Below are 144,179 nucleotides of genomic sequence, written 5' to 3'. Positions count from 1 at the left end.
ATATGTCCTCAAAGGCTTGTTCAGCTTCAGAGGGTTGTTCTTCTCTTACTGCATCAACAAACAGCTCGTCTTCCTCTTTATCTGAGACATCACACACTGCATGCACGGGTTTACCTTTCCCAGTCCTGCAAACTATAGCGAAGTGGTTCAATTTACCACATTTTTTACACTGTCTTCCTTTAGCGGGACATTGACTTTTTCCACCGTGTGCTTTGTTTCCACAGTAGCTGCACTTATGAATATGCTTGTATGCGTCACTCACTTCATATTCTTTTGCTGCCTTCTCAATTGTGTAATGCATTTTGTTCAGCGCTCTTTGGAGCTCTTGCTTGTTCTGTGCATACTGCGTTCACAGTCAGTTCACGTGGGCCGCTCGGAGTACATGTATCGAAGGTTCTCAGCTGTGCTTGTGCTATCTCATGTGATCTTGCGATGTCCACGGCTTTATTTAATGTTAGCTAAGACCCGGCACTTAAAAAAGTTTCTCTCACACTTTCACTGAGTTTGTGCCAAACACTAGTCTATCCCTGACCATCTCATCTTTGTTTGCATAAGCACAGTCCTTCACCCACGAATATTTAGCGGCAGCGTGTCTATTGGATTGCTGCTGACGGACGGCCTTATATGGCAAGGCACTTGATTATGTGGGAGGCGTGATGATGGGGGACGCAACTCCGTCTCACACGGCGACCGAGCTGCAGGCTATGGCCGTATATATGTATGTAAGTAGGTTCCAGTTATGACTATTACGTGTAGAATTTCGAAATGAAACCTGCTTAACTTTTGTAAGTAAGCTGTAAGGAATGAGCCTTCCAAATTTCAGCCTTCTACCTACATGGGAAGTTGGAGAATTAGTGATGAGTGAGTGAATGAGTCAGTCAGTCAGTCAGTCAGTGAGGGCTTTGCCTTTTATTAGTATAGATTGCTAATGTAAATAATTTAGAACAATATAATGTTTTTGGATATGCAGTATCTCTTTCAGGGAAAGCAAACAAGGTAGAAGAAGAGGAGTCAAGACACTATATGTCAAAAATAATATGTAGAACAATGGAACAAGTTAACTCCAGAGATACAGTTATTGGAGGGCACAATAGGACTCTGAATTACAATAATTATAACAATAGTTTTAGATGGTTCTATGAAATATGACATAAAAAACATGAAAGATATGGTGATTATGGGAGTCTAGAACATCACTGAGAAAAGGACAGAAGAGGAAACAGAAATAAAGGTAATGCTATCCTTTACCAACACAGGGCAACACTGATAAAAAATTTCAAAGCATGCATCCATTCAGTCATTTTGTGATCCTCTCAAGCCAATCTAAGGACCAGGCAGACAGAGCTTTTCTAAACAGCACTGCACGCAAAGTGAGTTCCAAACCTGGATGGAATCCAAATCCACTGCAGAGTACATTCTCTCAAACAGGGCCAGTTTGGCCTCATATAATAACCATTTCTATACACCTTTTACAAATGGATAGAGTTAGACCAAAGTACTAGGATAAAACAACATCAGAAGTTTCACAAATGAACACATTTAAACATTTAAAAAATCAAAAATATGTGAAATGTGATGAGGAAGACTGAGAAAAGACGATTCACAAAGCCTTGGCATGTGTGAGGAACAATGTATGAAAATGTGCAGAACAGAGTAAATGAATGAAGCAAATCTCTCTATTATAAAAAAAGAAAATCCTGGAGAGAAACAGTAGTCGACGAGATGTGATCTTAATGTTAAGATCACGGAAGACACTTAAAAGACCTGCGAGACTAGAGAGACTGGCTATGGAGCGTCTCGCGGGAACCTTAAACATGTTACTTTGTGCCAAGAGATTGACCCAGGACTGTTTCGCGATGACGCAGAACATGAGATTCTTGCAAGACATGCCCTACTTACAAATAAATAAGAGCAAGGGCAGCCAGCAACACAGTCAGTCGTGTTTTGGCTTAGAGCACACACAGATCCAGGGCTCCCAGCGCATATAAAACGTATAAGGACAATACATTATAAATGAAACGTAAACGACTAAGTGAAGAAGAAAGCAGCATGGAGAAAAGAGACTCAAAAGTGTTGGAGAGACGAAAAAGAATAACCTAGATGCAAATTCAGAAAATAAGGAAGTAATTATCAGCCCGGAACAAGTGGAACGGAAAAAAAAGCACATTCAATTTGGGACGTTGGCGCTATACACATGCAGAACAGGTTAGGGATTATGAAAGTAATGATAAGTAATTATCAGCCCAGAACAAGTGGAATTGAAAAAATAGCACGTCCAATCTGGACGTTGGCGCTATACACATGCAGAGTAGGTTAGAGATTATAAAAGCAGTGGAATTCGAATGGCTCAAAAAAAAGAAGGCCTGATACACATGTGGAGAAAATTAAAGAATATGAAAGTAGGAAAATTAGAAAGTATAAAAAAAAAAGAAAGTAAAGATCGCAGGAGCGCAAACAAACGGAAATTATTTCTCAAAAAGGGAAAATAATCACCACGGACCAGGGGTCTCATTTATAAATGGTGCGTATACACAAAAATGTTGTGTAAGAACGTTTCCACGTTCTAATCGCGATGTATAAAATCTAAACTTGGCATAAAGTCACGCACATTTCCACAGTACCTCATACCCTGTCGTACGCAAGTTCTTTGCTCGGTTTTGCAGACTGGCGGCACCCAGCGTCAAAGCAGTGCTACTATTCCTGTGTGTTTACCCTTTCTTTCTTAGATGCACATTCCTGACGCAGCTTTATAAATACACTGAAACTAACTGCATATTGCTTATTAGTGTAATGCATCTGATTGTAATTAACCTGTAACAATATAATGGTCCAGGGAATAGCCATAGTATTCCAAATACCATAACTGCTTTAGCGTTGTTACTCTCACTGCACCTTCTTTTCCTGCTTTCAGCTGCTCCTGTTAGGGGTTGCCACAGCGGATCATCTTTTTCCATATTACTCTCACTGCACCACTCGAAGTATTTATATCACTGTATCTGAGTGGTGAATCACAGCAGCAGCTGATCGGAAAGAGAATAATCGAGATACAGCATCAAGCACACGCTGCCTCAACCACGGCAAAACGCTTCAGAATCTTTCCTGTACGGACCTCGCAGTTCAGAAACAGTTTCATCCCAAGAACTTTAAACACAGTCAATCAGTCCATCAAGTGCTCCTTGTAGAACTGTTTGTATTTATAAGTACAATTACCTCACTATAAACTTGCACTTCAGTTATAATATTGCATAACCTGCGCCATTTTATAAAGCGCATATTTACATATGATGATGATATAATTTTTAAAATGAAATGCAGCAAAATATGTAGATCATATTATACAGATAAAACTAACTTCATTTAAATAATCTGTTTTGTTAATAATTAAACATGTGAGGACACGGTGCTGCAGCGCTAGCTAGTTCACAGATTGATCCTGATTGATTGCTGTATGCTGGAAGGATAGATGGATAGAATAATTAAACATGTACTACGAAGATATTTCAATGTTCCTTAAAAGTTTTGAAGACTCATCGTTGTAAGCTTACAGATGGCTTAATGTCTATTACAGAGCTGATTGTATGGCGATTGGGTATTTGGAGAAAGAAAAGTAAGGACAGGAATTGGGGGTTAGTACGTTTGAAAGAGACAGTACCGCCACCGTGTTCCCATGTTTAATAACATGCTTTCATTCCTATCATCATGAAAAAGATATCACGTATACATCTCAGTATTTTAATTATTCAGACAGCTGTAATATCACCAATTTAATGGATTCTGTGTCCTGTCGGAGGAAGAGAAAGCCGGTTTAAGAACCATGTAGTGATTCACACACAGAGCACAAAGAAAATCAAATACAAAACAAAGCATTTAACGTGTTACTTTAGTTACGATGGGATTTGAGAAACTAGTAAATGAGTCGATTTTAAGATGAAGATTATGATGTTCTACTTTAATGATAAAATAAACTACGTGATTAAAGTTGAAATTTCAAGATTAAAGTTGACATTTCCTGCTTTTTTCCCAACTGTGTGCCTATTTTTTTTTCTCTGTACCCTAATAAGCTTTAATATGACACTCAGACGTTGGGCTATGACTCACCTTTTCACGGCGACTTGGATATGTGACAACTTTTTTTTTATTTCGGGTACTGTGCAACATTGTGGACTTGAGCTTTCGAGTTCTGTCACTCGATCAACTTAATTTTGTTGATTATACCACTGTTTAAACCAACAAATAGTAAGTTTTTCCTTGCCTCCACTTGGTATTCGCTGAAATTCTTATATTTTCCCCCGTGCTTTTCCCATTGTCTTTTCACAGAAGGCTGAGCTTAAGGGCGATTTATATTGATTTGCATATTCAAAGAGGCGTAATTCTGGGAGGAGTTGGGGCTGGACAGAAGGCACGTGCACAAGTGTTACTTTTCACGCTGATTGGGATTTATGTACCGGAAGAACATGGAATTTGGAGTACACACAGATTCCTGCATCTAGACTTTTCTGTGCGTTAGCACATTTCGGCTTTTGTGCTTGCGTCATGTTATAGTGTGAATTCTATGCATGGCGTTATGCATGAGGCCCCAGGTGTCATTAAAAAAAAACAGGATAAAGCGAGGTCAGAAATAAAAGACAGAGTAGAAAACAAAGTAAAACGTCACAAAAAGGTTAAAAAACAAGGGGGCCAAACACATGCAGAACAGGTTAGAGATAATGAAAACTGGAATTCGAAAGACTTAAAAAAAAAAGTAGGTTCGAAACACATGCAGAGCAAGATACAGAATATAAAAGCAGAAAAAAATGACAGTGTCAAAAAAGAAAGTAAACTTCGCCTTAGCACAAACAAAGAGAAATTATTATTTGGTGAAATAACGAAAAGGCAAATAGAGATTGAATATATGGACATAGGTGATATGTCAGAAGTATGTAAATATTTTAAAGCTTTGAAGTTTAAGTCAAAAACGGAGTTTACCTCACATGTATTTATTGGTTAATTTATAAAAAAAATTAACTGCTGATAATGTAGATTGTATTGTCTGTGCTGAAATTACAAATAGAGAAAGCTATCCTGAATTATGGTACAAAGTCATTAAACACGTCTCACGGAGCTCATTTGAAAGACTCAGAACGTGGGACTCATAAGATTCCAAATATTGTTTTTACAGAAGTTCTGAAATAAAAGTGAAACTAATGAAATAGCAACAATTCAAAGAAAAAAAATCTATAAAGTGTGTATCTGGAAAAACAAAAATGGGGTTGGCGAGCGAAGCAAGCAGGGGGCGAAGCCCCCTAGTATTTTATAAAACAATTTTATAAATTAACTAAAAGGAATGCAACAGGCAGAGATTTAAAGGATCTACATGTTACAAATTTAAATGGAAAAGCTACAGTGTTGCTTCAGGGGACAGATCTGTTCAAGAAAAAACAAACATCTTGTTTATTTAATTACTAGTGTTGAAATAAATGTAAAATATTGTTTATTAACCAAAAGTAAAATATTCCACTATAACATCTTATATGAGAAGTGACCATTTACTTTAAAATTGTAAGTGTAGTTCTAAAGGGTACAAAAATGGATGCCAGCAGATACAGAATAAGCCTTGCCATAATCATATGTGCAATTACAGTAGTAGAACTTGTAGGTAGTAATAAATTGGAAGGCTACTTATATGAAAAAAAATGTTTTCAGATTGCAATGGGAAGCTCCTAGCAAACACATTCACTGTACTGGTAACTAGTAAACAAAAGTATAATATACAAAATAATTTAATTAGATTTTCAAAATACCTCTAAACTAAAAACTACTTATGTCAACCATAATTTATTAATTTGAATTGTGATCTCATTAATCTGCCAAATGTAAAGATTATGGAAGATAGAAAAGAGTTCCATATGGGAATCAGTACTTGTACAATTAGGCTTTCTGATTTTTGATATAGTGAGAAAAATTGTGAAATTGCATGAGACACGAGCATTGCATGGATAGTAACTACTGAGGAGGTAGCAAGAACAAATCAAAAAGACCTGGACAATTTTTGAAACCCACAAGCATTTGGAAAATTAATTTTAATGTAGAGAATAATAAAGTATTACTAATTATAAATATAAGGTGTGCATTAATGACTTAACTCAGGACATAAAGTCACATTTGGGAATTTACATTAGCATAGCACTTTTATCCTCCATAAATTGCAAAACATGTTTAATATAAGTCATGCAAAAACTTTATAGTGTGTTAGTGAGACTTTTTCTGAAGTGTTGTGTGCAGTTGTGCAGTTAGATGTAGAGATCATGATATGGGAGCAATCAAGTGCCACTGTTCTGAACAGTTTATTTAGATGAGACAGATGTTCAGACAGGTAAACTCCTTATTTTATCAAATTAGAAGCTTGGAGACCGACTTGACAAAGGGTGTACAATTCTCCAAATGTATTAATAAAGAGTAGAGGTGTAACTAAAAAGTAAAGAAACACATACTGTATCAAGTAAACCATCAGAAACTGCAGTTGCAAATACATCTAGGTTTAAACTAAACATCAACATAAAAATAACTAATGTTAATTTACAAGTAGCAATATATAGTGGTAAATTCTCACATATATAATTTACCAGCTCTGCTACCAAAAGCTTAAGCAGATAAGATGGACCTGGGTGTTTAAAGCAAGCATGTTCCTCCAGCAGACATCATTTAACTGCTAATTTACATTGGAAATGCCCTCATTTAAAGCGGCTCAAGAACAGCAGACATTACAATACATGCATATTTTCAGGAGTGGTAGTGTGGGGAAAAGTATATTTAGAACTCGGAACAAAGTAGTATACAGTAGAACAATAAAAAAATGAACATTTAAAAAATATATTTCATCCATCTTTGCAAACATGACAGTATCCTTGAACAAAGTTACACTGATCGGATAAGGGAATGGAACACTTTTAATCTGGAATGAAAAAGATGATTTAGGGTCATCAAAATTCTCCAATTCATTTGCGAAACTAATTCAGCTTAACTAATTTAGGTAATGAATCTATTACTGAAGGTAAGCAGAGGATATTAAGGTCAAGTGCGTTCAAAATGGAAACCAAGTCGTTTTCCTTTATCAGTCTAATTGAGTTTATTTCCTGGTTGCTTAGTTCTAGCATGGTATTTCAGGATTTTTATCAACTTCCACCATAAAATCATTAGAGGTGTTTGAGTGGACATCATTTAAGAAAAACTGTAAGGCAGAATTAGTACTGCACAGTCAAGTGGACTCTCAGCATCACCAAAAATAATAACGTAGACTGGAATTGCCAGAGGGAAGGTAGGTTTTTGCACAATTAAGTCTATGACTACTGAACACGTGTGTTTGTATGACAGGCAATGTGCAGTTTCCCCAGACTGGAAAGTCTCTTCCTGTTTCAAAAGTTAACTTCAGTAAGAGGCATGTTAATTTACTACAAACAGTACTTTTTTTGCAGGTACTGAAGCTTATTATAGTCACTTAAAATCTTTTCTTTAATTTAGCAGTTTTAATTGTGTCATTTAGCTATTTTTGCATTATTTTGAAAAAGTATTCCTTTATTTCACAAATATACCTTTACTATTTGCAAGCGTGATTGTCTTATTTTGCAAAAATATTGCCTGCTTGCTGCCCATAGCAATGCACATGCACTTGCTTTTGTCTTTAGTGGTGAGTAGAAAGAGATTGATGCAATCAAGTGACAAGAATTGACACATTGTTGAACGTATACATGTTATTTAGAACAGATATTTTTATAAGTGGCAGGTATGGTGGTCCAGAGATAGCATTCCTACCTCACAGCACAAAGGGTTCAGTGTTGATTCCAAGCCTGATCAGGGATTGTATGGAGTTTCCACTTTTTCCCCATGTGACAGTTTATAGATTGGCGTTAGAGAGTTAGAGAGAGAAACTAAATGATTACATTTCAGTACTCTATTGTCACTAACAAAGAAACAGACACTATGTGAAATAATTACTTGTGAAGGAGCAATAAACCACTTGTGGCAAGGGAAACATTGCCAATGAACAGGGGGCAGTTCTATAACATACCTTTGGAGGAGAGAAAGAATCACACAGAAGGGACTGAACAATTGGGCATGCCAGTGTGGGAAAGTAGGGTTCTTTAAGGGGCTCAGGCAAATGTTCTGTAAGAGCACTGGGTAGGAACACCAATGCAGTAGACAGGGAGACAGAGAGAAACATTTTGTGTTGACATCAGAATGCAAAAAGAGAGGATTAATCCAGGGTCATGGACATCCAAGTCTCATGATATGCTTAGGGACTAAAGGCTAGTCCATCTTGTTCAATTATCAAGAAAAGCTACTATAGCACAAATTGCTGAAAATGTAATTCTGGCCATGAGAGAAAAGTGTCAGAACACACAGCACATTACAGCTTCTACATATGGGGCTGTGTAGACACGCTCACCCCTGTCTAATGTCAAAAGTGCATACAGTGGGCACGTGAATGTCAAAACTGGAAAATGGAGTGATAAAAGAAGGCTCATAGTCTGATGAATCACATTTTCTTTTAAATCAATGGGATAACCAGATGTGTTTGTGTGTCTTTTACCTGGGGAAGAGATGAAAGCAAGATGCACTGTGGGAAAAAGGCAAGCTGACAGAGGCAGTGTGATACTCTGGGCAATGTTCTGCTGAGAAAACTTGCATTCCAACATGTTTGTGAATGTTATTTTGACATGTACCACCAACCTAAAGATTGTTGCAGACCCTTCATTGCAACAGTATTTCCTGATGACAGTGGCCTCTTTCAGCAGGATAATGCATTTTTGCTCACTGCAAAAATTATTCAGGAATGGTTTGAGGAATATGACAAAGAATTCAAGGTGTTCAGTTGGCCTCCATATTCCCCAAATTTCAATATGATTGAGCATCTGTAGGATGTGCTGGAAAAATAAGACATGTCACTGACATGTGATGCAAATCAACAACCTCCTCAACAGAGCTGAGGTCTGGAGGTCTGCAGCTGGACTCTGTCCATATAATACATTAGAACAATCTAGATGAGAACAGGCCATTCAGCCCAACAAAGCTTGCAAGTCCTACCCACTTAATTCTTCTAAAAAAACATTAAGTCTAGTTTTGAAAGCACCTAAACTCATACTTTCTACCACACTACATGGTAGCTTATTCCAAGTGTCTATGGTTCTTTGTGTAAAAAACTTCCTAATGTTTGTGTGAAATTTACACTTAACAAGTTTCTAACTGTATTCCTGTGTTTTTGATGAACTCAATTTAAAATAACAGTCTCTATCCACTGTACTGATTCCCTTCATAATTTTAAACACGTCAGTCCTGTCAACTCTTAATCTTCTTTGAAAAGGCTCAGCTCTTTTAATCATTCTGCATAATTCATCCCCTTTAGCTCTTTAATCAACTTAGTTACTCTTCTCTGGACCTTTTCTAGTGCTGCTATGTCCATTTTGTAGCCTGGAGACCAACACTGCACACAGTACTCCAGATGAGGCCTCGCCAGTGCTTTATAAAGCTTGAGCATAACCTCCTTGGAATTGTACTCCACACATTGTGCTATTTAACCTAATATTCTGTTTGCCTTCTTAATGGATTCTGAACACTGTTGGGAAGTAGATAGCGTAGAGTCCACTACAATTCCTAAATCTTGTTCATAAGGTATACTCTTGACTTTCAGATCTCCCATCGTGTATTCAGACCTAACATTTTTACTTCCCATGTGTAATACTTCACATTTACTGACATTAAATTTCATCTGCCACAAATCTTCCCAAGCCTGTAAGCTGTCCAAATCTTTCTGTAATGATTTAACAGATTCCAAATTATCTGCCGATCCACCTGTCTTGGTATCATCTGCAAGCTTAACAAGCTTGTTACTCATATTCCTATCTAAATCATTTATATATATTAAAAATAGTAGTGACCCCAGCACTGACTCCTGTGGAACACCACTCTTAACAATTCTGATGAGGTTCCTCGCACCATCACCCTCTGCTTCCTGTGTCTGAGCCAATTCTGCACCCATCTAAAAACATCACCCTGAACTCCCACTTCTTTTACTTTGATACCCAACCTCTCATGTGGAACCTTATTAAATACTTTCTGAAAGGCAAGATAAATGATATCATATACTCCACTTTGATCATATCCTTTTGTTGCTTACTTGTAGTATTCCAGCATGTTAGTAAAGCACATCCTCCTTCTTCTGAACCCATTCTGACTGTTCAGAAAAACTCCTGTACTTGCCATGTACTGCTCAATATTATCCTTAATAATTCCTTTCATTAATATTCCTGTAATGAATGCTAAGCTTACTGGCCTATAGTTGCTTGGATCTGCTCGGTCACCCTTTTTATATAACGGGATAATATTTGCCATTTTCCAGTTCTTTTGAATCTCCCCAGTGCACAGTGACTTCCTAAAAATATGTGTCATGGGTTTATATATGTACTCACTAGCTTTCTTAAGAACTTTAGGGTAAATATTATCTGGTTCTCGTGATTTGTTTGATTTCAACATATTTACTCTGGGCAGTACTTCTCTCTTCTCCCTCTTTCCAAATCCTTCAGCACCTCATTAGTAGTCTCATTTACCACTGGGAGGTTATCCACTTCCTCATTTGTGAACACCTCAGAAAAATTCTGACAAGCTTCACCCCGAGTTGGTGATTTAACATACTGTGTTAAAAAACAGTCACTGATTATTTCTTAAAACTTCTGCTCTTGTGCTCTGCCATTTGCAAAGTTAACCCAGTTAATATTTAGTTGAAGTCCCCCATGACTACAATATCACCCTTGTAAACTTGCCTTTTTAATATTACTAAAAAGATGTGTGTTGCAATTATTGTCTGCACTGGGTGGTCTATAACACACTAGTAAAATAAGGTATCTTTCCCTAATGCTTTCCAGGCGCAGCCACATGTCCAAGTTCATCATTCAACTGAAGAGAACTTGCATTTAAATTCTGTTTGATATAAACAGCAAACCCACCTCCTTTTCTGTTCTGTCTATCCTTCCTGAAACAATGTGTAGTCCTCTATGTTATACTCATCCCCACCTTTCTTATTTAGCCAGATTTCCATTATTGCTATAATATCATAATAATGCTCTGCTACATACAACTCCAACTCACTTGCCTTATTTTTGATACTTCTAGCATTAAGGCAAGCTATTTTTAATGTGTTACTCCTTCTATATTTACAGTAAATGTTGGATTAGAATTTACATTACTACGCATTTTTATTTCTACACCATTGTTTGTTGGGCCTGTCCCAAACTCCAAGCCCCCCACCTCCCATTCCCTAGTTTAAACAATACTCGACTAACCTATTCATATGTCTCCCCAATATATTGATGCCAATCTGGTTCAGATATAACCTGTCGCGGCAGAACAGGTCTCATCTGTTCCAAAAGAGTCCCAAAGCCCCATAAACCTATACCCTCCTAACCTGCACCAAGATTTGAACCACACATTAAGCCTTCTAATCTTCTCAGTCATATCTGGAATGGTGCATGGTACATGCAGAACTTCAGAGAAGACAGCCTTGTCAGTTTTGCTCCTCAGCCTGGCACCTAACTCTTTGAATTTGGACTGCAGAACTGACAGACTACCCTTATGTATGTAATTTGTTCCAACATGGACAATGACAACTGGATCCACCCCACTCTGGCCAAGATCCTATCCATCCTTCCAGAGAGGTCTCCCACCTGTGCACCCAGAAGGCAACACACCGTGTGAGACTCTCTGTCTCTGGAGCAAACCTGTGCTTCAATCCCCCTAATGATTGAGTCCCCAACTATCACTACCTCTCTCTTTCTGGGAACTGGTTTTTTGAGGTGGCTTGTTGGGGCTCCTAATCCCTGCCTACCACCTCAGTATCATCAGAGACACTGTCCAGATCCACAAGGACTTGAAAACGATTTGACTCTTCTAATTCTGTGATTGATGGCCCCAGACAGTGTGTATCTTTTACCTTACACCTTGTGACCATGACCCACCTATCTCTATCTGTTTGTTCTGGAATCTCCTCCCACGCCACTTAAATAAATTCCACTAGGAGTGGAGAGACAAAACAATAATTTTTAACCTATTTGCTTAATTTCTGTTAAGATACTTAAAAACAAAATTACAGTATATATCCTGGCCTTTTGTTAAGAGATTATGTTGGTGATCAGAATAGCAAATTATGAATACAGTAATGTATACTGAGAGAAATCATACTAGCACATAACATTGAAAGACACTACAGAAAACTACAAAACCAGTAAAAAAAAGACCACATATATAGGTGGAGAGAGATACAAACACATTCAGCAATAATGGCCTCCAGTCAATCTAGCATAACTGTTCATAATTTTCTTGAGTGTTGTGTAGTCAACTGCACTCAAAGACAAGAAGTGATAAAGTGGCTTGCCACAGCAGTATTTAGTTAGGAAAAGGATTGACACAATCAATACAGATATGTTTTTTGTTTAATTGACAATCTCAAGTGTTTTTGAAAGAAAGATTATATATGGTTTTTTTTTCTCTACATACTGTAATTAGAACTGGAATAACAGAAATAGAAAAAAATACATTTCACCTCAAATTGCATGTTATTGGCTAATCTACAAGTATTCAGGCAAATATGCAATTCTGTCAAAATATTAAATCTGGATACAAAGCAGGTATTTCTGTTGTCTTAGAAACACTGTTGCTAGGTGCTGGTTTCATGTAGATTAAAACATTTTGTATGAGCCTATAAATATATCTTTGTCAAAATATTTTAATAAACATAAAAATGAATTACTGAAGTGAATGGAATGAAGCAGTGTTCTAAAACAAACACTGGATTAATAATCAACATGTTGTAAGTGAAGTCTGCAAAATTGTACTGTACTTATCTTAAATCTTAAACTTCTTAGCTGAATATATGGGCACAGAGAAGATCTTAGCAATGGCACACATTTATTTTGTTCAAATAGAAGTTAATTATTTTATCATTCTCCCTGCTAACACTATTGTTAGTCTAGTGAGATACCATTGTTTTCTGTTTGCCTTGTGCATGTTTTAACTGTTTAATTAAAGCCATTACAGTAGTCCAAACTGCAGTGCATGCATAGATTTCTTCTGCTGTTTTGAACTTAGGCTTGTTTCTTTTGTAACATAACAGAATTGTTCTTCATTACCCATTTATTTTATTTTCTTCAGAACTATCAGTGAGTACACATCTCAGCAGAAATGCTTTTCTTTAAATGTATACAAGGCATTTGTTCTGTCAATGTAACCTGATGTTCTGTATCTAAATTTCACAAAAGGACAATTTGAACAAGAACCCTCTGTTCCACATAGCTAATCGATTTCTAGCGACATAACTTTTTCAAAATATCAGTTTAATCATGAATGTCTCCACAGTTCTACTACTATTACTACTACTACTGTTGCTACAAGCAATAATGTCTACCTACTATGGACAGAAATTCTAGAGGACCCATGATAAGATACAGTGGTGTGAAAAACTATTTGCCCCCTTCCTGATTTCTTATTCTTTTGCATGTTTGTCACACAAAATGTTTCTGATCATCAAACACATTTAACCATTAGTCAAATATAACACAAGTAAACACAAAATGCAGTTTTTAAATGATGGTTTTTATTATTTAGGGAGAAAAAAAAAATCCAAACCTACATGGCCCTGTGTGAAAAAGTAATTGCCCCCTTGTTAAAAAATAACCTGACTGTGGTGTATCACACCTGAGTTCAATTTCCGTAGCCACCCCCAGGCCTGATTACTGCCACACCTGTTTCAATCAAGAAATCACTTAAATAGGAGCTGCCTGACACAGAGAAGTAGACCAAAAGCACCTCAAAAGCTAGACATCATGCAAGATCCAAAGAAATTCAGGAACAAATGAGAACAGAAGTAATTGAGATCTATCAGTCTGGTAAAGGTTATAAAGCCATTTCTAAACCTTTGGGACTCCAGCGAACCACAGTGAGAGCCATTATCCACAAATGGCAAAAACATGGAACAGTGGTGAACCTTCCCAGGAGAGGCCGACCGACCAAAATTACCCTAAGAGCGCAGAGACGACTCATCCGAGAGGTCACAAAGACCCCAGGACAACGTCTAAAGAACTGCAGGCCTCACTTGCCTCAATTAAGGTCAGTGTTCACGACTCCACCATAAGAAAGAGACTAGGCAAAACGGCCTGCATAGCAGATTTCCAAGGCGCAAACCACTGTTAAGCAAAAGAACATTAGGGCTCGTCTCAATTTTGCTAAGAAACATCTCAATGATTGCCAAGACTTTTGGGAAAATACCTTGTGGACTGATGAGACAAAAGTTGAACTTTTGGAAGGCAAATGTCCGTTACATCTGGCGTAAAAGGAATACAGCATTTCAGAAAAAGAACATCATACCAACAGTAAAATATGGTGGTGGTAGTGTGATGATCTGGGGTTGTTTTGCTGCTTCAGGACCTGGAAGGCTTGCTGTGATAGATGGAACCATGAACTCTACTGTCTACCAAAAAATCCTGAAGGAGAATGTCTGGCCATCTGTTCGTCAACTCAAGCTGAAGCGATCTTGGGTGCTGCAACAGGACAATGACCCAAAACACACCAGCAAATCCACCTCTGAATGGCTGAAGAAAAACAAAATGAAGACTTTGGAGTGGCCTAGTCAAAGTCCTGACCTGAATCCAATTGAGATGCTATGGCATGACCTTAAAAAGGTGGTTCATGCTAGAAAACCCTCAAATAAAGCTGAATTACAACAATTCTGCAAAGATGAGTGGGCCAAAATTCCTCCAGAGCGCTGTAATAGACTCATTGCAAGTTATCGCAAACGCTTGATTGCAGTTATTGCTGCTAAGGGTGGCCCAACCAGTTATTAGGTTCGGGGGCAATAACTTTTTCACACAGGGCCACGTAGGTTTGGATTTTTTCTCCCTAAATAATAAAACCATCATTTAAAAACTGCATTTTATGTTTACTTGTGTTATATTTGACTAATGGTTAAATGTGTTTGATGATCAGAAACATTTTGTGTGACAAACATGCAAAAGAATAAGAAATCAGGAAGGGGGCAAATAGTTTTTCACACCACTGTATTATCCTGATTCTTGTTAAGTTTTCAAATATTAAGTATGGTGATTCAGCACTCAAATACTATACCACATAAACTGAACACTGACATTGGGACAGGTTAAGGTGATCTACTTGGAGTGACAGCAAATTGTCTAGAAAAACTCAATCTTCTCTAAAATTTCTGGAGCATTATTTGCACAGGTTGGGCCACCCCACAAGGGTAAATAAATAGGAGAGCCACAGACAGAGAAGGAGAGAAAGTCTGAACTACCTATGGTGAAACATGTGCCAGAGAAGATCTACAAGTATGCTGCAGAGTGAGGAATGATATTCACAAGTTCATGTGAAAAGGGTCAAAGCATTGTGAAGTCCAGTGTCAAAAAGTGTATCATTTGTGTTTTTGAGATTTTCTGTGAGCCCTAGCAGCAAGGAAGGTGGTGTAGGTGTGGTGGAATTAAGGGTGTGCCTGTGAATAATCAAACAATAAATACCTCTGTGCCTCTCTCCTTGTGGTGCTCATTACAGTATTGTAATGTATTATGCCCTTATTATTTGACTGAATATAAAGGTGAAATAATATTCTGCAGGCAAAAATCATCAGTCTGTTGTACCTAATAAGAAAAATGGATGCTTCAATTAATCCCATTTAAATATTTTTTTAATTGAGGAAATAGATTTTAGATATCTCAGCAGTGACCACTGTAAGGCTGGTAATATTCAGTTATTGATGATACAAAAACATTGGTGCATTTACTAGATTTACCTCTCAGTGAGTCCTTATTAGATGAATCCTTAGGTTTGTAGTAGGACTGTTAAAAATAAATTATTATAAGGTGTCAAATTTAAAATATTATATAAGTATGTATTAGTGTGTTTAAAAATTTGGGGGTTCATAAAAATACTTTACCATATACATATTGACCATCAAGATGCTATTTTTGCAACTAATGTAATAAAATTATACATACTAGGAAAATATGTTGGAAAATTTAATTTACTGTTACAAAAAAGAAAAAAATATCCAAACAAAACATCAGCAGTCAAAGTGGAAAATTCTTAATTCTCTATAATTAACTCTTCAGTTTCTCCTGTTAGTTGAAGTTGAAGAAACAGTTCAAGTCCACAGTGTGTTGAAATATTTAATTATATTTTGACAGTGCTTGAAAATTCTTCCATTTTTAGTTGGCATCCACTATACTGATTCTATACTTTTATCATGTCATCTCACAATCTCTTTGCTTGAACTAGAAAGCTTCATATTATACTGTAGACTAGCAAAATACCTGTGCTTCTGCCTTAAAATACCTTAAAATTTTCATTAAGAAGAAAATTAAACCTTTTTAAACTGAGAGAAAATATACCAATAATTATTTGTTAAGGATCTCTTTGTATACCACATTGTCAGTTCGGCCCTCCAGTTGTAACATGACCAAGCTGTGCGCAGAGCTTACTCTTAAGCATGCAACGTACAGTTGGCCATGTGAACAGTAATCTTGTTTCAAATCTCACAGCTTGGATTGCTGCTGTCATAATCGGTTTGAGTTTCATGGTTTGTTTCAATTACGAGTAGTATTAGTAATACGACAGTATTTGTAGGACTTGTGTTGAAGTGACATTCGGCATCTGTCAAGCATTGTAAGTATACAACCAGTTTCATCGGTAACTTCACATCCAGCTTTTGAGAGTTTAAACATTCATAAACATCAAAGTGTCCACTACTGAAATCGTCACCTGTGAATCTAAGATGTTCAAGAGGCATTGGCGGTTGTCCAAAGGTGTAAAATATTTGGCCATTTCAGTACACTTGAAAGCAACAACCGAACAATTCAGCGGCAGCCATCAACTCACATGCAGAACCATAGGTGAAGGGCTTAAGCATTTCACTCTTATAGTGCTCCTGTGTAGTATAATTATTTCCTGTACCGTCATCAGTCCACACCTTGAACCTGTCCCAGTCATTCAATACATAAGACACAATGTTTCTCCAGATATCAAGAGTGAGCCTGATATGGCCGTGCAATATGTAACAAAGAGAATGGAAAAGATAGGTGCCATCTCCGGGCATGGAAACCACTCGGTAAGTGACAGTTCTTTGATCGTTGGTGATTACTTCGATAGACATGTTAATGTGGGTACGGTTGGAATGATAAAGGAAATGGGTACCTGAACAATGTAAAGTAAGTCTAAAATACCTACACAATAACTATAATCGTAATAAATGAACAATAAAACAGCGGAGAAGCTGTGGATTAAATAAAAAGGCTGCAGTGATCCCTCGCTATATCATGCTTCGACTTTCGCGGCTTCACTCTATTGCGATTTTTTTCCTCATACACGCTTACATCACTACGTATGCGCTTTATCTAAGCCCTACGATGGCTCCTAAACGTGCTGCTTTTTCTAAGCCTTCTGACAATAAAACTAAGTGCCGGAGGAAGATGCTTACTATCCAGAAAAAGGTGAAACTCTTGGATAAGATTAAAGATGGCAATACCCTACAAAAGCCTCCTCACGCATATGAAAAGACAGCGCCAGCAACTGCCTATCAAGATGTTCTTCAGCCACGCACCCAGACACCCACTGCCTAGTACTTCTTCACTGAAGACAACAACGCACCTGCTGAAGATACTGCACCACCTCTGAAGACTCTCCTACTGAGGCCGTGCCTTCATAGGTTAGTGGTTGTGTGCAATGAAATGTACAGTACAATAATCTACTATAAAAAAGCGTTCGGGATTGTCCTTCCATCCCGTGAGTGCAAAGCGTAGCGGTATTCCGCTTATTACAGACTTACTACTTGCGGCTTGAGGTACAAAGCGACGCGATGTGAGCAGAGTTCTAGTGCTGTCATCGTTCACTTGCTTTTGTGCGCGATGCGCTGGAAAAATAGACAAAATTATGTCTCTGGAAATAATTAATGTTGATGGAGTACAAATGCCTCACCGCATAGTAAATATCAGGGGAGATGGTGCTTGCTTATTCTCATCTATAGCTTATTTAGTGCATGAAACTAGGTTTTCGGGAGATGTTATGAATGAGCACTTTGATGTTCTCATTCTCTACACTTACATGCCTGATGTACACATGGAGTGCACAAAAATTGAGGATAAAAGTCGGTCGCCTTAAAAGGCCAGTGCACCTAGTAATATGATATTTGTAACGTCTAATATGTCTTATTTTCTCTTATTTTGTCTATTATATTGTGTAATACGAGTGTAATGGTGAATAAAGTGTGTTATTTTATGTCTAGAGGGCTCTAATAATGTAAAAAACGTATTAAGAAGGTCGTAAACAGGTTTTCTATACTCTAACTGCGAAAATATTCGATTTATAAATAAAGAATCCTACTTCGCGAAAATTCATTTATTACGGTAGAGTCTGGAACGGATTAACCGTGATAAACAAGAGTTCACTGTAGTTATCAGCAGGGAGATGTGAATCCCGTGGCGAAGCAAGGAATGGAATGTAGAGACTGGAGCGACGGATGGCCTTATATAGGCAGGCAGCCAACAACGTGGGAGGCGTTTGGATGGGGGACCCAATACCGCCTCACACGGTGACTGAGCTGCAGGCTATGGACGTATATATGTACGTAAGTAGGATTCAGTTAGCGTTGGGAACCCGCGTACCAAATTTCTTGAAGATTGGCCCATAAGTAACAAAGACTGTTGAAAAGTTCAATATAGCGGCCAACAGTGGCATCATACCACCGAAATAAGTACCAAATTTCAGCCTTCTACCTACACGGGAAGTTGGAGAATTAGTGACGTTGGAAAATTCAATATGGCGGCCGACAGTGGCGTCATACCATCGAAATAAGTACGTACATCGGTTTCGGTTAGCGCAGGAAGCCACCTACCAAATTTCGTAAAGATGGGGCCATAAATAAGAAAGTTCAACATGGTGGACGTTGTCGACTGTTATCGACTGTTATGACCGTTACGTGTAGAATTTCGAAATGAAACCTGCTTAACTTTTGTAAGTAAGCTTTAAGGAATAAGCCTGCCAACTTTCAGCCTTCTACCTACACGGGAAGTTGGAGAATTAGTGATGAGTCAGTGAGTGAGTGAGTGAGTGAGTCAGTGATGGCTTTGCCTTTTATTAGTATAGATAAGAACCAGGTTTCCTCGAATAAGTTTTTTTGTTCTCCCCTAAAAATTCTCTAGTTCTATTCTTTTTTCATTTTTTAATAACTAGGGGGCTCTGCCCCCGCTCGCTTCGCTCGCCAACCCCTGGGCGAGTGCTACATGCTAGCCATTTTGCAGCTCTGCTGCTTGCATATGAGGAAGCAGATGTACAATTTAAACAGATTGTTATTTTCATGGGAATTGTTACATATGGATGATAGAACTAACTATTTCACATTACAGGAAGGAATTAACTATAGTAAAAAATAGTAAAAAGAAAGTTTGAAGTTGAAAGTTGAAAGAAAATTATGTTTCATGTTGCGTTATATGTTTTCACTCTGTTTGGCTTTGAAATTAACACGCAAATACTTTTAAACTTACACTTTTACTGTAAAACTTCAGTAAAAACAATATTTTGAATTAACTTTTCATCAATATCGCATTGAATTTTGATTTCGTATTTGGACTTACATCGTGACAACACAACATATAATTGCCCGTGAGGGAATATTGTTTGTTTCTCTCTAATAAATAAACTGACTTTTTGGAATGTTAGTCTCTGTGATTTGTTAATTGTCATATCAAAAGCTATTCTAACGGGAAACTGTAAACGTTTTAATATTAATGGCATATCAAGATCTCTTTTCTGTCTAATGTTATCCGCGGAAGATGTACTACATTACTTTTCTTGTCGCCTGTTAAAATTTTACTTGTTAGAATTGTTCAACCTATTTTTGAATACAACTAATCTTGTCCTATTGTATAGCCCATAACTCATACATAAATTACACAATTACATTGGGATACGTTCTTCTTTGAACATTAATTCGGCAGGTGGAAGACACGACGGTGTTAATGGTTGTAGATATTTTACGGGGTTTTTAAGTTGATGTTTTCATCTTCCGCACCATGACCACCAACTGTTTTAGTATAGTCTATTGATACGCATTTAACCAATTTGCCGTGTAACGGATCAACAATTTTAGCGTTAATTTGTTTGCCTTCATCATTTCTCAGTGCTAGGATTGCCTGTGAAATCATTTCTTCTGTTGATAAACCTTCAGGATTAAATTTTTTCAATAAGATTTGGACATAATACATCTTCTTTTATTGGGAACTTAAAGTTAGGAAAATGTAAAAATTCATAAGAGCTGGAAGCGCAGGAACTGTGTCTCACAAAAGCATTCACATGAATGAGAGGTGAGAGAATTGTGGGCGTGGGCCGTTAACCAGAAATGGTGGAGATGAGGGCGGGACCCCCTCTACCAACTTGAAAAAATCTCTTGGCAATAGTGTCGTCTTGTCTCAAGATTTTCTTTCATAATAGAGAGATATGGAGTAAAAAAATACAAACAAATTTCCCAAATGCTGTATAAGTCCATTGCATGGTTTAAAATTTAAACTTGTGTTGTATTGTACACAGTATACTAAGTAACACAACATTACATTAGCCTTCTTGATCTCATTCGTACAGCATGTGGGAAGACATAAGCTTGCACTTAAGGTTTACTTTCAAGTTTAGTTCTCCATTGCATAATGATATTTCATATTTTTTACTTTCTATGTGTACAATGTAACATGTTTAATTTTACCTATTACATATTTGCCCAAGGACCAGTTCTGTCTGTTGTTTGCTCTAGACTCTCTTCCATTCCACTTGCTGAGACACAGAACATGTTTGAGGATTGTTGTGAAAATATAAAATAACCAGAAGATGATTAACAAAAACAGAGAGGTGAAGAGAGAGACAAAGCAAGATTGAAACGCCGTAGAAACATACTAGAGAAACCAACCAAAAACCAAAGGGGCAAAGATGTATATTGGAAGTCTGGAGCAAAGTGAAGTCGAAACCAAAAAATAAAAATCTTGCAACTAGGGCCTACTTGAATCAATCAGAAAGTAACTATGTTAATGAAAGTTGGGGAGAAGTGTGTATGCACTGAAGGATAATGCAAACTGTTCCCATCTCATTTAAATATCATCACTTCTGCGTGATGATCATGGTCACTTGACACTTGAGTCCCAAAGCATGCAAGTCCTAAACAGTACCAAAAATAGCCACACTGTCAAAAAAGCAATATGGTGTGTGGATTGTATGACAATAAAGCCACTTGACTTGACTTGAGACAAAATCACTAATAAAGAATAATCCAAATAATTAACAAAAGTTATGTTAGCATAAGTAAAATATTCAGAAATGAGCAAAACAGACATAAAACAAGAATTTGAACTCAAGCCAGGAGGTGAATCCAAGTTGTACTTTGTTAATCCCGAGGGGAAAATGCCTTTTTGCATGACCTTTGGGAGTCAGAGTGAAAGTTCAGCCATAGTACAGTGTCCCTGGAGCAATTTTCAGGTAATTTCTGGTGGCTTTCATGTTCTTGGTAGTGGATTCCCAGATGGGGCATTACTTCCATGGGTAAGCACTCATGTGTGAACTCATATACAGTTTATATCTCAGGGGAGAACCTTGATTACATGCAGGGAGTAAGAAAAAATGAGTCTGCTTTGTGTACTCTGCAGTATATACAGGCACTGCAGGCTGTTCACTGGATCCATTTGATCTTTATGATGACAAAATTCAAATGTTTATGATGCTCAACAGTTGTTCTATACTGGTATTAATCAGTGGATGATCAAAAAAATAATATGGTTTCCAGTGCAGGTAATACAGTGCAAGAAAAAAAACATTTTTGTCCTCTGAGCAGAATCATAAAGCTGACTTGAAGATTACTGACAGAAATTGCTGTAGTCATCTTTAGAATATTTGTTGATTTTCATATTCACTGAATGAGACAGCATATTGATTTTGCTTTATTTATTTAAGAATTATACCTGAATGATTCCCCAGAGTTAAACAAAAAAAAAACAAAACAAAAAATAAGAGTCCAATAGAATGGTGTTCCTTGAAGGATTGGATCCTGTGCTGCTATGGACTCCAGTCTTTCCCAAACCTGTTAAGGATGAAGCGGCTTTGCAAAACATAAAAGGAATATGTATTGTTTCAAGTGATTCAAAAGACAGTAGGGCCTTCATTTCTGACACTAGTACTCATAAAAACATGGAAAAGTGAGAAATTTACATTGAATAATTACACATGTCCCCATTGTCAGGATAAAGCTCCTTTGTTTTCAATAGTAATATCTGGCAACATGAAGCTAAAAAACGCTAACAGAAGAAAACTAATGAACATTTATTCTAGAGCATTTCATTTGAATATGTACAACGTTGTATGTAATTTTGCTGACAGTCCAGATTCAAGCTTTGTTTTGGGGATAAATATGTTGGACTATTTATCAGAAGGTTGCTGTTTTAAATTCTGCCACTGACTCAGTGCTACCCTGAGCAAATCACATCACTTTTCTCTGCTCCAGTTGCCAGAAATATAAAAACAATTGTAACAGATCTCTGTTTTTGAAAAACACCTCGGGATGTTGTTGACTATAGTAGAAATAAGCATGTTTGTTTATTTACATGTAGAGAAACCCTAAGGGAATTTAAAAATGCAACTATTCTATCACTATATAACTTCAAGAAGTAAACAATCATCTTAACATGTCATACATTCAAATTATGACAATCGTCCATTGTCCATCCTTCATCACACTTGCTTAATCTAGTTTTAGATTGTAGGGGTTTGAATTTATTCTGGTAGAACTGGGTTCTAGGAAAGAACCAAACTCCATGTTCGATTATGCAATTACACACCAGGCTAGTTTAGTCTCCATTTAGTATCTGCCTCACAGCTCCTGTTTGGATTTAAGTCCTGCCAAGGTCACTTTCTGTGTGGAGTTGACTTATTCATCCAGGTCCACTCAGAGATGTGCAGAAAAGATTAATTAGTGACTATTTTGGCCCAATGTGCGTGAGTGCATCCTGCAATGGACTTGTGCCCTCCTAGCCAGGCTGGGTTCCTCTTTTTCACTCAACTCCCTGAACTGGTTTGAGCAGGTTATTAAATTATTAGATCGATAGCATCACACTCTAACTACAGCTCCCAGCAAATTGCTTATTTACTTTCAAGGTTTTTTTTCTATTCTTCCAATAAACTGCTTAGCCCTTCTCTCTGACACACAAAGAGCAATGTACAGGGAGCAACACCATGCAATAATGCAGCCCTGAATCTGATAAAATCATTGAAGTGTGAGAGATTTTACATGACAGTTGTGACCCATTTTATATTTCTCATGACTCATCCTGTTGGTCAGTGCTGTGCCTGAGAGCTATTACGTTCACATGCCATGTGTCATTATTTATGCAAGAAGAATATTTGAGTGAGTAAGTGCCTTCATGTTCTCCTTGCCTAGAATATAAAACAAAAAGTAGATTCTATGCAATCTGAATGATTCGGGAAAGTCTGTATAAATATATTCACCTGGGTTTCCAACTAACCGGATTTTGTGTTAGTGTGATGTTAGTTACGTTTTATTAATCAATATTTGTTCTTGATTACCATTTGTTTAAAATGATATGTGTGCTGCTACATGTAAATGTTTGGTTATGTATTTTTTGTTATTATGTTAAATCTGTAAATCTTTATACTGTAAGTGCTCTAATCATGTTTTCAATGAAGAGCACTATGTAATAATATATTGAATTTAATTGAATGTCTTTGCAGCCATTACATTTTCTGATGTTGTATTGGAGGAAATATTTGCTAGAAATACAGCACTAGCCCTTTTGTCTTGTTCTTCGACTTCATTTAGCAAAAACATTATTCACGTGGGCACACAACAAATTTTTCATACCAACAGAAAGGCTTTCTTATGTCAGGCTGCAGATAAATTTTAAACTGAAAGTTTTACAATACATTAAGAATTAAATAGAGATTAGGCAGGCTGGTTTGTATTGCAAATCATGTATTTATAATATTTCATTTAGAGCAATGGTGAGCTACGTTGTTCCTGGACGGCTACATTGGTTGCAGGTTTTTGTTCCAACCCAATTGTTTCGTGAGATGATGAAACACTTATTGCTCAAGTGACATTTTTCTACTTCATTTTAGTTATCTTGCTTGTTAAGATTTTGAATCCTTACCGGTAATTGTTTATTTTAGTCTTAAACAGCTGCATTTACTGTTATTAATTGCTCCTTATTAGCAATAAGATGCAAATTACTTAGGAACCATCTAGTTCTTCATCTAGTTGGATTCCATTTGGTTTAATAAAATACTCAGAAGGAGAGTGAATAGAAAAAATGGAGGACTGAGAATTACTCATCTCTTTGTTGGCTTCAAATTATTTGGATGATGACCTTGGGAAGGAAAATATCTATGATATAACAATGACCAAACTTAAAACATAGTTACTACAAGGGCTGTCTTCTAATTAAGTAACTGGTTGGAACAAAAATTTGCAGCCATTTTACAGACCAATGTTGATCTCCCCTGATTTAGAGGTTGCCTTGATTTTACCAGGGTAGTTATCAGGAACTTTACAGAAATTATTTTCTAATTTATACATTTATAGGTAATGGTTTAACTTCCATCAAGTGTGACATAAGTTATTTAGATTCATTTTTTGAATACTTTTAGCATTTTTATTATCTGGGACTGACTTTCATTACCTTCTTTTACCTTTTTTTATTAATCTATTTAAGAACGCAGACATCTTCGTGAATTATATGATGCTGATATCTGCCAGAAGTGGATGCTGCATTCTGTAAAAGTACAAAGAAAGACGTGGAAGTACATCCGACTGAAAATGAGGAGGCGCTTTGAAACTGTGCTTGTTCCAAGGTATCCCAAGCAGCACCTCAAGTGCTTTTTGTGACAGTTAATTTTCTCACGGTTGTGGTTCCTGAAGTTCTTTTTGGTAATGGGGCACAGCGGTTAATTCTACTGCCTTGTAGTTCTACCCATCTGCTCCAGTCTCTGTCTATATGGAATTTCTGTCATGTTAGCATGAGTTTTCCCTGTTTACTCCAACATTCTAAAAATATTCAGATTAAGGTAACTAGGGAGTCTTAAATTAAGTGGATGTGTGTGTGTGTGGGTGTGTGTGAGTATACATTTGATGCACTGCTTCTTTTTCCAATGCTGAATTCAATGCCAGCAGGATAGGCTCTAGCATTTCTTGGTAAATCTTCCTTAAATTACAACCAAGACCGTCACTGCTATAATAGCAATGGCCACCCTTTATTACAATAGATCAGTTCACCAGGACAGTCAGTTATTGTCTAACCTGCTTAGTCCTGAACAGGGTCACATGGTATGCTGGAGCCTACCTCTGCTATCATAAAGCACAATACAGGAACAAAACAAGTTGCCAGTCCATCACAAGGTAAACACACAGACTAGGGCCAATTTAGTATCTCCACATAACCTGCATGTCTTTGGACTGGGAGGAAACTGGAGCACCTGGAGGAAACCCATGCACACACAGGGAGAAATGCAAGCTCTGCGCAGGGAGGACTAGGGACATGAACCCTGGCCTCCTTACCACGAGGCAGCAGTGCTACCACTCCACCACAGTGCCACCCAGTTCATTGGGACAAGACTGAAGGAATTTAAAAGAGCTTTAGCTTAAGATGGCTGGGAGTATTTGCATAATATATGTACTCTAAATGCATCAGTTTGTACCAATCATCAGAAAGAGAATAGTATAACCTGTTATACACCATATGTTTTGTATAGATTGAATGGTGCCATAATATCTAGACAGAGTAATTTCTTTAGTAAGACATCTTATCATTAAAAAGGGACTTATGTGTAAGTTGATGAAGGGGTTATAAAATTTCATCATGTCCATGGTAAATGTACTGGCACATGGAGTCTAGATTACACAGAAAAAAAAACTGAGCAGAATTCCCTTAAACATCCATGACCCTATTATGAAAATAAATAAGATAAGAAAATCTACAAATGGATGGAAGGTTTTCATTAAGTACCTTTATGCTATGGTAGATGTTAATTGTATCATGAGAGGTTGCAATATCACAACAGTTACAAGGCACAAAACAGCTCTGAACAAAGTGCTCACCCATCACAGGACCTTTTCACACAAATAGCAACACTGGGCCACAGTGGAGTCACCAAGTAATTGGACATTAACATATTTTTATGGGTAGGAAAACCCACTCAGAAATGGGAAGAACATGCAAAATCTACAGAAACTCTACAACTGTGAGGCATGGAATTCTAACCTCTAAACTACCCTAAAAATAGTACTGGGGCTGCGGAAATGAGTTTGTCTTTTAATAGTGTTCTTCAAAGAAATCACAGTCAAAATTCAAAATAAAGTTAGATCTGACTAATTAATATAGTAAACATATAGAAGACATTCAATAACAACAAGGAAAGGAAAAAGTGATGGTAAAAGTGCAACTAGCCTATTACGTCTTTAAATAAAAATAATAATTCTGGAGGTAATTGTCACCATGATTAATTCCTCTGCCTCATGAGTGCCAAAGGGTATCGTGAGCATCTGAACTGACCAGGAGATGGCAATGTAAGGCAAAAATTCTCAGTCAAAAAACAAAAGCTTGATCAGAGTTCAAGAATACAACCAAAACCAATTTGTCAAATAAGGAGCAACTTTAAGGATGAAAAAGAGTTTAAAAGCCAAAAACGATACCCAATGCTAGGCCTGCTTTGAAAAGGAAACTAACTGACACTAAAAGTTTTTTCTTTATTCAACTGAGAGATAATTTCCAATGAAAATACAGCATATTTATACCCCAGGTGACATGAAAGCGACAACTTTAATCACGTGATGCAATACTAGTGTCATGTAAAATAAGAATGGAATGAAATATAAAATTTGTTAAAACAAATCAACACAGATAAAAAAAACATTCCTAATGAACACTCCACAAAATAACTCAAAATATATATTGTCACAAACTCCACTCTGAGTCATAGCAAGGTTTGGGGCAGCCACCCGTATATTTGGTATCCTGGCTGCAAAGTTGTTCAAATGAATACAACACTGAAGTGCACAAAACCAATTCCAAAACAGAACTGAGGGAATAGGGAAAAGGTGGAGGCTTTTAAAGGGGAAGACAGGAAGTGAGATCACAGGGTACTGGCTCATAAGGGTCTTCAACCATAGGTTCGAGCCCGGAATGTGACATCACAGGGGCTGGAGCCAGCAAGGTCTCCTTTCATAGGCTCGGACCTGGAAGTGACATCAAGAGGGCCAGGTGGGATCTCCCATGAATGGTCTGCAGGAAAGGGAGAAAAAGAGTCAGTGCGCTCTGCCACATCCTGGTATGACTCGGAATTGCCCTTCCTCAAACCCTTTAGCTGCCTCCCATGCGCACATGTGTGACAATATATATATATATAAAATAATGTTAATGTGACACCAAAGACATGGAACCATGTGGAGTTAGCCTGTCTTTGACGTGTTTTTTTTCCAGTAACTCCAGCTTCCTCTCACATCTATGTTAGACTAAATTTCTTGGTCAGTGTAGGTGTGCATGTGAGGGTGCCATACCATTATCTAGGGTCAAACCTCTGGTAGAAAAAGCAAATTGAGACTTTGGATGAAGGTTTTGCAGTCAGTTTGGTTTTTAATGTTGAAACTGAAGAAGCTGGAAAACCAGTCATAAATGGAGGAATCCTGAATGTACTTCAATGCAGAGTATAACAACTTTACTACAAAACTTTTGTTCTCCTTACCAGAAAAATCAAAGATCATAGACAGACTACATTAATAAGAAAATAAGAATAAAAGCTTTTCATCCCTGAATATACTCTTTGCATGTTAAGTAACAAGTGCCCCTCCATTCATCAACTACAGTCTTACAGATAAAATATTACTTTATATTCAGAAGACTTGAGAGGAGTTGTTTTGTGTAGCCAGAACACCATATTCATTGATTCAAAAATTAAAAAAATAAGTTTACGAACACAGCAGTAAAGGATATTTTATGTTTTAGTAATGCAACAATCAATAATTATCATAATTAAATATGTCTCAAGTCATAAGTTTTAGTCCAGTGTTTTCAATTAACTTTATAAGTACATACAGTTTACTATATTTATGACATGGCATTAGGGATGGTCTATAGGTGCAGCCAACACCTATGACTGTCATCTCCTGGATCAACATAAAGTGTAAAAAGTGACACTGAAGGTGCTTGAATACAAACAGATAAAGGAATGTCCTTTCATATTTTTATTATTTTCCAAAATGGTAAAGACATTGGGTGTAAGTCAATGTTTGGCCAAGGACATCCCACTATATAATTGTGCCAAAGTCAACAACTTTGTAGAGTTCTTATGTTCTACTTTGCTTGTTAATTGACGTTAATTTTGAATTAAGAAAAAAATGTATGTCATTGTATATTTAATATAGGGAAAACATTTTCACCAAACAAGATATATTTATACAGCAATTATTTTTCTGTAAAATGCATGTGTCAGAAGCTGACTCAAGAGATAGTCAAAGCTGACTAGATAATGGCAAACTGCAGTTCTCTTATAATAGCACTAGCAGAATACCTGTGCTTCGCAGCGGAGAAGTAGTGTGTTAAAAAAGCTAGAAAAAGAAAAGGGAACATTTTAAAAATAACGTAACATGATTGTCAATATACAGTAATTGTTTTGTGAGTGTTGTTGAGTGTTGCTGTCATCAAGGATTTGATTATCATTATTTGTTTCAATCAGGGTCGTATTTGTACGATGTGTTGTGTTCAAGTTACATTCCGTGTTTGTCAATCGTTGTAAAGATAAGAGGTTTCATTCATCGATTTGTTTCTTACTGCATCAATAAACAGCTCGTCTTCCTCTTTATCTGAGATGTGACACACTGCATGCACGGGTTTTTTTTTACACTGTCTTCCTTTAGCGGGACATTGACTTTTTCCACGGTGTGGTTTGTTTCCGCAGTAGCTGCACTTATGAATATGCTTGTATGTATCAGACGCTTCATATTTTTTTGCTGCCTTCTCACTTGTGTAATTCGGTTTTTGTTCAGCACTCTTTGGAACCGTTGCTTTTTGTCTGTGCACTGCGTCAGTTCACGTGAGCCGCTTGGTGTTCTTGCATCGAAGGTTCCCAGCTGTGCTGGTGCCATCTCGTGTGATGTCCACGGCTGTATTTAATGTTAGCTAAGACCCGGCACTTAAAAGTTTTTTTCGCAGTTTCGGTGAGTTTGTGCCAAACACCACCCTGACCATCTCATCTTCTGGTCCTTCACCCGTGAATATTTAGCGGCAGTGTTTCTATTGGATTGCCGCTGATGGACAGCCTTATATGGGCAGGCACTAAATTACAAACACCAGCGGCAACCTGTCTATGAACTTAATTTAAACTTTAGGTTTACACTGTGCTTTAGTTTCCGAAGTAGCAGCACTCATGAATATGGTTGTATATGTCAGTCGCTCGCTTCTTATTGTTTCGCTGCCTTCTCAATTATATAATGCATGTTTTCTTCAGCGCTTTTTTGAGCTCTTCCTGGTTTTCTACATACTGCGTTGATAGTCAGTTCACGTAATTACGTGGGAGGTGTGATGACGTCACACGAAACTCCGTCACCCACGGCCATCCAGCTCAACTCCATTACAGTATATGGAGAAAAATAGCTTCGCGTAGAATTTCGAAATGAAACCTGCCCAACTTTTGTAAGTAAGCTTTAAGGAATGAGCCTGCTGAATTTCAGCCTTCTACCCACACGGGAACTTGGAGAATTAGTGATGAGTCAGTCAGTGAGTCAGTGAGTCAGTTAGTGAGGGCTTTGCCTTTTATTAGTATAGATAACACGATTAATTTCAGACCATCCACTCTAGCTAACGGTAAGCAACCAAGATGGTAAAAAAATATCACAATTAAAATGCAAAAACAAAAATCTGTAAGCACTAAATAATCAAACCTAAATGACAACCAGACTCAAAATCCCAAAGCCAAACATACAAATTATCTAAACCTAATTTGAACAACATATTGAACAACAAAATGTGAGGGATGTACCCCCGACCTAATTAATTACGCACATTGAGGTCATAGTCAAAACATATAGAACAAATAAATCCACAGGAAGAAAATAAAAAAAAGGTTTCTGACTTTTCGTTTGCCATGAGGAAAATTTTGAAAATATATGGAATTGTACATTAACACAGACAAAAACATCCCCTACATGTTTTTAATTTGGTGTATTTCCAAATTTTATATCTTTATTCAGTCGGAATTAATATAATCACATACAGTGTCTAGAAGTGACTTAATCTGATTGCTTTATATTTCTTTTAAAAGCCAAGCAAGGCCTTTCATTTGGTTTGTCTCTTTGTAAAACCTTAATGCCATACTCATTAATGTAGCCTAACTAGTTAACAAGTACTAACTTTTTTTTCTTTGATGTTTTATAGTTGTTTTTAAGGTGATCTTCAGGGCCACAATAAATGAATAGATTATTAATCTGCCTTCAAACAGAGCAAGTTCTGATTATCTTGTTTCAAAGAGGCTTTTACTATTTTTGAATAATTAACCGTTGTTTCTTACATTGTGCACACTTTAAAAAGTTGTACTGATATTCAAAATGTGAGAGACTCCACACATAACAACAGATGTCACCAATAATTTTGTCCTCTAGTCTGTCTTCAGTTACTGGAGCACACACAAGAACATCATGTCCACAACAAAAATCAGTTTGACATGTTTATTTAAGTTCTTCTGTTCTTCTTCATTGAGTCTTTCACACATGACGTCAAGATGTGTTGGTTTTCTCTTCCCAGGCTGTTTTTAATTGAGGACAATTAGCCTTTTTTCTTATGCTTGTGTAATGGGCTAGAATTCAGTATTCTAAAGAAAATGACATTTCTGTGTGTTGCTTAGTGTAATGGGCTATAAACTAGCATTTTAAAGGAAAGGCAGAAAATTCTGCTCCAGGTTACTGCTGATGGTTATGTTTCACCTGCTTTGATTAAGTATCTCATCCACACACAATGTGGTGATAACAGAACTGTCTGCTTCCTCTGGCCACTATACCATTGTTGCCAAAGTAAATGTGTTTATACTATTTGTTCTAGAGGAGGAAATTTGGCTTGCACCATTTTTTCACTAATTGCAATGTAAATCTATGCAGATACTGAAGCATATACACTGTATATTTCTGGTTAATGGAGAATAAAAAAAAGAACAGAGAAGTATGGTCTGAGACTGGGACTGCTGCCTGTTTCTTTTATGCTTTGCACCATATCGCTGTGTAGCTACAGTGGATTGTACCTGGCCCAGGTTCCCCTAGACCATGAGGCTGGAAACACTTGGCACAGGCCTGGAATAGGCTATGAGATTTTTTAAACTGTGCCAATGTTGAAAATGTAAATTAGATTGCTTGTGTTGATCCTTTTTTGCTGTTCTCTTTCAGTCTTTTGCTTTGATGTAGTCTCTCTCTGGTCAGGTTTTTTGCTTACATGACTGATTCTTTTTGGATGGAGGTAGCAGTTCTGGGATCTGTTTATGAGGATTTCTGTGGGATAGGCTATTTTTTCTAAGCCTGGTTGTTGATTTGGAGCTCTGTCATGTTTTGTACTCTGCTCCCCTTTTCAACAAAACCTTTTTGAGCAATATTGTAATAATGCCACAGACAACCTGCAACATGTTGCTACTAGGATCATGACACACAGTCTTTGTCATTTAGACTGCAGGTCCATAATTCATCAGGTGCCATGGTGCTCACTGTGCTCACCATCTGCGAAGATTTCCCACTTGTCAGTCTTGTTGGAGAAGTTGTGTCATGGTGTCTTTGCATATAACTTGCCAGCCAGCTTGCTACTGATTCAGAGGGATCATATAACTTGTGTCATACCTTACCCTTAGACATGCTGCCCCCTTGGCCCAGCTTTCCAATATAATTTGAGCATGCTTCCCTCTTTCATTTGCATAGCAACTAAGTTTAGAATTATATTGTATTCATCTGAGGTGAGTCTGTTTTATTGATCTGCTGCTTTTCTTTACTTTGTGTTATTGAAGTTTTTACCCTCATCTTAAAAAGTTGACATTATTTTTGCCAAACAATTATACTGTTATTAAGGTTTTAACATCTTTGCTAGTGTTTTAATTATGTTGTTTCCTACTTCATCATATTTGTTTATAACTCCTCAGCTACAGCCCTTTTTTCTGTTTGACCTAAACCCCTCATCTTATAGTTGTTGGTCTCAACAAAATATATCCATCTTTTACTAGTGTTACCTTCTGCCTTCACCCGCACATGTTCAACCTCATGTTTGCTTATGGTTGTGCATTCAGTGTGACCGGCAGCCACGATGCAGGCAAGACAATGGGAAGAAGTTTACTTCTTAACTCAAAGTAAGAAATTAAAACTTAAAAGGAACAGCCCAACATTAATAAACAGAGACCTCAAAAGACCTGAAGAGGTCATAATAGAAATCTCTTACATAACATGTAGTCACTCATCCAAACGTCTCTTTAATCCTTGGTTCTCTTAAGATGACGTCACCTTCCTGGGGTTTTTATGTCCTCAGGACTCGGGAAGCGGGAATTTCTTCTGATCTTACTGTTGGGCTTGGTTGTCTTCACTGAACATGTTTTCTGGCCTGTGGAAAAGGGAGAGGAGACTGTTGGCGACTGTGCCCCCTCTAAACCGAGTGTGGATCTCCTTACCTCAGCTGAGTTGAATAGAGAACACTCTGCTGAATATCTGTGACACCAGCAAAGGTTTCTTCAGTTACAGACTTTTACATTTCAGCCAAAGCTTCTACTCCTGTTGACCTTGTTGTGACTTTAAAAGATGAAAACATTGCTTGCAGCTACTGGCTACTGTTCTGCGAAAGTTAGTTAGCAACTCTTCCCGATAATGTTGACTGTTATTGAAGGAAGATGACAGAAAATATCATTTTGCCATTATCTAGAGAACCAGAGCTAATTAGTCAAGTGACACAGTTCAGAATTAATCATGTCTAAACCAGCAACTATGTTATTATATTACATCTCAGTGTCTTAATATAGGAAATATTTGGCAGGTGTTAATTAGACTAAGATCTCAACTCCAACAGGTGGCTTGGTCTGCTGCCATGAAGGTAATAATCTGAATAATAAACTCATCTCAAAAATACATATGATGCACTTTTCCCCAATGTTTTCTAGCTATATATAATTTTTAAATAACTGTTTTTCAAAAGGAATCAGATAAATAATTTAGATTACACTTCTTTCATTTACATATTAGATTAATAAGTTGACATACATATCAATTTAATTTTAATTTACCAAGATACTAGTTTCTACCCATTTTATGAATACAGTAATTCCATGTGAGTGTTGTAGGGGTGTGCAAAGATGAAGCTAATCCTGGATAAGGGGGTGGGGTGGTTTGGGAGCATACACTGATACAGCACGTTGCTGCACCCATCACATGACGAACCACCACAGGATCCATAGGGTGTCAGTGCATTGCAGGCCACAGTCATGCACATACCTGTACTCATTGTAACTAGCGTAATACAGTGGAACCTCGGTTCACAAACGTCTCCGTTCACGTACAACTTGGTTCACGACCAAAAAGTTTGCCAAACTTTTGCCTCGGTTCACGACCACACACTTGGTATACGAACAAAGTCAGTTTCCCTTTCGGTTTGTGCGCACCTATGATTTCCGCACGTGTTGCATTGTTCTCTGTCAGACGTGCCTTCCTGCTGCTAAGAAAGGGAGAGAGAGAGAGAGAGAAATAGAGCTAGCCACTTGCCTGCCTGCCTGCTACTGACAGGGGGGAGGGGGGTACAGCCGAGAGAGAGGAGCCGCGTGCCTGCCTGGCTTGTTTCATTGTTCTCAGTCAGATGTGCATGCTTTACTTGAGCTCTCTTTGTGCTCCACTGTATTTTGTGTGCTTTTGCAGTTAACTATGGCTTCTAAGCAAGTGAAGAGTGGTGAGAAGAAAGTTTTGAAGAAAATTGAAATCGAAGTAAAGAAAGAAATTATTGAAAAGTTTGAGTGTGGCGTTTGTGTTACTGATCTTGCCGCCGAGTACAAGAAGTCAGAATCTACGATTTCGACTATTCTAAAGCAGAAAGAATCTATTAAAGCAGGTGATATTGCAAAAGGAGTTATAGCGTTAACCAGGCAGAGGCTTCAAGTGCTGGAAGAGGTGGAAAATCTGTTTACCAGTTTACTCATTTACCAATGTGAGAACCCTGGTGCTTTCAAGCAGCACAATGTAAATAAAGCCAGACTGCCAGTAATGTGGAGGGCAAACACGAAGGATTGGGTCACAAGAGCTTTCTTTTTGGAATGGCTGCATGAGGCTTTTGCTCCCACCAGCTTAACAGCTAAAACACCAGAAACCCAATAAAGGGAAAACACTTCACGCCAGAACTCGACTCATGCAAGGTTAGTTTTCTTGGTGGTTTTTGTATTACGGATTTTTCAAAAGGAAATTTTTCAGTTTCGTAGCGTGAATTGTTTCAATGTTACTTTTCTCTTTTTTCAAATGTTCCTTTTTTTCCGCTGTGCTTAAAACTCATTTTAAAAAAAGTGTTTACAGTGATCGGGCTGTAAGGCTAAAATAGCGTGATCTTGTTACTTTTTTGGTTGCTTGTGGTTGGTTTTTAAATGCACTTCGGATTTGTTCTAATGTTCCTTTTTTTTCCGCTGTGCTTAAAACTCATTTTTAAAAAAGTGCTCCACGTTCTGCTGACAGAGGGGAGGGGAGGGGAGGGGGTGGTGTGTGTTTGTGTGTGTGCGCGCTACAGAGAGAGGGAGGGAGAGAGCACGAGCGAGCCTGCTCGTGTAGCTGAGCAGGGAGCCTGGGTGTTTTGTGTCAGTGTTATTCAATGTTTTTACATTAGTTTACTATTACACTGTGCATTCTAAGGTGTAATTAACTATATCTGTGCTTAATCTTTACATATATTTACATATTTACATACAGTTCATACTGTCTGGAACGGATTTATTGTATTTACATACAATCCTATGGGGGAAACTGCTTTGGTTTACGACCAACTTGGTTTACGACCAAAGTTCTGGAACAAATTATGGTCATGAACCGAGGTTCCACTGTATAGGACCATTATTCACATGTATCTTACCCACATGTTTTTGAGATGTGGAAGGAACATTTGTGTATCTGGAGAAACAGTGACTGTAACTGGAAACTAGTCTTATGATTCTGTAAGACAGTAGGAGTAGCCAGTAAGTAGCCATTTTGCCCTATAACAAAAGTTACTTTACATAAAGAGAACATCATTACTAGATGTTTGAATAGTAGACAGTTACATTGTGGTAATGAGTCAGATTGGAAGGAAATTAAGCAAGATAACAAATCTGCAAAAAAATTTTCTACCTTAAGACAAGGTGTAAAAGAGGCTGAAACAGATGTGGAGAATTTTAAGCATAATAGGAAGAGGAAAAGGTGGAAAATTGCTGAGTGATTCCAAAAGGAAAAGAATACGAGGAACATGAAGCAGTTACACGTTATCTCACTTCTTAGCATGATGGAAAAATATTTTATTATGATTTTCTAACACTTTTCTTAAGAATTCATATGGCAATGCGTAAGGTTAGGAACTGTAAGGTGCCAGAGAAAACTGAGTACACAGGGGTGGTAATACAGTTGATTAAGGAGGCAAGAGAGAACAATTGGCTGTGACGAGGCTGAATCTTGACAACATGTATGGATCCATACTACAGCTAAGCTGTTGGAGATAATATGGAACCTGCTGTGCCTTCCACACAATATCAGGTATCTTGAGGACAGTTACCGTTATCCAATTTATCTGATTGGGTGGTGTATGGGGGCTTGTTCCCCTTTGATGACTGAAGATTAATTAAGCTATTATGTGTAACTTTTTTGTGCTTCCTGACACTGGCCAAGGATGAACTACTGAATGTCAGATTAACTAATAAAGGAAATATAAAAAACTAATCTCCAAAAGTGAAAAAGGGAAAAACCCCAAAGTGCTGTGATCAGTGATAACATGGGTGTAAAGTTATGGGTTTCCATTTTAATATCAGCATCAACATGAAAATGAAAAAGTAGTACAGAATTATAAAATAAGAGGCAATGTCCCATTCTGCATTAGGCCCCAGAGAATCCGGTCGCCTTGTCTAAGTAAATTGGCCACTGCTGGCAGTCTAGATTGTTAATGGATCTAGCAATCAACTAGTCAAAATGCTTGGTACTCTCAATTCACTGAATGGTTATCAGGCAGTGACTCTCCACAACCCTCCTGTAAAATGGGGGGCTTGGGTTATTAAACGAATGGTTAGCATTTTGTAGAAAGCATATAAAATTCAGCCTCTGCTGAGCTTGTTTGATGAGGGCAAGAAATCTGCAGCAAGCACTTTTCTAACTTCTGAGTGAACAATGAAACAACCCCATATGAGTGAAACTGAGTGGTGAATGGAATCATCACTGTAATAAACTGGCACACCCTGTTAAAATTTTTCATGCTCTATATAATTTTTTTTAACATTTTCAGAATATTTTAAACTCAGGAAACATTATTACTTGAGCATGTTGTATTAATATTGTAGTTTGGCAAAATTGGAAATTTTTTCATCATTTTATCATCTAATTTTAAGTATTTTACATCATGTTGCCCTTTTGTAATTTTGGGATTTTATAACTGTGTTGCTAGAATGCACTGCACTGTTACTAGGGACTGTCTGCCAAAAGACACAATGTACCATGTCGTGGATGTTTCACTAGTAAACCCTGTGTGGCATTCAGTGCAGCATCTGAGATAATAGATTCATCCCTTGAACAACTTTAATATGTGTGTTCTCAGTATTTATGCCTTATTGTTCAAGTCTCATAGTATTCCATTTCTCAATTTTGTTTACAGTTTTACCCTCTTGGTTTTGGTGACCATATGTCTTCTATTTAACAACTCCTGTCAATCTTTCTTTTGATAAATTAGGGCTATGAGGTGCAAGGGACCAACTGGTGCCTTTCTGGGATGTATCCTGCTCCCTTACCTGGCCAGGAGGGAAACAAAGGACAGCTGGGGAACCGTAAAATTCCCCTGCCATACCAGGACATGGGCACAAGAAGATGGTGTGGCAGCAGCTACACCAGGGTTGTCATCCCAGCAACTTTGGAAGGTTGCTTTGATGGGGATTGGATACCTGTAACATCGGGATAGTGGACAGCTGCCTGATATGGGAAGAACTTTCCCTTGTACTCTGAGTGGCAGTATCTCATTTGCTGAGACCCAGTGTGGATGCCGCTAGGCAGCATGGGAGTTGTGGTCCCATGGGCCTGCCCTACCGGGTTTCGTTGGTGCTGCCAGGGGTAGCTGTTGGATGCTGACTGCTCAGGGACTATTGTGGTCCTGCCTGACCCGGAAGTGCTTCCTGGGGCAATAGATTAAGCACTGGCAGTACTTCTGGGACTGCAGTTAAAAGTGAGGCTGCCACTCAATTCAGAAGGAGTTGCAGTCGGAGGTAGAGGAGGTAGTTCAGCTGTAGAAAAGGAAAGCCAAGAATTGTGCTGTATTGCTGAGTTGTGCGGAAGGCATTGTTTAAATTAAACACTTTAATTGAACTGTGACTGTTGATGTGTAATTGTGTCTAGGGGTTTGGGGTACTGATAAACCTCCTAGTGGCCACACAGTAAAATAAAAAAGCAGCCTGGATTTTCAAGAATTATGTGCTCCTGCAGGCTCTGTGGCCATACTGGTGTAAGAAGCCTATGAAGGCCCATTGTCAATGCTTGAGACCTTGTAGAAAAATCACTGAGTACTTGCCTAGGAGGCCAGGGTTACTATAAAGTTTAAGCAGTATTATTTTATATTGACAGAGCAGCAAACTACAGCTGCTATTTACAGTGACCAGCAGTAGAGAGTTGCTGCTAATTAGGGAGCCTCTGGATCAGTATTTGAGTTTGGCACAGACGAAATGGGCTGAGAGTGAAGGGAACAGGAGTCAATCAAGCAAGCTGAGAATTGTTATGAAACAGTGTGCTAGCAGGACAGTCAGATATTCATAGCTTGAATAAATACACAAAGACAAGCAACATGGCAAGAAGTATCAGATGTGAAATGCTAAACAGTTGTAGGGGAAACACATCAGAAGGTTGATGGGAATATTGCAATAGGAAGTAGGGATTAGATGAGAGTAGGCTATGGATCTCAAGATGCACAGGTCCAATGAGAATAAAAGGACAAACCTGAAGACTTGGTGAGTGAGTGTCACAGTTATGGGTGGCATGCATGTTTTGTAGGTCATTCCCTTTGCAACATACCAATTCTCCTTGACATCATGGGGCACACAAAAGAAAGGCTGTCGGGAATCCACTCAAACAGTAGAGATCACCTTGAGATGGCTGTGGATCAAAAGGAATGGTCTGTGGACCGGTCACCTAAGAACAGCATAACCAAAGTTGAAAGACCCAAGATTCTCAGTTATCCCAATTCACTTCACTGATAATGTGCTCAAGTGCATTGGAAGATGTAGAGAATTATGTTTTAGCTTCTTCCATTTTTTACACTCCGTTGTGCAATCATTCAGAAGAAAGGATTGAACTGACAATGCAAAGGTTTAAAACACAACAACAACAACAACATTTATTTATATAGCACATTTTCATACAAACAGTAGCTCAAAGTGCTTTACATAATAATGAATAGAAAAATAAAAGACACAATAAGAAAACAAAATAAATCAACATTAATTAACATCGAATAAGAGTAAGGTCCAATGGCCAGGGGACAGAAAAACAAAAACTCCAGACGGCTGGAGAAAAAATAAAATCTGTAGGGATTCCAGACCATGAAACCGCCCAGTCCCCTCTGGGCATTCTACCTAACATGAATGAAACAGTCCTCTTTGGATTTAGGGTTCTCACGGAAGGGCTTGATGAAGATGGTCACGTAGAGTTCTGCCTTTTAATCCATCCATCATTGTTGGAGCATCATGAAGCTTTGAGTAAGTGGATGTGGCAAAGGCCACAACCACAAAGAAACTGGAAAAAGAAACAGAAGAGAGAGTAGGGGTCAGTACGGATTTTAGAGCCACCATGAATAGTTATTATGATGAACTGAACATACAGAGTATCAGGATTAAGTTAAATTGAAGTTATAAAAAGGCCATGTTAAAGTAATGTGTTTTCAGCAGTGTTTTAAAGTGCTCTACTGTATTAGCCTGGCAAATTCCTATTGGCAGGCTATTCCAGATTTTAGGTGCATAGCAGCAGAAGGCCGCCTCACCACTTCTTTTAAGTTTTGTTCTTGGAATTCTAAGGAGACACTCATTTGAGGATCTGAGGTTACGATTTGGAATATAAGGTGTCAGACATTCCGATATATAAGATGGGACGAGATTATTTAAGGCTTTATAAACCATAAGCAGAATTTTTAAGTCAATCCAAAGGTAACCAGTGTAGTGACATCAAAACTGGAGAAATGTGTTCGGATTTTCTTTTCCTAGTTAGGATTCTAGCAGCTGCATTCTGCACTCGTTGCAAACGATTTATGTCTTTTTTGGGTAGTCCTGAGAGGAGTGTGTTACAGTAATCTAGTCTACTGAAAACAAACGCGTGAACTAATTTCTCAGCATCTTTCAGTGATATAAGAGGTCTAACTTTACTTATGTTTCTTAAGTGAAAAAATGCTGTCCTAGTGATCTGATTAATATGCGATTTAAAATTCAGATTACAGCCAACAATTACCCCTAAGCTTTTTACCTCCGTCTTGACTTTTAATCCTAATGTATCCAGTTTATTTCTAATAGCCTCATTGTATCCATTATTGCTAATCACTAAAATTTCAGTTTTCCTTTATTTAACTTGAGAAAGTTACTATTCATCCATTCTGAGATACAAGTCAGACATTGTGTTAGTGAATCAATAGAATCAGGGTCATCAGGAGCTATTGATAAGTACAGCTGTGTGTCATCAGCATAGCTGTGGTAGCTCACGTTGTGTTCTGAGATAATCTGACCTAACGGAAGCATGTAGATTGAGAATAACAGCGGACCCAGGATAGAGCCTTGTGGAGCACCATATCGGATATCATGTGTCTTCGAGTTGTAATTCCCACAACTAACAAAAAATGTTCTCCCTGTCAGGTAGGATTCAAACCAATTTAAGACACTGCCAGAGAGGCCCACCCATTGACTAAGGCGATTTCTAAGAATATTATGATCAATGGTGTCAAATGCAGCACTCAGATTTAAGAGGATGTGAACAGATAAATGGCCTCTGTCTGCATTTACCCGCAAGTCATTTACTACTTTAACGAGTGCAGTTTCTGTGCTGTGATTTGTTCTGAAGCCTGACTGAAATTTATCAAGAATAGCATGTTTATTGAGGTGGTCATTTAACTGCATAATGACTGCCTTCTCTAGAATTTTACTTAAGAAAGGCAGGTTAGAGATGGGTCAAAATTTTCAAGAGCCGAGGGGTCAAGATTATGTTTCTTAAGAAGGGGTTTAACTACAGCAGTCTTAAGACAGTCTGGGAAGACAATGCTCTAGCTGCCACTCCACGTCTGCCTAGCTTGATAAAAAATAATATGCAATTCCTTATAGTGTAGTAGCAGATTTTTTTATCCAAGGCTAACTGATCACTCTGGGTAAATCAAAAAGTAAATGCAATTTGAAAATTACTCAGTAACCATAGCAGGTAGAAGCTGGTATGCAATACAACATGTTTGTGATAACTTATGGGTAGTTCAGACACGCACAGTGCAGTGCTCTGCCATTAGTACAGTTGAAGTCAAGGTCAAATAAACATGGATTCTCCGCTGTGGGATTGCTTCAATGTTGAACAATGTGCTGTAGTGAGATTTCTTAGGTCAGAGAGAATGAAACCTCTTAAAATTCACCAAAGGAAGACTAACAGCAGAGCACTACGCTGTGTTTGTTCAATTTAACCATAAGCCATTGTAAAAATATTGTATTGCACCAGCTTCTATCTGTTACAGTTACAGCATAATTTTCATATTGCCTTTACTTTTTGATTTATCCTTGTGTACTATAGCCTACATTATACCTATTAGCATCAATACTGCATTACTGAAAGCATTCACCCTTACAAGAGTTGTTTCTATTGATTAATGCATAGGAGAGAGCACTACACGTATTAGCTCTTGGGTCTGTACTGCACTTCTGCAGCCATACCAATGAATTAGAAGACTGACAACTTAGTATCTTTTTGAAGAGCTGAGCCAGGGTGGCAATGAAGCCTCAGACCCACATCTCCTTTACTACATCATTACACTGGTATTGTGTATGTCTTGTCCCCAGCAGGCTACATGTTCATTGCTGACATGTGCTGTAATAAAGAACACTGCATACTGTAGGTCTGCTGTCTGTGATTTTAATAAATGCTAACAGTCTCTTACTCCTTTTATTATTTGTGTCCTTGAACTACAAAAGCACAAACCTCATTCATTTCAAATATCTAGATGGTTGTTTTAACTTCAGTCAGTTTCACACTATGACGCAAAAATATTTTATAAAATATTTTACAAACTATTATTCCAAGCATTTTCTAGCTCTTTTACATTTTCATATTTAAGTGTTTTAATAAAGGACTCTGTCAGGACAATGATTGACAACAGATTGGCAAAGACTGGAGAGTCTGTGGTGAGAATGTAAATAGTATCTTTAAAATCTATTCTAAACAACAGAAAAGTCCAAACAGAAGATGAAAGCACTCCCAGCTAGAGGCAGCTAGACAATTATAGATTAATTAACTCATCAATAATAGTAGACTTTTCCATTTACTCAGTTTTGCAAACATTCTTTGCAAAGCAGCTATGTAGTATCGAAGACAACTTAATCATACTAAAATGACATCTGGAAAAGAAATTCTGCAAGTAGGAGAGACATTTAATTAAAACTGTAAATCATCAATTTGGAATCTGCTCAAATTATGATTTTGTAAGTCAAACTTGCAAGACATTTAAATTCTGTTCACTGTAATTATTATAGAGCAAATTAAATTTTTAAGAAATCAGATTGCATGAGGAGTAAAAAAAGATAATTGCTAAACTAATGTAGTGTTTTAAAATAATTAAAATTCCTTTAGAGCATACACTTTGGTATGAATTGTTCTGATTTATATAAAATACCTCTCAGTAGTCTTATTGTGGCGATCAGTTTATTTGTCCAGCTGGTTGCTCTTTTAATTGGTAAGGGAATGCATTAGTAACAGTTTTCCAATTTAGCGAAAGCTAACCAGTCTGACCTTTGGGTTTGCCCTATAAATGACTTGTTTAAATTTACATTTTTTTCATCATTTACATTTACATTATGAAGGCATGCAGTGCTTTAAGAATTTTTTAATCTAAAAAATTTAACATTAACCCATTTAGTGTAATCAATTGGTGCGTGTAAGCCATCCTCAAAACCAGTTAATACAATGAAGCAAAAGTATTCAAAAGAATTGGTATTATGTTAACAAAAATAATTAATAGTTTGTGTGAGACAAAATGTACAAGCGCAATGAAAATAAATAGACAGAACTTTATGCCTTTGTGTTTACACATCTTTTTACCAAGTCTAAATGTGAAGGTACAGTACCTAGCCCAATTGCTGTTATGGAGTGTTTCAATCTTTTGGTTAAAGTTGACTGATAATGGCAGTATAGATACTAATGTAAAGGTCTTTTGGGCAAATCTGGAAAAGTAGCTTGGAAAGACCGCAGGCAATTAACAAAACGGCTAAGAAATCTACAATCAAAGCAAAAGGACTAGGCAAGGTAAAAGTAGTATACAAAACAAGTAAAACATAGGTACTATTTTTCCCAGGCTAACAAAAATGTTCCCTTTAAAATAAAGTTCAGGGGGGGATGATGGAGTATAAGGCACATACTTAAATTAGACAGCCTCTGTGATGCATCATATATCATGTAGATGACAACATTCAGACTGCAAACAAATGAACAAAAACACAAGACATAAAAAATATATATGATTTCCATTTAACTAGTTACTGTGATGACACTTGCCAACTAAAATCAGATGGCTGTGGGGTGCAGAAATAGCCCCACTCTTCACAACAGTGTGTAGCGCTTGGCGTTTGGGCAAAGCTCCCTAGTATATATACAGTAATCTCCTCGATCGCGGGGGTTGCGTTCCAGAACCCCCCGCGATAGGTGAAAATCCGCGAAGTAGAAACCATATGTTTGTATGATTATTTTTATATATTTTAAGCCCTTAGAAACTCTCCCACACTGTTTATAAATATTCTCCCACAGTTATACAGCAAACCCTTGTTTATCGCGGTTAATCCGCTCCAGACAGATAAATGAATTTCCACGAAGTAGGATTCTTTATTTATAAATCTAATATTTTCGCAGTTAGAGCATAGAAAACCTGTTTACGACCTTCTAAATACGTTTTTTAACATTATTAGAGCCCTCTAGACATGAAATAACACCCTTTAGTCAAAAGTTTAAACTGTGCTCCATGACAAGACAGAGATGACAGTTCTTTCTCACAATTAAAAGAATGCAAACATATCTTCCTCTTCAAAGTGCGCGTAAGGAGCGGAGAATGTCAGAGAGGGAGTAAAGTAAACAATGAAAAATCAATAGGGCTGTTGCGCAATGAAGGGATTTAAGTATGCAAGCAGCAAACAGCCTCGTGCAAAAAAGCAGCAGAGAACGTCAGAGAGAGAGAGATGAAGGGATCAATCAATAAGGTAGCCTTTCAGCATTTTTTACAGGAGCGTCCGTATTCACTAGGCAAACAGCTTCTGTGCAAGCAGCACCTCTGCTCACACCCCCTCCGTCAGGCGCAGAGAATGTCAGAGAGGGTGAGATAGAGGCAGAGACAAGCAAACAATCGAGCACCGCGCAGGAGGCATATCTTATAGCATTGAGGAGTTTTAGTTAATATGTAATACGTGCTCTGATTGGGTAGCTTTTAAGCCATCCGCCAATAGCGTCCCTTGTATGAAATCAACTGGGCAAACAAACTGAGGAAGCATGTACCATAAATTAAAAGACCCATTGTCCGCAGAAATCGCGAATCAGCGAAAAATCCAATATACATTTACATATGCTTACATATAAAATCCGCGATAGAGCAAAACCGCGAAAGTCAAAGCGCGATACAGCAAGGGATCACTGTATGGAGCCTCGCACTTTCGGGCCACCTTACACTTCTGGGCCAGACAGACATACACACACTGTTCCACACGTAGACATTTATATGTGGCAATTTTGAGGCTATGTAGTGTTTTTACCTTTTCCTCAACAAGCCCCCCTCCCCTATAGTGCCATCTCTGCCTATAGTGTGCCTTTAACTGTGTCTCCTCCCATTTAAACTTCATCTTCCTCTGGCTCTTCCTTTTTCCTACAGTCATGCTTGTCTCAGTCCTTGCCTTTCTGTCTCAAAGCTCAGCAAGAAAGAGTGAAAGGGGCTTAGCGAAGAACCACTTCCATAGACATTGTGCTATCTGCTTCTTGGGTTAGGAATGACCCTGTGAACTCCTTTGTCCATCCTCCAAGCATATACTTTAAATAAAGAGCCAGGCAACCCCAAATTTGTCTTGTCACTATAATGGGTTGTCATATTTAATATGAGAGGCTTCCCTTCTGTCACCCACCACACAAGAGGCCTTGTGACATTAACTGTCCAGTCTCCTCTGTCAGTTTTCATGCTCCAGGAGTAATTAACTCCCGGCTGCATTTCCCTTTTTAACAGAGGGTTAACCAACCATGCCAAATACTGGATCGACCACCTTCTTGTGTCCTGAGGGAATTTACTGCTTATCTTGTCTCGTATTATTCTGTGGCATAGCATCTCCAATTGATGGCATACTCAGCCTGGGCATCCTACAATTGACTCCTGTTCTGCACTGAATATACAGTGTCTGCTTGTACTCCCTGCCTAGACAGGGTCCCAATCACAATATGTAAGAGCTTCATTATTGCTCACCATTTAATGATGGCCAACATGTTTCAAGTCATTTGTACTGTATTCAAACTAATAAACATTAGATATATTACTATATGGAGAGATATCATTTTCAGTTTGAGTTCCTGCATAAACCTACTATTTTAACCTTGTTATGCATGATGTAATCGCAAGAATGCACTAGTCCAAATAATTGATAGGACAAAATGATATGTTATAAATCTCAATTACAAACTTTTATTTTAGAATTGAAATTCTGTCTTGTAGAACAGACTGTAAAAATTTTGACAAATTATAGGAGACCATTCAGTCCATCAAGCTTGATTATACTGCTAGTAATAATAATTCTACCTCTTGATTTTTTCTTCTCCTTTTTCAAACCAATGACATAGTTTGACTTATGCTGCTAAAATAAGATCTATTTCTCTATGATCCTATGTTGGACAAGCAATGGTAAGGAAACTGAAGAAATGTTTCAGTTCAGGACATGCTTATTGTCATAGTTCAGTAGAATTCTTATTTGCATGTCTTCTCAAAGGATCTTAACAATAATATGATACAGACAAATGAAATACATACACACAAAAGAGCATGCAACATATACACTATGCATAGGGCATTGTCTTCCCCAGAACTAATTGGCAGCCCAAATGGGTTGCAGCATCGCAACAGATTCCCACAGAGCATTTTGGGAAATGGAGTTCATCCAATTAAACATCAAAGGAACAGCCCTGCTTTCATCTGGGAACCAGAGTTGGGAGGAGGAGGGCAAGGCTTGAGAGGGAAGCAGAGGAGAAGAAAATTAGAGTGGTGATTGTGCTGTGGAAAACACTCTGTAAAGGTTTCACACAATACAACCTCTATTCATTGAAGAACTTGTGCCCAGGCATGTGTGTTGGGAGTCTGAGGAGCTGCAGTGCCAATTACAGGCCACTATATTAATGTAGTAAGAAAGTAAGAAACATAGTTAAAGGTCTGGGGCAAGTCCTTGACCCTGTATAATGAAAATAAATGAAAGCAGAATTTGATGTTTTTTGAGAATTACATCTTTTCAGATGGGAGGATGATACATAACTAACAGAAAATGGGCAAACTTCCGTTCATATGGATTTGAGGCAGGAAGGGGCATGTCCAGGGCATGTGACAGAGGAAGAGGCATCAGCAGTGAACTTTTGGTACACTGTAGTAATCCCCATGGGGAAATACTCTTTTCGCGTGACTTTTGTATGGCCATCAATTTTCCATTCTGTGGAGGGAGGTTTAGAGAAGGCTTTAGAAAATACAGCACCAACCCCTGTTGTCATGGCTAACTACCATCACCAGTGCCCTTAAGCTACCTCCCAAGTGCATGCATGTGACAATATATATTATTATATATACAGTATTATTCATATTGTTTTTTTCTCATAACACGCTAGTATGCCCTGTATTGATCTAATTCCTGGCTTCCATCCAGTGCTGCCATGATAGACTCTGTCTTTCTATAACCCTGTAATGAAAAAGCAGTTTCAGAAAATGAATGAATGGATTGATAAGTGCTACTTACTCTTGCATTCAACTGTTAATAAAATGTTTTATATTTTTCACAGGAATATTAGAATTTCTGCATTGTGTCAGTCCTTGGCAATTAATCTAAGCCTTACTAAGGGAACAGGCTTTTATCAGGCACAGGAAAAAGAAAATGTTGTTGGAAACCGAAGGATTGTTATTCAAGATACAAAGACCGGAGAATTTATGGACAATTTTATTGAATTCCCACAGAATGGTAAGCTTTATTTTCAAAGTTCAGTAGGCATTTACTGTTGTAAAGTTAATAATATCCTGTCAGTTTAAAACAATTGTACTGTGTAGTATATCACACAGTCAGCTGAATTGCTGCTAATACTTTGAAACTTATGGGTGCTGCTATGTTATTTAGAAAATAATATCAGCTATCTTGATTGTTATTGCTAAGGTCATTACTGATCATGTAACACAATGTTTCATCATCATGATGTTATGGCTGTTTCCTTGTAAAAGCTGGTGGCAACTAGGGTGCAGTAATAAAGTTTTTGGATGGAATCTCATAGTCCTCCTCAGTTCCTATTGGTTGACATTGGCTTTTATTTACAGTTATGATGGGTTTTATTTTTTACTTTGATTTTTTAAAATTTAAATTTGGTTTGATCTTGATTTTCTGGCCTTTTTGAAAGTTTTTATTTCCTGCATTTTCTGACCATTCTTTTTTCTTTGTATTTTTGTTGTTTTCATCTCCTGAACCTTTGTCTTCATTTGTATGGGCTCTGTCCTACCTGTTTTTCCACTCCAGGCATGATACAGTGGTACCTCAGTTCACAACCATAATTCGTTCCAAAAAATCTTCATTAAATACAACAAGGTTAAAACAATGCTCATGATCTGTCTCTTTAAAAACAAGCCTGGTGCATTCTTTAACTGCCTTCTCGACCTTATGCGTTCAGCCATCTCTCTCTCTCTCTCTCGTGTGTGTGTGTGTGTGTGTCTCTCTTGCGTGTGTGTGTCTCTCTCTTACTGCACAGGGAATGCACAGGAAGAGACTGAACACGTGCGGAAATCATCGGCACGCACAAACCAAAAGGGAAACTGGCTTGTTTGTATACCGAGTCTGTTGTCATGAACAGATGCAAAAGTTTGGCTGACTTTGTGGTCGTAAACCGATTTGTATGTGTTTTGAGACGTTTGTGAACTGAGCCATGCTGGTGTATACTGTCCTTTCTGTCTCTCTCTTTCTCCTACTACTTTGGTTTCCCAGGTTCCCAAAGTAAAATACTGAGAAATATGGGAGTTATGTATTTTTAACTATTACTGTTGAAACTCCTCCTTGTTGGCCTTTTTAGTTATGTACAACTAGTGTCAAAAGTATAGTTTATCAAACATTTTATTCCATTGTTATTCATACACAATGGAAGTATAATCATGAAGCACTTAATTGAGACAATATCATCCTATTGAAATAAAATCAGAACACTGGTAGGTGAAGTCGTTCCTTTTGAATCCATTTTTTTTTCCTCAAACAGTGAATACAGAAAATATTAATAAGGTGTGGGAAGTGAGGACAAACAGCAATTCATCAACAGAAAACTACATTTTAAGTAACAATAAATGTATAAAATACATATAGTAGATAATCCAAAAAAGAAAACCCCTTCCTGTCCGTATCCATTCATCCTATTTATCTGAAACATCAGTCCTTAAACTGAAAGTATCTTAATACATAAGGCATGTAGTTATTAATTTAAGTTCCAAAAGCATTATGACTGTTTAAAATGAGTGTCTAAGGAACTGATATAATGTGATACCATACATACCATTTTTGATATGCATGGCTGCAGATCTTCATTTTGCCTTAATTTGTCATCAGACAGGCCTGATGGGAGAGTCATCAGGAGGGCTATTTTTATATTTTCGACAGAAAGCCTTTAAGGAGAAATTTATTCAAATTGTGATAATTCTAGTGGCTTTTTTATATGTTGCAATCTTATTCATCTGTGACCTGTTTTTTTTTAACTTTCACGGATTAATTTAATATTTTAGGCATTTGGTTTAATTATTTATGGAGTCTCCCTTCTGTGATAGCTGATAAGTTTTCAGACCTCTCCAGTATCAAATGTGATGATTGTGTTTTCTCTCAGATTCCATAAGGAAGAAAATAAGCCAAACATTATCAAATATGAAGACAACGAGGAATGTAAAATACAAGGTACTGCACAGTTGAAGTCAATTGTTATGAATCCAGAAACAATATTCATTTTATTTATGGAGAAATTAATGACTGAAAATAATTAACCCTAGTCAATGCATTTTACTATTAATCATATACTATATTTTGTTGCTATCATGATGTAATGCAGTATGCAGTGTATGGAGATGGAAACTGTAGCAAAATCAGGAGCTTGAATTTTGTTTTATTAGGTAAAAGTCATTTGCACATTATTTTAGTTCACATGCATTTACGTGTTATTTTATTTTAGTAAATAAATACTATATTCTAATTCAAAAGGAATCATGCATCAGCTAATATATACATTTAGAGAGACAGTATGCCTATGGTTAAAAAGACAGTTTACTGTCTCTTGTTTAATTTCATATGCAACTGTCTATATGAGCATTGTCTAAAATATTCATGTTTAAGTCATATTTGGCAGGGAATTCATTTGAAATAAAATATGCACAGAATGGCTACTGGTGAGAGTATCTCATTTAAATAACATTACACGTTAATAAGAATTGGCTTTTGTTTTAGGTTTTTCTTGAAAGTAATTCAAAAAACAAGATTCTGAAAAAGAACTCACTGTAAGTATTCTGTTTAATGAAAACTTCTAAACTATCAATCAAAGGTCTTAAAAGTATTTATCCCTTTTGATTTTTACAATGTTTCTAGTTGCATTGGGAAATTTAAAGTCACTACCGTAGACAATTATTAAAACAAAATAAACAAAATGTACGTACCAGGTACTCCTGTATAAGCACCTCAGCTTGTGATTATGATTTCTTTACACAATATAGAATACAGATAAACTAGTGGCAGAGTCCATGTAAAGGATTTATGTACTCAAGCAGTTCAAGAAGCAGAGTGTTTCATTTTTTAGTCCCTCCTGTGTGAATGAATAATAAGGCAGAGACGTGAGGAGAAATGGACTTTCTGCCTTGTGTCATTGATAGTCTTTGAAGTGTGGGAAGCACCCTACCAGGTAGACAGGGTGACAGTCTGTATGGGTAGACCAAAAAGGGCAGGAAAGTTAAATTTTTATACTCGTATTCTCCTTTAGTTCATCCTTTCTTTGTCTGTTTTATTGCATAGCTGCATTATAGCAGGTTCAGAAAGGTGGGGAGGTAATTACTTATCTGTCTGTGATGATTCACAGTTACAAGTTACAGCTGACACCATCAATTTTTATTTGTCACATAATTGTTATGATCCATTTGTAATTAGTTGGCTCTGCAATTCATGGTAATTTCTGCTTTTCACTACTTATAGGCATGCATCTGAGCATCACTCTGTAATTGGTGCCTTTATTTATTGTTCTTGTTTGCTGCTAATAAGTTATCAACTTTGATTATTTTTTAAACTGCCTATACGCTTATTGCACAGTTTGTAGGGCACACTGACAACAATCTGTAACTTCTTGCCTTCATTTTCTTTTGTTTACTTGTGATTGTTTAGTTTGATGTCATCTTCAATGCATTTGTTCTTTTCATTTGTAGTTATTGTAGTAACACGAATTATGAAAGGGTTTGAAGGGCTCTGACCACAATCTGTGATTTCTCTCCTTCACAAAACTAGATTTCTTTGGTTAGTTTGTGTTTGTTAAGCTTCATTTCAACCTCAATGGATTCGATCTTTTCGTTTCTAGTTAGTGGTTTGATTTTTTGCTTTGTTTAGAACCCTTCTTTAATTTAGATTAGTTTCTCTTTTGTCTTGTAGGGCTTCAAAGGCTAAGACTGCCCTTGCCATCATCATAAGGAGCCTGGTAGCATCAGTTTGTAGTCGGCTTAGAATTATTGTAGGGTTTGTAGGGCTCTGACCACAATCTGAGACTTCTCTCCATGACAAAACTTTAAAATCAAAGGTATAATTCTTTTTCTTTTTCTCCTATCCATTACAGTTATGACACTAGCTTGGTCTTTCTTTCTGTCTTTCTCTGCTTAGTTAGACTATGGAAAGAGGGAACATTACATTGTTTAACAATATAGATTACTCTAGATGTGCAATCTGAAACAGCAATTTAAACATGATCTCTGGCTAACAATACCTGCAGTGCATAAATGCTGGGAAAAAAAGTAAATAGGTTCGATAGTAAATGCTGAAGTACTATGTTCAGTTTTGGCACTGATATTATAAAAAAGACATAGCAGCACCAGGGAACGCTAACCGAAGAGTAACTAGGCCAGTTTAAAGGTCTGTAAGTAATGACTTATGAAAAACGACCGGAGGAGCTGAATTTTTCCAGTATTAGCAAGCATAGATTAAGAGGTGACATGATTGAAGTGTTCAAAATTATGAAGGCAAATAATATTGTCGATGAAAGCTGTTATTTTTAAATTGAGTTCTTCTACAAGAACACAGGGACACTGATGAAAACGTGTTAAGGAGAAAATATTTCGTTCACATGTACAACTATAAGCACATGGAATAAGTTACAAAGTGCTTGATTGACAAAAGTATTTTTTTGGGCCTTCAGTACTTAAATTGATTTAATTTTGGTCAAAGTGGGTGAATAAGATTGACAAAGCATTTTGGGCTAAATTGCCTGTTCCTGTCAAATTTGTTCTAAGAATTTAATGCTCAATGTAATCCAATGTTTCCAAAAACGTTGCCATGTTGAAATCTACTGGCTGTCAATGTCATAATTTTACCTATACTACTTGATAGCATATTGCATTCATCTGTTTATGAATAATTATTTCTAAACATTTTTTAAATTTTTCTTTTAACCAGTTTCTGTTTCCTTTTATCATTATTGAGTAATGGATATTAAAGTGGCATCCACCCTACTAATTCTTGTTATATTTTTGAACTGTTCTGTTATGTTGTATTATGTGTTTGATTAAGCTGCAACACAGGCATTGAAGTAGTGGTTAAGGCTTTGGACTTCAAACCCTAAGGTTGTTGGTTCAAACCCCACTACTAACACTGAGTGACCGTGAGCAAATTAGGAAAATGGAAGAATGTGACACATTGTATCTCAAACGTTGTAAGTTAACATGGATAAATAGCCAAGTAATAATAAAATATTCAGTTCTTTAAATCTTTCCTCATAGTTTCATATCCATCAATCATGTAGTAAGTCGGAAAGCTTTTCTTCGGACATTCTGTACCCTCCAGTAATTTAGAGACCAAAACACATTCTCTTGTGGCATCACAAGTGTGTTATACATTTTACATAAAATCTCTTCATTTGTACTCCACTCTCCTCTCATCCTATAACAAAACACCCTTTTCAGCTCTCTAAAGTCTTGGTATCACTGTCTTGATTGAATTTATTATAACTTCCAGCTCTTTCTCATAAAGTGTAATTTCTAGCTCCATCTCACACTGTATAATGATATTTAATGCTTTCATCTTCTTATTTACATTGCTTGATAATCTTTGAAACAAATCTACTCATCTCTAAATTATGTAAAGGTCTTTCTGTGGAGGTTCTTTCATTTTTTTGGACACTTGATAATCCACCTAATTTAGAATTATCTGCAAATGTAACAAATCTGTTACATGTATTTCTTAAGATTTTTTTTTTTATATAACTGAAAAAGCCACAGCTCCTCTAGTAAATTTTGCCAGACACAAATTTAGCCTCAAAAGGTTTCTTGTAACATAACATTTTGTATACTGTGCATCAAACAGTGGTTTCTCTGTATTAAGAGCATGTGATACACTGCCCCCGCCTCTCATCAGATGTGCAGTTTCTGTACAAAAATTAAATAGACAATAAATTTGCCTCAGCTATTTAATGTCTTTTTAAAAAATGTGATGTAAGTGATGTAAATTAACTGTTTGAGGGCTGAATATTTTTTACAAAAGACAGTTTCTGAAAAGCAATGGTTTTACACAGAAATCAACAAAAAACGTCTGTTGCTGCATGCTGTGGCTGCCAGTTTGCCAAGAATGTGCGGCAGGCTTGCTGCCAGGCTGTCTTCGCGTGGCTGGGAAAGCAGCAGCGGTGATGATCGCAGTGCATTACAATTTGGTTTCTACCTCTTACCATTGTTAAGTGTCAGTCCTCCCTGGCGAACATTGTCAGTACAACGATTAGCTGGGGACCAATCAGCTGAAGCTGGAACCTCACATTGTTTTTGATCACTTATATCAAAATCAGAGTCTGAAAAGTCATAGACCAGTTCAGAGATAACAGGTAAAATGGAATATTTATCTTTATGCATTCACTTTGATCTCTCGCCAGATGTCAGTCCCATTTTTGCTGTTGTTTGTGCCCTGCTACTCATGCCAGCGCAGGAAATCTTGATCAAACCAATAAATCTAACATTCCTTCAGGCAACGAGAGTCCAACAAAAACATAACACTTGGTTTTGTCACAATTTACAGTTGACTACCATCGTCAACTCCTCCTTTTGACAAAAGTCGACATCAGCCCTGAAAGAGTTAAAGGATGTGTGAACTGCTCACTATTTTGACTTGGTTATCATTGTTATAATGCCTCACCACAATTACTTATTTACAATATGATTTAGCACTTTGCCCATTGAATAAAAATGGGAAATTTGCGAATATTCATTTGAATGACTACTTTCTGCATTGAGTATTTGACATTGATGTTGAAATGTCTTTTATAGAGATACTATTTGTATGGTTGTACCTCATAAAAATATGTTGATAGATCTTCAATTTGTGTGATTAATTATGCTATCATTCAACTGAAATTTTATCATCACTGGTGCTGGTAACCTAATATATTTTGACACACAATGTCACCATCCTTGGCCACCATCCAGCTCCACTTGCACTACTCTGATCATCCCCAGCTCCTTCCATAGTGATATGTTTTCTACCATGTCTCTAGCCCACACATTCATGTTTCAACCTCCGTCATCCTTAGGGTCAAATGCAACATATCTGCATTCACTTTCTTCATCTCTGAGAGTTTATCCAAGCCAGGATCCTTCCCAAGGCTTGCTTGAAGCCACATTCCCAGGCTAGTGGATTTAAGTAGAGGAGCACATCTCATAAATTTTGGTCTTTAGGTGCTTGATCATGTTTCTTTCATTCTCTCTTGCTCAAACACAAACCCACCCACACTGAAGCACTCATCTCTGGACGGATCTGCCCCTTTTGTGTGTGGCCCCACTTAAACTTTCATGCCAACATACTACTGGCTTCATTTATAATTTCAAATTAATCCAGCAAATTTCACATTCCGAGATCAGACAATGAATGAATCGCTGAATGACTGATTTATCGAATGAATAAGTAAATTTAGACTTATCTGTACATATCCGTCATAGCTGTCAAAATGTCTTTTTAGTGATGCGTGCAAACTATTGCTGATAACAGATTTTTCTTTAGTTTATACAATATACCTGTACAGTAATTCATATTTTCAGTAAACTTAATTTTTAGATATTTTTATAATTAATAACTTTTTGTAACAGATATTTTGTTGATAATATACACAGAAGACTAATGTTTAATTCTTATACACAATATAGTGTCATGGAATTATTTTTTCCCACATTATTTTTCCAGGTTTCTGTATCAGTTGTTTCCTGGCAGTATTAAACAATGGAAATCATTATTCTTCAATACAATAAAAGGAAAAGACTACAGTGTAATAAAGAATATGGTTCTGTTTTTCAAAGAAGTGAAAAATGAAGTTATTTGTTCCACAGATCCAGTCACTGGAAATACCGCTCTTCACTTGGCCTGTCAAACTGGACATTTTGTATGTTCTGCTAAGAGATAAGCCACTTTTAATGTAATAATTTGTTTTCCTTTATGTGCTTATTTTATACGGAACAGATTGTAATGCTTTAAACCAAATACCAGTGTTGTCTGAAACAGAGAAAAGATGGCTACAGAAAGCTGACCATAATACACTTATTCCAGTCATCTTCTATCCAATGTCTGTGTTGTTAATAATTCATAATAATTATTTACATTCATATAGCACTTTTCTCATTACTCAAAGTGCTGTCCACACAAGGAGGACCCAGGAAGCGAACCTGCAATCTTCCTGCAGTGCTACCACTGCACCACCTGCGTGTTTTGTCCATTTTAAACATACAGTATCTTTTTATTTGCCAGTTTCAGGTATGGCTTTTTATTTTAAACTTTTTATTTGCCAGTTTCAGATATGGCTTTTTCTTTGAAACTTCACCTTAAGGCCAACATCCCAGAATTATCTTTTTACTGATGACACTGATACTTGGCGTGTATTTAAGGATGAAGCCATCTGAGCAGTTTCATTTTGGCCATTTTTAAACCTAGAACTGAATTTTAGGAATGCTAATATCTTGCAACCCAAATGAACAAAATAACAGGTTTCAGCAGTGCTAATGCAATTACACAGGTTTCTCTAAAAACCAATGAGCATTTAAACATTACTAGTTAATGATAAGCTAAAGGAGTTTACCATTAGGACACTGAAGGAATGGCTGCTAAAACTGGGGCTTTGCAATTTTATGTAAATAATAAATTAGTCATTAGAAACACTGCTAATATATTGGTTGTATTTTTAAATCAATTTAATAGTATCTTGATAAAAATAATTCTATCAAAAACATGAAAAATTTTGGGTGAGTCTAAACCTTTGACTAGCAGGAGTTTACTGTTAGGACACTGAAGGAATGGCTGCTGAAAATGGGGTTTTGCATTCTTATATGAATAATAAATAAAATATCTGCAATTTCAAGCAGTAATAGTCATTAGAAACACTACTAATACCTTGGTTGTATTTTTAAATTAATTGAATAGTATCTTGATAAAAATAATTCTATAAAAAACATGAACATTTCTGGATGAGTCTAAACTTTTGACTGATAGTGCATATATATGTTTTTTACTTCTTTATTCAGGACACAGTATTACTACTTCTGGAGAAAGGAATTCCTGTTCATGTAAAGAATGATCGAGGATTCCCACCCTTCTTTTTTGCAGCAGAGGGACAGCACCACAGAGTGTGCCAGGTGATATGCTCGATTTGAATTCATATTTTATACTTTAATAGAACAATATATAATTTATACTTTAAACAATATGTGTTCTGTAAATAGTATCCAGACATTTCCATAACTGGTTTCACTTTAAAACAATATATATATCAAACCTGGTTCAAATTCTTAAAACAAATGTAGCAGCAGTTAAGTGTCAGAACGGGAAGGCAGTTACAGTCTGTTATCCGACAAAAATAACAGAAAAATGTCAAATATCTTGTCTTGTTGCTATGTTTCTGTTTATTTGAGCTGTGTCCAACTGACTTAGTTCAGAGAACAGCTATAAAGGCTGGGTGGCAGTGCTGACTGGAAGTGAAATGTTAAATGACTGCAATGGAACAACCAGTACCAACATGTGATAGCTGACAATTTTATCATCATATTTTTATCAGTTGTTTAAAAAAATCAGTTCAATAAACAATGTTCTCTTTCTAGAAATTCTAGCATGTTCTTCATTATGTAAAAGATCTTGGGCCTCATGTATAAACATTTCCATGCTCACATCATGATGTATAAAAACTAAACTTGGTGTAAAGCCATGCACATTTTCACGCCAACTCAATCCTTGGCATACGCAAGTTCTCCGCTCAGTTTTGCAAACTAGCGACACCCAGCATCAAAGCTGTGCTTTTGTCCCATTGTGGTTTCCCTTTCTTTTTTAGATCCACATCCCTGACGCGGCTTTATCATATACACTGAAATTAACCGCATATTGTTTATTAGTTTCATTCATCTGATTGTAATTAACCTGTAATAATACAATGGTCCACAGAATGGCCAAACTATTTCAAATACCATAGCTGCTTTAGCGTTGTTACTCTCACTGCACGTTCTTCTTCTTCTTCATTCACCTGCTCCCATTAGGGGATGCCACAGCAGATCATTTTTTTCATACTACTCTAACTGCACCACTCGGGTATTAAATTCACTGTATCTGAGTGAGCTGTTTATATTGATTTGCATATTCAAAGAGGCGTACTTCGAGGAGGAGTTGGGGAGTGGCGGCAGGCACGTGCACGTGCGCTACTTTCACGCTGACCAGGATTTATGTACTGGAAGTGTGTGGAAGTTGGCGTACGCACAGATTTATGCATCTGGATTTTTTTGTGCATACGCACATTACCGCTTTTGTCTGTTTTAGTGTGAATTCTACACACGGTGTTAAGCATGAGGCCCCTGGTTTCTGTAATCAGTTTTGTTTTACTGTAATTTGTCTGTTTGGGTGATTTCATTCAAAATGTGCTAATCGTACAACTTAAACTTTATATTTAATATAAATTATTCTCATATAGTGCATGACATAAAATAAAAAGCTTTTTGTTGTACAAATGAAATACCTTTATATGTATTGTGCTGTGTGGGAGGCCTCATGACAGCTTTCTGCACCCAGAAAACTACCTAAAATGCCATGTTTGTTAAGATAAAAAATAAGTGAAAAGAGACATGAACACAGGCAGTAGCAAAATTCAACTAATGCACAAGGAGAAACAATATAACCTTCTGGCCTCATGGATCTTATTAAACATTTCTTGAATCTGCCTCAATGGTGCTGTGGTTTTCCTGCTTTCTCACTAAATTCTGACTCCAAACCTTAATAATAATAATAACCAGCAAGAATCTCTTTAATAAAAAAATAAGAGCATGCCATTGTTGCTTTATTTTATTTTATTGCAAAGGCTTACCTACAGAACCCTAGAATTGTAACTGTGGTACAGGCAAATAGTCATGTCGATCAAATGGCCAAATATGCTTATGATGCAAGGATATAGGAGAAACAAAGATTTATTGCAAGAAAATCTAACACAGTAATTTGTTATAATTACTTCTTTATTTTTTAAGTATAAAATTGACAAGAGTTTGCTCCAGCTGCTGGTTCTTAAAGAAAAATGGCATCAATATGTCACCATTTGACACACATACAAAGCACCACCACAGCAGGGAAGCATCATAGACACAAAATGCAACTCACATAATGACATAATTAATAAAGAAACAATAAATTAAAAAATTAATAAAAAATATGTACAAAGCCGGATTTGGAAAAGTGTGTATAACAAAGCAAAATAAACTAAACTTGCAGAAGATTCTAAGACCTCCTTTCTTATAGTTCTTCCCTTCTCTTTTCCTCTATGTACAGAACTTTGTTTTTTTCCCCCCTATCAAGTTTTTGCCCCACTCTCCTTCAGACTCTGCTCTTTCCCCTTGTTTTGGGGATGACTGGGCTGGTAACATTTTGATTCGGTCACTGTACTGTTAAAGTAGATTTGCAAATCTCTTAAAACTTTCGGCCATCAACAATGGAATAGCTATACCTGGCTTTCTGTGATCCAAAATTGAGCCAATCACATTTACTTGACTGAATAGGCCAAATATTTTGTTACTCTATCAGGAAATCTGTGTAAATTCAGTCTTTACAATAATTTAAAGTGTATATATTTAGGAAGTTGCCACAGACGCTTGTACTGCTGCCTTATAGAGTCCTGGGTTGTGAGTTCCAGCATAGAATCTGTCTTTCTGAAATCTGTGTTGGTCTTTTTGAATCTGCATAATTGTTTTCTTTTTTAAGATCAAAGATCTATACATTAGGTTAATTGGAAACCCTAAATTGGCCTATTGTGAATGAAGTTGGGTGGGATTAATGCCTGTGATGGTCTGGTGCCTTGGTGGTGCCCCAGCCCGGTTGGGTTCTGCCACGGATGAATGTTACTTTCTGAATAGCCACTGTGACCCTGGTATGGGTACTTTAAACTGTTTTAATAAAAGATAAAATAATTCATAGTATAGATGAATACTTCTTGTATAATTTGTTGATTTATCTTTTACTATTCTTTTTCCAGCTGCTTATTGAATGGGGATTTTATATACATAATAAAGATTATAAAAATGTCAGCTATCTCTCTCTTCTTCAGAGCAAAAAACTTCAGGAATATTTGGAAGGTAAAATATATTTCTTTTGATTTGAAAAATACAGAAAATACCTTTACCACAATTGATCAGATTCACCAAATTAACATGACTGTCACTAGTAGTAAAATGGTTTTTAAAACAAATTACAATTAACAGTTTATTATTAAATGCAAATGAAAATGAAACATAGCATAAATAATTGTATTAAGATTTTATCTACTGTTTTTTTTTTCTCAAGCATAGTTTTTGTCTTTCTGTCTTAGTTTTGAGTCTTCTTCTTAACTACAGGGTCATGAGAGGCTGGAAACTCAGCTCAGCCTGGCTAACTATCCCAATCTGCACTTATCCTGTTAGTATACTGATATATAAGACATTTTACTTATGGACAGAATTATGATTAAAAATATGTGTTTAAATACTATCACTATCACTACTTTTATTGAGTGTGAAAGTTTTTACAAAACTGTTTAAAACTAACTTTATGTTGTTTAAGATTGAAATCCTTCAATATATGCACTTTTAATCTCTTCAGAGGAAAAAAACAACCACACAAAATGTGATTTTATGGCCTCTTGCTTTAAATGCTGTATATATTTTTATGAAGCTTAAGTTGCTCTTATTAGCCTGAGTTTTTTCTGTTATGTTTTATTAAGGAGGTATAAGGTGCTATTGTTGTGAAAAGTATTTTCATATACATTGCACGTTTGTTGTATGACAGTTCAAGTTAGTCTGTTTTTTCTAATCACTAGCTCCTGTAAAATAGTGCAAAATCACACTCCAGTATCCATCCTGAGTATGTTCAGTGTTTATGCTCACAAACAGTTAATCCTCTATTTAAAACATTTACTTGTAAATGTAGAATAATGTTGCAGTCCTCTAGAGTCCAACCAGGATGAGCAATAAAGCAGCTTTTTTTATAATAATTTATCAAAAGGAGAACATACAGAATAAAAGAATAGGGAAAAATGCAACAACTCTAACTATGTAAATCGATGCACCCCAAAATAAAAAAATGGGGAGTCATTGTTTTGGCACTGTTACACATATAATACTAGCACTCATAATTACAGTCTTGTATGTCCCATGATGGTTTGTGAAGACAGCATGCCATTACAGAGCTGTAGCAGCCAATGTTGGATAGGATAAACCCCCCCTCCGCCCCCAACCCCATTATATAACACTGATATAATACAATACAATACAATTTATTTTTATATAGCCCAAAATCACAAAAGAAGTGCCACAATGGGTTTTAACAGGCCTTTTGACAGCCCCCCAGCCTTAACTCTTTAAGAAAACAAGGAAAAACTCCCAAAAAAACTCTAGTAGTGAAAAATGGAAGAAACTTTGTTAAAGGCAGTTCAAAGAGAGACCTGTGCATGTCATGCAAACAGGAAGGAGTTTATAATCAACATGCTTTAGTGTTGCTCTTATTTGATAGCAGTGGCAGTGAATAAGCAAAATCACCAGATGGAATAAAAAACTACTTTTCAAGATATGTGAGTACCTGCTGTAGAATCTGTGGGTACCAAGCCTTAGTGAATTCATATTTGCTGTCTGCAAGAAATTTTTATTGTTCTGATATTTAATTCTATTAATTTGTATCTCATGAATACATAGTAGGACATTGGCTAGCACAGCTGCCTCACAGCTCAGGTCACAGTTTTGGCCATAATAATTGGTCCAGTATAGTTGACAGACATTTCCCTAGCTGTCAGGAACAGTTAAAAGACCATTGCACCATTATCACCTGTTCAAAACTAGTTTAGTTTTGGCTTCCACATTGACTTCAGTGCATTTTGCTGAGTTTGCTGGACTCGAGGCAAAGAAAATTTGGGTTGGGTTCATTCTTCACAAGCTATGGAACATCGCTAACCCGCTAGCCATGCTAGACAACAAGGCTAATTGTGAACAACTAAATGTGCAAAGTTGTCAAGTCAATGAATTGTTATTATTAGATGTACTATTATTGTATCTACATATCAGATCAGAACTTTAAAGAGCTCCTTAAATGACATGCATGAGAAAGAAAAAACGGGCTCCATTCCATTTTGGCTATTCCAGCTTATAGGCATATTTTTTAAGACACCATGTGTTTTTTTACAACATTTAAAACATTTAAAAATGTTAACATTTTAAATCATTACATTGTTATCATTTCAGTTCAATAAAAACCTAATTTAAATCTAGTATTTGAATGCCATTTGACCTGACCTGCAGTACTTTTTAGTTTTGTTAATGTAAATGTTCAGATGAGTGCCTTTAATTTTTATTCAAAAATATTTTTTAAGTAAGTTTTCATTTACTGTATTCACCTCTGTACATATCTGGAACTGAACTTTGAAAAATAATGAATTATAAAGCCAAAAATGTTTCTGAGCTTTAAGCTAAAAGCAATATATTTACTGTGTGAATTCTCATACAGCTTCATACCTAGAAGGTTCTGATTATCTCCTCCACTTCAGAAGTAACTGACAGCACTGTTAGAAACACGATTGAATCATTAAATGCAAATCAAATGTTTTCACAAACATTTTCTCTTCTCTCTAAAACAGGATATTCTGAATTTTGGTCAATTGCAGTTCCTAGAATTGTGCATGGAAACACTGAAATTTTGCATCATCTAATAAATAAATATCAGGAAGGAGTTGAATGGATGGCTAGTTTAAAAAGCAGGTAAGTTTCAGACTTTCAGCATCTCACAGTATAAAATCATGAACTGTTAGCCTTAAGCTCAATTCATAATGTTTTAATTTACCCTATTATATTTGTAATACTATGTTATTGCTGCGTTTCTCACAAACATGAATGATTGTCCTGGCAAATTATGGAGGTAATCCTTGACAAGTCTTCAGCTAAAACTTGTGTATTACTACTATTTTTCTAGGCACACATTACAAGGTGATTGTGGGCCAGACTCAACACTTCCAAAAATCACAAACAGTATTCAGTTTTAAGGCAGGTCTATAATGATTATCTTCACAGAATATCCTCTTTAGCTCTCCAATTTACTAACAAGCCCAACAGCACCACCCCAACTGCAAATTGCAAATACTAAATATGTTCAACATTTACAACTCCAGTCCTGTAGCATAGAGTTTATATGCAATGCAATGTAAAAGATGACTGCACATCAGCACATTCCATTTGTAAAGAACTCTCATCAGTACACAGCAGGACTTCCTTGGCTTTGGCACAAAACTCTGAGTCAGGTTTGATGAAACAAGGATCATGACCAAACTGCAGCATTTTAAAAGAAATGTGGAAATCTTGAAACCTCTCTGCAAAGTTCTCTGTGATATTTTTAAGAAGGTTTGTTATGATAAGTGAATTGTATGCACATGTTGATGTGCTCAAGAATGCTTGGAGCTGTGTCAAGTGCTGCAACTTTGTTGCCATTAGGTTAGACGTTAAAATCTCCAGCTTTGTCTTGAGTGCACTAAGGCACTTCTTCAAGTCATCAGCAAACTTCTAATACCTCTGTAAGTTTAGGTTTGGTGAATTCAGGTGTTTGAAAATGTTACACAGAAAACAGACAACTACCAAGATTTGCAGTGTCCTTTTGTGTTTACAGTCTCCCAAGAAAGACACAATTTCCTTGTGGATTTCACAGAAATGATTCATAGCCTCCAAAAGCTTTTCCCAAAAATTATTGGCAAGACGTTCCTCTCTACAAAAAGCCAATATGTCGGAGAAGGGCATCTTTCTAATGGAGGAAGCTTTATGTAACTTTTTTGTCACCAGTCACCTACAATATTTAGCATGCAGTGCTGCGATTGTGGATTGTTTCTATACAGTACAAAAGCGATCAAGGATCTTACGGCTCCATTGCAAAGATGTGAACAGTAACTGCACCTACATTCCCCACTCCTCTGATCCACTGCAGAAAATGAGTCCTGCCTCATCGCATTGAACTGTTTCATCACAGACACATTTTCAGTGCACAATAAACACACTGGCTTAACACTTGTAGTGCTCTGTAAAGTGAACAAATGTTCATTACGCAAATTTTAAAAACTTCTGCCACAAATTCTATTTGTAAGATTCAATGACTGCCAATCGAGTAGCATATTTTTTTATACCGGGATCAAGGTGGGTATTGTCAATTTGCAGCCAGTAATCAACAATTAAAGTGCGAATTGTATTTTTTTTTCTGAACTAAAATCAAAGGAAGTCTGTTCAGTGAATACATCTGTTGCTGCTGCACAATTTATGTTTGCTGATTTGCTTGTACAGTTAGACTTCAGAAGAATATTGTTACTTATTGACTGGTGGACACATGTGGGTCATTGACAAAAACTTTAAAGTCTGGATTTGGCCTGCAGGCTGCTAGTTGAATACTGTAGATGTGGTATTCTGTGTTACCAGGTGACTCAGTAAAGACTTTGTTGGATTTTGTTTTTGGTTCTGTTAGAAAGTGACCTGTTCATACAGTTCAACAACAACAACATTTATTTATATAGCACATTTTCATACAAACAGTAGCTCAAAGTGCTTTACATAATAAAGAATAGAAAAATAAAAGACACAATAAGAAAACAAAATAAATCAATATTAATTAACATCGAATAAGAGTAAGGTTCAATGGCCAGGTGGGACAGAAAAAACAAAAAAAACTCCAGACGGCTGGAGAAAAAATAAAATCTGTAGGGATTCCAGACCATGAGACCGCCCAGTCCCCTCTGGGCAGTTAAAGTTTTGAGTCTTCCACTATGTTTTTTGTCTTCAGCTTGCGCACTTTTTCAAACTTCTTTATGACAGCTTGAACACCACATCTTGAAAGTCCAGTTTGGTATGATATTGTTCATCGAATATATAGCTTTGTTAATACAAAAGTATGATTTTTTTGTCTGTTGAAGTATGTTATCTTTGCAGCTTTCAAAACTGTTTTGAGACAGCATAGTATTTGTAACTACTATCCAGTATACCTAATTATATCTGAATTGCACAACTAGCACACCTGACTCCGCTAATGCCTCTGCTAATGCCTGCCATTAATTTAAATCATATGTGCTGTTGGTGGAATTTAACAAATACATGGAATGAGTGAGATGCCTTGATGAGAGGTTTGGGAAATAAACCTGTGTTGTTTTTGCCATCTCACAAGATATCAATAGTTGTTGGAAAACATAGCAAATTCATCATATGTTTTATTGTATCTGTATTAATTTGTATTCGTCCTAATGTTATGTAGTGATTTTACAAGCAAATCTGACATTTTAGTGTCTTCTGCAAGGTTGCCATGTATACAAGAAATTGTAATACCAATAAAATTGGGAGACTGAAAATTCTTTACTCAGACCCTATAAACCAAAGGTGTTTGTTTTTTTTAAAGCTAATGCTTTAATTTGAAAGCAGCATCTTCTTTAATAAACTTTATCTTTTTATTAGACAGCTTGTTCTGTCTTTGTCTGCAATTTGAGAAATTACCAGTAGTATTGGTTTTACTCCGTAAATAGCCATAGGTTTAAATGATTGTAGTTTTAAGTAACCCCATTTTTGTTGAATTTCAGTGCACTTTCTTGTTAATTTTGAGTACTGAAATGCATCCTTTCAAAAGCTACTGCTTATCAGTAATGTGCAATTAAAAAGGTAGCTAGCATCTAAATCAAATGTTTGTATATTATTATCACTAAAAAGGTTGCAATAAAAAACAATTAAAAAAGAAGTAGGAGACTAAAAAATATCAAGAACTCACGTCTCGCAAAACAGGACTTTGTGCCAAAAGATTTAACGAGGCCTGGGGCCGGGAATAAAAGCCAAAGAGTAGGGCAGCTGCTGTATAGGCTTTTAAATGTTGAAAGTTCCACACGAGATGCAGCCAACAGAAGTTCGAGACGCGAAGTGGCTGGAGAGTGAACCCCCTAGTCTAATTATAAGAGCATAAATTGCTAAATAATTAAGAATTGAAGAGATAACCAGGGAGAAAAGTGGGTCACTAAAAAAGGCCTAAGATCCACAGCCACTTCCCCTTAATTTGAGCGTTCTCTCTACTCTCTGGTTTTATCCATCATGCAATATATTCTTAGTATTATTTCAGATAACTATAACCTCTATTTATGATCAGTTTCTAAAATCATTAAAGATTAAAAGATAATTTGTTGTAGTAAAGCACTTAAAAAAAGCTGCAAATCAACAAGGCAACTATTCACTGAGGAAAGAATGAATGAATTACTTTAAGTGTTTTAAGTCTCTTTTGTCACATTCTTTACAACAATTTCCTTTTTTTTCAAACCTGTCAAGCTGCATCATAATTCATTTTATTAATCTGTGGTATAATAAAATTTGCCTTAAGCTGGGAGGTAAAAAATAACTTATTTATTTATACTGAAAGGCAAAAATAATTAATGGTGGAGAAATGCAATTAACTATTTATGAAAAATCTAACGCAATTGGTTACGATGCAATAACCATCAGCTTCAGCTGGTAGAAAATCACATTAAAGATCATATTAAAAAACAGTCAAATGTGTAACATCCAAAGAGTAAATTAAGGAGTCACTGTCTCTATATTTACCTAGAGATGGTCTGCTTTCCTCCTGCTTGGTGTACAAATGCATATAAAGTTGACTGGCAGCTCTAAGGCTGACCCAGATAGAGTAAAACGTTTAATTCTTTAATTTCTGCTTACCCTTGAATCTTTAGCATTTGTCTCTGTGATGGAAAATGCATAAAATGTGCTAGTTTATGTGGAATTATGAAATAAAGTGTTTCTGAAAAAGGTATTTAATGGTAAAATTATATATTGGCTGTTGTAGGTATTTAGGTGTCAAATTGATAAAAATGAAAAATCAACACACCTGCTACAAGGACAAATCGTAAATCTAGTGAAAGATATGGACATTATTGAGTTATTCCCAAACTTAGAATGAATGTCATGGACAACATAGTATTCCAAAAAGTTGCCTTATCAATTAAAATGATAACCAAGGAAATTGAATAACAACAAGGGATAAATCTACCGAATGAACAGATACACAAAACTCTAGTTGCCTCACTGGATCAGGCATTTAAAAGGGTCACACTCCTATTGGCCTAATGCACTTTCCCATTAAAATAATATCTAATTGTCCTTGTCGTCACCTATTGACATCTTTTTCACAAAACTGGCTGTTATGCCAGTTACGAAAACATGAAAGAGCCTGAAAGATCTGCAGCTTGGATGTCAAACAACCATTCTTCTTCCCAAACAGATTGGCCTGATTTGACTGCTGGCACTGTGTTTTGGAGAGACTGCTCTGATGTGACAAGCAGTAAACCAGGACATGCATATTTCTTTCAGAAGTGATACCAAAGATCAGAATCAGAATCATTTTTATTTGCCAGTACTCAATGTACAGGAATTTGACTTGGTAGATTTGGAGCTGCTTATAACAGAACACAGCATTACTTACAAATAACATAAATAGCATAAGTTAAAAATAAAAACTTCATACAAAGTTGCAGAATAGAACAATTATAAAGGAGATGAGCAAATGATGATGTGCAAGCGAAGTGTGTGTAGATATATACTGTGACATATCAAGGGTTCCGTTGTTCTGTTGTCCCCTTGAACCCTCAGACCACACTCCAGACACCAGGTAAAAGTCAGAAATATTTTAATTTCTTCAATAAAGTGTGCACAAAGCACCTGCACCTCCACAATCCTCAATAAACAATCAATAATAAATACAATAACAACAATCCTCCACTCCCAGACACTTTGTCACCCTTCCTACCAACTCAGCTCAACTTGCTGGGGTTTCCCAGAGTCCTTTATAGTCCTTGACCCCAGGAAGTGTTTCTTTCTCTCAGTCCACATGATTTCATAACACTTCCGGGTCAGGTGAAAACTCCTTATTTTCTTCATCCCGGAAGTACTTCATTATTTCCATTCCCGTGACAAGAAAGTACTTCCGGGCTATAATAAAAATCCTCGTGCCTTCCTGCAGCGTCCCCTGGCGGCCCCCATGGTATCCAGCAGGGCTGTGATGTAAAACTCCACTGTCCATGATGCCCTGCTGGAACTCGGGGCACCTCCATGTTGCAAGAAGGGCTCCATCTGGCGGCGTGGGGTATTGGCTGGCTTGAACTGCCGGCCACATACCACAATACATACACTGTACATACACACCTTCAAACAATATATGACAGAACACATGAATATACAAAGAAGTCAGGCTAAATTACTGGTTTGAGAAGTTTTTGTCTCTGGCAAAGAAACTATTGAGGTGTCTGTTTGTTTTAGTTTTAATTGACCTGAAGAATTTACCAGAGGGGGGTTTTTGAAGTAAGTATTGAACTGGGTGAGAGGAGTCCTTGGTTATCCTAATGCCATGGTTAGTGACATGAGAGATATATACAGGTCTGCCACAGATTTCTTTCTTGAGGATAAAAATTAAAATCAAAAATAAAAGTAAACTAAGCACTGAAACTTGATTTCCTGACTGAGAGGACTAAATTGTAATTGTCAGGAAAAAAATGGCAGAGTTCTTCGCTTATTAAATAACAATAGCTGAAGCACCAAGGCAAAAACTGAGTGAAAACCAGAACACCGCATACTATACTCTCTAATAGCACACGTCCACTGACTGAATCCATTTGAGAAATTTAATGCAAACTGCCACAAGACAATAGCTCAAAATTGCACTGCAATTATGAGACAAGCTGTCACCAAAAAATCAACTTTTGAAACAAATCTGATGTTTATGTGATCAGCCATTACAAAAAATTCTCTGTAACTTAAAGGTAAGAATTCATCACTTGAAACAGCACTCTGACTGGAAGGGAAGCTGTCACCACAAAAATCAAAACTAGGATGTTCTCTGTGACTGGAAGGTAAAAATTCATCACTCAGAAACACACTGTGACTGGAAGGCAAGCTGTTGCCGCAAAATCCAAACTTAAAAATACATTTTATCATGAAGGTATGCCACTACAAAATCACAACTCAAAAATGTATTTTTCTCTGAAGGTGTTTACCCCTTAGGACTTGCATTGAAGAATCCAAATTCCCAGGGAAAAATCTTCTGTTGTTGTGCTGGAATTTATTACTAAGTCATCAAATTGATTCTTAGCAATCATGATATTCACATTTGCATCTTGTTAACAGAATACTGAAAATTAACTTGTGATGCACTTAAAATTTATTCTAAAAAAAAAAAAACAAAAAAGAAATGCAAGAACATAAAAATAAAATATATGAAAATAAAGCTTGATAGTCCACCTTTCAAAGTATTACATCCTAATAAAGAAAATGCATGTAATGGGGAAAAAATGAAAAGCTTATCCAAATTTCAGACCTCCCTTCTCCAGACTAACCACTGTTCTACTTATCACCAAGCTCCAAGTTGACTGACTTCTGGGCCAGAAGACGCCTTTAATCCCCTGCAAAGAATATCTTCTGGGTTAATTTCAGAGTCACAGATGGTTTTTGGAGTTTCTAGATTCTCAATCCTTAGGAAGGGTTCAAGCAATCCCCAGATAATCTTCCCATTATAATGGATAGTGGAGAAACATGTGTCACTTCTGACTTGTACGCTAAAGTACTTTAATATCCTTTCTCAGTATTGTTGCCTTGGAATTGTTTCGCATTAGGGTTACAGTACACAGTTATGGCACATAGTTCCCCTTCTCGTCCATAGTTCAGCTATCTTTTTGACTCATTTCTGCCTGCAATTCTGTTTTTTTCTGGACATACTGGCACAAGCTAACGAGAAGTAAGCACATTTCTTCTAGAGTTCACAGATCACTACATTTAGAAAATACTTCACAATTTTGTGAAGGATCTCTGGATAGCAGTCTGAACTTCAGGAACAGGCACATTCAAGATGGGATGGTAATATTTGTCCTAGAAGCTTTGCAGCCTGTTCTCAGCTAGGACTTCACTGGAAAAGAATAGAAATCCCTCAAGATGGTAGTGGGCAGCATCAATATCTGAATATCCTATCCCAATTACCTGCAGAAGATCTCAGAATGTATTGAATGCATGAGCATCTGTGAGAAGATTGATGACCTATAAGTACTGTATGGGAGGCTAAAATGTAACTATATTTGCTTTGGGAATTAACCCTGTTGGGTCCTCCACCTCTTTCTACACAGAAACCTGGAGCAGAGTTAGGAGAAGAGTAAAGGGATTGCCTAGCAAGTTCAGTTTGGAAATTAGATGGAGCACATAGAGTTAATAGTTGCTAATTACCCTGCATTTGTTTAAAGATGCCTGGGAATGGAATAGTTTTTTTTATTATTATTTTGCCTGTTGGGCGGCAGGGTGGCGCAGTGGGTAGCGTTGCTGTCTCGCAGTTAGGAGACCCGGGTTCCTCCCTGCGTTGAGTCTGCATGTTCTCCCCGTGTCTGCGTGGGTTTCCATCCGGGTACTCGGGTTTCCTCCCACAGTCCAAAGACATGCAGGTTAGGTGCATTGGCGATTTTAAATTGTCCTTAGTGTGTGTGCGCGCCCTACCCGGAGTTTGTTTCCTGCCTTGCGCCCTATGTTGGCTGGGAATGGCTCCAGCAGGCCCCCGTGACCCTGTAGTTAGGATATAGCGGGTTGGATAATGGATGGATGGATTTTGCCTGTTTTTCTAGTTCTGTTATTCCTTCCATTAGCATTCTCCCTTGTTTATTTTAGTTGTAATACTGTAGATTACCCTTCCACCTATTACTGGATTGGCCTGATGTTATCTGGGTATGGATATGTCCGCCCAGTGTTTCTTTCTGGCCATAACATCAAATGGAGAATCTTCCTCAGACACAGATTCTGCCTGGCTCCAGATGTAGTAATGCAGCTTAAACCTGAGACCCCTTAACAAAGTCTTCGTTAGCACTGTAACACTTGTGGATGGTATTTGTAGGGTGCCACCTGGCATTACGATGTTTTCTTAGATATAGCAGCAGGTTAGTAAAGCAAACCAGTGGCCACAGGACCAAAATCAGTATTGACTGAAAAAATTCCATCTGCACATAAAGTTGCGTGAGAACAACAATCTGGACAAAGAAGAGAATGTGTAGCTAAAGCAACATACATCACTTTACACCTATATTAACAACTGACATGATCAAATGATACTTGACCTCATTGACCACATTGAAAAAACAGTGGAAAAACATAATAGTGATGGATAGTACAGTCCATATTTATAGTTGAGTATGAGTAGTGGTCACATTTAACATGAGTGGAAATTTAAATGTGCTTTCTATACATACACAGCAATCAGTTAAAAAGATGAATCATGCAGGGCTGTGGCAGCAGACAGGTAAGCCATGGAAGGGGTGGCCAGCACTGACACCTGTGCGGTTTTAAAAAGTGAATGGAGTCACAGTAGCAGCATGTGTTCAGTCGAGCTGCCATCTCCTTCATGAGACTGTCACATCTATTGCTAAAACAATAAAGTTCTTTATTGTATCCAAAATGCGGGCTGAAAAAGATTGTGGAACACGTGGAGCACTTCTGGGTGCATTAGAGGAGCCAGGGTTAAAAAGTAAAGGACAAAACTTGAGGGAGGACTGGATGCCAATAAAAGAGAAGAGGCAAGAAGAAGAAAGGGACAGTGTATTGTATTGTGCTTGGGAACTGTGCTGCAGTTGGGAAAGAGACAAAAGCACTTCCCCACATTAATAAAACGTGTGTTGTGTGCTGGACTTGGGCTCTGTGTCTGTTGTGTATGATGTCTGGGGAGCTGTCTGCCCCATGGTGGTTCACATCATGTGGCATGTCAACCTTTTTTCACTTTTTCTTGTTGGGTCAGCTTATATGCTATGCCATGCTGCACAGATAAAGACGAACAGACACATTTAAAAGCCATGTGTAAATGCAATCCTGTTAGATTATATACTGATACATTCTCTACTGTATATGAAATGTATTTTGAAGGGGGTCTTTGAAAAAACTAATGACCATCCCAGGCTGTATTTAACATACTTTGAATATTAATTCAGCAGGCAACCATTGCACGGCTGCACTCAGGTCCCAATCTGGGTGGTTCTTTGTGTCAAGGGTGCGGCATCTAACTGTATCAGCACATGCTCTCAACCTCCTCCTCCTCACCTTTTAAAAGGTCCAAGGGCTGAATCTGGCCTTTGGAGCCTTGACTTTGACAACCATGCATTAAAGAAGCCAAACTTTTCTTGATTTTATATGATAGATATACTGAATTTTAAAAAGACAATATACCTGTATATCATCAAACAGTGTATAACTTTAATTTGCATAAAACTACTATGATGATTTATTAATGAGGTGATTTTCTTTCTAATTGCAGATGCATAAATGGAAGCACATTAATACATGCAGCAGCTTATTTTGGAGAAAAAGAAATTGTAAAGGTGCGTAAGGCAAAGTTTCAATTTTTATGCAGAACAATATAATTTTGGCTATAATGCTCTTGAAGACCTACCTAGATTATTGTAAGATTTAATATTACAAAAGGCAGATGGAAGATTTTTTTTTTCGCTGAGTGCAGTCTTGGAGCACTGTAACAAGTTCACAGTTAAATACAAAAAGGAACTTTACAAACGACTAATTACATAATGCACACACATAAACATACAGATTAGTTTAAACACATAGTAAAAGAATGCATATTTCAAACTGAATGGAATGACATGAAATGTGTTCTGGTACAGAATAGAATTTGGCAGTCAATGGACAACAGAATAAAACCAGGCGATGACTGTTTAAACCAAAATGGTAAAACTAAAATCATGGTTTAAAAAACTGAAAAGAATCAGTAACACCTTAGAATAGTAGTTCTCAAATTGTCCACCAAGGCACCAAAGAGCTCCTTGAAGGGACATCATGAGAGACAGAGCAATAAAATAATTTAATAAGTGCCACGACCAACTCCATTTGCTGCTGTGTTTTAGAACCTTTAATTATTTCATCAGTGTGCATGACATGCTGTTGGACCGCTATACACATCTAGATTTTTTGTTGAGTATGTGTTTTCAAGATTCTAAAAGAAGCTCAAACTATATTATTCTTTGGGAAATGTTTATTATTTCAGAGGAAATGAAATCAAAATAAATAAATAAACATAATATTGGAACACATAATAGTTGTGTATTATTTACATATGCAGAATTACATAGTTTCATAGCCAAAAGAATAAAAAAAGAACATGTCATTTTGTTTACAGTTTGGTACACAGCAGGCTTGTCTTTTGAACAAGCAACTTTTTTGCCATGCAGACTGATGTGAAAATATTGTCAGCATTGACTTTTCTTATATTGCATGTGAACAGCTCAAGAGTCTCATCACCACTTGTACTGTCTTTCTCTGGCAAACGAATGTGATCACTCTTCAGATAAGGAATAGTACAGTATGTAGTATATGTATTTGATACTTACACCAGGAGATATCCAAAATGTATTGCTGAACTTGTTAGGTTTATTTTAATTTCTTTGGTTAAAAAAGGCATCAGCATTCCATGAGGAACGACAGTATATCTGCCTTTACTTATAATACATGATGTAGTTCTGTACAAAGTGTGTCCAATGCCTGATATAACAGCAAAGCTGTCAGTGTATAATGTGGCCAGCCAACATCAGTTTTACATGGGGAGTGGAGAACATGTGAGATGGCACACTTATGGACAGAGTGATCCTCCAGTGAATGCAGCACACTTGCACTGTTTTCACAGACATTAAATCATGCACATGATTCAATAATTCAATAAGTGTGATTGTGTGTGTATGTAATTCACATTTCAGTTATGAAATCAGATTTCTTTCTCCTAAAAGGCGACTCATATATGATCAAGTACCATGATGCATTGGTCCACCATTTATTCTCATATTTGCATTCATTGTTAAGTGTAGTGTCTGCAAAAACATTGCAAGTGAGCCACTGTTCGCTGCTGATCTTATCACTTCTGACTTGATTGCTCTGTATACTATGTGCCATGTTGCATGTTCTCCCTTCCTTAAGTCAAATTCATCCTGGCTGTGTGAAAAATATTGTGATGTCATTTGAAGTGAGTTTACAGTTTATTATTATCTAACTGTAATAACTGGAGTGCCAACAGTTTTCAGATTTGTTATAGTCTTTATCACACATAGTAAAAAAATGTGAGTGATGGTGTCACATTTTTTCTTTGAAAATTTAGTAGTTGTTGATTGAAGACAGACAGCAATTCACATCTGGGCAACAACATTTAGTGGCAGGGGTGGCTATGTCAAAGTTTGTTTTTTTTTCAGAAAAAAATTTGGTGAACAAAGTCATCGGCAAACCCAGTAAATTTGATGTGAAAATGCTTTAGCAAATCACGCCAATCAACAACCAGTGAATGGCTGTAAGACCTTGGCACTCAGACTTTCACTGTTTGTTGGTTAACTGACAGTGGCTGCTTACTTAGTTGAGTTTCAGATTTTTTCTCCAAGCTTCACTGCTTCTAATGTTCCAAGAGGAATCCTGAGCTATAAAATTTGGACTGAGAATTTGAACACTATGATCCAGAGTCCAAAAAACAACTGAATCAATGGAAGAATGGTGATTCTCCAACACCAAGGGAATTCTAGGTCTAAACTAAACCAATGCCATACTTTATATAGTATGTAGTCCGTATAGAATACATATTTCAAATGGCCAACATATATATAGGTAAAATTCCGTTACAGCGAACTGCCAGGGACCTAAAAAATATTTTGTTTTAATGATTTTTTAATTGTAATCTCCTCCTGTCTATAAGTTATGCTGACAAGAATTTTTCTCAACATTTCCTTGCGATAATACACTTTCAGGGTGTGAATGACATCCAAATGCAATGGCTGAAGCACTGCTGTGCAACTGGGTGGGAGGAATTCAACGCAAACATTATCTAAATGTGGAAGCATGTTGTGGGCAGCACAGTTATCAATCAGATGCCGAATCATCCTTTTCTTCTTTTTCATATTGTGAGGTTTCTGAACTCTTTTGGGAGCCCCCAAAACACGGGACAGCATGCCGAAGTGCATCTCGAAGCGCGATTTCCATGTCTGTGTAAATTTGTTTGTCCGTTGCTGCGTCAGGACAACAGCAGGCTCACAGCGCTGCAGCAAAACGACCCAGAAGTAAATCTTAAAAGATCGTGGTTGCGTTATAATTCCCTTTCCTGCACCCCAAAACACAAGGCTGAGTCTCAGTATTTTAGCAAAACCAAGTTTATTCAGCTTGAAACAGGAACAGCACGATCATTTATTGTAGTGTGATCTACCACTCCCCTATACACAGACACAGCAGTTAGGCAAGATTGTGACTAGGCTAGTGGCCAAGTAATACTATTCCCCGCTCTTCGGAATGCTCTTCGGCATGTTGTCTAGTTGGGGGAGGTCCCAAGAGAGTTTAGAAACCTCACATATTCTTGAATGAGTGGAGTAATAAACCACATAAAAACTGCTTTTTCGATGTCTTCAAATGCAGCAGTTCGCATACATTTGCAACCAGAGATTTTTCTTCTTTTTTTGATTGGTCTTTCAAGAAACCTGACAGTGTTGATGGCGAAATTCTGAATTCACTGGCAACGTCTTTTTTTTTTTGCCGGAATTGAGAGCAAATGTAAAGTTTTTTTTTTTCTAATATGAACTGTTGTCATTTTTTTGCGTCTGCCATTTCTATGGGAGGGTGACATTGAGTTAAATTCCAATGGATGTTTTTCAAATGTTGACAAGCAATAAGCAAAAGGTATCACTGAAAACCACAGAAAACAAAAACAGCAAAAAACAGTACGAGCAAAGTTTGAAGAAAGAAAATTTTTTTAAATGTTTCTGTTTGGGGATCGTTGTTCACAACTGAGCTGCGACCACAGAACTAACTGCTCTGTGGATAATTCATTCAGGCAATTCAAGGTCTTTGCGCACTTCATTGTAATGAAAGTATCTGCTGAATGTATTTCACAGAATCAAAATTTCTACAGACTCGTGTCATACGGGGAAACTGTCTGGACCATAAAAAACCTTTGTTGTAAAGATATTCATTGTAACGGAATTTTACCTATATCTATATTATGCTGATTTGTTTAGTAGTTGTGGCACCCAGTCAAAGAAGAGAGGTGGGGAAAGTTGTTAAGCAATATACTTTCGCTTCATGACAGTGCCTCCCCTGTTACCGCATAGACTGCATTGACAGTTCTGCAAAACTGTGGATTCAAAGAGATACAACACCTATCCTGCTTTTGAGAGTTTAACTTGTGTGGTCACCATCTGTTCTCCAATGTACAGAGCTACCTCTTTGAGACACACTATGCCGGAGATGAAATGGTAAGGTCAGCAAGAGAGTTTGCACAAGCAGCCAAAAGTTCTCAGTGGCATAAAAAAGCTTCACTAATGTTGTCACAAGGGCATTAGTATTCACAGGAATTATGCAGAAAAATAAAACTGTTTTTATTTACAAGTTTCTTAATAGAGCAGGCTCAAAACGTTTTGATCAGCTTGTGTGTGTATTTATAATCCCATTTCAATGCTTCATTGATGAATTTGGAAGATTTGTGGTAAACATAACAATTAAAGCTTTTGCCAGCTCCACTGGAGCATATAATTAAGAAAAAAACAAACTCATAAATAAACAAATGTAATTTATGTGCTGAGACATTTAAAGACAGTGTTTATATAATTGATAGAAAATTACTTTTTGCCAGTTTACTCAAAGGATGAAATGTACTTTCTCGCTTACTGATTATGTCTAGGTATATTTCTGAATGTTTCTTTGTGTGTGTTTCATATGTTCATTTTGGTACTTTCCAAATGTGACAACTTTTTGTTTATTCCAAAGAAGGTTATGGAGGATATTTTAACCCAAAATATTTGATCTTCACTGAAGTAGTGGCCATAATATAACTCTTTAAGTGTGGTGTAGCCACACATCTGGAACTCACTATTGAACATGCATGTGCACTCTCCTCTCTGCTCCTCTGTTTTCCTTTGTACATTATAATACATATAATTTAATTCAAATATGGTAATCCAGAACCAGAATCAGAATCACTTTTGTTCGCCAGTACTTACTGTACAGGAATTTGACTTGGTAGATTTGGAGCTGCTTATAACAGAACACAGCCTCAAAAACAAATAACATAAATAGCATAAGTTAAAAAGAAAAACTTCATAAAAGTTTTTAGAATAGTACAATTATAAAGGAGATGTGCAAATGATGATGTGCAAGTGAAAGTGTGAGTGTGTATGCTCATGCACACACATACATGTACATACACTCTACACACACATTCATACAGTAACTGAAAGAATGCATGAATATACAATGAAGTCAGGCTCAGTTACTGGATTGAGAGGACTATGTCTCTGGGAAAGAAACTGTTGAGGTGTCTGTTAGTTTTAATTGACCTGAAGCATTTACCAGAGAGGAGAGTTTATGGAATAAGTGATGAGCAGGGTGAAGTGAGTCTGTGGTGATCCTTTTGACATGTTTAGTGACATGAGATGTATACAGGTCTGGTATGATTAAAATGTAATCCAAGTATAAATCTACTTCAACTATAATTGTGCTTCAAGGTAATTTAACTAAAAATCTAAATCTTGCTGCTGGTTGTTGTCTATGTAGGGTATACATGTCTTTCATGCAAGATTTTTTTCCCATTTATTTTGGTTTTGCTCAACAACAGTCAGAGACATGCATAGTTTGTGTGAGTGTGAGCATGTGTGTGTGCGTGAATGTACCTTGTGATGGAATTGTGTCCAGAGCCCTCAGAATAGGCTCTAAACCTGCACAGCCCTGAATTCAATTCAAAGTTGAGAATGTTAGGTTTCATTATGCTATTTACAAATGACTGTTTTTACTATGTGAATGAAGAAAGAGTATTTCTGACCTATAATTTCCTATCTTCTTTTAATATCGCCAACTTCTTGTCATGCTTTACTAAGGCTCTTCAGTGAAAGCTCACCACAGAATCACTTTCATTATTTAATCTCCAGAGAGACATTGTCAATAGCATTCTAAAATGACGTGAGCAGTGACCAAAACAGAACAAACCCTCATTTATACATATATTGTACATCCAGACATGCCATTCCTTTTACTTATACCAGAAGATCACTATCCTTCTTACCAAGGAGCTGGATATCTACACTTTCCAGTAAACCTTGCCATTACAGTATCCACCGATAGTGATGAAAGGGTACAATTTATAGGTTTTTATCTACAGGCTTTTTGATTACTTGCAATAGAAATATGTTGTGTGTTGTGTTTATCCTATATTTTATGAACATATATTTGTTTTGGTTTCACTATTTTTTATTTGTTATTACAGACAGTACTGGTTTCTTGGGAATGCGGTTTCCTCCTAGATGTGATCCTTAAATTACCAGGTTAATAGTAATCATCTTGCACTTGTGTTCTTGAGGATACCTTATTTACAATTTCCATACCTAACTTTCAGTCTACAGGTATCTACTTTTGTAACTGAAAAACTACAGAAAGAAAGCATCCAGCCACATCAGTGTTGAGCAGAAAGTCTAAGAGGACTAGATCCTCTGTCTCAGCAATGGTGAAAATAGCTTGTGAAATTGTTTTTTTGTTCAAAACACTTATCCATTTAATAACCTTGAGTTTAAAAATAAGCTATTTTAAAGATTTCTTAGCCTTAACAGTAGGCTATCCCTAAATATGGAAAGAAAAGGGTTTTATTAAAAGAAACATAACATAATGGTACAGGTTATGAAAGACTGCATTATAAAACACTTATGGAAAATTAATAAACTTATAGCCATTTTGGACCTTGTGATGCTCAGGTTGCCCATAGCTGGCATCATTTCCTTGAACCAGGGACATCGACAGTCGTAAAACTTGGGATGACAATACATAACACATCAAGGGATGTTGCAAAAAGTTCTCAGTGCTTTTATTTAACAAAATGTTCAACCCTAAAGAACCCAATGTAGTCAATTATAAATAATCTAAGTGAATAAATGGATAAAAAACAGTGTTTTTTGTCGCACTGAAAATCCGTCAATAATCTATACTAATAAAAGGCAAAGCCCTCACTGACTCACTGACTGACTGATTCACTCATCACTAATTCTCCAACTTCCCGTGTAGGTAGAAGGCTGAAATTTGGCAGGCTCATTCCTTACAGCTTACTTACAAAAGTTAAGCAGGTTTCATTTCGAAATTCTACGCGTAATGGTCATAACTGGAACCTATTTTTCTCCATATACTGTAATGGACGTTAGCTCGATGGCCGTGGGGGCGGAGCTGCATGTGACATCATCACGCCTCCCACTTAATCACGTGAACTGACTGTGACCACACTATGTAGAAAAGAAGGAAGACCTCCCAAAGAGCGCTGAAGAAAAACGCCCAATACTTTATTCGGATCACTTTGTAACGGAGTTAAAATTGCTGTAGCGAGAAACTTTTAAGTGGCAGGTCTTAGCTAACATTAAATGAAACCGTGGACATCGCAACATCACACAAGAGAGCAGCTCACGTGAACTGACTGAACACAGTACGAGTGATCACTTCCATGCATCAAACCTGTTCAAAAAACGCATTACACAATTGACAAGGTAGGAAAAGAATATGCTCCGAGCTGAGCTCCACAACTAACGCGGTCTTGCGGAAGCAACTTTGTCACGCTGACACCAAATACTCACAGAAAAATCCACAAGTTAATACACACGCTGTCTCTAGAGTTTCTCCACACTCAATGTATTCCTTGCATCCCCGTTATACCCTCTGATCTCCCATTTCAATTCAGATGCCTCCAATTTTCAGTAAGGCTCTGCTTCGCGATGAGAAGTAATAAGTCTCAGGGACAGACCCTACAAAAGGTTGCCATTAATTTCAGGTAAGATTGCTTTTCTCCTGGACAACTATACGTTGCATTCTCAAGAGTGAGCTCGCGCAGCTTTGTCATATTACAACCAGAGTGCTGAACTGACAACGTGATATATAAAGAGAACTATAATAATCGTAATAAACGAACAATAAAACAGCGGAGAACCCGTGGATTAAATAAAAAGGCAGCATCCTTGGTAAAGCTAGGAAAAAGGATGGCTTTATGTAGTTCGTTTATAGAACAGCGGAGAAGCTATTTGAAGGCTGCTTCACAAAAAACCAGCGGAGCGCCTTATATGAGCAGGCAGTCAGCTAAAGAAGGGAATCGATAAATATCTATAATAGTAATAAACGAACAAAAAATAGCATAAAGCCGCGGATTAAATAAAGGAAATGGGTTCCTGAACAGTAAAGTAAGTCTCAAATAGCTACACAATAACTATAACAATCGTTATAAACGAACAATAAAACAGTACAGAACCGCGAGGCAAGGAGAAACGACGGCCTTATATGGCGTTCGTTTATACAGCAGCGGAGAAGCTGTGTAAAGGCAGCTACACAAAAAACCAGCAGAGCGCTACACTCTGAATGTATTCCCCGCATCACCGTTATACCCTCTGATCTCCCATTTCAATTGAAATGCCTCAAATTTCCAGTAAGGCTCTGCTTCACGATGACAGCTAATAAGTCTCAGGGAGAACTATAGTAATCGTAACAAACGAACAATAAAACAGCAGAGAACCCATGGATTAAATAAAAAGGCAGCATCCTTGGTAAAGCTAAGAAAATGGATGGCTTTATATGTCGTTCGTTTATAGAACAGCGGAGAAGCTATGTGAAGGCTGCTTCACAAAAAACCAGCGGAGCGCCTTATATGAGCAGGCAGTCAGCTAAAGAAGGGAGTCGATAAATATCTATAATCATAATAAACAAACAAAAAATAGCCTACAAGCCGCGGATTAAATAAAGGAAATGGGTTCCTGAACAGTAAAGTAAGTCTTGAATAGCTACACAATAACTATAACAATCATAATAAACGAACAATAAAACAGTACAAAACCGCAAGGCAAGGACAAATGACGGCCTTATATGGTGTTCGTTTATAAAGCAGCGGAGAAGCTGTGTAAAGGCAGCTACACAAAAAAACAGCAGAGCGCCACACTCTGAATGTATTCCTCGCATCACTGTTATACCCTCTGATCTCCCATTTCAATTCAGATGCCTCAGATTTCCAGTAAGGCTCTGCTTAGCGATGACAATTTTCTGGCACCCCCAGCAACAGCTGCTCGCATCCCAAGGGATATATATATATATATATATATATAGATCGATATAGATAGATAGATATATAGATAGATAGATATATAGATATAGATATATATATAGATATATATATATATATATAGATAGATATCTAGAGATATAGATATAGATTCTTCGTCGCTGCGAAGCGCGGGGATTTTGCTATATGCAGTATATATATATGTAGATATATATATATGTATGTATATATGCAGTATATATATGTATATATGTGTATATATATGCATATGTATATATATGTGTGTATATATATAGATCTGTGTATATATGTATATATATGTGTCTGTGTGTGTGTATATATATGTATATTTATCTGTATGTATGTATATATGTATATGTGTGTGTGTATGTATGTATGTATATGTATGTGTATATATATTGTGGAGCCAACTCGGACAAAGACAGGCGGACATGTTGTTTCTCAACCACCACACGTTTATTTACAATTATTTACACGGTCACACAGACCCAAATAATGGTCACTAAGACCCAAGTTAGTGCACAATACACCCCAATACTCTCAGTCCTGGCCACAATGCCTCTCTTCAGGCCGCCTCCACACCTCCTCTGTGCTTCCTGTTGCCTCCTCCCGACTCCAGCGCTGAATGAATGGAGACGGCCCCTTTTATACAGTCCCCGGATGAGCCCCAGGTTTTCCCGGGATTCCTCCCTTGGCCACGCCCCAGCGTGTCGGAAGTGCCGGCTGTCCTCCCGGCAGCTCTCTGGGTGCCGTCTCCCAAAGTCTTCCCCCCCGCACTTCCTGGTGTGGCAGAAGTGTTGGGCTCTCGGGATATTTAGGCATTGGGGCGCCGCCAACATAACCAGGACGGACGCCCCCTTGCGGTCTGGAGGAGGTACAAGCCCTCAATATATATATACATACACTTTTATCTCCTGCTTGCTAAGTCCATGAACTTAAAAGACACTTTGCAGTTTTTACATTCTGTACAGTTTTTGTAATTTACATGAGATGTATTAATTTTATATTAGAGTCAATATTCTGAAAAATATATAACTTCATTATGAAAGCACTAACTTGTAGTTAAATCATTCCTCATAAATTCTGTGTCTTTCCATTTGGTGCCATTACACACAGGAACGCAGTATAAGCTTATTTAATCAGCCAGGCGTGAATTATACAGTGTGTTCACTACAACAAGAATTTAAATCACATACTCACATGCAAAAAGAATATATTGACGCTGTAGAAACAGCCAAATGAATTTGTGACTTAGGCTACACAATAAGTCCATTTTGGTGAAACTTGGAAATTAAGAACTGTGAAATGGCTCATTCAAAACAGCAACAAGGTAGCTTCATGAAGAAAAGAAATAATTGTGCTTATTAGAAAGATGCTCATGAAGAAAGCTATTACAAAAAAAGTATTGTGTATAGAGCATTTACCAGTAAAATAAATCTGAAAAGGCAATTCATCATGTGCACGAATTGCTTTCTTTTATAATAATATACACATTACTATTATTTAAAGCAATACTCCACATATAAGAGATATTTTTGATATGTCACTTCCCTTGTCTTGTTTGTAGTTGTGGCTGAGAAAAATTTTTAGTCTCATATTTTATTTTCTCATACAATGTGCTTCAATATAGGCCAGCAGGTGTACAATACTGAAAAATAGCAAGTAATATTAAAACATCCATGAAACAATTACACGTTATTCATGTAACATAACCAACATGTCAGTTATTCAGATGTATTCTCACAACACCCAAAATGCATGCATTTTTTGATAAAATATTGTAAAGTAAATCAGAGTAATGCATTAATGTGACGCACATTCAGACAGGATCATCCTTTTGAATTGAAAGACCTTCTCTGTTTTCAAATAAAATTTGAAATCCTGACTTAAAAGGTTTCAAATTTGTATACTATATATTTTACATCTGGACACAACCATGAATGAATTTTACCTAAATGAGGTTGGAAACAATTAAGACAGTTCACTGAGTGTGACATTTCAAAACCAATCCAAAGTCTCATGAATGCAGAGCTAAAAGTAGGGATGCTGATTTAACCAGCAAAGGACAATGGCGCTGTTATCACCATCACCAGACTGACAGCAAGCCTGTGGTTATGATGGATAATCTGTCTATGGCTTGAAGTCTCCCAAAAATATAAAATATATTTGTGCCGTGTGTGCAGAGGACAGATCACATATCAGTCTTGTTTGCTTGTTGTGGTTGTCTTCTCTTTTTCTCTTTCTTTCTCTTACATGCAACTCATCTTGAACCTCAGATTCTTTCCAGTCTTAGTCACTACATAGATCTTTCTAACTCATTTTGATTTTAGAATGGAGGTATCATGTCTGGTCAAGGCTGTTCTTTAACTCTGTTCCATAGATGATGCACATTTTATTGCTAATAAGCTGTCTGCTGTTAATCCATTTTCATGGCTAAGGTGTTATTATGGATCACTGGCTGAAATCTGGGACTTTGAAACATACATCCAGCAATGCTGGATTTAAAAAGTAGTATTTTGCACATAAATGTCTTTCAAAAAAAAAAAATTATATTAACAGGTGAAAGTCAGACTCAAATGGTGCACTGTTAGAACTGAGTTTAGCAAAGTGGTCTTCAGTCCATAGCAATCTAAGTACCACTGAGCTAAAGTAATTTTTGTGCAGTTCATCTGTCTATTAATTTTCTGAATGCTTGAGGTCACGTTTGGCAAGAGGATCCTATGGTCAGTTCCAAAAGTATTTGAACAGTGACACAGTTTTCATAATTTTGGCTCTGTACACCACCACAATGGATTTGAAATTAAACAATCATTATGTGATTGAAGTGTAGACTTTCATCTTTAATCTAAGGGGTTTAATATGCGCCATTTAAGAATAACAGACATTTTTATACATGGCTCCCCTATTTTAAGCGGCTTAAAAGTATTTGGAAATTTGACTGACAAGCTGTTCCATAGCCAAGTGGGATAAGTTTTCTCATTATTTCATTAACTGTTACGCAGGTAAAAGGTGTAGAACTGATTACAAGTGTAAGTAGGGTAAAATGACACCTTTTATTGGCTAACTAAGTAGATTGCAAATGCAAGCTTTTGAGGCAGCTAAGGCCCCTTCATCAGGTAACCTTGACGGGGCCTTAGCTGCCTCGAAAGCTTGCATTTGCAATCTACTTAGTTAGCCAATAAAAGGTGTCATTTTATCCTACTTTCTCCTGTATCAGTCTATGGCTAACAAACGGTACAGCACTCTACTGCTATGATTACAAGTGTGGAATTTGCATTTGAAAGCTGTCACTGTTGAACACTCAATATGAGATCCAAACAGCTGTCCATGCAAGTAAAAACAGTCCATCATTAGGCTGATAAAACAAAACAAACTATTTAGAGCGACAGCAGAAATACAAGGAGTGGTCATATCAACCATCTGGCACATTCTTAAAAAGAAGGGACACACTGGTGTGCTCAGCAACTCCAGAAGATCTGAACCATAATGCAAGGCAGCTGTGCTGGCAAATTTAGAATTCTTTTCCTTGGTGAAGAAAAATCCCTTCACAATGTATAGCCCAACCAAGAACACTCTCCGGGAGGTAGACCTATCATTGACAAGGTCTGCAATCAAGGGAAGACTTCCTGAAAGTTAAGACACAAAATGCAAACCACTGGTAAATCTCAAGCAAGTAGGAAGGACAGGTTAGATATTGCCAGAAAACATTTTTAAAAGCCTGTCCAGTTCTGGAACAATTTTCTTTGACAAAGGAAACTAAGATCAATATATACCAGAATGTTGGAAAGAGAAGAGCATGGGGAAGAAAAGAAACAGCTTATGATCTGTTGAATTCCACATCATCTGTGAAACATGGTGGAGGAAGTTTTATGACATGATATTGCATGGCTGTGAATGGAAGTCAGTGAGTGTTAGTAGTGTTTATTGATGATATGACTGCTGGCAGAAGGAGCAGGGTTAGGGTTAGGGTTAGGGTCTGAAATGTATAGAGCTATACTATCTGCTCAGATTCAGCGAAATGCTACAAAACTTATATGACAACGCTTTACAGTACAGATGGACAATGAGCCAAAACATACTGTGAAAGCAAAATAAGTACATTTCAATGTAAAGTAGTGGAAGATTCTTCAAAGACCAAGTCAATCAACTGACCTTAACCCAATTGGATATGCATTTCACTTGCTGAAGACAAAATTGATGACAGAAAGTCCAATGAACAAACAGCACCTGAAGAATGAAGAAAGTATGGAAACTCAGCATTTGGACATGGCCATGCATTCCAGATTGACTTTAAATGATTTTCAATCAAATATTAAAAATGATTATTATATTTATGATCATTAGTTTGTCCAAATACTTTTGAGCCCCTGAAAATAAGGGGCAATGTATAAAAATGACTTGTTATTCTTAAACGGCTCATACTATATTTTTGGTAAACCCCTTAAATTAAAGTTGAAAGCCTAAACTTCAGTCACATGATGATTGCTTTATTTCAAATCCATTGTGGTGGCATATGGAACCAAAATTATGAAAATTGTGTCACTGTCCAAATACTTATGGACATAATTGTATATCAGTAACATTTGGCATGGAATTGGGTCAAGCCTTGAATGGCAATTGTTAGACTAGCTTAGCTTGTTAACCTCACATATGACTTCTTAGGGTATTGTCAGAAACTGTGGTATCTAAAGGTAACCCATGCCACGTGTACAAATTCCACAAAGGACTTCAGATCACCGATTAAATCGCATATTAGTCAACAGGATATGATTCATTGTGTCTGTCTACTGCCAATTGTGCTTTAAGCTCAAATAATAAATATTAGCAAAACCCAAGGGACTTGTCATTTTTCCAGCACTGAACTGTATTGTATCTTGTGGAAAATGACTCTGTGGCTGCTGTCACTTTTCTTACTACCAAGATATTGACATAAATTCACCAGACACTTTTTACGGAAGTACTATATGTCTTATTTTATCTATATCTCTGATTATCGTAATATAGAAAGTAAATTAAAAGGAAGAACAGGGCAAAGATTCTGTCTATTTTCAGAATCCTTTTTATCCAGTATAATGTCACAGGTAAGCAGAGCATCTCCCTAAAGCAATAAGCGCAATGCTGATTCTAACACTGAATGAAGTGTCGGCCCATCGACAGACACATTCACACAGACAAACACCAGGCAAATACAGTAGGTTTCAAACAGTTTTGCTGTTTATTTCACTATTTCTTGTTCTGTAATTGTGCTGATAAAAGAAGACGCTAATTTCCAATTGGCATTCACCTTTATTTTGAACACAAGAAGCATGCAACTGAAGTTTAATTTGCTTCCTTCCTTTTTACTTTTTCTTTCTACACAATTATACTAAAAAGGCACATTGATGTTGAGGAGGTAGACAACTTTTCATATCAGACTAACATCTTGTTCTCTCTCTATTTTAACCAGAGATAATTAATAAATTGGTTAACTAATTTGAGAAAATAACACTGGTGTTTGCAATCTTCACAGATGCTGGATTTAAAAGTACAAATATGTTTATGTTAGAAATGCTCCTCATGTACTATATTCAGATTTTTGCATTCTTGCATTTAAATTGTACCATTATGTGCATGCTGAATAACTTATGTTAAGGTGGGTGTTTACACTAAATATTCCATATTGTGCATCATTAATGTGGTCTTCATTCATTTTTAGAGACTCTTGGAACTTCAGACAAATGTAAACCTGTTGGACTATAAAGGAGCCACACCATTGCACAGAGCCAGAGATCCAGAAACCATGAAGGTAAAGCAATTTTTCTTACAGTCTATATTATAATTGTTAGTCTGTATGCTTCATATTGGATTTCACACCATTTTTCTTTTTAGAGTTTTTAGAAGGATTTCTTCTGAATGGTTTTCTCACGATTCATTATCTAGCTGTCTTATCAATCAATCTCTAGACTTTCTTTAACATTTTTTTGTGGTTTAGAGACCTAAACTGTAGACGATATGCCAACAAGGCCTCCACTTGAGTTGTGTTTCTTAAGTATGGCATCTCGTATACCTTTTTCATCTCTGTTGTACCCAGACTTGTTTTGTCAGTGATGAGTCCACACTGCAAAAAATGAAATCTAAGCAATTAAAAAGTATTTATATCATAATATTAAATCTTGTTTTCCTTATATTAAGAATTATTGACTTATCAAAAAATTTGTATTTATGATTATTTAGCTTACTTTAAGAAATCTTGCCAAATAAATTTTATTTACCACATAGGCAGATTTTTTATGTAAGAAAAGCAAAACAATTTCTATATAAAGTTTTTTTGTCTAGTTTTTGCATAAACATTTTTGCAGTGCTCAGTGACTCTTAATTCCTATCTGTTATATATACATTTAAGTTTTAAACCCCTCATGATGTAATTATACTGAATATTATTATTTCCTTTAATTTATTTACATTAAAAGCCATCAGCTATATATATATATATATATATATATCCAAGTTAGAATTCTGTCAAGATTTATCTATCCATTTTTGTTTGTATGATTGATTCGGTTGACATTTATTTGCTGTTGGTACGTAGGGAGCAGGGTGGGGGTGGTCGAGTAGTGGGTTAACTGCTTCATATTGTGACTAATTTCTATGATTCTTTTCATCTTGTATTTTTCAACAAAAAAATCAATCTTGAAAAAAGAATATTTGAAAATGGCATGACTAGAAAGTAGTTACTCAGAGACACATAATAAGAATTTTTCCTTAAATTTGCTGTTCAGTGGCTGGCAAATGCATGACATTAAAAGAAAAGAGGTTAAAGGGAAAACAGCAGAGACAAAAACGAAGATCAATATCACTCTGGAAGTTTTCTTTGTATAGCATAAAGGCCCAGCCATTCAAAATTGCCAGCAGTCCCTCAAGTGCAGCATGCTTTTCATTGCCTGACTCAATTGATTGTCAGTTACTTGTTAAGAACTGTCAGCATGTTCTGTTTTTGAGGTCTGACTTGTACTAAAACTGTACTTACAATAAATGAATTACAGTTCTTTGGCTTATAATGAAAGTGAAAAATGTGCAGTCAAAGTCAGAGCCTTAGTTAAGAGCATTTGCACTAAAAAGAGAAAAGCTTTTTTTTCTTTTTAGTTAAGTGTACTTTTGAAATGCACAGGTTTATGCTTTATTTTATCTTACCGCTCCTATTACAACAACTAATTTTGAAATATGTATTTTGTACCAGGAAGTGACCTATTGAGAAAGTGGCATCAGACCTCAAAACAGGGGGTTCTGTGCTGCATGCAGAGTGAGGCCTAAAATTTGAAATAAACCCCCAAGAAACTACATATTTCTGGTGGAGATCACTTGCACCGTAGAAAGTAGACTTATAATGTCCATAAGACATCTTCACCCCCTTTAACGGTTTTAAATTTTATTATCATACAGCTTTTTTTTGGCATTTTTGAGCGCAATTAACAGAAAAAGACTAAATAATGTCAAAATGAAAACAGATCTCAGCAAAGTGATGTAAATGAATTAAAAACACCCATCCATCCATTTTCCCAACATGCTTATCCTGAACAGGGCTATGAAGAAGCTGTAGCTTTAAAACACAAAATATTTGTTCACCTAAGTATTCACCCCCTTTAATATGACACATCTAAATCATCACTTGTGCAGCCAATTGGGTTAAGAAGTCACATCATAGTCCAATGGAGATAACCTGTTGGGGTTTCAGTTTATTGCAGCCTAAATTCACCTTATCTGGAAGGCCCAGCTTGTTGTGGTGAATCAGCATAGTGGCATAGCCTATACAATGCAGACAGAAGAACACTCCAAGCAACTCTTTGAAAAGGTGGTTGAAAGGCACAAGTCAGGGGATGGAGACAAGACAATATCCAAGTCACTGAATATCCCTTGGAGTTCAGTTAAATCGATTATTAAGAAATGCAAAGAGTATGGCACCTATGAATCTGCATAGCGGAAACTCAACATTAACACCTGATGGAGAAACCTGTGCAAACTCTAAATTAGTTACAAACTACAGCGGTTTAGATTGCAGAAACTTATTATATAATAACTGTTGTCCAGGTACTTTACCATTTGCAGCTTTATGGGAGAATCACAAAGAGAAAGTTACTGTTAAAAACAGGCATGCAGACACACAAATGCCTACATGCTGTAGGTTTGCCAGGAGGCACCTGGGAGATTCTGAAGTCAGATGAAAGAATGTTTCAAGGTCTGATAAGCTTTTTGGCCTTCAGATTAAGGACCATGTTTGGCATAAGCCAAAAGCTGCACATTATCAAAAACACACTATCTACACCATGAAACAGGTCCTGGAAGGCATCTGAGGGTAAAGAGTAAAATGAATATAGGAAGATACGGGGAAATACTGGAGATAAACCTATTGCAGTCTGCAAAACCCTGTGCTTTCAGAGAAGAAGTGTTTTCCAGCAAGGCAACAACCTCAAAAATAAAGCCAAAGCTACACAGGGATAGCCCAAAAACAACAATGTTAATGTCCTGGAATTGTCAAGTCAGAGTCCAGATGTCAATCCAATTTAGAATTTGTGGCTAGACTTAAAAAATGCTGTTCAATTCACAATCTCTAAGCAATCTTACAGAACTTGAGCAGTTTTGCCAAACAGGGGACTTTGGCAGTGTCTAGATGAGCAAAACCGATAGAGATCTTTGCTCACAGACTGTCATGGCTGCCAAAAGTGCATCTACTAAATACTAAAATGAAGGTGGTGAATAATTCTGTGACCGATGTTTTATTTTGCAGGCATTTGTTTTAACATTGATATTAGATTTTTCTTTTTTTTTCTGTTGATCATTGTCAAAAAGCCAAATTAAAACCACTGATTCAAAGTTGAATAACAGTAGCAATTGAAAACTTCCAAGGGATGAATTGCACTGTAGCACTGTAACGTAAGTGAAGCTATAGGGTGTTGTTTTTTTGCCTAAACTCACTAAGTGATGTCATAATATAAGTACTTTATGTCAAAGATCTTTCTGTGATTAGTTAATAAATGAAAATCCTCATTTTTTTTAAAGTTGATAGAAATTCACAAGGTGACTTGTTTGAGATCACCCTGTGTGGCAGTGTGGAAATGACCCTACAGCTTTATTTGAAACAAGATGGGATATTTAACTCTACACCACTGATCATTACACATCCAGGAGAAAGTAGGGTTAAATGACACCTTTTATTGGCTAACTAAATACGTAGATTATAAATGCAGTCTATTTAGTAGATTACAAATGCAGTCTATTTAGTAAGCCAATAAAAGGTGTCATTTCAACCTACTTTCTCCTGTATCAATCTATGGCTAACACGGTACAACACTCTACTACATTATACATCCAGAAATTAGACAGGTATGAAAAGCCATATTTAATCATTTATTAAATACAAGTATACCAACATTTGAAACCCAAAAGGCAGAAAAGTCCTCAATGAGAGGTCAGGGCAAAGGCTGTTATCTTTGGAGGCAATATGATTGGGAATGTGGGCTGCAAGCAGTTATTAGCTTGATAAACATTTGTCACTAGAACACAGCTCTATCACTAGATCCTGTAAATCAAAGTGCTATAGGACGATATCTGTGTCATTCCTGTCCACATTGTTTGTTAATTGTATATAGTTTTTTTTCATGCTCATTGAGAAGAAAACGCTGTGTGTTCTAATACATAGAAAACTAAAGGAGGGCTGCACAGGGATATGGCAGCTGGAATAGCTGCCTCAGAGATTTCAGGTAACACATACTGGATTTTGGCATTTCTTTAAAATTCATTCATTGATTAATTTTCTGTCCCACTCATCTAGTTCAGGATCACAGGAGCCAGTGCTTATTCTGGCAGCATTAGGAGCAAAGTGGGAAACAGCCTTGGAGACAGTCTATCACATTAGTCTATCACAAGTGCAATCAAATAGAAACTGATGCTAACTCTTACTGGGCCAGTTTGAGTCATCAATTAACCTAACATGCTTCTCTTTGAAATGTGAAAAGAAAGTGGAAATAAAAGAAGAAGAAAAAAAAACAAAATTCATGCACACATGTTGAACAAGCAAATTCCAGACTGTGAGGTAACAATGCTAACCAATGCACCACCATACTACCCATATCAGACATATTAAGGCAATATCTGAAAAACAAAAATGTTTAATCCTAAAGTTAATTCAGATTTAATGCTGTCAGGTTCTTTTAGATCATGGAGCAGAAGTAAACTGCAGAGATGCAGATGGCAATACTCCAGTCCACGTTATATGCTACGGGGAGGCTCAAAAGCCCACACAACTTGATTGTTTAAAACTTTTGGTATGTATAATGTCTTCAACCTTCTCTATATACATTTCTTATAATTTTAAAGTAAGTTCAATCAAATTATTCTTTTCTCAAATTATGTTCTTTATTTTGTAATTAATAATTATCAAAATAAACCTTTTCTGTACATTTTATTTAATATAACACATCCATTTTCCTTTATCTAGGCATGATTTTTACAGTATAACCAGAAGTATCATTTGCTACAAAATCTAAACTTTATGCAACATAAACTTTTTTCTTTAATACCTTATTTATTTAAAAATACTTCAAACTTTTTATTGCTTAGATAAATCCAAGAACAAAATGTAATCTGTGCCCTGCTCTCCCATGTGAAAATCACCAATTGATCTACAGATCCGTCTTTTGTTTCGGATCAATGCTGAATTTTTACTTTACTGGTAATGCTTTTACTGTAAATGAATACCATCAATTGAACCAGAATGATGGATAGAGATAGGAAGAGAAATACAGAGACTATTGAATGATTCAGATACAGTAAATAGATGTTATATATTGCAGTATATATTAGATAGATAACTTTGACTTTCGACTGATGCTGTTGAATTAATCACAGCTGCTACAGAAATCACAAGCAGTTTAACATTATGCATGACTAGAGCTTGATCTTAAGATGCTTTTGCAGAGAGACCACTACCACTGGTAAAACTATTGAAGTAGCACTGTCATAACCAATAAGCATTATGCCCAATATGGAATACCCTGTAAGTATAATACCTACCCAATCCATTATATGGATTATATATGGCTTCCTAATTACAGTATCTTTGGAATGAAAAGTGGACCTGAGGATTGTCTACCCTTTTAAATTGGAAATGGGTCTTAGGATACTTCAGACTGCTTGCTGGAGATAGTGATTTTTTCCATATCTATCTATCTATCTATCTATCTATCTATCTATCTATCTATCTATCTATCTATCTATCTATCTATCTATCTATCTAAATGTCCCAATCAGACATAGGGTGATGGGAAAGTTGGAGGAAGGGTAAGAAGTTCAATTGTGGTGCAGTGGTTAAGATTTTGGACTTCAAATACTGTGGTTGCGGGGTTCAGATCCCACCACTGACACTGTGTGACCCTGAGCAAGTCACTTCACTTGCCTGTGCTCCAATTGGGAAAATAAAAGAAATGTAACCAATTGTATCTCAAATGTTGCAAGTCGTTTTAGATAAAGGCTTCAGCCAAATAAATACATGTAATTGGTTTATTAGTTGGGTAAGTCCTCTGTGCTCCAACTAGATAGACGTAGTACAAATCCTGTGCCAGTTATGCCCGCTGGGGTAGGTAGGCTTTTGTCTTTCTTTATTTATTTCATACTATCCTTGCTTTTTCTATTATATTCATTTATTAATTAAACAGTTTTTTTTTATATCCTTGTTCTCATTCGCATTTTTTGGTTTTGGAGATGCCTACTGGTCACAATTGTCTTTGACAGATGTACAATACTAAATACATTTGCAACACTAGTGTTTATTGTACAAATCACCCCTCAGATGCTGTAATACTGCAAAATGCAGATGCAATACTGTGGTTTTTGATCATTTGACAGGTAAGGAACCTACCCTTAATGTTGCTCATGTTCCTTTCTTTTAAGCTGTCCACTGGAGTTAAGATAGAAAAATCAAATAACAAAGGTCTTCTTCCAATCCACTGTGCGGTAATGCAAGGACGACAAGATGCCATTGATCTTCTTCTTCAGTGTGACATTGATGGACAGCTCAGAAGAAAACTAGAGTGCATGTCAAAAACAGATTCCCCAAGCCTCCTTTACTTGGCAGTTGCGAATGGACATTTAACATGTGCAGACTGGTGAGACTGACTTTTTATACAGGGTAACAGATTTTAAATTACTATGCAGTCTTTACTGGTATCTTTATGAAAAAAAAAATCTCTTATTGAAAATCAATGAAAAAAATGCCATACATAAAGTGTAAACCTGCACAGAAATGTTTTATATTATTGATTTCATATTGGATGTTTTTAATACCTTCATTTTAAATACCTCTATGTATCTTTCTTTAACATTATTTTCGATAAAGGCTGCTAAGCCTTTCATGTTAATGTCCCGTTTATCTATTTATCTGTTTTCTGCCCTTATTTATTCAGTACACAATTATTTAGAGCCATATCACATCTAAACAGCATCAGTCTTAAGGGCACACACACCTTAACCAGGACATCAGTTCTCCACAGAGGCATACACACCCACACTTTCATACAGTAAGTACTGGGCCAGTTTAGCATCATGTCAATAGACAGTGGCAGGACACCAGAATCCCCCAAAATGCACATGGCCAGGAGGAGAACCTATAAACTTCACAAAGAAAGTACTTCAGCCCAGAATCACAACTGGTTCAAAATGCTGTGATGCAGCAACATTAATTGATTAATTGATTGCCATGTTACCCCCATTTATGTTCAATTTTCAAGTATAAATTGTCTTCAACTATGCATCTTTTAATTAATACAGTTAAATCAATGTAAAGATATTCATCATTTTGAAGTGTTTTGAGCAACTTTAGCATTAACAATGTACCTTAATCAAGCCACAAGTGTTTCATCAGAACTTTCTTCACACTGGAAATTCACAAGGTATTAATGAGTATTTTATATTTTCAACAAATGGGCAATAGAAACTTCACTTACCAGTTTTGTCACAAACTCGGTGGGTAGTTGTTCAGATTCTGTTCTGTCAGAGGTTTCCTACAGCATTAACATTTTCCAGATATTTCAATTTATTCATATTTTCACTCTCCATCAATGCCTTTCAGAGGACATGGAAAATCCTTTTACAAGTTAAGGATATTTACTCAGTATTTTGAATCAGGAGGACAGGTCAAGCAGTGAAGGAATACATTTACATACATTTACCCATATCTCCTTTTCTTCTTCCTTCCTTTTGTCAAGTATTACAGGAATGTGAAAGTGGACATCTCCTGACAAACACAACAATAAGCATTTTAAGTCTTCCTCTGCTACTGTGACAGCTGAATTATAACATACACTTACAATTCTAAGTCTGAAAAATGTCTTATAAATGCTGTGATGCTATTAGCATTTTTCTGTGACTTAATCTCATTTAGAACATTAGAACAATCTAGATGGAAACAGGTCATTCAGCCCAATAAAGCTCACCAGTCCTAGTCACTTAAGTCTTCTAAAATAACATCGAGTCTAGTTTTGAAAAGTCTGTAAAGTCCTACTGTGTACCACATTACCTGGTAGCTTATTCCAAATGTCTGTGGTTCTCTATGTTAAAAAAAAAACAAAACTTTATAATGTTTATGCAAAATATGCCCTTAACACGTTTCTAAATGTATCCCGGTGTTCTTGATGAACTCATTTTAAAATAACAGTCTCAATCCACTTTCATAATTTTAAACACTTCAATCATGTCTTCCCTTAATCTCCTTTAGCTTTAAAGAATTTGATTTGATTATTTATCTTTTGTATATAAGTTAGGAAGCAAGTAAGCATTTCATTATACTACCACATGTATGAGATAAACATGGATAAACTAAATCTCATATAGAGTGCTCATACCATTTGTTTAATGATGCTTTAACTACAAATTCTATGGCTCCAACCTTAATCTTGTCATTGTCCACCTATCTTAAACATAACATCAGTGGACTACAGATCACAAAAATACACAGCAGCACCCACATTGTGGAAACTGACAAGCAATTTTTATCTATTAATTTGTTTGTTTATTTATTTCATATACTACCTTTTAATACTAGACAGATCAGTAACGTATAGGGAATCATTCAATGAACTGATGTTGGGGATTTAACAAGTATTATGGCTTAAAGTCCATTGCCTTAACCTCTCATTTTTCCTGCCTGCTTGGAAATGTCTTGCTTTATTACACTGGAGGACGTTGTAAATCCATGAAAAATCCCATGTAATTTTTAGAAATTAATAAATTCAGCACATAGTGATTATTCTGATAAGCCTCACCCGTAGTATATCACCTTAATGTTTACCATGTAAAGCACCATTTAAGCTAATGGTTTATTAAAAATGTATTGTCTGTAGCAAGTAAAAAAGGACTAACCTAATTTGAAGAGAAGGAAAACTATAATAAACTTCAACTCATCCAAAAATAAGAGTTCAATGAAGTGGAGACCCAATATCAAGAATAATGGAAGGGAGAAGATTATTTTGCTTATTGCCTTATAGTGTGTAAGACATCTTAGACCAGAATCAAACTTCTGATACTGAAAATTGTCAAGCTGTAGAAGGTCTTGTCTGATCACTGTTATCCACTGTACAGTTACAGTCAAAAGTAATGTAGTTAACGTGACATTTGCCTCCCCAAATTTGAGACCATGGTTTTCTCCTGAAGAAAAAATGGCTCAGTTTTTGCAGATGAGTGCAAGCAGCTGGCCTCAGCTGAGATGATAAGTAGCATGTGATCTTGTTCAAGAGTCAGGGTAGAGGTTGTTGTATGGCTGACAAATGAAATGGAGGCAACAGAAGAGCAGGGGATACACAGGACACAGATGGTAAAGAGTAAAATATGTTTTCAAACAATTTTCTGTTCATGAGACTTTATCAAGTGCCATAATTACAAGCTTCATTCTCATGTGTGCATTTTTTTAATATCTTTGAAAAAGATTTTCAGTATGTTTTCTTTTAAGCGTGTCATGCTGCCATTTTAGAATTTAGTTAATGGGAGATACTACAATTTGCATCATAAAGACTTTGTTATTCATTTCAAGGCATCATTGCTAGTCCTTTGTCTGATTCAATTCTCAGTCTTGTGTTTTCATTCCAATTGAATTGTGCTTTATTTCTTTTTTGACTATGATAGTGATTAAGATCTCTGATTTTTTATATTTAGAGCCTTGTTTATTCTAAGTTTACTTCTCAACAACTACACATGTCTCCTGGGGCCTCATGTATAACGCCGTGTGTAGAACTCGCACTATAACATGGCGTAAGCACAAAAGCCGAAATGTGCTTACGCACAGAAAAATCCAGATGCAGGAATCTGTGCGTACTCCAACTTCCACATTCTTCATCTACATAAATCCCGATCAGCGTGAAAACTAACGCTCGTGTATGCGCTTTATGTAACGCCCCAACTCCTCCCAGAATTACGCCTCTTTGAATATGCAAATGAATATAAATCGCCCTTAAACTCAGCCTTCTGTGAAAAGACAATGGGAAAAGCACGGGGGAAAATATAAGAATTTCAGTGAATACCAAGTGGAGGCAAAGGAAAAACATACTATTTGTTCAAATAAACCGTGGTATAATCAGCAAAAGGAAGTTGATCGAGTGACATAGTGTGTTGGAGAAACTTGAAAGCTCACGTTCACAAAATTACACAGTGCCAGAAATAAAAAAGAAGTCACATATCAAAGTCACGGTGAAAAGGCGAGTTGTAGCCCGCTATCTGAGTGTCATATGCAAGCTTATTAAGGTACAGAGAAAAAAAGGCACACAGTGGGGAAAAAGCACGAAATGTCAACTTCAATCTCAACATTTTCACTTTAATCACGTAATTTATTTTGTCATTAAAGTAGAACATCATAAACTTCATCTTAAAATCGTTTAATTAACCAGTTTCTCAAATCACATCGTAACTAAAGTAGCACGTAAATGCTTTGTTTTGTATTTGATCTTCTACTCATATGTGCTCTATGTGTGTGAATCACTACTTGCTTCTTAAACCGTCTTTCTCTTCCTCCAACTGGACACAGAATCCATTACATTAGTGATATTACAGCTCTGAATAACTAAAATACTGAGATGTATACGTGATATCATTTTCATGATGATAGGAGTTAAAGCACATTATTAAACATGTGTTTCACTTCGATGAAATAATTTATTGCAGCAGTACTCAGGGGCGGCTCTAGGCTTGTGGTGGCACTGGGCAGAGGATGAATCGGTGGCTCCTTCGTCCGACAATGTCAGTAAGGTAGCTTATGCACGGTGGATGGCCACGTCCGTTGCAGACACTGCATAGCCCCCTCGTGCTCATGACACAAGCATTTAACTTTTGCCGAAATTTGTCGCTGCGTTTTTATCTGTGTTGTTATTTTCTCTTTCTGTGTTATATTCAATATATATTGGCGTAGCCGTCACAGCAGTCAGTGCTTTTCTTTTCCCAAGTAACCGATCGCCACACAATCTCTGTATTAAAAAAGCTCTGTAATAGAAGTTAAGCCATCTGTAAGCTTAGCGCCGATCCTTCAAAACGTTTAAGGAACATTGAAATATCTTCGTAGTACATGTTTAATTATTCTATCCTTAACGACACTCCCAGTGAAGAATATAGATTATTTAAATGAAGTTAAAGCTTTATCTGTATAATTTAACAAACATATTTTGCTGCATTTCACCTTAAAAATGATATCGTCATCATATGTAAATACGCGCTTTATAAAGTGGCTCAGGTTGTGCGATATTATAACTATAGTGCAAGTTTACAGTGGAGTGATTGTACTTATAAGTACAAACAGTTCTACAAGGTGCAATTGATTGACTGCATTTAAAGTTCTTGGGATGAAACTGTTTTGAACCACGAGGTCCGTACAGGAAAGGCTTTAAAACGTTTTGCAGTGTCTGAGACAGCGTGTCCTTGAAGCTGTACAGTATACCGATAATTCTCTTTCCGATCAGCTGCTGCTGTGATTCATACTCAGATACAGTGATATAAATACTCCGAGTGGTGCAGTGAGAGTAATATGGAAAAAGATGATCCGCTGTTGCAACTCCTAATGGGAGGAGCTGAAAGAAGAAGAAGAAGAAGAAGGAGAAGTGAGAGTAACAACACTAAAGCAGACATGGTATTTGGAATACTATGGCTGTTCCCTCTACCATTATATTGTTACAAGTTAATTACAATCAGATGCATTACACTAATAAACAATATGCGGTTAGTTTCAGTGTATTTATAAAGCCGCGTCAGGAAAATAATGAGTAACCACACAGGAACAGTACCATTGCTTTGACGCTGGGTGCCGCCAGTCTGCAGAACCGAGTGGAGAACTTGCGTACGACAAGGCATGAGGTACCATGGAAAAGTGCGTGGCTTTACGCCAAGTGTAGGTTTTATACATCGCGATTTGAACGTGGAAAAGTTCTTACGCACCGTTTATACATGAGGCCCCTGGTCTTTTACTAGAACTACATCTAGTAGTTTCTCCCTTTTATTTTGTCAGTAGACTATTTGAAGTAGACAGCTAAAAAATAAAAAACAAGTGGAGAGCATTTGTACAGCTGTCATGGGGAAACACTTTGAGTACTCATGTCTGACCTAATACGAAAACCTCAAAATGATAATAATTAAAATTAACCAAATATAATAAAATGCGCAAGAAAATGAGCACAAAATTTAATTTCATGTGTGCCAAAACCCCTAAATCACAGCATCTTATTGGAGAGTCACAATTTGCTTCCTGAATGTTTTTGTACTTTTTTAACAAATTCTTTCATCTTTCTATGCCTTTTGGTCACCATGCCTTGTGTATCGTTATACTGCATTGTTTTTGTATATTTTTGTTTTTCCACTACATTTTATTTCTCTGTAGGAACTAGATTATAACAGTCATGTGCTTATGTCTGTGTTATGCCTCAGGGGAAAGAGGCAGACTATTTAATGGGAAGGACTTTTAATCAATTACGTCTTGCCTGAAGAAGGAGCCTGAGTTGCCTCGAAAGCTTGCATATTGTAATCTTTTTAGTTAGCCAATAAAGGTGTTTTTTCTTGATATCTTATTACATCCATAATGGCTGTGTGTCAAAACAACTAGGATGAGTAGATTAGTATGCTTTTTAAATATTGTGAGCACTCACATGATTAAACAATTAACCTACTGATCAGTGAAGAGGAGTATTTTAATTTTCTGCATGGAATATAAATGATACAGATCAACTAAAAGTAACATTTATTTTGTTGACGTTTTGAACCTATTCATTACTTTAGACAAATGTTAAGTTTCTACTCATGCAGTTTCACTGTAGCCTCTTGTTCTGTAACTATTTATGCAATAGGAGTGTTGAACAACAATCTGACTCAAAATGACTGTTTATAGTCTAAAAGAACATTTTTTTCTTTATGAGATTAATTAGTTGTAGTTTAATGTAATTATTACTATTGTTTACAAATCTTTAGGTTATATACCCCTAGAAATCAATACGGATAGATAGATAGATAGATAGATAGATAGATAGATAGATAGATAGATAGATAGATAGATAGATAGATAGATAGATAGATAGATAGATAGATAGATAGATTGTGCCACGTAAAATACTAAATAAAGAAGAGTCTTGAGCCATCGATGTATATGAAATTCAAACATGGCCGTACTTTATTTGCACTTACAGGTGGCGCCCACATCTGCCTTCTTCAAAGCATTATGGTAAACTAAAAAGCTTCCTTTGTCAGTAGGGTTTGTTTACATAACACATTTCAATATATTTTAATTGTTAACAGTCATGTGACTGGGTCAGCCCCACTCTCCCCGGTTGCTTCTAGGAGCCTCTTAAACCCGGAACCGTTGAAAGTCATAAACTAAGAGGAGCCAGGCAAATGAGGATATGCACAGTCAACAAGGGTTGGTGCAAAGTGTTCAGTGCTTTTAATAAAAACTAAACAGTGTTTCAAGCATGCAGTGCAAGTACTTCCATAAATAGTCAATAAATAAGTAATCCATAATTACAGGTATCAAAATTGGAGGTTAAAATAGTCCATTAAAACTAGGTTAAAATCAAGAGCAAACAAATTCTCTTAAAACCATGAGCCTCTGTGCTTCTTTCTTAAACCAACGTCTCCTTAGCTTACCCTTTACAGATTGCTCAGCATGAAACCACTAGCATGTGCAGACAACCCTTAATCCAGTTTGAGCCTCTGTTGCTAGTGCATCGGCATTTATAGGGCACCATACTCAGCTTTGTTCCTTGCTCCCTCCAAACCGCAGTCCGTCGAGCTTCCATGGAAGCTGCCCAGAGCACTTGGTCACATCTGCTCCAAAATGCTCAGCAGGGAAAGCCCTTCTGCCCCCTTCTTGAGTATCTGGCCTTACAGTCCTTTCCTGTGGCTCACTTTCTCATCCCCTCTCACATCCCATTTCTGTTCTGTTCTCCTGTCCTTTCCTTTAACCTTCATGTCTTTCTTTTCTTTATTTTTTTGTTTTCTGCTCTTTCTGTTGTGCCAGCTCCAGATAAACTGCCAGTTGGGTGCAGGTGTTGTCCTCTGTGGTATGAATGAGGCACTTCGCTCTGTGAATGCACAATCAGCCAAGCACTTTATTCAACCCCGGAAAGGCACCGTCATGCACACACCCGCACATGTTCAGAGCCTGCACAATCCGGGACCATACTGATTATTTAGAAATGCGCTTAGCCACGGACCTCTTATCACAAATCAGCTTTAGCTAAAAGGGATACTCCTGAAACACACCTCTGAATTAAGTATTATGTAAAGTCCCAAACTAGTTTAATGTAATAAATCTCCTAGGTATAAAACCAAAACTTCTCATACTCATATGTAAATTGTTAACACAAATAAGCAGAAAGACAAATGTTATATATGATCTTGTTTTCTAATCCAAAATGTGCTGAAATTAAGTCAGGGAGTCTTAAAATAAGCTCTTAAAATAAATAAATACATGAATAGAAAGATAATTATATTTGTACACACATGCGACAGAGGATCACCTTCCAGGTTCAGCTAAGGTATGTGGTATCACCCCAGGACAAAAGGGAGCATTGTCGCTAACAGTCTTGTCTAATATTTCCCTTAAATTACTGAGCAACTGCCCCTTGAGGACAATGAAGCCAGAGAAGCCCCGCCCCTTCTCGTCTGGCCAATGAAAACTGAGATGTCCCCAGAAGGTGGCATTTTATTTGCACCTGATAGCCCAACTGTCAGAAACGACTCCAGACCGTAATTACTAGAAAACGCTGCTAGAGGGTGAAAGAGGCTATTGCCTGTGCTGTTTGCATGCACCTGTTAAGTTCTTTTTTTGTTTTTGTTTCAAAAAACACAGGGTTTGCCCAGTTGGCAACCCAACTATTTTGGGACTCACTTTGCCTTCAAACTCACTCCCACTACAATATATACATACACAATATGGTCTCTACACACACTAGAATGACTAGAATATAAATAATTTAAAAAGAAAGAACACTTCTGCCTTAGCAGTTATAGTCCCAGTGAGGCATTATGCAAATGTATTGCTGCTGGTATAATGGAGCCCTAGTAGCGTTTCTTGGCAAACTCCTACTGAATAAATCATTGGCTAAAAGTACTCAGTGTTAGTGTGTCAGAGAGAGGACGTGCAGCATTGTTTATAATGGTACTCAGTTTTATTTTAATTCTCTCCTTTGCTGCTACCTCCAAAGACTGGCTATGGTTATGGCTAACAGTCACCTTTTATATGTAACCTCAGACTGCAAACCTCAGAGCCTGAATTCCAACATTTGCCCACAGCAGAAGTGGCTATAGCTTTTTAGTATTAATTAAAGTGACAGCAGGCAAATAATTAGCACAATAATTGCCAATTTGTTAATATACAAGTCTAAATAATATACAGTAACAAAATAGAGTAAAGTTATAAACATGTCAAAATAAGAAATACTATAAATTCATTCATTCGGGAAGACAGAAATACTTATTTTCCCTTTGTACTTTTGAAACCTATCCTTTTATATACTGAGAGCCTGAAACAAGTCAGAGATCAAAGCTCCTCCAAATGGAACAATGTGTGGCTATAAAATCTTCAAAAGAGTTGACACCAGTTCCATTTGCTCCCGAGAAATACAAAGAAAGATGAGACAGACCAATATTTTGCACATCATAAAACCCCACAGTTTTACCAAGAAAGCATACATAGGATCTGCTTGATTGATAAGCTTAGTTATAGAAAGATTGTTCAGAGATATAATTACAGAAGCATACCCTTCTGAAAATAACCATAAAAGATTCAATGTATCATTACCTTAAGACCAAACATGCCTATGAATACATTGCACATCTTACAAATTGTCATTTTCTAACCGGCTTAATCCAGACCAGGGCTAGTTTGCTTGCTGGAGCCTATCCCACCTAGCATAGGGTGCAAGGCAGGAACAAACCCTGGACAAGGTGCCAGCCCTTCACAGAGTAAACACACCAAACACACACTAAGGCCAGTTTAGTGTTGTTGGACAGAAACTGAAGCAAACCAAAGCAGACACAGGGAGAGCATACAAACCGCACAGAGAGGACTCAGGAATTGAACCCTGGCCTCCTTACTGTGAGGCAGCAGCACTACTACTGCACCACTGTGCCGTCCTGGTTGACTGTCCATTCGGTGGAGGGATGGAAGACTTTCAACAGCTGTGTTCTTGGGGAAAAAGAGTATATATCTTTTTGGAGTGAAACGGATCTCATGAGATAAAAAGAACTCTTCTCTTCCTGTGAACAGGCAGTATATTGCTGATGCAGATGTAATTTCCTTGTGTCACATGCCCCAATTTCCTACAGTGTGATGGAACACATGTATTTCAAAAATTTCAAGCTCAACTTTATTGTGATATAATTTGAAAATAAATCTCTTAAAATTTAGCTTTAATGCACAACAAAAGTGGATAGATTTATTTTTGTTAGCTTGTCCTCTGGCTCTTCTGCTATTTATTGCTCATTATGTACACTGAAAGCTATCTAATGTGTGCTGTTTTTATAAATTTGGTTAAATAACATCTACACACATAAGAAATATCACAAGCATCTGTAAACACTAGATTACAAATTTTATGCAATACTGTGTGCACTGCAAAGTCATATTTTAAAAAATTTCTGATTTTTCTTTTAATTAGCAATTCATATAATATGTCTGAAATGTACCTTTCTATCGTGAATTTTTATATATTTTTTATTACAACTTAATTCCAGAAACCTCAAACTTATCTTGTACTTAAAGTGCAAATGGACCTAGTCCAAATTTGAGACAACTGAGGAATAGACTAATAACAGTGAAAGTGATGCCTGAGAAAAGCATTATGTAACTGTTCCCATCATTCAGATATGAGAAGTGTTCTGAAGAATGCTTTTTGGCTAGAATCAGTGTGAAAGAATAAGCACTGTCCAAAACCCACACCAAAAAAGTTGAAGAATATTAGTGAAATTGTTTTGAATAGATTTAGCTTTATCTCCATTTGTATTTTGCAATTCTGCATTGCCTAATGGTCTGTTTTAGTAAGGGGTTACTATGTTATATAAAGCAAAAATGTTTAAATGATAGTAAGATGATTAATATTTGACATGAAACATGATCCATAAGAATCACTGATGCAGCAGCACAAAGGCGCACAGGATAATGTGCCAATAAAAAGTGTTTGCTCCCTTGGAAGTTTACATATTTTATTGTCATAACATTGAATCACAGTGGATTTAATTTGGCCTAGACTCTTGAAAGTCAAAGTGAATCTATGAAAAATAGTCTATACTAAATAGTCTAAACTAATTATAAATATAAAGCACAAAATAATTGATCACATAAGTATTCATTCCCTTTAAGTCAGTATTTAGTAGATGTGGCTTTGATATCCATGACCACCTTGAGTCTGTGTGCAGCTTTGCACATCTGGACACTGCAATTTTTCCCCATACTTTTTTGTAAAACTGCTTAAGTTCTGTCAGGATGCACATGTATCGAAAGTGAACAGCCTTTTTTCAGTTTCAGCCACAAATATTCATTTGGATTGGTATCTGGGGTTTGATTGGGCCTCTCCAGTTCATTCACATTCCTGTGTAGCCTTGTCTTTATGCTTGGGGGTCGATAGCTTGCTGGAAAGCAGATCTCCCAAGTCTCATGTTTTTTATAGACTGCATCAGGTTTTCCTCCAGAATTTCTTAGTATTTTGCTGCATTCATTTTACCAACACAAGCCTTTCAGGGCCTGCTGCAGAGAAGCCTCCCCACAGCATTATGCTACCACCACTGTTCAGAGGATGGTGTATTCTCGATAATATGAACAGTTTAGCATAAAACCAAATATGATGTTTAGTCTGATTGCCAGCTTTTGTAGATGGTCTCCTCTAGGCAGATTTATAGCTGTGCCATACTTTTTTCACTTCTTCATAATTGGTTTACTGGACTCCAAGAGATATATTCTTGTGTCCAGCTCCTGGCGTATACTTTTCAATTACTTTTTCATGGAGTTTCTTGGAGAGTGGTTTTGTCTTCAGATTGCAGGCAGGGCCACCATAATGACACACCACAAGTTAGACCCTCTAGATAAGGTGAATTTATACTACAGTCAATTGAAACCACCAAACTAATTATGTGACTTCTAATTTAACTTTGACATTAAACAGTCCTTTTCTATTGATCAGTGTCAAAACAGTCAAATTCAGTCCACTGTGATTCAATGTTGTGTAAAAATAAACTAAAATTATTCAAGGGGGTGAATACCTTTAATAGGCACTGTAGATAAAGTATTGGAAGTATTATTATAACTGCAAACTCCTAACTTAGAAATAAATATGTTAAAAAATGGAAATGGTTACATTCTACACTACAGCATTCCTTATATAAATTATGATTATACACTTTCTGCTCATATATATATATATATATATATATACATATCTACATATATGCTGTATATACACATATATATACAAATCTACATATATATATTAGGGGTGGGACTCGATTAAAAAAATTAATCCAATTAATTAGAGGCTGTGTAATAATTAATCTTGATTAATTGTATGTAATCGCACACGTAAATTTGCCCCAAATCGCAAATTATTTTTTCATTTAAAAGGGTTTTAGTGGGCGACAGAATCAAATAATAGACATGGATATGAATATTGTAAACTCAAGCTGTTTTAATTTCTGAAAAAAAAATGCTTTTAAACTGCATTTGAATTCAAAACAGAAAGAAAAATATCATCCCTGGTTAAAATTCCATCCATCCATCCATTTTCTAACCCGCTGAATCCGAACACACGGTCACGGGGGTCTGCTGGAGCCAATCCCAGCCAACACAGGGCACAAGGCAGGAAACAATCCCGGTTAGGGTGCCAACCCACTGCAGGACACACACAAACACACCAAGCACACACTAGGGCCAATTTAGAATCGCCAATCCACCTAACCTGCATGTCTTTGGACTGTGGGAGGAAACCGGAGCGCCCGGAGGAAACCCACGCAGACACGGGGAGAACATGCAAACTCCTCTGCTTAGTCTAACAATGTAAATGTAAATAAATCAGAAAGAAACAAAAGAAAAGGTGGGGCTCCAGTGGATGCCCCATTTAATGTTGAGAAATTATGAAAAAAGGATAAACATCACTTCTGAGGTTTACAGGATGCAGCAGCCATCCAGGAACCTATGTGAGAAACCTGTCTTCTAAAGCTAGATCCCAAATAAGCAGCTACTTCCCGTCAGATGGGCATCTAAATATAAGAGGAAGCAGCAGGGCAGAGCTTAAGGACACTGGAATTGGAAGTGATGCCACAAGCCTTCTGGCTTGTTCTCCTACACTCTAAAGGCAATGAAAATTTTGTTAATGGCGGTGTTGCACCAAATCCATTTCCCATAACACCACTCAAGACTACTCCCTCAAGACACTCCCTATGCTTGCATGTGTGACAATTTGTTCATTGTTTCATATTTATTATCTAACCCCCACTTCTTATCTGAACTGCCAAAGATTATATTTCAATGAAAATGTTCTGTTTGGTCCATATGTGCTTTGCAAGAGAAACAGTATAAGATCCTGCCCAATTGCACTTTAAACATCTAAGGTTCTAGACCTTAAGATCCCTAGTACTGCCTGTTTCAGCTCAAGAAGGATTTCACCTTTCCCCACCTAGATATCAGAAGAGGACCTGAAGTTCACAGTAAACTGCTATAGAAGCAGTACTCATTGCCTTAATGCTTAGTTTTCTGGTACCCCTGAAATTTAGCAGATTTAAGATCTTCGGTTATTGAAAATCAGGTTGATACTCTTTAGCTACCACTCTATATCCAGTATTGTAGATCTTTTCCCTCTCAATTACATTCAATCTTCTCCAGTCGCCAAAGAAATGCATTGGTGATACAGCAAGGAGTTTACTGCAAAAGGATTTTGGGTAAAACAAACAAAGTAAACTTTGGCTTCCTGAGGTATAAATACAGGTATATAATAAAATAAATGGTCATGAGGATGTATGGATGTTTGATGCAATTAAAAATAGTCTTGTAGATAAAGAAAAATGATTTTATTTTAAAAGACCACAGTCTATATGTTATAAAAGAGGAACTATGTTAATCTAATGCTACACTGTTGCTGTTTGTTTGAATATTTTTGTGTACTTGTATACTTTCAGGTTGGCTACAAGAAGGTTTACTTTCAAACCTGCAGAACAAGAAGAATTGCTATATGAACTCTTTCAGGAAGACACTGCTATGTACGTATACTTTTGGCATTTGAGAAACATTTTCAGCAAATTGAAAATATTCTGAAGTTTGATTCTAATGTATAAGGGGAAATTGCATTTGGAATTAGAACACGAGGGGTCTCATTTAAAAAACTTGAGACTGAAAATATGCATATGCCAAACATCAGGAAAATGTGTATTCTATAAAAAAATATATTTATAAAATCTGGTGTATGCACATTTCTATGCCATTTACCCTTTATAAATCACAATTATTTTGTAAATGTGCAAATGTGAATGCAATGCAAAACCTGTCAGGTTACCACCTTGAAACAACCATAGACAGACTATGCTAATCAGCCTCATTACAGAACTTCATTGGCTGGTACAGCAGCCTCATTTTTGACCCATCAAGTCCTATGCTACACTCTGCAACTGAGTGCACAAAAGCAGGCGTGGCATTATAGGTCCTCTCCACTGTGTTCTTGGGGTTGGTGAAAGGTGTTAGATGCCAGCATCTGATACGGCAGCCACTATCACCTAGAACATATAATGACATGATTGTTGTTGCTGTGAATAGTACAGGCCATATCAAGCCAGCCACCATGTACAGCACCATCATGTCTGCCAAAGGTACTTTGCCTCAAAAATAAAAAATCATGGGTTGACATAGGCCTCCAAGCCACAGCATTCATCAGTCTCATCTTGACGTCTCAGATGACTTAATGGAATGTAACTGCTTACGGTTAACAAAAGCAGCATCATTCTTGTTAGATGCCCTTATTGCAATGAGTGAAGTGAAGTGCTATGATTACGTTAGGAGAACCAGGCTTTGCTGCAAATTGCTTTTTATGTGGATAAAACATGTTTTAAGTATGCACACCAACACCATATGAAAATGAAATGTAGCACCTTGTCAGTCGGTTAATGGCTTCCAGAACACCAGTTATGACAGAACTAATATATGTCTGACCTGTCAGCCAGTTCCCTGAGAAGTGACAACAGGTGAGCTATATAAACTGACCAAAAACCAAAACACTCTTTCAGTCCAAATATGCAGAATTGGCCCTCTTAAAGGCAACAGCAATAGTCTACATGTCATATTCATCAATTTTAAGGTTTAATATGTTTGTCACATCAAAGCATATTATACTAATGGCTTAGTGATGTAAATAATTATACATGTGAGTCATCTTTTAGCTGGTTTGTCTGCATTTCCCTACTTGATCCCAGTTTCTGTGAATTGTTGTGTACGGATGGGTCAGAATTGCCATAAATATACAGTAGTTCTCCTGTCAAGATTTTTTTATATATTTTTTTTAATGTAGCATGTGCATACACCTCTTTTTATGCATATTCATGTTTTATAAATACTGTATGACCCCCCCCATTTGCCAAAAGCAGTTGAGTGAAATTGTAATAAATGTTTAAATTCTTCTTCTTTATTGGTCTTTTAGCTCAGGTAAAAGAAGATCAGGCCATTCTTAGGTATGTTTGTATAGAGTGCAAAAAACATCTACTGTACTTTGGTTGCAATGTCTGTCAGTCTGTCAGTCACTCTTTCTGCTTTAAATGATTCTACGGTCAATGGACAGATTATGTTGAAATTTGGCACACTTATTCTTTAAGAAAATATGTCAGGAAATTTTTTTTTTTTTGGAGAAATCTTGAAAACAGCATGCTGAACAATGTTTTGATATTTGAAAACCACTTTTTGAAAAGCATTAGCAAATTTTAAAATATTCCTGTCTTAAAACAGAGAAATATTCTATATGACTTCAGTTGTGGGTTAGTTTACTATTTCAAATTTATCATGAGAGAGATTACTTTAACTTGTACATTTTTTAGATTTTCCTGTATTACTTACCCAACAACTGCTTCTGATGGTAAAGCAGTGAAACACCTTCAGAGTCATGCATGCCACAGTGGCATGTGCTTGATATGCTGTCTGAAAAAATGGCTTGTGGAGCTGTGCACTGGCGTTCATTAACCTAAGTCAGAGCAGCTCACTTTTCCCACACCTTGAAATCGGAGCATCTATTTGACATGATGTTTGCAAACGTAAAAGTAAAAATTTGAGCAACTTACCATACATAGAAATGAATGAGCAAGGAAACACACTCCTTAACCGTGGCTTGGTTACACTTTATGCACAGTGAATTTCAGTAACACTAAAACAAAGTAACAGCTGTATTTCTTCAGATCATAATGATTCTGCATTTCTCAGACACTAATTAATTAGTAAAGTAACAGAATAACCTGTGTAAGTAAGTGAATGCTAAGTGGCACTGTTGCCCACCTTTTTCCCAACAGACAGACACTCTGGACACAGGTTAAAAGCACCAAGAAGTATTTTATTAATCTTTCTTTTCCCAAAACAGTGCCTCCAAAGTACCGCAGCCACAATAAACAGGTAATATAAACACAATACTCTTCTTCTCCACACTTCCCAGCAAGCGTTGGCCACCTCCTCCCAACTCAGGCTCGCCTGCTGGGTCTTCAGCAGTTCTTTATATAGTGCCTGACCTGGAAGTGCTTCTGTTCTTCCTCGCACATGACTTTCCAGCACTTCTGGGTCAGATGTAGAACTCATATTCTTTAGTCAGCCCAGAAGTACTTCGGTGCTCCTGTCCACGTGATCCATTAGTACTTCCAGGCTATAGGGAAAGTATGACTCCCCCGGTCCTTCGACAGCTTCCCCTGGCAGCACCCACGACACTCAACAGGGGTGTGAAACCGAACTCCAAGTCCCACGATGCCCTCTGGGAATCCGGAGCACCGCTATACTCCAGGGGAGCTTCCATATAGCGTCTTGAGGGAGGCAGTGCCCAAAAGTTGCTGCCTTCCCCCATCTTTTCCTTCTCGGAGTGTCCCGGCCAGGTTGAGCTGCTGGCCGCCCATCACATCTGCTATCCGTCTCAACTGGATACAGTCAATAATTTTAGCTTGATGCTTCACAATAGATTTTAAATCTCCATCAGTTACTTCTTTGAACAATTTTATATTTGAAATATTTGAAGTACATTTACCCAGAGACCCCCTACAACCAACAACAACAGGACATCAATCAATGCAATATGTTCTGTAAAATGGTATTTAAAAACATATTTTGAAATTAACTTTACTACTACATTTAATTGCATTCTGTTATCACTGTTATTGTTTTAATATGACTCACAGTTAAGTTGTGCTTGAAAGTTTGTGAACTCTTTCAAATTTTCTATATTTCTGCATAAATATGACCTAAAACATCATCAGATTTTCACTCAAGTACTAAAAGTAGATAAAGCGAAACCAGTTAAACAAATGAGACAAAAATATTATACTTGGTCATTTAGGAAAATGATCGAATCTATACTAATAAAAGGCAAAGCCCTCACTCACTCACTGACTCATCACTAATTCTCCAACTTCCCGTGTGGGTGGAAGGCTGAAATTTGGCAGGTTCATTCCTTACAGCTTCCTTACAAAAGTTGGGCAGGTTTTATATCGAAATTCTACACGTAATGGTCATAACTGGAAGCAGTTTTTCTCCATTTACTGTAATGGAGATGAGCTTCAACGCCGTGGGGGCGGAGTTTCGTGTGACATCATCACGCCTCCCACGTAATCACGCAGTACATAGAAAACCAGGAAGACCTCAAAAAAGCGCTGAAGAAAACATGCATTATATAATTGAGAAGGCAGCGAAACAATAAGAAGCGAGCAAGTGACATATACAACCATATTCATGAGTTCTGCTACTTCGGAAACAAAGCACGATGTAAACCTACACTTTAAATTAAGTTCATAGACAGGCTGCGCTGGCGCTTGTAATTTAGTGCCTGCCCATATAAGGCCGTCCGTCAGCGGAAATCCAATAGCAAACTGCCACGGATAAATATTCACGGGTGAAGGACTGTGCTTATGGAGAGGAAGATGAGATGGTGAGGGTGGTGTTTGACACAAACTCAGCGAAACTGCGAGAGAAAGTTTTAAGTGCCAGGACTAAGGTAACATTAAATACAGCCATGGACATAGCACGAGATGGCACCAGCACAGCTGGGAACCTTCGATGCATGTACACCGAGGCTCACGTGAACTGACGCGAGTGCACAGATAAAAGCAACAGTTCCAAAGAGCGCTGAACAAAACCGAATTACACAATTGAAAAGGCAGCAAAAATATGAAGCGCCTGATACATATAAGCATATTCATAAATCCAACTACTGCGGAAACAAAGCACACGTTGGAAAAGTCAATGTCCCGCTAAAGGAAGACAGTGTAAAAAAAACCCGTGCATGCAGTGTGTCAGGTCTCAGATAAAGAAGAAGACGAGCTGTTTATTGATGCAGTAAGAAACGAATCGATGAATGAAACCTGTCATCTTTACAACGATTGACAAACACGGAATGTAACTTGAACACAACACATCCTACAAATACGAACCTGATTGAAAGAAATAATGATAATCAAATCCTTGATGACAGCAACACTCAGTAACACTCACAAAACAAATACTGTATATTGACAGTCATGTTACGTTATTTTTAAAATGTTCCCTTTTCTTTTCTAGCTTTTTAACACACTACTTCTCGCTATGATACGCTGGTATATATATATGTATATATATATCCCGATCTACATACTCGAATAATGGATACTTTATTCGCCATCAATGATTGTTTTGGTAAAGCCATACTCAGTGTATTCATTAGATGAACGGTAAAAAGTAAGAGCGAGGGAGGATGCAGGCTGTAGTGCTGGGTCAACTCTATCTGAATTGCGATCACATTTGAAAAATATATCTTTTCAAGTTCTATTTAGTCCATATGTGTCAAACTCAAGGGCAGCGGGCCACATCCGCCCGGCGTAATTATATCCGCCCGCGAGATCATTTTATATACTGTATTATTGTTATTAAAGCCCGGTATATGAAGCGCTGGTAACACAATAAACTACAGATCCCATAATGCAGCGCTTCAGCTGCCTTGCCTAACACTTACCGCGCTAATCAAGTCTACCTTATGATGCTGCAAGTTATTGCGAAGCTAGCTCACACGATGCTGAAGAGAAAAGTTGATTCTGAAAATAGAGCCTTTAAAACCGATGGGAGGCTGAGTATATGTTTACTGAACCCGTGTGTCTCATTTGTGGAGCTAATGTGGCTGTAATTACAGAATTTAATCTAAGACGGCACTATGAGACAAAACATCAGGGTAACCTGAATGCAATGCAGAAGATACAGAAAGCAGAATAATTAAATAAGAATCTGACACTTCAGCGGACGCTTTAACTCGTGCACAATCACAAAGTGATTTCAAGTGAAGCTGCTTTTATGGGAGACACAAATGCACCAGTTCACCTTGCCCCACTTTCCCTGTTGCCAAGTAATGTTAAACCAAGTCGTCACTACGGTGTTCCCAAATACGCACTTTGCTGATAAACTGAGCGCACTGAGTTTGCACGGCGCTTTGGTGACTTTGAAGAACAAAAAGTCCGTCTACATGCGGCTCGAACCTTGTGCATGTTTGGTAGCACATATCTGTGTGAGAAGCTCTTCTCAGTGATAAAGACTAACAAAACAGCACACAGGAGTCGCCTCACTGATGAGCACCTGCAATCCATCCTGAGAATCTCCACAACACAGAACCTCACACCAAACAGAAACGAACCTGTTGCCAAAAAGATGCCAGGCGTCCAGCTCTAAAATGACATATGAGCAAAGACAACTGAATGATTTGATTTGTTATTGCTGAAAGGAACACATTTTATTTATATTTCCAGGTTTTGTTATGCAGCATGTTCATATTTGAATTTGTATAATTTTGACAGGATATATTTTTATGGAGAGCAAAATCTTTTGGGATATTTAAAATCTAAGTTTATTTTTTATATAAAATTACATAAGAGTAAAGAAATTTGAATGTTTGTTCTTTTAACGTTTACTTTATTTCTAACTTGTATAATTTAGACAGGATATATTTTTATGGAGAGCAAAATATTATAAGTTGTTTAAGGTTTGAGTTGATTTATTCAGAATAATATTCCTGTCTGTTTTACCATTCCTACCAAAGATATTTCTGTCGACTAAATAAAAATTCCTTCTATTTAAAATTTAAATAGAACTTGAACAAATCGATAGTTCATAATATCCACGCAGACTTGCACGTAAGAGCGGAGTTATCCGTTTTAACAAGCAGCGTATTGCACTGATACGAAATAGCTGTGTGTGTATATATGTAGATATATATATATGTATGTATATATGTATATATGTATAGATATGTATATGTATATATGTTTATGTGTGTGTGTGTGTATATATATATATATATATATATATATATATATATATATATATATGACAACAACACTCATCACTCACAACAGTGACAAAACAATTACATTGACAATCATGTTACGTTATTTTCAAAATGTTTCCTTTTCTTTTCATTGCTTCTTTAACACACTACTTCTCCGCTGCGAAGCGCGGGTATTTTGCTAGTATTACATATTTGTGAGTGGCAAAAGTATGTGAACTTCTAGAATTAGCAGTTAGTTTGAAGGTGAAATCAGAGTCAGGTGTTTTCAATTAATCAGGTGTGAGTGGGCACCCTGTGTTATTTAAAGAACAGGGATCTATCAAAGTCTGCTCTTCACAACACATGTTTGTGGAAGTGTATCATGGCACAAACAAAGGATATTTCTGAGGACCTCAAAAAAAGAGTTGTTGATGCTCATCAGGCTGGAAAAGGTTACAAAACCGTCTCTAAAGAATTGGACTCCACCAATCCACAGTCAGACAGACTGTGTACAAATGGAGGAAATTCAAGACCATTGTTACCCTCCCCAGGAGTGGTCGACCAACAAAGATCACTCCAAGAGCAAGGCGTGTAATAATCGGCGAGGTCACAAAGGACCCCAGGGTAACTTCTAAGCAACTGAAAGCCTCTCTCACATTGGCTAATAATCATGAGTCCAACATCAGGAGAACACTGAACAACAATGGTGTGCATGGCATGGTTGCAAGCAGAAAGCCACTGCTCACCAAAAAAACATTGCTGCTCGTCTGCAGTTTGCTAAAGATCACGTGAACAAACCAGGAGGCTATTGGAAGAATGTTTTGTGGATGGATGAGACCAAAATAGGACTTTTTGGTTTAAATGAAAAGCGTTATGTTTAGAGAAAGGAAAACACTGCATTCCAGCATAAGAACCTTATCCCATCTGTGAAACATGGCGGTGGTACTATCATGGTGTGGGCCTGTTTTGCTGCATCTGGGCCTGGACGGCTTGCCTTCATTGATGGAACAATGAATTCTGAATTATATCAGAGAATTCTAAAGGAAAATGTCAGGACATCTGTCCATGAACTGAATCTCAAGAGAAGGTGGGTCATGCAGCAAGACAATGACCCTAAGCACACAAGTCATTCTACCAAAGAATGGTTAAAGAAGAATAAAGTTAATGTTCTGGAATGGCCAAGTCAAAGTCCTGACCTTAATCCAATTGAAATGTTGTGGAAGGACCTAAAGCGAGCACACCAACATTCCAGAGTTGAAGCTGTTCTGTACAGAGGAATGGGCTAAAATTCCTCCAAGCCAGTGTGCAGGAGTGATCAAAAGTTACTGGAAAAGTTTAGTTGTAGTTATGGCTGCAAAGGGGGGTCACACCAGGTACTGAAAGCAAAGGTTCACATACGTTTGCCACTCACAAATATGTAATATTCAATCATTTTCCTTAATAAATAAATGACCAAGTCTAATATTTTTGTCTCATTTGTTTAACTGGTTTCTCTTTATCTACTTTTAGGACTTGAGTGAAAATCTGATGATGTTTTAGGTCATATTTATGCAGAAATATTGAAAATTCTTAACGGTTCACAAACTTTCAAGCACAACTGTACGAGAAATATTTCTATCTATCTATTATTAAAAAAAATCCTGGGAGTGAGACTAGGGAGACGAACCGTGATTAAAAAAAATCCTGATCGTGATCTTCTCGGAAGACAAGTTGACGTCCCGCAAGAGACATTTTAATGTCACGTGAAGGCAATTTGATGCCCTGTGAGAGACACTTTAATGTCACGCGAGACAAGGCAGTGAGACCACATTTAAAATAAGTTCCCGGACATCTAACCAAGCAGTTGTTGGAATGCTTTTGGCAGATAGACATCATGTGCTCCCAGTTCTTAAAACAATGACAAGCAGTACACACAGCTTCCCAGCAGCAGCAGGAAGCCAGCAGATGATCCGAACACTTCTCCTAAGCATGCATTCAGGCCCCTCACAACCCCCCCATTTCAAAACGCGAAGTGGCAAAAGGACAGCTGCTGTACAGGCTTTTAAATGATCGACGTGCAGTGCGACAAAAAGAACATGCAGCTTGCCAGCACCAGCAGAAAGATAGCAGATGATCCGACGGCATCTCCTTACCGTACGTTCAGCCACCCCCCCCTTCACAACACAAGCAGTGTTATACGTCCTGCGAGAAAGATTTAACCACGCCCGGGGCCAGAAATACAGGACAAGTATTGTTTTTACAAAAGTTTTAAAGTAGAAATGAAAATAATGCATATGTAACAATTCCCATGAAAATAACAATGTCTTTAAATTGTATATCCGGTAAACCAAACCGGGGGGTGGGCGAGCAAAGCGAGCAGGGGGCAGGGCCCCCTAGTTATTTAAAAATAATTATAATAACTAACTCTTTAATTAAGTGACTAGACAATGTAGTAATCTTCTAACTTTCAAATCAGCTACCTAAGCCTCCAAATGTACTAATTTTATGCTATTAATACTGTATATTTTCTTACTTGCCTTAACACAACTTGGACTGACCTTCAGTAAAAATGATTAAAGGACTGCTTTAGCAGGAGATGAAAATGTAAAATTGTGTCACATGGCTTACCATAGTTCCAAGGAATTAATTTAATGTCCAGACCTATCAGTCACACAATGAATGATTCGGTCTTTATTGTGATGACTTTTTCATGATGCTCATCACTTCCAAAACTTTCATTATATGGTAGTGCAAGAAATACAATTTTGAATGAGCTCAATGGACTCTGAGTGAGCTGTGCATGCTCTCCTCATGTTCATGTGGATTGTTGCCTTAGTAGTCTTTTTTTTCTTGTACATCCCAAAGACAGGTGTGGTATGTTAATCGGCAATTCCAAACTGGCCCTGTATGTATGTGATTGAGACCTGAGGTGGACTGGTACGCCATTCAGGGTTGACTACTGCCTTGAACCTAGTTGTAGAGTCACCAATCAACATAATACAACATATTTCAGATGTGGGAGGAATGTCTTACTGGCTGGAGAAGAATATGAAACGGATGTGGAAACATCACAGAAATAATTACATTTATAATAAAGATATTGTATGACTAACTTTGCTTCCTAAAATTACACCATTATGAGGCACTACTAGACTTACTTACTTACCTAAGTCAAAAGGGCATATTGGGAATGATACAATTTAGGAATGATGCTTGACATCACCCATGTTTTTTTAACTTTCAAAGGAAACCCACACAAGGACAGTGAGAACATTCAAACAGAACACAGCCACAAATCACCAAACGTGAGGCAGCCAATCCAAGCCAGTGTGCTCCTAAAATTAAGATTTTACACTAAATTAGTAACCTGATATATTTTACATTTTTGTGATAGGAAGCATTAGGAGCGAAGTGGGACATGAACTCACTGACACAAACACCCACAATTACACTGACCAGGCCACTTTGGAGTTTCCAAAGGTGAAATGTAGGAAGACAATCGGAGCACTCAGAGATAAATCCATGCAGATACAGGAAATATGTGCCGACTTCCCACAGGTAGTGGTCAAGTTGGAATTCAGCCCCACAATTCTGAAGCTGAGGTGCACCATTTTGCCACTGTGCTACCCATCATAGACATTTCAGTTTATATAATAAAAATGTGACCTCAATATTGTATTTAGTGAAATACTGTACATTCTGTGGGGTGGCACAGTGGTGTATTGGTAACGCTGCTGCCTTGCAAAAAGGATACCAGGGTTTGGGTCCTCCCTGTGTGGAGTTTGCATGTTCTCCTGTGTCTGTGTGGTTTTCCTTCAGGTGCTCTGGTTTCCTCCCAGTCCAAAGACATACAAGTTTAGTGGACTGGTGATGCTAAATTGGCCCGTGTGTGCTTTACCCTGCGATGGACTGGCACCCTGTCCTGGGTTTTATTCCTGCCTTGCACCCTGTGCTACCTGGAATAGGCACCTGCAACTTTGTTCAGAGCAAAGCAGTTAAGAAAATGCCAACTGTACATTCTTTGACTGTTTTTCACATCTGAAAATGTATCGTTATGTATTTAATGAGCAGCATATAATAAGTAAGAGAATGTTGGTGGAGGGGATCAAAAGAGGCAAAAAAATCCAGACAGTCCATCAAAGATTCTTCCATAGTAATCATAGCAAGTGCTGCAGCAACACAGTCTGGCATTTTAGTTGAGCATTTGGGCTGTGAAATACAAGGCTGCTAGTTCAGTCCCTTCTGTTGACTCACTGAGCAAGTCAATTAACTTACTTCTGTTTCTCCTGAACTGCAACACAAAGCCTCACTCCTATTCTCTAACACAGGGCTGTTAGTCAATATTGCATTACTCACGCCTTGCATCATATTTACTAATGATCATAGTTTTAGTTTTATGTGGGAGGTAAATTTAAACAAAAAATTTTAAATGATCTACTATTGTGTTAGTGACGCACCATCTTCAATGACAAAGAGCACCATTCCATTATCTGTACACAATGTTGCTTTGATCCTTTACTTATATCCTCAGTTAATATGGTAATTACTACCTGAAAAAAGGAACAATTGGATAAAGTTTAAATCTATTAATAATTTATTTAGTCCATGCAGTATATCTGATTTCTTAAGGTGTATTTTCTGTCATGGGACAGTGGGGTATCAAAGTCAGATTTTAAACATCTGCTATGGATGTTTCAATTCAAATCCTTTTTATATCAAGCTCTCTTAATCCAGTTTGGCTTGGAAGGGCTGGAGTTTCCCCTTGAGACACTAGCTGCAAGACAGGAAAAAGCTCTGCAAAGGGTGCCAGTCCATCTCAGGATTCATTCACACACACACTCATCCTTGTACAGAGTCAGTTTGGAATCTTTAGTGAACCTGGCTAGCATACTGTACTTCTGGGTATAACTGAAGTACCAGGAGGAAACCCCATAAGGATACAGAGAGAACATGTGGACAATAACTATGCTCAAGGCTTGAACCTGCTGGTAGATCTGAGATGAGCAGTGCCTGGTTGTCTCCACACAGTGAGGAGAGGCAAGACTCATGACAGCCCGCATGAAGTTTGCTAAAAGACACCTGAAGGACTCTGAAATGGTGAGAAATAAGATTATCTGGTCTGATGAGACCAAGATAGAACTTTTTGGCCTTAATTCTAAGTAGTATTTGTGGAGACTACCAGGCACTGCTCATCACTTGTCCAATACAGTCCCCACAGTGAAGCATGGTGGTGGCAGCATCATGCTGTGGGGGTGTTTTTCAGCTGCAGGGACAGGACGACTGGTTGCAATCAAGGGAATGATGAATGTGGCCAAGTACAGGGATATCCTGGACAAAAACCTTCTCCAGAGTGCTAAGGACCTCAGACTGGGCCGCAGGTTTACCTTCCAACAAGACAATGACCCTAAGCACACAGCTAAAATAATGAAGGAGTGGCTTCACAACAACTCTGTGACTGTTCTTGAATGGCCCAGCCAGAGCCCTGACTTAAACCCAATTGAGCATCTCTGGAGAGACCTAAAAATGGCTGTCCACCAACGTTTACCATCCAACCTGACAGAACTGGAGAGGATCTGCAAGGAGGAATGGCAGAGGATCCCCAAATCCAGGTGTGAAAAACTTGTTGCAACTTTCCCAAGAAGACTCATGGCTGTATTAGCTCAAAAGGGTGCTTCTACTAAATACTGAGCAAAGGGTCTGAATACTTAGACCCATATGATATTTCAGTTTTTCTTTTTTAATAAATCTGCAACAATTTCAAAAATTCTTTTTTTTGTCTGTCAATATGGGGTGCTGTGTGTACATTAATGAGGAAAAAAATTAATTTAAATGATTTTAGCAAATGGCTGCAATATAACAAAGAGTGAAAAATTGAAGGGGATCTGAATACTTTCCGTACCCACTGTATGAGAGTGCCTAATTTATTTACATAAAGACTGATCCTTTTACTTGTTATGTGTGCCATAGATGCACACAGACGGACAAGACATCACATTGACTAAACAGTGTTTATATCTATCAAAGACTCAGAACTGAACTTATTGTGTACAGCACAGAGAAAGGGATAGTGAACTACTATAAAGTTTCCAATATATTGTTACTAAAGAGTCCTATTGCGCATATTATGGACAGCAGCAAAAGAAGGTACTAAAATAATATTAGCTGATTATCAGTTTAAAAAAATGACAAGCTAAAATTAAATAAAATAAAACTTACTTAGTAGGTGGCTAGTTGTGCCCCTACTTCAGTAACCACTTTGGGGATCTGACCAGTATGATCCTTTACGAATCTCGTTAATGTGAAGCACACCTTCAGTCTGGAATGAGAAATGCACATAACATAACTACAGACAGAAAGAAAAAAGTTTTATATGTGTTGATATATATTTGAATAGAACTGTGTTCACGTAGTTATTAACCTTGCTCTTTCTTTGATTTATCTACAGACAGGAAAAGACCAAAAGTCTGGAGTTTCTGATTAAAAGCGGAACGAACATTAACACGGTTTATGAAGGTGGAAACAGGTAGGAGAAAATTAATTGAACAGAATAAGAGCCTTAGGAATTTTTACAGTAAAAGATAAGTTGGTCGTACTGTCTTTTTCCAATTGTTTAAGCAACACATAAGCCAAAATATAAAGAAAGAGAAAGAGACAATTAAGATTAAATACATGGGTATTAAATTTCACTGCTGTTGGCATGTTTTTATTTACTTACTTTTTATCAATTAATTATTGATGTATAGTTAATCATTTATTGTGTGCTGCTGGCCTGTTGCCTTCTGTGTTTGCTGGATCATGACTGTACGCGTTTGTTCGTGTGCTCTGTGACTTTGGTATGTGGCTGCTCTGCTTTGATTGCTGTTAACTGCTAGATGCCATCCTTGCAATGTTTTTTGTGCTAACATACAGCATGGTTGTTTTTGTGTTTCGTCATTGTTTGCTTTTGCTTACAATTTACCTTGTACTTTATTTTCTAGGTTAGTGTTAGGGCTGCGTCTAGGTTTGTAGAAATTAAAGGGTGTAAGAGATGGCTGGCCGTTTAACCCAGCCGGGATGCCCCTGAGATGGAAGGATGGGGGAAGGCAGCTTTTTTAGGACACTGCCTCCCCAAAGATGCTAGATGGCAGCTCCCCTGGAGTGTAGCAGTGCCCCAGAATCCCACAGGACATCCTGAGACTTGGAGTTCGATATCTCAGCCCTGTTGGGTGCCGTGGATGCCGTCAGGGGATGCTGTGGAACAAAGATGGGAGACAAGATTCTCGTCTAACCCCGTAAGTACTAGAAGGTAATGGGGACAGAAGCCCAGAATCCCTTCCGGGCTGATGAAAGAACTTGAATTCTCCATCTGACCTGGAAGTGTGGCAAGTCACATGGGAGGAAGAACAGAAGCAATTCTGGGTCACGGAATATATACTGCAGAACACCCAGAAAGCAAGTCAGAGTCAGGTGGAGGTGGATGAAAGAGAAGAGGAGAAAGAAAGAATTATGATAATTGTATTATTTGCTTGTGTTATTGTGGCTGTGGTACTTTGAGGGCACTGCAAGGAGAAAGAAAAAAGAATTAAACAACTTCTTGGTGCATTTACTGTGTGTCCTGCATGTCTGTCTGTTGGGTTTAAGGGGCAACAGTGATCCCTAGTGTCCACAAGAGTGAAGAAGACCCTGAGGGCCACTTTCTTGGGCACCTATTAGCATTTCTAAAATATGGCTAGAGTTGGGACTTGCTATGGATTTCAGCTGTATTTATGTTAACGTTTTGGTATTTACATGTTTCTGTTACATGTTGAAAAAAATTCAACATTTTTGGCTTGTTTTCCATGAGATAAACATAACACTGTAGAGCTTACAATATGTCAAATACAGCAGTGTTTATCAAAGTTGGTTCCATAAATAAAATTCAGGGATTCTGCAAGATAAGTTTGTCTTTCAATAATTGATAAAATTACTTAAAATTTAATAAGAATTTATTTAATGAAAAAGTAGTTTTATCTCTTTTCAATAAAAAGTTCTGAAGTATAGAATTTCTAACTTATAATTGATTACTTGTTAAAATGTGAGACATTAAAGGAAACTTGAGCTGCTAGTAATGTAGAAAACAGAGAATTTGTAGAAACAGAGATCCAAGAGCCTCCTGTGGTTTTGTTAATTCACACTAAAAATCTGCATCTTGCGATTGTGTGCAGATGTCAATAAAAAATCATAAATGTAATTCTGGTGGCTTGTTGTTTGGATTTACTAATACTAGTGATGAAGAAGCTCCAGATGCACCAGCAAAAGTACATAGACATTTGAAAAAAAAAAAACACAACATATACAGTAGATAAAAGATAAGATAAAACATTTTTTAAAGAAAGTCATAATAATTCTAAAAAATTTTATATTAAAAAAAATTCATAATGGATAATGAAAATGCAATAGGAGCATCATATAAAATTTGTTACCACATTGCTCTTGATGGTGAGGCACATGTCATTGGTGATTCACTTATTAAACCGTGTGTAAAAGGTATCGCCTTGTATATGTTTGACAAAAATTCTGTTAAATTTTCAAAATTACTGTATCAAGGCATATTAGATATTAGCTGTATTGCTGATGTCACTAAAGCAGAACTTATTTCACGATTACATGTACTGTATGTGGCACTTATGCTACAGTTAGATGAGTCCAGAGCCATTGCTGGACTAGAAATTTTACTTCTTTTTCTTCAACTGGATTTTAAAAAAAGTTGAATAAGGTTTGCTTTGTTGTGAAAATTTGGAAATGAATACCATAGGCGAGAATATATTTAACTGGATTTATAACTTCATGAAAATGCATGAAATAAGCTGGGAAGATGTATTGAAGTATGCAGCGATGGAGCAAAGCATTTGCAGGAAAAGTGTCTGGCACTATAACATGAATTAAGAATGTTGAAGAAAACTGCAACACAAATCACACTCTTCATGGCTTTTCTAAATATACTGGTAAAAAAACTAAATATCACAACAGACTAGACGCTACGCCAGATGTGCAATTTCAGTTGTCCACCATCACACTGAATTTTCAGAGGATACTGGGATCTAAGAAACAGCTGCATTCTTCTTATTTATCTTCTTTTTATTTATTTATTTTGTTTTTATTACATATTTTTTAAATATATGAGCAATATATTTCAGTATTTGTCTTTTGTAGGTTTTTGTGATATTTTGTTTATTAGCAATGAATGTGGGTGTTTGTTGCATATCTATACTAATAAAAAGCAAAGCCCTCACTGACTGACTGACTGACTGACTGACTGACTGACTGACTCACTCACTCACTCACTCACTCACTCACTCACTCATCACTAATTCTCCAACTTCCAGTGTAGGTAGAAGGCTGAAATTTGGCAGGCTTATTCCTTACAGCTTACTTACAAAAGTTAAGCAGGTTTTATATTGAAATTCTACACGTAACGGTCATAACGGTCGACAATGTCCTCCATGTTGAACTTTCTTATTTATGGCCCCATCTTCACGAAATTTGGTAGGCGGCTTCCCCGCGCTAACCAAAACTAATGTACTTACTTATTTCAGTGGTATGACACCACTGTTGGCTGCCATATTGAACTTTCCAAAGTCACTAATTCTCCAACTTCCCGTGTAGGTAGAAGGCTGACCCCATCTTCACGAAATTTGGTAGGCAGCTCCCCTGCGCTAACCGAAACCAATGTATGTACTTATTTCAGTGGTATGACACCACTGTCAGCCGCCAAATTGAACTTTCCAACGTCACTAATTCTCCAACTTTATGTGTAGGTAGAAGGCTGAAATTTGGCAGGCTCATTCCTTACAGCTTACTTAAAAAAATTAAGCAGGTTTCATTTAGAAATTCTATGTGTAACGGTCATAACGGTCGACAACGTCCGCCATATTGAACTTTCTTATTTATGGCCCCATCTTCACGAAATTTGGTAGGCGGGTACTTATTTCAGTGGTATGACACCACTGTCAGCCGCCATATTGAACTTTCCAACGGCCTTTATTACTTATGGGCCCCACAAATTTGGTACGCAGGTTCACAACGCTAACTGAATCCTACGTACATACATATATATGTCCATAGCCTCCAGCTCGGTCACCGTGTGAGGCTGCGTTGGGTCCCCCATCCCAACGCCTCCCACGTTGTTGGCTGCCTGCCTATATAAGGCCTTCTGTTGCTCCAGTCTCTACATTCCCTTCCTTGCTTCACCATGGGATTCACGTCTCCCTGCTGATAAATGCAGCTTTTTTATTTAATCCACGGGTTCTCCGCTGTTTTATTGTTCGTTTATTACGATTATAGTTATTGTGTAGGTATTTTAGACTTACTTTACATTGTTCAGGTACCCATTTCCTTTATCATTCCAACTGTACCCCTATGTCTATCGAGGTGATCACTATCGATCAAAGAACTGTCACTTACCGAGTGGTTTCCATGCCCAGAGATGGCACCTGCCTTTTCCATTCTCTTTGTTACATATTGCACGGCCATATCAGGCTCACTCTTGATATCCGGAGGAACATTGTGTCTAATGTATTGAATGACTGGGACAGGTTCAAGGTGTGGACTGATGATGGTTCAGGGGATAATTATACTACACAGGAGCACTATAAGAGTGAAATGCTTAAGCCCTTCACCTATGGTTCTGCATGTGAGTTGATGGCTGCCGCTGAATTGTTCGGTTGTCGCTTTCAAGTGTACCGAAATGGCCAAATATGTTACACCTTTGGACAACCGCCAATGCCTCTTAAACATCTTAGATTCACAGGTGATGATTTCAGTAGTGGACACTTTGATGTTTATGAATGTTTAAACTCTCAAAAGCTGGATGTGAAGTTATCGATTAAACGATGTTGTATGCTTATAACACTTGGCAGATGCCGAATGTCACTTCAATACAAGTCCTACAAATGGTGACGTAATTGAAACAAACCATGAAACTCAAACCGATTATGACAGCAGCAACTTTTCACATGGCCAACTGTACATTGTATGCTCAAGAGTAAGCTCAGCGCACAGCTTGGTCATATTACAACCGGAGGGCCGAACTGACAGTGTGGTATACAAAGAGATCCTTAACAAATAATTATTGGTATATTTTCCCTCAGTTTAAAAAGGTTTAATTTTCTTCTTAATAAAAATTTTAAGGCAGTACTTCGCCGCTGCGAAGCGCGGGTATTTTGCTAGTTTATAATATTGTTTAATTTTATTAGAATTCTATATTTTGTTTTATTTTTATGATCAATGACTTTTGTTTTTTGTGCATATTTTTTTGCTACATTGAATATGTTCTGAATCACTAAAACAATGTGTTTTATTTAAAGTCTTATTAAAATCAGAGAGTGGTGGGTGGTGGGGGCTATCTGTAAAATGGCAAAGGTTCCACGACCTTTGGAAAATCATATCAGGGTTCTATGAGTAAATTTAGCACCAACTGAAATAGAGCATACTGTGCAAATTTTTGAAATTGCAAAAATTTCGTTTCAAAAAGCATCCGCAGTTTCTTAAAATCATCTGTATTAAAACAGACAAACATTCTGTGCGACTACAACCTCAATGACTGATCAATGTACTGTGGCTAGTCGCTGGGGCTGCGACCCGGCTAGGATGCCTGGAAGGACCGGAAGTTGGCATGTATGTCCTCCAGGCCACGAGGGGGCAACCGCCGGAGAGAGGAAAGGCAGTCCAAGGGACAGAGTGAGAGAAGCCTGGTGTAAAGGTGATTGGGACAAGAAGCACAGTGTGTTGTACGGGACTGTTGTGTGTTGGAGAACAGAAAATAAAAGGACCTTTGTATAAAGATGCAGTGTCTGTCTGGTGGTGTTCGGGCATGTCTCACAGTACCTTGAGAGAAGTTATTTCAACTTGTGTAGTATACTGTTTTACATAGTCAATAGCCACACCTGACAGCAAATAAAATACCAAATACAGTAGAACCTCGGTTCACGACCATAATTTGTTCCAAAACTCTGGTCGTAAACCGATTTGGCCGTGAACCGAAGCAATTTCCACCATAGGATTGTATGTAAATACAATTACTCCGTACGAACTGTATGTAAATATATATTTTTTTAGTTTTTAAGCACAAATATAGTTAATTAGACCATAGAATGCACAGCGTAATAGTAAACTAAATGTAAAAAAATTTAATAATACTCAAAAAACTTTGAACAGCAGAGAAAACTAATACTGCAATAGTTCGCGCTATAGTGCTAGGAACCACTTGCTAAAAACACTTTTTTTTTTTTTAATGAGTTTTAAGCACAGGGAAAAAAATGAATATTTGAAAAATCCGTAATTTAATAAACCACCAAGAGAAGTAACATTGCCACAATGAATGCTATGAACCGATTGCTGTAAACAGAAGTGAAAACTAAAACAAGCCTTTTCTACCTCATGTGTCCAGCCCTCCCTATCTCGCTCGCTCTCTCTTTCGTGTGTGTGTGTGTCTCTCATTCGGGAGCCTGGAGTGCCTGTGTGTGTGTCTCTCTCTAGCGTGCTCCTGTGGGTGTGTGCCTCTCTATCACACGCCTGTTTGTGTGTGTGTGTGCCTCTCTCTCGCACGTGCCTGTGTGCCTGTGTGTGTGTGCCTCTCTCTCGCACGCGCCTGTGTGCCTGTGTGCCTCTCTCTCGCATACCTGTGTGTATGTGTCGCTCTCTCTCACTTTCTTGATCGCTCGCTCGCTGCACAAGAAATGCACTGGGAGAGACTGAACATGTACAGACCAAAAGGGAAACTGGCTTGTTCGTATACCGAGTGTGTGGTCATGAACCAAGGCAAAAGTTTGGCGAACTTTTTGGTCGTAAACCGATTTGTACATGTACCGAGACGTTCATGAACCAAGGTTCAACTGTACCAAATTTCTGAAAAGCAGCAGGGTGAACTTCAAAATATAGTTAACTCTTCACTGGGTACTTTTTTTCAAAGTTGAATGTGTAAGAAATAAGAACTACAATCAGATATAGCCCCACCACAACTAACAATTATAATATTTCTGTGGCCATCTCGAGATTAACTGGGCTGAGTTTTCAATTACTGTACATGATTTTGTAAAATGTTATTAAAACATATATTTTATTTACTCCACTAATACATCTAATTACATTCTATCATCACTGTATTTTTAAATATGACTCATTGTTGGAAAAATGTTTAATGAACAAGAATGTGATATCTTTATCTTTGATGCAACATTAATAATATTGCAACTTTCAAAGATGTTAACTAACTCCGAGAATGCGATAGAATTCATGCATTTTTGAGGGGTACTTTTTTTGCAAATTCCAAATGCACAACTTAGGTTAATTTTTGACCCTTATTTGAAGCGAAGGAGTGTCTGTGTGTGCCTGTTTCAGTAGGCCTTATAATGGACTGGTGCACCAGCAAGGGCTGATGTTTACTTTAGTTACCGGCGTTATCTTCAGCTTTCAGCAACCACGTAAAATAAGATCTTAGAAGAACAGAAGAATGGAAAATTGAGACTGAAGCTCCATTCCTACATACATTCACTTTCTCTCAAGAACACAAACCCCCTGCTCTTGCAATAGTTGATGATTTACTAAACAGTACAGTATTCATTTTTTCATCCATGTGATGGACTGGCACCCCCGTTTACACATATTTTCCACCTTGTATTTGATTCTTTTGAAGTAAGTTGGTCTGATTCTGATAATTGATGGATGAATACAAGGTGGTTGGAATGTTGTTCATTCAGACATTGACTGATTACATATTTAATTCCAGTACCCACCAGAATGCACATTTGCTCAAAGGCTAAGGAAATTAGGCCTCAGGACTTTACAAAATGGGCGGCACGGTGGTGCAGTGGGTAGCGCTGTTGCCTCGCAGTTAGGAGACCTGGGTTAGCTTCTTGGGTCCTCCCTGCATGGAGTTTGCATGTTATCCCCCTGTCTGTGTGGGTTTCCTCCGGGTGCTCCCACAGTCCAAAGACATGCAGGTTAGGTGCATTGGCAATCCCAAATTGTCCTTAGTATGTGGGTGTGTGTATGTGTGTGTGTGCACGCCCTGCGGTGGGCTGGCACCCTGCCCAAAGTTTGTTTCCTGCCTTGCACCCTGTGTTGGCTGGGATTTGTTCCAGCAGACCCCCATGACCCTGTAGTTAGGATAAAGTGGGTTGGATAATGGATGGATGGATGAACTTTAAAAATTAAATCTCAAGGGCAACAATAAGGCTAATCCAAATGAATTCTTTCACTTAAAAAGATAATCATGTACCTTCAGGATAGTCCATTCATGATCAAATCCAGTAAGCACTTCTTCACACAAAGGGTTATGGAGCACAATATTAAGACAGGGAATTGAAACGTAACTGTTAAAAAATATGTGAGTAAGGCATTGGGTTAAATTAGCTACATAAATCATGCCTGATGAATTGAATGGACTTCCTACATTTGTGAAATGCTGCATGTCTTACACTTGTGGAGCTGTTACTGAAAAATGAGAAGAGTCTCTGAGTGTATTCTAAGGGTGATTAATTGCTAAATGGATTTAAAAAGTGTGATGATTTTCAGACTGAAGAAAGGCAGGAGCAGACAGTGGTCTAGAATGGGGACACCTTTTTTCTACCCATAGTCCTTGACAATGACATGTCAGCATACTAGAAAGACATGATAATGACTTATGTTTACATTATAAGAAAGCAGGCAAACAATGACAAAGAGTTGGGGTATCACCCTAGTAACCCCATATAATTGGAAGCAAGCAATTGCATTGAAAATACACAATAAATGTGCAGACATATTTTAAGATTGAGTTCTCAAAATGAACTGAATTAAGAGCTTAAGAATCTTCAGGCTTTGAGGTGGATCCAGGTGAACGGACACTAGAAGTGACGTCAGTGGTGGTAAAGCAGTCAGTCATCCAGTCAGCAGAGGGAGGAAGAGAAGAGACATTATTATGCAGCACCAACCGTTGGAGTGGCAGAGAATTACAATTACTTGAGCCCTTAAGCTGTCCCTTGTGCACAGCACACAACAACATACAATGCTCTAGTGAGTCTAGAGTTAGTAGGAATGCTTGAGCAAAGCTTTCCTGAAAAGATGCAGTCTAGCTAAAGAAACAAAAAAATGAAAGTCAGGTAAGTCTAAATTATTTTGCTGAATTTAGATCATCAAATGATGACCCAGAACCTACATAGGCAAGCGTATGTTGGCAACTAGGTTTGACTTGTTCAGTTTGTGTTGCTCTCATCTTAACTCCTTTCCTGTTACCCTCCCCATGTGTGTGTTGGTGACCTTAAAAGACTAAAAAAAAATGTCTGAAATTTCCTCTTTAAGTGTTGCATGTCTGTCACCCTTGAATCAGCAAGTAGTCTTTAAAAAAATAAACCTGTAATTTAGTGTTCAACAGATGCCTAGGTGATTTAATAGTTAAGGCAAAACCTGCAACCCTGTGGTGAAAATGTGCCTGAGCCACACTGTACTACAACAAGAGAAATCAGCCAATTATCTTAAAACTGTGAAACAAGCAGATTGCTACTTATGGATGTCATAATTAAAAATTAGGAATCATCTGCCTTCTGTTTGCTGAAAGATTTGCTGTCTGTATAAAGGAATTAAATATTATAATTACTGTCTGTGTGCTTAGGATGTCTATCCACCATACGCATCCTTTCAGGCTTTCTTATAAAACAATTCCCTTGAAAGGATTATCATCTTCAAAAACATATGTTGTGTTTCGGTTCAGTGTTTCATGTGACCCTCATTTGAAATTTTTATGTCCCACAAAATTTTGTGTCTTTAATGAAATAAGATTTATTAACATTTCCTTTAATCCTGGAAAAATATACATATATTATTATTATATTATTTTAATTTCTGACTATTAAATTTGCATTTAAGAAGTTGTGACAGGCCACTGTCTATACTGTATTATGCCAGGGATAGTACACATAAGGGCTGTAGAGGCAGCAGCCATTTATTGTTATGTGTCAGGAATATCAGTGTTTATGCTGGAGAAAGACATAGGAGTGGAAAGGATGGCTCTGAGAAAGCTGCACACCTTGATAGCAGAGCATAACCATGGAAAAGCGCTTGAAAGCAAGCAGAAAAATGACTGTCCAAGAACCCTTTTTATATTATGTCATGATACAAATATACCCAGGCAGTGCGAGGTACTTCTGCTAGTTCTAAAACTTTTTTGCCAGAAAAATTTACATTTTGTTAATACTTAACATAATGTGTGAACTTGATATCATTTGCATATAACTTTTCATGCAAAACTGTACTTTCGGGAACAGGAATAGTGTTGCTGCCAGAGGCGTGTAAAATGGGTTGCTGAACAATTGCCTATGCATTATATGGATGCCCACCTCCTGTTCTGGCTGAGAAATTACACTATTTGAGCCTGTAAAACATCTCCCATGCGTACATCTGTGACAATGTGCATGTTCTTCTTTTCATGCCCGCATATGCTGGCTTCATGTCCAAATATCTGTTAATGGATCATTGGATAGCCAAGTTTCAGCCACTTGCACTCTGTCCCATTTAAGTGTGTGTCCGGTCGAACTTGTATGTGTGTAAATCAGAGACTGTGGATCCTTTCTTCTGATCGCATTGTAATGTTCCTGTATACGTGTGGAAAATGTTTTTTGATGTCTGCTCCACGTATGCATTTACAGTATGTATTTATATGTATGTATGTATATATATTGTATGTACTGTATATGTATGTATATATGTATATGGTTATTTATATATAAACACATACACATACACTACATTCTGAACTATGGACTAAAAAAGGAAGACAATTGTGAAAAGAAAGAAAAAAACTGCTAACTTGGCAGTCACAGTCACAGTGAGGCATTTTGCTGTTGGTAAAAATTATGCACTTTTTCTGAATGATTTGTTTTCTGCAAATTCTCAGTGTTAGTTTGTCAGAGAGAAAATGTGCAGCTTTGTACATAATGACACTCTTTATTTTTATCTTTATTTTCTCAGTTGCTATTGCCTCCAGGGGGTCCAGGGTATGTCCCATAACTCAACCTTTTTTTTTCATTAGCTTGTTGATTCGTTGGCCCTTCTCTTGAAGTGATGTTGCCAGCCCAGCACACTGCAGCATAGAAAATTGCACAGGCTATCACAGAGTTGTAGAAGATGTGAAGGATGTAACTTCCCACATTAAAGAAACACATTCTGCTAAGGAAAAAGAGCCTGCCTTACCCTTTCTTATTTAGTTCCTTTGTGTTCCAAGACCAGTCCAAACTGTCATTGATGTGAAGTACCTGAATAGTACCCGAAAGTCAATAAACATTACCTTGGTTTTGCCGATGTAAAGATACAGACAACTTTTTTTGCACCAAGAAACAAAGTTATACATCTGATTCCTATACTCTGTCACATCCCCTTTATCAATACATCTCATAAACGCAAAATCATCTGAGAATTTCTGCAAGTGACATAATTGTGTCTTTCACTCACATTTGTATCAGAAACATTGTCCTTGAGATAACCTTGTACAATAAATTCAAATCAAGCACAAGCAGAAGTCAAATTTTATCAATCTGATCAACCTAAAACAGATCCTCACATTTCTTAGGCACTTACTTTAGGGGTTGTAATTCATGAGGACTGAAGCTTTGGCTAAATGTGAAAGGAATAAAAAAAAAGTGGATAAGATTAAAAATGCCGAAAGATATGGAAATCAATTAGACTAATAAAATGCAAACTAGAACACATTATTAAAATGAATGAATGAAGTTCAAATACAAAATGAACAAAACTCATTAGGTGAAGATTGCAAGCTGCAAGTCAAAACTGAGCAATCCTAAATAAAGGAACATGAGACAGAAAGATTTAAAGAACACTGCTGAAGAGATCGAGAGCCTGCTTAAAAATGCCAGCAATTACTAGCAATAACTGAAGTTTCCAGGCCATAAGTGGAGGAAATAGCTTGAGGCAAACAGAAAGATGAAATCCACTAGCCCTGGGCCCTTTGCATCCTTTCCCCAGCATACAGAGAGGGCAGCCATTGCATTGCTCAATTAAACTGTTTGCATCATTGAATTTTTTTCTTGCTGCATTATAGACTTTTAGATCAACTTTAGCCGCAGGCTGGTAAGTGATTTGATTTAATATTTTTTGTTTAGAACACTTCCAGCAGCTCATTCTGTAGCTGGTTGTGTGCAGACAAACTGTTCTGACCCTAAAATATCCACTGCTTAAGAAATTTCCTCATTGCCTAGTTGCCTGTTATTTAGAGACTTGCTAGGCCTGACAAAGGACATAGATCTTCCTTTTTATAATCTGGTGTTTAGGAATTAAAATAAATTACTGTTAACAAACTAGTCTTTTTGTATTTCATTATGTATTTATCCTTTTTTGACTCTGCATAAAACAAGCAATCTAGTAGTCTGAAAGAAAATTGTTCTGGATTTTCACAGTACATCATCTCTTTAACATTACATAAAATGCAAGATTGAACTTAATATTCAAATAATAAGATTTATTTTCTGCAATTGTGTCTAGCACCATGTGGCTAAAGAGTTCAGTTCAAGTGGGGATGATATGAAAAGAAAGAGTCTCACCCGAAATGATGCCCAGGACTGCAGAGATTTGAAGAAAAATATTTGTGAGGTAGCTAGCTAGATAGATAGATAGATAGATAGATAGATAGATAGATAGATAGATAGATAGATAGATAGATAGATTATTTGTCCCCATTTAACCTGGAAACTGGATGTTAAACCAATGATGGTAACGTGTAATGGAAATGTGGCTTACGATTATAAGAATAAAATTGGTGAGATAAGCAATGTTACTAAGTTCTGAGGCATACTGTTAATTTGGATAAAGCACACACTTTTCATTGTCACCATTAATATGCACCTGACAATCTTAAGACAAAGTGCAAACAAATCTGCATTTTCAAGAAAATAAAATAACAACTCAAATACATGGTGCATCCCCATGACTGTTGCTCATTATGAAAAAAATTGCCATTTGATGTCTAACATTGGTTAAAAAAAAATATATATATATATATATATATATATATATATATATATATATATATATATATATATATATATATATAATATTTAATAAACAAATTATATTTTCGAACAGTTCATATTTCCACAACTGGATGTTTTTCATTTTTGAAAATAGCTACAGTGAGTCAAGAATATAATAAGGGGCAAATTTATATGTAGAGCAGATATGAATGCAGCACCCTGAAATTAAGAAAGTATGGTAATACTTGATGGTACTTAAGCAAAGTAAAATTATCAGCATTTTACTATTAGTGTTAAGACTTTTTTTTATTTCACTCATCCAAAGCTAAAAGGATTTTTTTCCTGTGTATGTAGATACATTTTGATTAAATCCAAGATGCCGTAACATGACATAGGAAGTTAGACAGCATGATGAATTGTACTATACCCTGTAGGCACAAAGGAGTGACATGGCATCTATTAATAGTGGAAACCACTGTTTTCCCAGTGTCATAAACTGCTTTTTTGACTCATGTTTCTTTTTTTTTTATCACAAATAAGCATATATTTTAAGTATGAAGCAGATAATTACCCTCCTGCCAAAGCAGAAGCAATGGAGTTTAATGAGCAGCCTGTCCTGCAAACACAGAAGAAACCCAGCTATTACTGAAATGCACCACAACTAAATGACTCATTCTGACATTTTTACCCCAATAAGACATATCTGAATTGTGTACTGTTTATTTATTCCTGCAAAAAATGCATATCTTATTATTTTTAAAATAAGTTGTTTCACAAAACATACATGGGTTTCTGCCAAAATTTTCAAAATCACTTACTAACTTGACACATTTTATCTAGTGGGCTTAGTAAATGACCTGTTAAGTTTGCATTGGGGGAAGGCAGAGCTTCACACTCACTCATGTGTTGGTATTTAAAGATGTGGCAGAAACTCTAAAGAGCACACAAGAATATGTCTACTGTTCTCAGAGAGGGACTAGGTTGGAGTTCAAATCTAGTCTCCTAGATTTGGAATGGAGTAAACAATATACAGTTAAATTTAATGTCCAAAGATGAAAATTCAAACTACACATATTAGCAAAGGTGTTTGCCATTTCCCGGTTTACAGAGGGATGTACAGTATATGTATAACACATGCCAGCAGAAATACACAGCAATGCCTAGGTGTACTTGAAAATGCAAAAATGACAAAATAGATAAATAAAAAGGTGTATCAAGCTTCTTGACTAATGACATATTTCAAACACTAATAAAGAAGAGAAATATAAAATTTCTTTGTAAACTATTCTGATCGAATGGTAGTGCAACCTAGGTTCAAGGATTTAATGCTGGGACACCAACTGGGTTGTCTCGTTTAATGCTTTCAAGAAAGAAACAAAAACAAACAGACAATGGGACTGCAAAACTGATAGTACAAGCAGTAGCTTTCTCTTGTATTAAAGGTGCTGCTCAGTTAAATAGGTCTTGGCTTCTTGTGCAACTCCATACGCTCAGTTGGTTTGACTAAAAATTAAATGCTTCCTTCCAGGGATTCTGGTCTTTATAGGACATGGGCAGAGTCAGTTGCCCTCACTGGGTATCTTCTCAGAGCTGTGGAGGCAGAAACGGGTGACAAGGTTAGCAACAGTGCCCCCTCTCACTTTGTGGTGGTAATACATACCTCAGCTAAGTCTAGGATGCAACCCACTGATGCACATTGATGTCACTATACTCATTGCTATTGCCAGTTATATCTATAATACTAGCGGAAGTTCCCAATATTGCCTGGGTGTATTTGTATAATGGGTTAATGTAAAAAAGCAAATACTTATGTTTTTTAAATGTTGACCCTTTTATCATTGCTGGCTGAAATGCTACAGTAGTGTTCCATACACCACCTTTCTGATAAATATTAATTTCTCTGCTCTTATGAATCAAGAGTTTATTATTTTTGTGTGTGACTGGATTCCATAATGTCTTTAAAAATTTGCTTAGTTGAACACTACTTCATATTTCCTGGTTTTCTGTTGTTTCATCAATAGATGTTTAATCCTACATGAATAAACTGGATGGCTTGTTGAACAATTGAATCCATAGACCACAAAAAGCATCTATAGGGGAGCCAGTGGCAATTTGGGTTCACAGATATTGCTCCAAGTCTCTGTATTATGACAGGGGACAGCACTAGTGATGGTATTTGTTAATTTCGCAAAGTTGATTCATTCAATGTGGATCTAAATTTGCCACAAATCGCAATGGTATGTTTGCGGCAAAATGTAAAGTTATAATTGTCTCATCAGAAAATGGACTTGAAAAAATGTTTACCAAACACTGTTTTCAGTCATTCCGTTTATACTATTTTCTGAATAATAACTCAGCATACACTAAACATTTCATTTTATTCTATTTCATATTGGCTTATCTCTTACTTAGTAACAATACACAGGTGTTTGTTAAAAAGTAAGGTTTTGCTTTGTTAAGAAAGGTAGTGTCATCAGTTCATTTTAGAATTATTGTCATGTGTACACAATGTAATGTAATTCCTATATGCATGCTAGACCACCACTCTCCTTGTCTGGCAACTCAAATCTCATTCTGTTTATGTATAATATAACTTAATATATATTAGGCAATGTTACGCAAAACAGCTTTTTCTTTTCACATAGTTTTGTGAAATTGATACTAACCTGCATTTTGAGGGAGTTTAAAGGAAGAAATGTTATTCCTTAAGGTTACAAGCATGATGCACCCCTTTTGGACCCATATATTTCTCAAAAAAGTATCTACATTAAATAAATGGGAAAAGCTATCTTTTAGAAATTCAACATGACTACATAACTCACGATGGGACAAAAAGATGAACTCTTTAGACAAAAGCTGTAACCCAGCAAGGCAATGAAGCTGTTATTCAAATGAATCAAGACGAAAACAGCATACCTGTGGTCGTAGATGAGATGGCTGATATAAAAGGCTGGTAATGATGTCCATCAGCCCCAGCACTCTCCTACTTTCTGCTGCATATTTGTTCCCCATATCAGTAATGATTTTTTGCTTTGTCCCTCAAGTTACAACCACTTTCTCTTCTCTGCCATATGGCCTATATTTTAAGTTGGACCGAGAGCAACATATCTGCAAAATTTAATGAAAACCAGATTTTTGCGTGTTTGGCAAATAAACAGATCGATTTTATATGCTATTTTGGAACAACCCATAGGTAAACCGTCTATCAGAAAAATCAGGATTGTTTGATTCTGTTCACACAATATCTGCAGTTTAGCCCTGAACTTATTTGTAACAAAATATAAGATTGTCAAACATGCTTAATTCATTTCAGGGTCATGGGAGGCTAGAGTCTAATCCAGCATCTTTGGAAGTAATGCAGGAAACAGACCTGGGCATGAAACACGCACAATATGAAATCATTATAATACTTCGCTACTGTTTCACAATACTGCTCAGCTTTTTATGAGTCGTTATACAACATAATTTAATTTGAAACTGCAGCCTTTTAAACTTTTGTCAATGCATGAAATTCAATATTGAATAAAAATTCAAGACCATTCTGTAAATTTATGTTCTGTCCACAGGGATTTGAAATTTTTTGCCTAAAGATAAGAAAAAGCTTCAGTTTTACTTATACTCGGTTCTCTCATTCTTCCAACAGGAATAAGTAAATAATATTCTCACATTCTAGTCTTTTGTTTGCATCTTCTTCATCTGCTCTGGTGTTTTACTTGCCCTTTCACTCCCAATTTGTTACCCCTATAATATTGTGGACATTGTTTCATCTAATAAAGACCCTGAAACTAAAAAGTTGTGTTTCTAATTTATGTTTTTTCAGCATTAAGTGAACTTTCATTGTATATTTTAAATAATAGCTGACTCCATAACAACACTCTTTAGCTGGAATTCTGAGTGGTTTGTTCACTTTCCACCTACTTATCAATTTAATGGGCAATTTACTTAGTCACACTACTGTATGTCAATTGTTGGTAGCTAAAAGAAGCAGGTTATTCATCTTGTGGGCAGAGGCAAAAATTCTTTTTCTAACTTCATTTGTTTCTTTCGTTTTGTGGGTTACATAGCAACTCATCTGATAGGTGCCCACATGTCTCATGAGGATGCCAACATACTGAGTCATTCTGTATACGTTGACGTGTATTATCCAGTTGTATTACTTAGTAGGCTTCCAGTCCTTCATCACTCATCAGTTGTCCCTGGAAAGTATGGAGTATCAATATTTCTTGTTCAGAGCTACACTCAGTATTCTCCTTTTGCATCTATAAAATAAGACATATTTCTATTTTTGAAGAGATTTTTAAGTGGCTCCTAACAGATGGAAAGAGGGCAATGGTGCCTTTAATTTGTTACATACCTGCTTCATTTAGAGCCACTTGGGACAAAAAGCTAAATGCCAATGACTATTAGTGTCAATTTAGTTAGCAAAATGTTTCCTACACTAAGACAAAGCACATTTTCTTATTACCTACACATCAAACAGAGTGACTTTCCAAAAGGATTTTCTGGTGTACAAGCACAAATCCATGTGTTGCAATTTTCATCATTACATGACAGCAGCCTAATGAGGCCTCTCCTTTTTAAGGTCATTCTGTAGCCTTTATTTTCTTTGTGGGTTTTCCTATACCCACATCCTTCCGTAAACTAAAGAACAGTTAATATTCCAAATTGTAATGCAAGCCAGATATATAATATAATAGACTACAAAGATATTCATGTGATAAATAGTAGTGTCTTGCTTCATTATAACTTGAGCACTTGCATTTAGTCGGTAGACTATATATGGGTAGGATTTTACTGTTTAAGCTGTGTGATAAGAGAGATCTTATAATAGCCTTCTACTCCCAAAACACAACCATGAAAAGGAGACATAAATGTTGGGAAGACTCAACACAACAATGAAAACAGAACACAACTTTTTATTGTCACACTGGGCTTAACAATATTACTTTTGAGCCTTTGTCTACCTGTAGGACAGGTTTTCCCCCTTGCCTCTCCTGTTTACCATTCATTTTATCATAATGTCCCTCTTTTCTGATGTTTCTTACTCTCTAGTGCAGGACCTTCACCTCAACCCATCTCCCTTCCCTTGACTCAAAAGGCCTTGGCCTTTAGACAGCTTTAAAACATATCCTGGGGTAACTTCCAGTATGGAATCACTTCTTTTGTATGGTGTGGGTTTACATTTTCTACAGGGCTTCAAAGATAGAATTCCCTCTAGCGATGTTCTTGTACCCATTAATTGTTAGTGCCACATCTCCCAGGTAGCCTCCATAAACCTGCAGATCTATGGAGAGTGCCATTGATAGACCTGGAGACTCACCTCCTTTCAGTTTTCAAGAGATCTTACTGCAATCATATGCTACCCTTGTTGTACAGTATTCCCACTCTCTGACTACCTTTCCTGGCCTCATACTTTTTTTATTCCATCTAGTGTGCCTGGAGAACATTGTATTCTCCCTCCCAGGATGCAGCTCTCTCTGAGTTGTTTTTCAACCCTCACTATTAACTTTCCAGGGCACCCGTTGTCGTGAATATGTCTTAGGAGCCAAACAATTGTTTACAGCACCAAAAGTGAATATGCTAAGTGTAGGATGGTCTGTGATGCATCTCTTGCAACCTAAAAAGGAAACATTTATTATTAGGTAAAAATGAATAATCCTGTTTCAAATAAAAATAACCTTCTTATGTCATCCATTGTGTAATTTTTCCTTTAATAAATTGCACACATTGGGTATTATGTTTTTAATTAACAATCCTAACTCGGTTTTTAGTGTTTTGAAAATCCTTTTAGTTGAAGTATCAGTTTTTGTGATATTTTGTGTTCACTGCTGCTACTAATAAATTTTTATCTATTTTCATGTGTTTTACATTAGAAGTAAAGTGTTTACAGCTAAGATGTCTAACAAATGGACACACGTGGATACACCTTATGTCTGGACAGCAGAAAACAAATTGTTTACTAATAATTTTCATATGTATGTTTTTCTTTTATAGTGTTTTGCATCTTGCTGCTCTTAAATCTGATTTGATTGAGATGTTAGTGATATTGTTAAAAGCAGGAGCTGAAGTCAACAAATGCAACAATGAACGGCACACCCCACTATTTTATGCTGTGCAAATATCAAATCTTCATGGAGCAGATCTTCTCCTCCGGAATGGTAAGACACACCTATCCATTACATTTGTTCATTTACATTTCTACTTAAACCCTTATATAGAATGATAGGTATTTTGATTGGCCTAACACTAGTTTCAGAGTTAACTAATTCACCAGAATTCATAACAAAGGCTTAATATCCAAAAAAATAATAATAATAAAAACATTTTTTGCGCCCTCCACCACCATAACCTATAATCTATGGGGAAGGAGCGAAAACTTTAGATTCATCAAAAATTTCAATCTCCATTTTTTATTTGATCTCCACATTTTAGGGTCCACTAATACCTAAAACATTGATATCTGATGTTGGCTGTGTGTCTGACTGTGTGTGTCTTTGTGTCACAGTTTCTCGAGGACTGTTTGGAGCTAAAACAGCAGGACATAAAAATACCAAACTCGAAACTTAAGCCTGTTATGAGATAACGATGTGTTGATTTGTTTTTGAGTCAAATTGTACAAGAGAAAGAGGCACTCTAGAGGAACCCTCAAATACTATAATTCTGCAATTACTTCTCATCAATTGCTATTGTAATGTCCATTTTTATGATCAGAAAGATCAGCATCACAGCGGTAAATAATTAGTGAAATGTTATAGAATAGTTCAGGTAACTTGGTTCCTAGGACATAAAGCCTACTGCAGCTCACGTCCAAATTTTTTTGTTCTCTATTTACCCTTAGCAGCTAACATCTTTCTAACAACAAACTATTACCAATTATCAATAGTGTTGATAGATTAAGCGTAAGGGGCATTGCATCATTACTCCCAGGATATAGGGTTGTTCTGGAGAGATTAAACAAGTAGTAAACTCCTCTCAACAAATAATAACAAATAATGTTGTTAAAATCCACCCCCTTCCATCTAGAGGCGCTTTTCTGTACTTTATCCACAAGCCCAATGTTCTACGATGTGCTAAGAAGTGCCTTTGGGGATCTTTTATGTCTGATGCTATCAGGCAATTCAGTGCTTCCTCCCAACATCCCAAACTAAGTGCTTACACTCTTATACATCTGTATCTGTGTTTGTCGAGGATTTCAAACTAGTTCAGATACCAGAAAGGCATTTCAGCAGTAGTATGACTCATTGTACAAATAACTCCACAGTCCAAGTGTCTTCATTTTAAAGATTTTATTGAAATTCAAAGCAAAATAAGGTAAAAAGCTGGTCATACATACAAAAAAGGGGAAAAGGGAAACTTCTTGTATATTGGTATTCTGCTTGAGGCTTAAACATGTAGGTTACATTTCTTAACTCTTATCATATACATTAGGCTCTATGTTTCATCTAGCTACATAGTGTACATAACAGTCAAAAACCTATATGCCCTTAATGCCTATTTGACTAATGGTTAATGTGTCCTTGTAACTAACTTTATTCTGAGGGTTATTCTGTTGTCACAATGTTCAGAAATTAAGAACATCCCACTACTTTATAGAGGGTTGAACTGAATTTTCAATTACCTATGTTAAAGCTACATTATATTCAAGTTCAAATCTAAGCAAACTAAGGTAAATTTAACATTAACATTAATTTAAAGGATCTGGCTCTTGCAAGGTCATTTGCTATTTTTGCACAATATGTTTATTTATTTATTTATTAATTTATTAATATGTCTCGCTATTTGTTGATCAATTGTATTATTTGCATTTTGTGTATGTTTCTGATCCTGTATGCATCTAGATTTTCCCTTGGGATTAGTCAACTTCATCTAATTTAATCTAACCTAATCTAATCTGATGCAATCTAATCAGCAAAGTGATTAGAATTGCACATGCTTATATGTTACAATTTCATAGTACATGATATCAGTCATTAGCACAGTACATTGCTCATTGGATTATTGTCTATGAAGATGTCTGCTAAACCAACTCAGTACCATTCCGAAAATTAAACCCCTCTCAGCATGGGGTGACTCAGTATAGAGCCTGATGGCTGAGAGCAGAAACAACCTCACATTGTGCTACTTGTAGCGTGAACTTCATACAGGAGGGCAGTCATTGTCCAAGATATTAGGCTACATCATGCGTGACCACGTCTTCCATAGAGTTCATAGAGCTATTTCCCAGCACACTGTTGCATAGCAAAATATACAGACCACTACAGACTTGTGGAAAACATGTAGAAGTTGCCTGCCTACACCAAAAGACCTCAGCTTCCTCAGCAAATAAAAGCTACTCTGACCCTTCATGTATAGAGATTCTATGTTAGAACCTCTCTTAGGCTTGTCATTCAGATACACTCCAAAGTATTTGTATATCTTTACCACCTCAACATCTTCACCATCAATGAGAACCAGGGGCAGAGTGGGATTGACCTTCCTGATGCCTACAATTATCTTCACTGTCTTGCTGATGGTGAGGTGTAGGTGGTTCAATTTCCACCATTCAACAAAGTCCTTTACTAGTGTCTTGTACTCATTTTCCTGCCCACTGCTGACACACAAATACTGCACTGACTGATTTGCTGTAGTTGTTTCCTCACCTGGTCCATTGTGAACGTCAGTTCTGGATGGGCAGGGAGAGGGCAGAATGGTGGGTGTAAGTCATAGTTGGTGATTGAGGTCAGAGATACTAGCAATTGGTAGGCACAAATTTCAGCAGAAAGTGAGGGGAGGGTGAGCATGTGGACAGTGGGTAGTGGTTTTCCAGTGTACTGTGGCCTAGAGTTGGGGCGCAAGAGATAGGTAACCCCACAGATTGCCCAGGTACCAGTGTGGGTAAACTGTGAGCAACTGATTAAAGCCTGTGTTGTTTTTTATTCCTTTCCACACCTCCTGTGTTTTTTTTTTTTTGCCTCAGATTGACTTCTAGTTCCCTCCTATAGTTCTCTTTAGCCTCCTTGACCTTTTCCTTGAACTCTCTCTGCATCTTCATCATTCCCCTCCCTATCTCCCACCCTGAAGGCTTCTTTTTTTGGTTAAGAAGAGCTTTTAATTTTCTGGTGAACCATGGTTTGTTGTTAGTGTAGCAGCAAACAGTCCTTTATGGAATAACAGTGTTCATACAGAATTGAATATATACCCAGTAAAGCAGTCAGTAAGTCCAGCAATATCCTCACCATACTGTTTGTAGAACTCCTCCCAGTCTGTGGCTTCAAAGCAGCCCCTTGAAAGAGTCAAGTGACTTAGGTGACCACTTTGTCATTGACCTTGCTGCTGCAGAACAATGGGCTTAAACCAGGGCGTACAATGAATGAGATTGTGATCTGGATCTCTCAAGAGTAGGAAGATAATTAGAATAATAATTGTCTAACATTGAGGTCAAATGTTCTATTATCTTGTAAACTAAACTTGACAAAGTGATCAAATGTGTATGAAGCTGCTGAGACAGAGACGCATGATTAAAGTATCTTTAAAATTACAAAGGATGCACTGGGGTGCTGCATCTGAAATTTAGCAGCAGTTGTGTGTATGATGTCACATACTACGCTTGGAACTGCAAAGGATAGAATGTAAACCGTGAGCAGAACAGTGTAGGAAAACTCTGTGGCAGATAGTAAGGGCATATACTGACACCTTGCAGCTCAATGTCCAGATTACATATTCTTTCACTTTAAGTGTAATATATCCAGTGTTATACCATTTGTCATTTACAAGTACAGTTAATTTCCATGTTTCACTCTTACCGTACAGTTGGTGTATTCAGTCAGTTCGTAGCATGGTAAATCTAGGCAATATGCAAATCTAGAACATGTTCGAGCAGCCACATCTCAACAAAACACATAAAGCTACAATCACAATATTTCATTTATTATCTCACAAATATAGCAAATTCTTCCATCTTGTTTTCCAGTAATCTTATATTTCCCATAATAATAGGGTTTGTGACTCAATTTCTTGTTCCTCCTGTTAACACCAGCTCCACTGCCCTGTTATCGGTGTTGAAGTGCCTTCAGTACTGTGTATCCATCTTCCGTTGAATAAATAATGTCTGATGCCACAAAGCTAACAGCTAATTCTTTGTGTAAACAATACCATCGCTGTTGTTGTTAAAAAGCCTAATGGAATAAAGTGTCCCAAAAGTCAGAATAAGTATAAAAACTTTACACATCTTATTAATAATTATCAAGGAGGAAGGATTCAAGTTAGAATGAGGATGAAAACTTTACTCATCTTATTAATGACTATCAAGGAGGAAGGACTACTAGCAAGGAGGACGTAAGGACAGCTATGAAGAGGATGAAGAATGAAAAGGCAGTTGGTCTAGATGGCATACCTGTAGTTGTTTAGGAGAGATGGCAGTGGAGTTTTTAACCAGATTGTTTAATGGAATCTTGGAAATTGAGAGGATGCCTGAGGAGTCGAGAGGAAGTGTATTGGTACCGATTTTTAAGAATAAGGGAGATGTGCAGAGCTATAGTAGCTACAGGGGGATACAATTGATGAGCCACAGCATGATGTTATTGGAGAGAGTAGTGGAAGCTGAGTTAAGAAGGAAGGTGATGATTAGTAAGCAGCAGTATGGTTTCATGCCAAGAAAGAGCATCAGAGATGCAATGTTTGCTCTGAGGGTGTTGATGGAGAAGTATAGATAAGGCCAGAAGGAGCTGCATTGCGTCTTTGTGGACCTCGAAAAGCATATGACAGGGCGCCTCAAGAGGAGTTCTGGCATTGTATGAGGAAGTCAGGAGTGGCAGAGAAGGAAGAAGAGTTGTAAGGGAAGTATGATAGTGGTGAGGACTGCGGTAGGAGTGACTGATGCATTCAATGTGGAAGTCAGATTACATCAGGAATCAAATCTTTCTTATTTGCAACATTGATGGAAAGATTGACAGATGAGATAAGACAGGAAACCCCATGGACTATGTGATGTTTGCTGACGACATTGTGATCTGTAGCAAGAGTAGGGAGCAGGTTGAGGAGACCCTGGAGAATTGTGGAAGAGAGGTGAAAAAGAGAGTGCAGGCAGGGTTGGGTGGAGAAGAGTGTCAGCAAGAGTGAAAGAGAAGATCTACACAACAGTAGTTAAACCGGCTATGTTACATGGGTTGGAGATGGTGGCAGTGACCAGAAAGCAGGAGATAGAGCTAGAGTTAAAGATGCTAAGATTTGCATTGGGTGTGCCAATGATGGACAGGATTAGAAACAAGTACATTTAGAGAGTCAGCTCAGGTTGGAAGGTTAGGAGACAAAGTCAGAGAGTCGAGATTGCATTGATATGGACATGTGCAGAGGAGAGATGCTGGGTATATTGGGAAAAAGATGTTAAAGATAGAACTGCCAGGCAAGAGGAAAAGAGGAAGGCCTAAGAGAAGATTTATGGATGTGGTGAGAGAAGACATGCAGGTGATGGATGTAACATAGCAAGATGCAGAAGACAGGAAGATATGGAAGAAGATGATTTGCTGTGGCAATCCCTAACTGAAGCAGCCGAAAGAAGAAGAAGAAGAAGATTAATGACTATCAACAGAGTACAGTATTGCTAACTAGAACAACCAACAACAATAAAACACTTCAATGCTAGAAAATAAAAAGAGGCACAGAGCTAATATAATATCAAGCCACTCCCCACAGTGCAAGAATAGTACAAATACAACTTAGTCATTATAATTATTTTTTTAATTTTCTGTGATATGTTCAATACAATTTCCAACCTATAAATATATATTTTTGGAGTATGTGAGATTTTTGTGGTGTCTGATGCCTCTAGCCTGTTTCTAGGTTGTTCAGGCAGGCCCATCATGGGCATTGTGAAATATTATTAGTATATGTTAGGAAGTCCAATAAAAAGATTCAACCCCTTCATCCTTGGATTCCAAGGCTCCCAGTATCTCTGTTGTCTTTTCCATGGGGAAGAGTAGCACCTTTGAGACATAGCAATGGCGTCAGTTACTACAGAAGGAAACTCAGACATGAGAGAGAACAGAGGAGGGGCAGTAAAAATTCACTAACATAGTAATGGTTGTATATTTTTGAATAACATACTAAAATACAATACGACCAGCAAATTAGAAGCTTTAATCAGATTAGGCCAAACATAGCAAGTCTAATATTTCTCAGAAAAGTGTCTAGATGAAAATAAATGGGAATTGGAATGGGAATTGCTGAGGTGGGCTGGTGCCCTGCCTGGGGTTTGTTTCCTGCATTGCTCCCTGTGTTGGCTGGGATTGGCTCCAGCAGACCCCTGTGACCTTGTTAGTTAGGATATGGCGGGTTGGATAATGAATGGATGGAAATTGGAAATTCAGCACAACCAATGATTAGGCAAAATGACATACTTTTACACAAAAGCTGTAATTCAGCAAGACAATAAACTTGTTATTCTCATTATTTGAGAAGAGAATGCTGAATTTGTAGCCTTAGATGATATCCTACTGGCTGATGCAAAACTTTTTCTGTGCCAAAAACGAACTCTCTCCTACTGCCTGCTGGGAATTGTAGTCCCCATGTACATGCTAGGTTTTGGGTTGCCCCATCCATGTCAATCCCACTTCCAGATATGTAGTATCTTGTGTTTTAAATTGGACCTATGGCAACACATGTGCAAAATTGTATAAGAATCGGTTCAGCCATGTTTGCATGATTAGCAAACAAACAGAATGAATTGAATTTACCCTTGGGATTAATAAATTTTATCTAATATAATCTAATCTAATTATGATTTTGCTTATGCAGATATGGACTGAAGCTCCTGGACTAGTATAAAGCAATTTAATCCATGCAGATAACCTGGGACCCAATCTAAAATTGCAGATTACAGTAAAGAGACTGAGACCATTCTACTGTATCATAGGGATTTTCTGCATCCAAAGATCACTGGATTATTTATTACATTCAACAAGGGCTGAAGACTGGATACTGTTTGTCAGAGGTCCCTTTTAAAGGGGAGGCCATCCATCATGATCCTTAGAAAGTGCAAGGATCATCCAACCATAAATGTACTATGATCTGCATGTATCTAGGTAGGAGATGTGGTTCCATCCCATCTGTATAAATCTAGGTAGAATTAGACTATTTTCATAAGATGCCAGAGTCCTTGTCAGCCTGCTCCCAGTGGCACAGTTGCACACCAGGGCTCCCCAGGGGTTGACACTTTCACATGGATATAACTGGGCTTTCCTACATGTGGATCCCTATTTAGATCATACAGCTCAGTCTCAGAAGCATGTCGGCCTATGGCAGTACAGAAAAACACAAGAAATATTATTGGCTTTGCTACATTGATGCCTAGTAAGACGAATGTTTCTGGTAATGTATTACATTCTGTTGTTAAATGGTAATTCATAAATGCACAAATGTTTATTTTAATGTGGTAAAGTCATTACTCTTCAAATCTGTCATCTTTCTTATAAATATATAAATATAAATGCCTTAAATCCTTGTAAATTAGCAGTACTTGTTTTTTCCTAGCAGAAGCTACAGTACATAATGTTCTTATGTAACACTTTTACACATTTGTCTTCCTGCTTAGAGCTGAGACAGTAGTAGTTACTTATTTTCACACTTCTCTCTCACTTCGGTCTAAATAAGGCACAGATGATAA

At 37.1% G+C, this 144,179-nt stretch overlaps 1 protein-coding gene across 1 annotated transcript; it reads left to right on the top strand.

Moving 5' to 3' along the window:
• Window positions 1–58,559: 58,559 nt before the first annotated feature.
• On the top strand, window positions 58,560–137,107 carry LOC120534588 (serine/threonine-protein phosphatase 6 regulatory ankyrin repeat subunit B-like). The gene is made up of 10 exons (XM_039762179.1): window positions 58,560–58,577; window positions 61,103–61,223; window positions 70,786–70,849; window positions 85,289–85,378; window positions 89,772–89,891; window positions 91,516–91,730; window positions 105,250–105,330; window positions 118,009–118,086; window positions 136,535–136,698; window positions 137,046–137,107. The coding sequence occupies exons 2-10, from the start codon at window positions 61,204–61,206 to the stop codon at window positions 137,105–137,107; spliced, it is 894 nt and encodes a 297-aa protein (XP_039618113.1). The 5' UTR covers window positions 58,560–58,577; window positions 61,103–61,203.
• The last annotated feature ends 7,072 nt before the right edge of the window (window positions 137,108–144,179 follow it).

This window comes from Polypterus senegalus, chromosome 8, assembly GCF_016835505.1.
Source record: "Polypterus senegalus isolate Bchr_013 chromosome 8, ASM1683550v1, whole genome shotgun sequence".
Lineage (NCBI taxonomy): Eukaryota > Metazoa > Chordata > Cladistia > Polypteriformes > Polypteridae > Polypterus > Polypterus senegalus.
Note: the sequence above shows the minus strand (reverse complement) of the source record. Positions and strands in the feature narration are given on the sequence as shown.

Coding starts and splice junctions, on each gene's coding strand:
- LOC120534588 (XM_039762179.1), top strand. CDS start 61,204: ATGGCTAGTTTAAAAAGCAG. Junction 85,379..89,771: donor GAGATCCAGAAACCATGAAG/GTAAAGCAATTT, acceptor TAATGCTGTCAG/GTTCTTTTAGATCATGGAGC. Junction 118,087..136,534: donor GTTTATGAAGGTGGAAACAG/GTAGGAGAAAAT, acceptor TTTCTTTTATAG/TGTTTTGCATCTTGCTGCTC.